General features: G+C 36.4%; 4 protein-coding genes, 1 long non-coding RNA gene and 1 pseudogene across 7 annotated transcripts; 4 read left to right on the top strand and 2 right to left on the bottom strand.

The window, feature by feature from the left end:
* Positions 1-11,649: 11,649 nt before the first annotated feature.
* Positions 11,650-15,141, top strand: LOC111473561 (cytochrome P450 CYP72A219-like). The gene is made up of 5 exons (XM_023119035.1): positions 11,650-11,992; positions 12,076-12,293; positions 12,924-13,168; positions 14,162-14,546; positions 14,626-15,141. Exons 1-5 carry the CDS (start codon positions 11,710-11,712, stop codon positions 15,049-15,051), a joined length of 1,557 nt encoding a protein of 518 aa, XP_022974803.1. The 5' UTR covers positions 11,650-11,709; the 3' UTR covers positions 15,052-15,141.
* Positions 15,142-20,073: 4,932 nt separating this feature from the next.
* LOC111473563 lies at positions 20,074-41,147 on the top strand. The gene is made up of 4 exons (XR_002715725.1): positions 20,074-20,084; positions 35,892-35,901; positions 39,974-39,975; positions 41,012-41,147. It is a non-coding gene; the product is annotated as an uncharacterized LOC111473563 (long non-coding RNA).
* On the top strand, positions 21,635-23,151 carry LOC111473559 (annotated as a pseudogene).
* Positions 41,148-53,178: 12,031 nt separating the features above from the next.
* On the top strand, positions 53,179-62,276 carry LOC111473554 (serine/threonine-protein kinase EDR1-like). Its single transcript, XM_023119029.1, has 14 exons — positions 53,179-53,903; positions 54,609-55,016; positions 55,419-55,522; positions 56,999-57,267; positions 57,348-58,142; positions 58,347-58,387; positions 58,795-58,863; positions 60,210-60,310; positions 60,450-60,528; positions 60,607-60,705; positions 61,029-61,097; positions 61,191-61,240; positions 61,608-61,784; positions 61,877-62,276. Exons 1-14 carry the CDS (start codon positions 53,448-53,450, stop codon positions 62,010-62,012), a joined length of 2,853 nt encoding a protein of 950 aa, XP_022974797.1. The 5' UTR covers positions 53,179-53,447; the 3' UTR covers positions 62,013-62,276.
* An 18,737-nt stretch (positions 62,277-81,013) lies between these two features.
* On the bottom strand, positions 81,014-86,323 carry LOC111473555 (cysteine synthase-like). Of its 2 annotated transcripts, XM_023119030.1 has the most exons (12): positions 86,062-86,323; positions 85,898-85,955; positions 84,969-85,027; positions 84,787-84,896; positions 84,620-84,677; positions 83,724-83,987; positions 83,477-83,614; positions 83,196-83,247; positions 83,036-83,115; positions 82,381-82,440; positions 82,198-82,278; positions 81,014-81,310 (listed from the first exon to the last, which is right to left on the bottom strand). In XM_023119030.1, the coding sequence occupies exons 3-12, from the start codon at positions 85,005-85,007 to the stop codon at positions 81,221-81,223; spliced, it is 972 nt and encodes a 323-aa protein (XP_022974798.1). In that variant the 5' UTR covers positions 85,008-85,027; positions 85,898-85,955; positions 86,062-86,323; the 3' UTR covers positions 81,014-81,220. The 2 variants fall into 2 exon arrangements, with proteins under 2 accessions (XP_022974798.1, XP_022974799.1); XM_023119031.1 differs by lacking the exon at positions 86,062-86,323 and having other exon boundaries at positions 85,898-86,055.
* Positions 86,324-99,006: 12,683 nt separating this feature from the next.
* Positions 99,007-104,049, bottom strand: LOC111473556 (cysteine synthase-like). Of its 2 annotated transcripts, XM_023119032.1 has the most exons (11): positions 103,961-104,049; positions 102,562-102,620; positions 102,328-102,437; positions 102,178-102,235; positions 101,390-101,653; positions 101,171-101,308; positions 100,832-100,883; positions 99,771-99,850; positions 99,601-99,660; positions 99,438-99,518; positions 99,007-99,274 (listed from the first exon to the last, which is right to left on the bottom strand). In XM_023119032.1, the coding sequence occupies exons 2-11, from the start codon at positions 102,598-102,600 to the stop codon at positions 99,185-99,187; spliced, it is 972 nt and encodes a 323-aa protein (XP_022974800.1). In that variant the 5' UTR covers positions 102,601-102,620; positions 103,961-104,049; the 3' UTR covers positions 99,007-99,184. The 2 variants fall into 2 exon arrangements, with proteins under 2 accessions (XP_022974800.1, XP_022974801.1); XM_023119033.1 differs by lacking the exons at positions 99,007-99,274; positions 99,438-99,518; positions 99,601-99,660; positions 99,771-99,850 and adding an exon at positions 99,881-99,903.
* Between the last annotated feature and the right edge of the window lie 16,796 nt (positions 104,050-120,845).

Below are 120,845 nucleotides of genomic sequence, written 5' to 3'. Positions count from 1 at the left end.
CCCCCCCCCCCCCCCCCCCCCCCCCCCCCCCCCGGAGCATATGGATCCACCCAATCAATGAACACTCAAACCAAACTCGCCCATCCTTTTTGGCACAGGGACGTGAGAACCAATTCGAGTAATCTACTTGTTTTGCTTCCTCTTTCATTTGAATTTCCAAATCAGGTCCCGGCTATGTGTCATTTGGACCCTTTGCTTAGAAGTGGATTCGAACCACTAACACAAGGATTTTCAGTCCTTTTCTCTAATCAGCTGAGCTACCTGAACCACTTTTCTAAAGTCTGTTTTCTTCAAAGAATACGCGGCCTTACCACTTGACTAGTAAGGGAAAAGCCCTTTACTCAAAGAAATAGTTAGGGCTTGATTTGCTTGTTCGTCAATCTTTCGAGTCTTGAAACTGCCGCCTAATCTCCCAACATACTCAAAAATCGAGAGCCGCCCAGGGACTGGACAACCGGAGGGAGCTTGCTTCTCGAAAGAGGATAGGCCGGTCAAACAAAAACAAGACGCAACAGGCTCTCCCTACGCTCCTAGTCACTAAGTTGTGCTATTTTGTCCTCGGGGGACTCCACCAAGAGGTTCTTTCTCTCACACACGTAATTTCGCCCGCTACCGGTCCTAGATCAAAATTCATCAAAATTCTATTTATATTAAGATTTCATTTTCTATTTTTTATTTCGATGTACTACTTCTTGTCTTCTGATATTCTTTCTGTACTCTTTTTTTTCTCTCAATTTTTGTTCCAGACATATTCTTGACCAATTTTTAATTGATTCTTACTTAATCATATTATTGGTCAATTTCTATCATTCTTACTCTCAACTCTTCCCTTTTATTTCCCTTTTATTTTTCTCTTTCTTCTCTCTGTATTTCCTCTCCTCTTTCTTTCCTTCTCTCTATTTATTTTTTTTTCTTCTTTATGTATTTCCTCTTTTGTTTTTTTTTTTCTTTTTAAGTTTGTTAATAGTATTCTTGCTTCTCTCGAGTCTCTGAGTTTCTCTTTTTATTTTTTTGTATTCTAATTAATTTTTCTTTCCAAATATTTCTTTTTTTTTTCTTTTTTTCTTTTGAGTTTGTTAATCATATTTTGGCTTCTGGCTTCTTATGGTCTCTCCATCTTCTCTTTATATTTTTTGTATTCTAATTAATTTTTATTTTCAAATATTTTCTTGTTTTTTCTTTCTTTTTTTCTTTTGAGTTTGTTAACAGTATTCTGCTTCTCTCCCGTCTTCTCTTTATATTTTATTTTTTTGTATTCTAATTAATTCTTCTTTTCAAATATTTCATTGTTTTTTATCTTTTTTTTTTTGAGTTTGTTAACGGTATTCTGGCTTCTGTCGGTCTTCTCCTTATATTTTTTTTGTATTCTAATTAATTCTCTTTCCAAATATTTCCTTGTCATTTTTTCTTTTGAGTTTGTTAACAGTATTTTGGCTTCTCTCTGTGTTTCTCTTTGTATTTTTTTGTATCCTAATTAATTCTTTTTTCCAAATATTTCTTTATTTTTTGTTTTTCCTTTTTTCTTTTGAGTTTGTTAACTCTGGCTTCTCTGCCGTCTTTGAGTCTTCTCTTTATTAACAGTATTCTAGCTTCTCTGCAATCTTTGAGTCTTCTTTTTATATTTTTTTGTATTCTAATTAATTCTTCTTTCCAAATATTTCCTTGTCTTTTTTTTTTTGAGTTTGTTAACAGTATTTTGGCTTCTCTTTGTGTCTTCTCTTTGTATTTGTTTTGTATTTTTTTGTATTCTAATTAATTATTTTTTCCAAATATTTCCTTGTTTCCTTTTGAGTTTGTTAACAGTATTCTGGCTTCTCTCGAGTCTTTGAGTCTTCTCTTTGTATTTTGGTTGTATTCTAATTAATTCTTCTTTCCAAATATTTCCTTGTCTTTTTTTTTTTCTTTTTTTCTTTTGGGTATGTTAACAGTATTCTAGCTTCTTTTTTTATTTTTTTTGTATTCTAATTAATTCTTCTCTTCAAATATTTCTTTGTTTTTTTTTTCTTTTGAGTTTGTTAACAGTAATCTAGGTTCTCTCGAGTCTCTGACTCTTCTCTTTGTATTTTTTTGTATTCTAACTAATTCTTTTTTCTAAATATTTCTTGTTTTTTTTTCTTTTATTTTGAGTTTGTTAACCGTATTCTGGCTTCTCTCGAGTCTTCTATTTTTTTATTTTTTATTTATTTTATTTTAAGTTTGTTAACTGGCTTTTCTGAGTTCTTCTCTTTATATTTTTTTGTATTCTAATTAATTCTTCTTCCAAATATTTCCTTGTTTTTTTTTTTCTTTTTTTTCTTTTGAGTTTGTTAACAGTATTCCAGCTTCTCTCGGGTTTCTCTTTATTTTTTTTTTTATTCTAATTAATACTTCTTTCCAAATATTTCCTGTTTTTTTTTTCTTCTTTTGTGTTCTTAACAGTATTCTAGCTTCTCTTGGGTCTTCTCTTTGTATTTTTTTTGTCTTCTAATTAATTCTTCCTTCCAAATATTTCCTTGTTTTTTTTTTCTTTTGAGTTTGTTAACAGTATTCAGGTTTCTCTGGAATCTTCGAGTCTTCTCTTTGTATTCTAATTAAATATTTTCTTGTTTTTTATTCTTTTTTTCTTTGAGTTTGTTAACAGTATTTTGGCTTCTAGAATTTTTTTTCCTCTGAGTCTTCTTTTTGTATTTCTTCTTTCCAAATATTTCTTTGTTTTTTTTTCATTTTTTCTTTTGAGTTTGTTAACAATATTCAGGCTTCTCTCGTGTCTTCTCTTTATATTTTTTTTGTATATTAATTAATTCTTCTTTCCAAATATTTCCTTGTTTTTTTTTTCTTTTGAGTTTGTTAACAGTATTCTGGCTTCTCTCCAGTATCTGTCTTGTTTTTTTTTCATTTTTTTAATTCTTCTTTTCAAATATTTCATTGTTTTTTTTTTCTTCATTTTTTCTTTGTTAACAGTATTCTGGCTTCTCAGTCTTCTGTTGGTATTCTTTTTTGTGTATTCTAATTAATTCTTCCTTTCCAAATATTTTCTTGTTTTTTTTTTCATTTTTTCTTTTGAGTTTGTTAACAGTATTGTGATTTCTCTTGTCTTCTCTTCATATTTTTGTATTCCAATTAATTTTTCTTTCAAAATATTTTCTTATTTTCTTTTTTCATTTTTTCTTTTGAGTTTGTTAACAGTATTGTGGCTTCTCTTGGGACTACTCTTTGTACTTTTGTATTCTAATTAATTTTCTTTCTAAATATTTCCTTGTTTTTTTTTTTCATTTTTTAGTTTGTTAACAGTATTCTGTCTTCTCTCGGGTCTTTTCTTTATATTTTTTGTATTCTAATTAATTCTTCCTTCCAAATATTTCATTGTTTTTTTTTATTTTTTCTGTTGAGTTTGTTTACAATATTTTGGCTTCTCTTGAGTCTTCTCTTTGTATTTTTTTTTGCGTTGTTTTTTTTTTTTCATTTTTTCTTTTGAGTTTGTTAACAGTATTAGGGTTTCTCTCCAGTCTTCTCTTCATATTTTTTTTTATTCTTATTAATTTTTCTTTCCAAATATTTCTTTTTTTTTTCATTCTTTCTTTTGAGTTTGTTAACATTATTGTGGCTTCTCTTTATATTTTTTTGTATTCTAATTAATTATTCTCTCCAAATATTTTCTTGTTTTTTATGGTGGCTTCTCTAGAGTCTTTGAGTCTTCTATTTGTATATTTTTTGTATTCTAATTAATTTTTCTTCCAATTTTATTGTCTTTTTTTCTTTTGAGTTTGTTAACAGTATTCTCGCTTCTCTCCAATCATATATTTATATTTTTTTTGTATTCTAATTAATTTTTCTTTCCAAATATTTCTTTGTTTTTTTGTTTCATTTTTTCTTTTGAGTTCGTTAACAGTATTCTGGCTTCTCTCACGTCTTCTCTTCATATTTTTTTGTATTCTCATTAATTTTTTCTCTCCAAATATTTCCTTAGTTTTTTTTTCATTTTTTCTTTTGGGTTTGTTAACAGTATTCTATCTTCTCCTCAGTCTTCTCTTTGTATTTTTTTTAATTCTAATTAATTATTCTTTTCAAATATTTCCTTGTTTTTTATTCTCCTTTCTCTCAGGTCTTTGAGTCTTCTATTTGTATATTTTTTTGTATTCTAATTAATCATTCTTTCCAAATATTTTCTTGTTTTTTTTTCTTTTTTTCTTTTGAGTTTGTTTACAGTATTCTGGCTTTTAATTTTTCTTTCCAAATATTTCCTTGTTTTTTTTTCATTTTTTCTTTTGAGTTTGTTAACATATTCTGTCTTTCTCTTTGTATTTTTTTGTATTCTAATTAATTCTTATTTCCAAATATTTCCTTGTTTTTTTTTTCATTTTTTCTTTTTGAATTTGTTAACAGTATTCTGGCTTGTCTCGTATTTCTGTTTATATTTTTTTGTATTCTAATTAATTTTCTTTCCAAATATTTCTTTTTTTTTTCATTTTTTCTTTTTGAGTTTGTTAACAGTATTCTGCTCCTCTGGAATCTTCTCTTATATTTTTTGTATTTTAATTAATTATTCTTTCCAAATATTTTCTTGTTTTTTTTTCTTTTTTTTTTTCTTTTTTTCTTTTGAATTTGTTAACAGTATTCTAGCTTTCTCTGGTCTTCCATTTATATTTTTTTGTATTCTAATTAATTCTTTTTTCCAAATATTTTATTGTTTTTTTTTTTTCATTTTTTTTTGGGTTTGTNAACAGTATTTTGTCTCCTCTTTATGCCTTCTCTTAGTATTTTTTTTGTATTCTAATTAATTTTTTTTTCCAAATATTTCTTGTTTTTGTTTTCTTTTTTTATATTGAGTTTGTTAACCGTATTCTTCTGACTTCTCTCTGGTCTTCTCGTTCATATTTTTTTTATTCTAATTAATTTTCTTTCTCAATATTTATTTGTTTTTTTTTTCTTTTTTTCTTTGAGTTTGTTAACAGTATTCTGGCTTCTCTCACGCTTCCCTTTATATTTTTTTTGTATTCTCATTAATTTTTTCTTTCCAAATATTTCCTTAGTTTTTTTTTTTTCATTTTTTCTTTTGGGTTTGTTAATAGTATTNTGTCTTCTTCTCAGTCTTCTCTTTGTATTTATTTTTTATTCTAATTAATTATTCTTTCCAAATATTTCCTTGTTTTTTATTCTGGCTTCTCTCGGGTCTTTGAGTCTTCTATTTGTATATTTCTTGTATTCTAATTAATTCTTCTTTCCAAATATTTTCTTATTTCTTTTTTTCTTTTTTCTTTTGAGTTTGTTAACAGTATTCTGGCGGGTTTATCTTTATATTTTTTAGTATTCTAATTAATTCTTCTTTCCAAATATTTTCTTATTTTTTTTTTCTTTTTCTTTTGAGTTTGTTAACATATTCTCTCTTTTCTATTTTTTTGTATTCTAATTAATTCTTATTTCAAAATATTTCTTTGTTTTTTTTTTCATTTTTTCTTTTGAGTTTGTTAACATATTCGGTTTTCTCTTTCTATTTTTGTATTCTAATTAATTCTTATTTTAAAATATTTCCTTGTTATTTTTTTCATTTTTTCTTTTTGAATTTGTTAACAGTATTCTGGCTAGTATCTTCTGTTTATATTTTTTTTTTGTATTCTAATTAATTTTCTTTCCAAATATTTCCTTGTTTTTTTTTTTCATTTTTTCTTTTTGAGTTTGTTAACCGTATTCTGCTTCTCTCGAATCTTCTCTTATATTTTTTGTATTTTAATTAATTCTTCTTTCCAAATATTTTATTGTTTTTTTTCTTTTTTTTGTTTTTTCTTTTGAATTTGTTAACAGTATTCTGGCTTTTCTACGGTCTTCTCTTATATTTTTTTATATTCTAATTAATTCCTCTTTCCAAATATTTCATTGTTTTTTTTTTCATTTTTTCTTTTTGGGTTTGTTAATAGTATTTTGGCTCCTCTTTATGCCTTCTCTTTGTATTTTTTTTTTCTTTTTTTATATTGAGTTTGTTAACAATATTCTGACTTCTCTGGTCTTCTCTTTGTATTTTTTTTATTCTAATTAATTATTCTTTCCAAATATTTCCTTGTTTTTTATTCTGGCTTCTATCGGGTCTTTGAGTCTTCTATTTGTATATTTTTTGTATTCTAATTAATTTTCTTTCCAAATATTTTCTTGTTTCTTTTTTCTTTTGAGTTTGTTAACAGTATTCTGGCTGGTCTTATCTTTATATTTTTTTAGTATTCTAATTAATTCTTCTTTCCAAATATCTTTTTGTTTCTTTTTTCTTTTGAGTTTGTTAACAGTATTCTGGCTGGTCTTATCTTTATATTTTTTTAGTATTCTAATTAATTCTTCTTTCCAAATATTTTCTTTTTTTTCATTTTTTCTTTTGAGTTTGTTAACATATTCTGTCTTTCTCTTTGTATTTTTTTTTGTATTCTAATTAATTTTTATTTCAAAATATTTCCTTGTTTTTTTTTTCATTTTTTCTTTTTGAATTTGTTAACNGTATTCTGGCTTCTGGCTTCTCCTATCTTCTGTTTATATTTTTTTTGTATTCTAATTAATTTTCTTTGTTTTTTTTTTTCATTTTTTCTTTTTGAGTTTGTTAAAAACAGGTTTTGAATTTGTTAACAGTATTCTAACTTCTCTCTTGTTTCTCTTTATATTTTTTTTTATTCTAATTAATTCTTCTTCCCAAATATTTCATTGTTTTTTTTTTCATTTTTTCTTTTTGAGTTTGTTAACAGTATTTTGGCTCCTCTTTATGTCTTCTCTTTGTATTTTTTTTATTCTAACTAATTAATTTTTCCAAATATTTATTGTTTTTTTTGCTTTTTTTATATTGAGTTTGTTAACAGTATTCTGACTTCTCTCCGGTCTTTTCGTTCATATTCTTTTTTATTCTAATTAATTCTTCTTTCCAAATATTTCATTGTTTTTTTTTTCTTTTTTTCTTTTGAGTTTGTTAACAGTATTCTGCTTCTCTCCGGTCTTCTCTCTATTTTTTTGTATTCTAATTAATTCTTCTTTCCAAATATTTCCTTGTTTTTTTTTTCATTTTTCTTTTGAATTTGTTAACAGTATTCTGGTTTCTGTTCGGTCTTCTCTTGCGATTTTTTTGTATTCTAATTACTTCTTCTTTCCAAATATTTACTTGTTTTTTTAGTTTGTTAACAGTATTCTCTCGAGTCTTTGAGTTTTGAGTCTTCTCTTTGTATTTTTTTTTTGGTATTCTAATTAATTTTTCTTTTCAAATAATTCCTTGTCTTTTCTTTCTTTTTTTTTTCTTTTGAGTTTGTTAATAGTATTCTGGTTTCTCTCGATTCTTCTCTTTATATTTTTTGTATTCTAATTAATTCTTCTTTCCAAATATTTTCTTGTTTTTTTTTTCATTTTTTTTGAGTCTGTTTATTGTGGCTTCTCTTGGTACTACTCTGTGTATTTTTTTGTATTCTAATTAATTTTCTCTCCAAATATTTCCTTGTTTTTTTTTTCTTTTGAGTTTGTTAACAATATTTGGCTGCTCTCGGGTCTTCTTTTTATATTTTTTTTATATTCTAATTAATTTTCTTTCCAAATATTTTCTAGTTTTTTTTTTGAGTTTGTTAACAGTATTCTGGCTTATCTCGGGTTTCTTTTTATATTTTTTGTATTCTAATTAATTTCTTTCCAAATATTTCCTTGTTTTTTTTCTTTTGAATTTGTTAACCGTATTCGGGCTTCTCTCAGTCTTCTCTTTATATTTTTTTGTATTCTAATTAATTCTCCTTTCCAAATATTTCCTTGTTTTTTTTATTTTTTTAGTTTGTTAACAGTATTTTGGCTCCTCTTTGTGTCTTCTCTTTGTATTTTTTTTGTATTCTAATTAATTCTCCTTTCCAAATATTTCATTATTTTTTTTTTCTTTTTTTGGGTTTGTTAACAGTATTCTGGTTTTTTTCCGGTCTTATATTTACATTTTTTGTATTATAATTAATTCTTCTTTCCTTCTCTTTATATTTTTTTTTTGTATTCTAATTAGTTTTCTTTCCAAATATTTCCTTGTTTTTTTTTTTCATTTTTCTTTTTAGTTTGTTAAAAAAATCTTTTTTTCTTTTGGGTTTGTTAACAATATTGTGGTTTCTTTCGGGTCTTCTCTTTATATTTTTTGTATTCTAATTAATTCTTCTTTCCAAATATTTTCTTTTTTTTCTTTTTTTTCTTTTGAGTTTGTTAACAGTATTCTAGCTCGTCTTCTCTTTCTATTTTTTTTTTGTATTCTCACTAATTTTCTTTCCAAATATTTTCTTGTTTTTTTTTTCTTTTTTTCTTTTGAGTTTTTTAACAGTATTCTGGCTTCTCTCTAGTCTTCTCTTATATTTTTTTGTATTCTAATTAATTTTTTTTTCCAAATATTTCTTGTTTTTTTTTTTTTCATTTTTTCTTTTGAGTTTGTAACAGTATTCTGGCTCTTCTATCTTCCATTTGTATTTTTGTTGTATTCTAATTAATTTTTCTTTCCAAATCTTTCATTTATCTTCTCTATCTTCTTTTTTTTTTTTTTTTCTTCTTCCTTTAATTTCACAAATATCACATATAAATTTTCTTTCACAATCTTTCCGTTCTCTCCATCTTTCCTTTCTTCTTTCCCATTCTTCTCTTTTCCTCTCTCTTCTGTATTTACTTCCTATCTTCCCGTTTTTCTATTTGTTCTGTATTTTTTAATTTTGTTACAAATATTTGCCTCATTTATTCTTGTTATTTTCTATAACCTAACATCATAACGAAAAATCTAATAATGGGCAAGCAAACAAGAGTTCTAATTCTGAATAATTAGACAAAGGAAAAGGAATTTTGATTCTCACTGATTGCTTATAAGATAAATGAAAATGAGATCTGAAATATGACTTAGGGTCATAACAAAGTAAGATCTCTCTCTCCAACAATTACATCTACAGCTCTCCTTGTAAATGGNTGTTGGTATTTTTTTTTTTTTTTTTTTTTTTTTTTTTTTTTTTTTTTTTTTTTTTTTTGTTGTTGTTGTTGTTGTTGTAGGAACCACGGAATGCATCTTGTATTTTGGATTTGTGAGTTGGTTGAGGAGAGATTGTATTCTGGATTTTTTTTATCGGGTCGTTACAAGAACGATCATTATGTTTATCGTAATGCACCTATGGCGGTTGTTATTGGTGTCCGCCATCAACAACTACCAGAGAATGCTCGCCCGACCAGAAAGGGGCCCCGGAGGTATGCAAGCTGACTGGTGGGTCCATACTCGTATATGTAGACTGTGTGTAGGAAAGTACACATCTAAATTACCCATTTAAGATAGACTATTATGATAGGTTTCATTCATGAAATTATATGTGGTTGCACATTGAGAATTTCTTAAAATATTCTAGCAACATGCTACTCTCAGTTTCAGGTAAAGACAAAACTCCCCTATGTGGTTGATACCAACCATGACACATTTCATAATTTCAATTATTAGATTATATGATATGAACCACTTCAATGACGATGTGAAGAAAAAGTTGTCAAAATTATCAAAAGATGTTTCAATGCATGCCACATTGAAGAAGAGTGAAGTTTGATTGTTATAAATTTTGGGTGGGTTACAATTTAGAGTTTTTAGGACTTTTTATTTACTTTATGTTGCAATTACATAATGGTTAATTATGACCATTAAGTATGAATGTTACAATTCTTGGAATGCCTAGTAGTTTCATTTTGAGGCTAAATAAAGCCATGTATGTTGTATTTGTAAGAGACTTGGAAAATATAGTAAAAGAAGCATTTGTGCTTTTCTTTAACCAATAACTAGTTTCTTTGCAATTCTATGTAGTTTAGGTTGCATGTAGAATCACTCAAGCTCGACATGATCAATCTTGTTTGTGGAGTGATTCGAATCTCAAACAAGTGTTCTTGCCTTGAGATATTTGATCAACAAGAATCATTCAAGCTAGACGTGATCGATCTTGCTTGTGGAGTGATTCGAATCTCAAACAATGTTCTTGCCTTGAGATATTCGATCAACAAGGTAATCCGAATCTTACTTCCCTTGTAACGATTTCTTATCTTATCATTATATGTTAGTATAGGTGAGTTGCATTTTCATTTAGTAGAGCATATAGGGGTATTATAAGGTATTTTTACTTTATGTTATTTCTTGTTTATTTCAACTTGCATTATTGTATTTAAGGACCTTAGAAGTGAGAGGTAAGAATAAGGTCATATTTTTATTATAAAGTTTGAATTAAGTATTTCCCCTTATATAATAATTATAAACAAAATTTAGGGTCATGAAGTAAAAGAGTAATAAGCCCAGCCACAAAGGTGCCAATAAAAATAGGCCACACAGACTTTTATCCTTATCTTCTTTCTAAATGTATTTATTTGATAACGTGATTACAACCACCAAACAAAATACCTAAAGCTAATATGTAATTGAATTCCCTACAAAAGATGTTCACGCAAGCTAGCCTTATTGGATTGGAATTGGTTCTATTATAGCCTCATTAATTGATGTATAAAATTATGTCCAAAAAAAGATAAATTTACCAGAAATATTAAAATATATATTTTACACGAAAATTGAAATATTGAAAAATAATTATTCTTAAAAAGAAGTAAAATTTAATAGATTCAGTACGATCAATTACACAAAATAAGAAACGTCACCTCTTACACGGAAGGTATATAAATTATGTGACTTAAACATAAAAAATAAAAATTTAAGAGACAGGATCATGCTATGCTATATATGACTAGTGTGAGACCCCACATCAGTTGTAGTGGAGGACGAAACACCCTTTATAAGAGGTAGAAATCTCTCCCTAAAAAGGCATTATAAAAACTTTGAGGGAAAGATCGAAAGGGAAAGCCCAAAGAGGACACGTGAAAATCTCTCTCTAACAAGCTCGTTTTAAAAACTTGAGGGAAAGATCGAAAGGGAAAGCCCAAAGAGGACGTGTGGAAACCTCTCCCTAACAGACACATTTTAAAAACCGAGGGAAAGATCGAAAGGAAAAGTTCAAAGAGGACAATATCTGCTAGCGGTGGGCTTGGACCATTACAAATGGTATCAAAGTCAAACACCAGGCGATGTGCCAACGAGGAGGTTGTTCTCCGAAGGGGTAGGCACGAGGCAGTGTGCCAGTAAGGACGCTAGGCCCCGAGGGGGTGGTTTGGTAGGGTCCCATATCGATTGGAGAAAGGAAAAGTGTCAGCAAGGATGTTGGACCTCGAAGGGGGATGGTTTGGTAGAGGTCCCACATCGATTGGAGAAATGAACAAATGTCAGTGAGGACGTTGGACCCCAAAGGGGGTGGATTGTGAGATCCCACGTCGGTTGGGGTGGAGAACGAAACACCATTTATTATAAGGGTGTGGAAACTCTACCTAGTATGCGCATTTTAAAAATTTTGAGGGGAAGTCTGAAAGGGAAAGCAAACCTAAAGAGAAAAATATCTATTAGCGGTGGGCCTGAGCCATTACAACTAGTCTTGATAGCAAGCAAGCTCATGGGTAGACACGAATGGTTCCCGCGTGCATAAGCATACAACATATGCCTAATAGACCACAAAATTGAAAACTCAAAATTAATTCAACTTCAAATATGTCGATATTAAACTCGACTTAGTTGGAGAAAGTTGTAATTTCACGAATCAAATTTGTTTGCATGCACTTTCGTTTGGTTATAAATTAGCAAACACAAGTCCTCCATCCTTCCATAGCTAATAATTGAAGCTCAAAACTCAGAAATCTGTCTGTATTTAGATGGAGATATTGGGGAGTATTAGGGATTCCATTTGGGCGGTGGCTGTGGTGTGTTTAGCCGTATGGGGATGGAGATTTTTGAACTGGATTTGGCTGAGGCCCAAGAAGCTTGAGAGGTGCCTCAGAAAGCAAGGATTCGCCGGAAATCCTTACCGGCTTCTCACCGGCGACATGAAGGACATAGCCGCCATGAGGGAGCAGGCCATATCCAGCCCCATGAACTTCTCCCATGATATTGCTCCACGTGTCATCCCCTCCATAAATCATACCTTCCACAAATATGGTATGTCGTGTTTGTTTGTTTTTATCAAATTTAGGTGTTTAATTATTCTCTAAGTGTTTGTTTGTTGTTTGTATTAAATATAGGAAAGAATTCATTCATGTGGATTGGACCATATCCAAGAGTGCACATCATGGACCCTGATCAACTCAAAGCTGCATTCTCTTTAATGCATGATGTTCAAAAACCGTCTATCAACCCTCTTTCAAGGTTGCTTTTCGATGGACTCACTGATCATGAAGGACCCAAATGGGTTAAGCATAGAAAGATAATCAATCCAGCCTTTCATTTCAAACAATTGAAGGTATGCTTTCTTCTTGTAATAAGAGTCCTCGCTAGCACTCGTTCATCTCTTTAATTAATGTGAGATCTCACAATTCACTCCCTTTGAGGTCCAACGTTCTCGCTGGCACTCGTTCCTCTCTCTAATCGATGTGAGTTCTCACAATTCACTCCCTTCAAAGACAGCATCCTTGTTGGTACAATGGCCGATGTTTGGCTCTAATACTATCTGTAATAACCCAAATTCCCACTAGCATATATTGTTTTTTTTTTGGGGGGGGCTTGTCCTTTCGGGTTTTCCCTCCAGATTTTTAAAACGCATCTGTTAGGGAGAGGTTTCTATACCCTTGTAAACACGTTTGCTTGTGAGATCTCACATCGGTTGAGGAGGAGAACGATATCTACTAGCAGACGCGTTATAGAAACTTTGAAGGGAAACTCGAAAGTAAAAGCGGAAAAAGGACAATATCTGGTAGCGGTGGAGTTTGGCTATAATGAGATGATACATGACTATCCAACTAACCATGTTAGATTGGTTTAAAAGTAGATTTAGAAGTTAGGCGCAATTTCAAAAACTTCTATATTGTACTTTGAGCAACAATATTTTTGGGAGTCTAATTGTTCATATATATGGTTAAATTGCTATATACAGGACATGGTGCCTGCAATGTGTGAGAGTTGCACTGAGATGATTAGGAAATGGGAAGAAGTGGTCTCAAAAGATGAATATTATGAATTGGATGTGATGCCTCATTTGGGAAACTTGGCCGCTGATGTGATTTCTCGAACAGCATTTGGAAGCAGCTATGAAGAAGGAAAAATGATCTTTATACGTCTAAAACAACTTATCAATCTAGTCGTTAAAGCTACATCTACGGTTTACATACCCGGATGGAGGTGAAGTCATGCACAATTCAATTCAATTTAGACATGAATACGAGTCTTTTTTAGGTTTTTTCTTTCGGACGTCTGCTCGAGGGTTTTAAAATTAGGAACAGAGTTCCACACTCTTATAAAGAATTCTTCGTTCCCCTCTCCAATCGATGTGGGATCTCACAATCCACCCATTCCTCGCTCCAATCGACGTGGGATCTCACAATCCACTCCTTTCGAGAACCAGCATCCTTGTTGGCACTTGTTACTTTCTCCAACCGATGTGGAATCTAATAATTCACCTCTTTCGGGGCTCAGCATCCTCGTTGGCACTCATTCCTCTCTTCAATTGATGTGGGATCTCACAATACACCACCTTCAGAGTCCAGCATTCTCGTTGGCATACCACCCGGTGTCCACCCTTCTTCAAGGCCCAACATCCTCGTTGGCACACCGCCCGATGTCCACACTTCTTCAGGGTCCAACATACTTGCTGGCACTCGTTCCTCTTTTCAACCAATGTGGAATCTAATAATCCACCCTCTTGGGGCCGAGCATCTTCGCTAACACTCGTTCCTCTCTCCAATCAATGTGAGATCTCACAATCCACTCTCTTCAGGGCCTAGCATCCGTTGGCACACCGCCCGGTGTCTACCCTTCTTCGAGGCTCATCATCTTCATTGGCACACCGCCTAGTGTCTGGCTTAGATACCATTTTTAACCGCTCAAGCCCACCATTAGCCAATATTTTCCTCTTTAAGCTTTTCCTTTTAGGTTTCCCCTCAAAAATTTTAAAACGCGTCGGCTAGTAAGAGGTTTTCAACACTTATAAAAATAAATGTTTCGTTTTCCTCTCCAACCAATCTAGGATCTAACAATCCACGCCCTTTGGAGCCCGCGTCCTCGCTGGTTCTCATTTCTATCTCCTAAGTACGCTGATTCTCATTTCTCTCTCCAATATATATAGCATCTTATTTAGGAAATTTCATATAACATCTCATTATAATGTTTGTGCAGGTTTGTACCAACCAAGTCGAACAATATAATGAAAAAGATAAGCAAAGAATTAAAAACGTTGCTCATGGATGTTATCAACAAAAGGCAAAGGGCTATGATGGCAGGTGAAGCTATGCATAATGATCTATTAAGCATCCTCTTACAATCAAATTTGAAAGAAATTCTAGAGCATGGAAACAACGATGTCGGAATGAGTATCGAAGACATAGTAGACGAGTGTAGAGTTTTTTACCTTGCTGGCCAAGAAACCACAGCAATGCTACTAGTTTGGACAATGGTTTTATTGAGCTCATACACAAGATGGCAAGATCTAGCAAGAGAAGAGGTCCTACAAGTGTTTGGTAACAACAAACCAGATTTTGATGGTTTAAATCGCCTAAAAATTGTGAGGAACACTCTCTTCCATGTACTTTCATTTTTATTTTATTTTATTCGTTAAACTTTATCATATTCTCAACATTTAGGTTACTATGATATTGAATGAAGTCTTGAGATTATACCCACCACCAGCCTTGATTTCTCGTCTAGTTCAAAACGAAATAAAGCTTGGAAAATTGAGTTTTCCAGCGGGAGTGATGCTGAGTTTTCCAATTATTCTTATCCATCGTGATAAGAATCTATGGGGTGATGATGCAAATGAGTTTAATCCCGATAGATTTGCTGAGGGAGTTTCAAAAGCGACACAAAATCAAGCTGGGTTCTTCCCGTTTGGATGGGGTCCTCGCATATGCATCGGACAGAACTTTGCCATAATTGAGGCCAAAATTGCTCTATCCATGATTCTACAACACTTTTCTTTTGAGCTTTCTTCGTCTTATAAGCATGCTCCAACATCCAATTTAACTACTAGACCTCAACATGGAGCTCATATCATGCTACTTAAACTTTAGTCATGTAAACAATGTTGAATGTTGGGATATGAAGTCTGATGACTATTTATAGTAAAGATCTGGTGAGATATACGTTATATATTTTGTAAAGATCTCATATATATATATATATATGGTAGATATTTCATATCGGGTAGAGATATATATGGCAGATATTTCATATCGAGTAGAGATATATATGATAGATATTTTATATCGAGCAGAGATATATATGGTGTATATATATATATATATATATCCTATTAGGCAGGGCTTCTAAAATGTATTTTCTTCCTTCTCTGTAGTATTCGGTGTACAATAAAACATTTAGCCAATATTCCTCCTTAAATTTTTTCTCTCTTGTATTTTGTGTTCATCTTGATGAGTGTGTGCATTGTTGTGTGATCCGAACAACTGGTACTAGAGCTAGGCGAGATTCACCATGATTAGAGAAGTGGAGAGTTCAAAGATTGGAATTGAGAAGTTTGATGCGATTTCGGTTTCTGGAAGATGTAGATTTAAGATTGATTATACCAGAAAGATCTTTATGAACCCTCTGTTGGGGTGAAACTGGATACTATGACCACAGAGCAGTAGAAGCTTAAGGATCGTTAGGCCTTAGGGTTGATCCGATTGACGCTGTCTAGAAACATGTCATTTCAAGGAGAAAACAACATCAGATTTGTTGAAGGCACTGTCGAGCATGTACGAAAACCCATCGACTATGAACAAGGTGTATTTGATGTGGAGACAGTTCAATTTACAAATGTTTGAAGGTGGATCTATTATTGATCATATAAACGAATTCAATATGATTGTAAGTCAACTGAGTTCGATGGAAATTAATTTTGAATATGAAATGAAGACACTGATTTTGATGTCATCATTACCAGAGCCGTAGAATAATGTTGTTGTCGTTGATCAACAGCTCTCGAGGATTTGAGAAACTAAAGTTTGATGAAATCCGAGATGTAGTTCTCAGCGAAAGTATTTGCAAATGAGAAATTGAAGATTCATCCAGCAGTGTGGTTGGTACTGACCATAGTGGAAGAAGTAAATCGAATGGCTCAAACATAGGTCAATCAAAATCAAAGAACCGTGAAAATTTTCCAAACAGACCAAACGTGACGTGTTGGAGTTACGGAGAAAAATGTCACTTTTGGATAGATTGTACAAAACCAAGGAGGGAGCAGAATCACAAATCAAAAGAGGATGATTCTATAAATTCAGCATAAGATATTGGAGATGCTCTAGTTCTTAGCATGGACACTCAGATTGAATCTTGGGTTTTGGATTCAGTTACATCTTTTCATTCGTCTCCAAATAAAGAACTATTTCAGAATTTCAAGTTTGGAAATTTCATGAAGGTATATCTGGCCGACAACAAAGATTTGAAGATTGAAAGAGAAGGGGATGTATGCATAAATTGATGGTGTTATTATAACACGCAATTTGAATCTTAGGCACTCTAATCACATCAATTATAGTAAATTAGCTAGCATGTTCAAAAGCATTAAAACTCAATGAGTTTGAATACTAACTTTTTGTAGTTCACATTCCTTTTTCCTCACGGACCAGTTTTGAACCACCACTAGTGTCTTCCCCACTATTCTCCGACCTTAGAACGAGATTGTGGAATTTGGTGAGTGACTAAACATTGATAGGAATTTAGTATATGTAAAGAGAGTTTTGAGAGATTTTCTCAAAGTTTTTTAAGAAGAATTTCCAAGTAACTTGATCGCTCTATTTATAGAGTTATATTTGCATGTTCATGCAAATTTGAGATTACCAAATTTTGACACTCAAAAATCCACTCAAATTTGTCAAATTTGTGGGATTATGTGGCAAACATGCAAGTCTAGTTAAACCATATATTGACACTCAATATTCCACTCACTCAAACATGGATTTTTCATTAAATGAAGTCAACATTTTGACTTTTTTTTATTTTAATTCAACAATTAATTTAAATAATTAATTTCAAATCAAAATAATATTAAAGGATTAATTAAATAATTTAATTAATATTTAACATTAAATCAAATCTCAATCCCAATCCATTGTCGCACATGGATTATGAATCCTTATTCATAATTAAAATATTTAAATCTTATTTAAATATCTTCAATTCTCTCTTTTTGTTTAATTCATAATTAAAACAATTTTAAATATATAGTATATATTTAGCATATATTCCCTAATTTAATTAGAACACTTCAAACTCACTTGTTCGAACTCACTTGTCATACTGTTCTAAGGTTTAGTCCGATATGAGCTAGTAGGGGGACCTAATGGACCTACAGATCATGGGCTCCAACAATTCAAGATTAACCGGCTAAACTCAATAACCTTGTTAACCAACATTCGTGAACTACTAGGACACTCCACTATAGCCTAGTAGTTGCACTCCCCTCACTATAGATATATTTTTGTCCGTTTGCTATAACCATGATTAGTAAGTCGATCCTTCATAGGTTGTTCGTAACTAGAGCTGGGTCAATTTGCTGTTTTACCCCTAAAGTTACTTCTTGTTCCTTAAGATCCATTGATCCTCTAATGAACAATTGGTTTGTGGTCCAACCACCAAACCAAATCCCTCTCGGGCCAATGAGAGGGTGGGGTCCCTTGTTCAAGACTTGGAGTCAGTACATAAGGGAACAATCTCTCTTCTATCCCTAAAAGTGGGTAGGAGTGAATTCCATCTTGCACCCCACGTCCCCAACCATTTACCCAGTCTTATCCCTGAAATCGGAGGCCTATTGAGTCGGCGAACTTGAGTCAGTCTCACCCATGCAAATCTAAGGATAATTCCGAATAAACAGGAGTTCATGGTTAGCTCAGGATTAAGATCGAGTTACCTAGGTCATCGAATGAAAAGAAAATCAGTCTCAACAGTAAACGACATTATAAAGTGAGAGTGATTTTCTTCATGGTCCGATCTTATGCAATACTCATTGCATAGGACGCTCTCACTCACATGTCTCCACATGTACAATTTTAGTGATCACATTGTTTATATCATATACAAAAGTGGGCCGCATGCATAGTGTCCCCAGAATAAGGTACTTAGCCTTATCCCTGCACTATAGATCATTTTGACTATATATTTGAACTTGATCCACTCTTATGTCTCTACATATAGTTCAAGTAATCATATTATAGCTAGAGTGTTCTTAGTGTATTGAATTTAGATTAATGATCGTAAAATTCACTTTATTCAATAACAATATTTACTGAATAAACATGAATAATAACTTTATTGAAAACAGAATATGTTTTTGTTTACAAACTATGAGTTTTAGGACATAAAACCCAACAAAAACTCGAGCAGGGATGTCAGATTACATTCCTGGTCTCAAGAAGATAATAGGGAGATAATATTCATCCATCACCCGGAGCACAGATCTCCTCATAGAGGCATCTTTGTAATTTCTTACATCATTCATTCCACACTTATCCATATTACCCTGCTCATATTTTAGTCATGCATATTTTCTTTCCAGCCTTGCATAATACATAAATAACATGGTCCTCGAAAATCTCAACATAGGGGCATGAGAGTAATTTTACCATAACGTACATTCAATACATACTCATAAAAAAATGCATTTATGAAGTCCTTAACATGCATTATCTAAACACCTAAGGTATGTAATGTTTGTATGCTAGCATGTCCTAGCGACCCTACAAGTATTACTTGTCTAAAATTCAAGTGGTTACTTACATAGATGATGTGTACCTTTCCGAGCTAACTTTACCGCGTGTTACGAGCTCCAGACTTCTTGAAATTTCTCTGGTATGTACTAATTCAAGAAAAATTAAGGTTAGTATAGAAATCATGACAAAAAACTAAAAAACGAAGGCCAAACAGGGAACTTTAGGGCCCTCGTGCACGCTGCACGCATCAGCCATATGCACTTAGGGGTTCTCACACCAGCATCATATGTGGAGAGTTCGCATAATCGCAGGTCTTTTGCGGCCGGGTTAGGCGCGCTTCGTGTTTAGCCTCTAGATTTTTGGTCGCGTGTGGTCCCTCAGATCATGTTTGGGTCGACTTGGTCTGATCTTTTACACTTCGATTCTCATACTGGGACTAAAAAGACAAGACGAAAGCAATTAAAAGAAAGAAAAAATTGAAATAAAACAGTATAAAAACAATGAAAATTCCATATAATTTTGCACAAATCAAAAACATACACAATGTTGTCAAAATCCAAAACAATAAAAACAAGTGTTAGTTCAAGTTATTTACAAATAGAGAACCGAACCGCATATAAAAATGTACAAATGTCAACTCAAGAAAATATATACTACACTGACGTCCTGGGTCGACACCTCTTTATGCAAGGTAGTTTTCAAGTATTCTCCCACCTCGACCAGTACTTGGAATGGAAAAGGGGTGAGTATAGAAGTACTCAATAAAGTGCCTACTTGTAGGCCTTCCTCGCATTCATTTCCTAATAGATTTCTATGGGCAACTCTAGGCACAAGAAAGTTTAGCTTATTCCTACAACTATGTGAGCTTATGTGTAGGTATTGAAGTTCTTGAAACAACCATCTTCAGTCAACTACTTAAGTAGTCTTATTTCTACACATAATAGAAGTACTAACCCTAAATTCTACCCGTCTCTCTTCAAGAATGCATTACAGAATCGCGACGTTAGCCTTGATCCATTTCTATACATCATAGAAACATTAATCTTAAAGTAACTACCTATGTAGTCCCAAATCATTCTTTAGGACTAGCTTATAGAATTGTGGTGTCAACTTTTGATTCGTCCCCTCACACACAATAGTAACTCAAATTACCTTAGAGGATCTAGTTACACATTTCTTACTACTAATAAGCCTATTAGGAGTTTTAAGTCATCCTCGTCGTTGAGGTCTACTAGGTTCTTTAGGCATTTAGGGAGTCTAAATCTCGTCTCTCATTTCCAAGATGTTGGAGACTAACACCTCAAGGCTAACCCAACCTCTGCTACTCTCATATCTATACCTCTAATCGCTGCTCATGATTTTATGGTGCTCAGTCTACTGGAAGTGTATTGGTCTAGGTCAACTCGAAGACTACTCCAGCTCTAGCACCCTTAAATTTAACTCGAAAAACTATTCAAAATATTCATGCATGCTTATTTGAGAGATATTCATATGAATCACCTAAGCACAAAATTCAAACCAAGCAACATTCAATTAAGTTTAACGGGAAGATAACATCCATCAATCACTCGGAACACAAATCATAATATTTCATTCTCCTTTCTAACACATGAAAAAGTATTAAAAATAGGCATGCAACTTAAATTCCCATCCTAAACATGCGTGCCTATCGCACCAAATCATCGGTTTCTAGCTTAGCCGATGTGGGACTTTCATCATCCAACGCCTCCCCTCGAACAAAGCACGCCTCCCCTTAATCTGGGACTTTCATCATCCAACGCCTCCCCTCGAACAAAGCACGCCTCCCCTTAATCGAGGCTCGACTCCTTTTTTCTTTTTGGAGTCCTTTGTTCGACATTCGAGGATTTGCCAATCTATTGGCACGGATAAGTTTAGGGCATAGCCCTGATACCATGTTAGACGAACACGACTCTCCACAATGGTATGATATTGTCCACTTTGAGCATAAGCTCTCATGGCTTTGCTTTGGGCTTCCCAAAAGGCCTCATACCAATGGAGTTAGTATTCCTCACTTATAAGCCCATGATCATTCCCTAAATTAGCCGATGTGGGACTTTCATCATCCAACATTGGACAATCCCCCAAATCATTGGTTTCTAGCTCGAATCTCCTCTCAGTTTCTTCACAAAAGTTGTCAGAATCTCACCTAGATCGACATATCAAAAACTCATGAATCTATGGAAAAAAATGAGATTAAAGACTCGTACATCTTACCTTATAAAACGCCTTGATTCTTGATGGAAAAGGTTAAATCAAATTCCGGAGCCGCTTAGACTAGTAGGTAGCAGATTTAGCTGCAACAAAGAGTTCAAGTACATCAAAACAGATAAGGAGACATTCAATGCATGGATTAATTCAAGTACAAAACAGATAAGGAGACCTTCAATGCATGGATTAAAGTAAGATTTAGAATTCAGACTTGAATTATTGTTCTAGTGATCTATTATTTTATTTATTTTTTATTTATTTTTTTTTTTTTTTGTACGTAAGACCATTCAAATGTGAAAGTTATGCAGAATTTGTATTACTGTGACCTGAGCATTGTGTTTGGCAAAGATCGTGCCACAAGATTTCGTGCAAAAACCTTACATATTAATTGAAAATATAATTCAAAACTACAGATTAAATAACTCGAACACCACAAACACATATCGATTAAATTCGGACTCGCACCAAAAGGAAATCCGATTTCGGCAAGACTTTGATCGAGATGAACAAGGAACCCACAAAATATATTAAAAAACATGCATGAGTGGATGGTTCACCATTTAGAGCCACAAAAGCACTTGCAAAATATAGTAACCACTCTATAATCCACCACGTTGCACTCTCTATTCCACGTGTCATTCACTGAAAGCCCTTCATCCACCTTTTTCTATAAACCGCCCTATAAATAACCTTCCAATTTTTAGTGTTTTCTGGGAGCATCAAAATGAGCCAACAACAGCCAAGAAGACCCGCCAGTGATCACCCGGAGCCGATCAAGTACGGCGACGTTTTTCCTGTTCACGGTGACCTTGCTCAGAAGCCGATCACGCCCGAGGATGCTGCGGCCCTGCAGGCCACTGATACCGCCCTCCTCGGCAAGACCGTCAAGGGCGGTGCTGCTGCGCTGATTCAATCTGCTGCTGCCAAAAATGAGATGGCTGGCCTTTTGGATCACGGCGGTGGCGATGGTGGTAATGGGTTGATGCCGACGAGGTAAGCATTACCCAGAGGGAGATGCCCGGGAGGAAGGTTATTACAGAGTCAGTTGGTGGACAGGTTATTATTTATTATTATTGAAACTTTTATACAAGTGTACATTGATTCCGACAATCTGTAACTACTCAATTTGAGTTAAAAATCGAATTGACTCTGTTCGTGACTCGGTTTGGTTTCAGGTTGGGTTGGGTTAATTATCCTGAAACCGAATTGACTCGGTTCGGTTCCAGGTTGGGTTCGGTTGGGGTTAATTTTTCTGAAACCGAATTGACTCGGTTCAGTTTCAAGTTGGGTTCGGGTGGGGTTAATTTTTCTGAAACCGAATAGACTTGATTCAATTCCAAGTTGGGTTCGGGTGGGGTTAATTTTTCTAATTTTTCTGAAACCGAATTGACTCAGTTTGGTTCCAGGTTGGGTTGGCATAATTTTTTTGAAATCGAATGGACTTGGTTTGGTTGGGTTTGAGTTAGTTTCATTTTTTCTGAAACTAAATTAACTCATTTAGTTTTGAGTTGGGTTAATTTTTCTGAAACCGAATTCACTTGGTTTGGTGACTTGATTCATTTTCTGGTGAGGTAGGTGACTTGATTCATTTTCTGGTGAGGTAGGCTTAAGTTATTTTTTTTTGAAATTGAATTGACTCGGTTCGAGTTCGGGTTCAGTTTCAGGTTGAGTTGGGTTAATTTTTCTGAAACTCAATTTACTCGGTTCAGTTTCAAGTTGGTTTGGGTTAATTTTTCGAAAACCGATTTGGGTTCGGGTTAATTTTTGAGAAACCTAAGAAACCAAATTTACTTGGTGTTGAGTTCAGAGGTCAAAATTCTATGAATCCAAATCCAACAAAAACTTGTATTTAAGTTTAGCATTTGGATTCCCCTAAGATTCCCCCAAATTAAATGGGATAAAATTCATTTTTGTCAATTTAATATCATTTAATTTTGACAATAAATAAAAGGTTGTGACGCAACACAGCGAGAGGGTTCCTATAGCGCCATTATCGACCATGAATCCACGGGAAGACGTTGGAGGAGGAGGAATCACGATCGGTGAAGCATTGGAAGCAACCGCTATAGCGGTGGGGCAGAAGCCAGTGGAATGGAGTGATGCTGCCGCAATCCAGGCGGCGGAGGCCAGGGCAACTGGCCAGATGAATATAGCTCCGGGAAGTGTCGCCGCCATCGCCCAATCAGCGCCACCACGAACGCTCGATTAACCCGAGATGAGGACAAGACTAAATGAAGGTAACTTAGCATTTCAAATTACTTTTCTCTTTGATATTGTCCACTTTAAGATAAACTAAGCTAAAAGCTTAAAAAGCTTAAGATCATTTTCTAAATTAGTTAAAGTTGGGAGTTAGGATGCTCGATAGAAGTTGCCAGTGGATAACCGGTTACGCCGCAAGATGCGGAGAAGGTGGCCGGAGCTGAGATGCGAAATGACCCGCTTCTCACGACACATCCTACGGGTGTTGCCGCCGCAAGATGCGGAGAAGGTGGCCGGAGCTGAGATGCGAAATGACCCGCTTCTCACGACACATCCTACGGGTGTTGCCGCCTCCATGGCGGCCGCCGCTAGGCTGAACGAGACCAACAACTAGGACCAAAAATAGAGTTGGTTTATGTGTATGTAATAAAAACATGTTTTGTTTTGTTTTCCTTCCAAACAGTGAATTGGAGTTTTGTGGTGTTTTAAGAAATTTGAAGCTTTAATTTCTTCTTTGTGTAATTATAATCACAGCCTCTCAATAGGCTAAATTAATAACTTGAAAAGTATCCAAATTTAACCTTAGAACTTTTTCTCTTTATACGATGATGGTTAGCCTGGACATCATCATTTGAGACGGGACATCATCATTCGAGACAGAGGTTAATTTGTGAACTCTCTCATAAGATTATATAGTCACCCAAGTCGGGAGAGGAGTGACCTCTGAATGCTTGCCATACTATGTTTACTGTGTGGTTTCACGCCACACTTTCCCCTTCTTACGCGCTACACTATCTGGCCTACGCCAAGCACGACAGTACCTATACTACTACCGCTTGGTAGGACGTTGCTAGCGCTAAAGGCATATCGAAGGAGATAGGAGTTAAAGATTCTAGTAACACCATCATATTGTTAACTACCGGGTGAGCTATTTTAGTCGTACTATGATGTCATGGAGGTCTACTATGTTCTTAATGACGTCTAGGCAATTTAAATCTCATCTCGTGTTTTCAAGATGCACGAGGTTAGCTCTGTGAGGCTAATCCAATCTCTAGGTGCAACAAGTCTAGATCTGTGATCGCCGTTCATGATCCTTGGGTACACGGTCTACTGGAAACGTGCTGACCTAAGTTAACATGTAAGTCACTCCAACTATAGTTCCCTAATTTTAATTTGGTTCACCCATGCATGCTTGTTAGGGAGATATTCCTATGGTCATCTAAAACACAAAACATATAATCAAATATCAACTTGGTCCTAGTATGGTCATCTAAAACACAAAACATATAATCAAATATCAACTTGGTCCTAGTATGGTCATCTAAAACACAAAAAAATATAATCAAATATCAACTTGGTCCTAGGGCAACTTGGTGGCTTTATGTAGACTTTTGGCTTCCCTAAACTTGTTTGACTCATCGAATCTTTCTTAGTCTAGAAACACTATGGTCTAAACCCTCTAACCGTTGTTCACGATCTTAAGATGCTTTTTCTATTGGAGGCGTCCTGATCTAGGTCATCATTTAGTTGTCAAATGAATTTTCATCATCTCAATAGCTTCCCGATAAAATCGTAACTAAGGGAATCATTTTATTGTGCAAATGTTTCACGTTGTGAGCCAATATCCTAGTAAGCCTCTCTTCATAAGATAGGTCCTCCGGGGTGCCTTATGTTCTACAACGTGCGTAGGACCTGAGATGTACTCCCGCAGCATTGAGACGTGGATGACGTTATGCATGGCTGCAAGGATGGGTGACAACGCTAGTCTATATGCCACAGGCTCTATCCTCTCTAGGATCTGAAAGGACCTATGACTCTCGGTCTCAACTAGCCCTTCTTTCCAAACCTCAATACCCCTCTCTTAATGGACGATATGATCACTCACGGTAAACTCGAGGTCTTACCTACGAGAGTGCATAGCTATTATGTCGGCTCTGTGCCGTTAATATTTTTCACCTCATCTTCTGCATTGTTGCTCTCATGACCTACACGAACTCTAATCCCAAAAGTTGTTGTTTGCCTACCTCTTCTCAGTATATCATAGTTTGGCATCTACGTCGGCATAGAGCATCAAATTCTACCATTTGGATGGTCGCTTGATAATTATTATTATAAATAAATTCCATAAGGAATTGGTGCTCATCCTAGCAATATGTGAATTCTATAACTCGAGCCCTCAATATCCTTCAGGATTTGGTTCAACCTCTCAGCCTACTCATTCAATTGAGGATGAAAAAGTCGTATTAAATCTGAGTTTCATTCCCAACACGTTTTGTAAACTCTTCCAAAATTTGAGGTGAACCTAGCATACCGATATGCCATGACGAAAAATAGGCACATCATACAAACGAAGTTTCTCTCTAAATTATAATTGAACCTACCTGTCTACTCGTTATATGGTCTTACCTGGAATAAATTGAGTGTTTTTTTGTCCATCTTTCCACGACAACCTAAGTGTCATTAAAACATTGCTTGGTTCGTTATAATCCTAAGATAAAAATTCATGCTAACATATTCCCATTTCCACTTGGGTACGTTTATCGACCGTAACAACCTTACAGGACATTGTCTTAGGGCCTTATCAGCTGATTTAATTTCTAGCCACTAGTAATTAACTTTCAAGTCCTAGTAAATATTTGTACTTCTTGGATGGAATGTATAAGTCGTACTAAATCTGAGTTTCATTCCCAACACGTTATGTAAACCCTTCCAAAATTTGAGGTGAACCTAACATTCTGATATGTTACGACGAAAAATAGGCACATCGTACAAACGAACTATCTCTCTAAATTATAATTGAACTCACCTGTCTACTCGTTATATGGTCTTACACCTGTCTACTCGTTATATGGTCTTACCTGGAATAAATTGAGTGTTCTTGGTCAATCTTTCCACGACAACCCAAGTGTCATTAAAACATTGCTTGGTTCGTTGTAATCCTAAGATAAAAATTCATGCTAACATCTTCCCATTTCCGCTGAGGTACGTTTATCGGCAGTAACAACCTTACAAGACAATGTCTTAGGGCCTTATCACCCGACAAATCAAGCAATGACTCATGAACACCACGATGTTTTTCTTCATTTCTAGCCACTAGTAATTGACTTTCAAGTCCTAGTAAGTATTTGTACTTCTTGGATGGAATGTGTAACGACCCAAAATTTTTTACTAAATTTAAGGTCGCTGCTGTATACGTACCATAAACATTGAATGCGGAAGACTTCATTTAAATTCCATAAAACATTACCTTTAACTTAAAACACAGCCATGAACTTACGTGTTTCGAAAACATCTTTAAAACGACACAACAAAAGACCCGAAATAAAATAAATAAGAGTTTAAGTTTAAAACATCCTATTCTAGCCTAAGTCTAAGAAAATAAATACCATTATCCTATGCATATGTCATGATCTCGAGTTGCGATGTCATCGTCAGCCGTACAGGAATGTCTTGCCTTAACTGAAAAATATAGTAGAATATGGCTTGAGTATTTAAAGAAATACTCATGACCCCACTATTGGGTTAAATGCAACAATCACATGCAATGAAATGATGGGACCTATCTTTCGTTTCGTTTTCCTTACGGTGCTGTCCTAACGGGTAATCGTGGACGTGTACCATATACTCTACACACAGCCCATTATCCGGTGGGCATACTCTGGGAGCCCCTTATGCCGGGACTCGTTAAAACTAGTAACCGTCACGGCAGTGCTATGCAAAGCATAACGATCGTTGTCCTGCCATTGAATGTACACGTCCGTACCCTCGTGATGGGATAGGGGTATCCCCCAGATGCATGAACACACATAATGCATGAGATCCCCACTACTTCTACATTTATCATTAATGAACATAACCCCCCCTGTCACGTTCCACGCTTCATGTCCTTCTCATTTTCAATTTACGTTTCATACATATTCCTATCGGGGTTATGATTCCAAACAGTTTACCATATTTCATGTCATACAATTCATGTTGTTTACATTCAAACATTCCATACAATCATGCCATAACCATTCAAGAACAACATATTGTTACATGCATTACACATCACCTCAGACTAAACAGCAAACATAGCATACATTCACGTTCACATGACTACGTACTTAAGCACAATAATCTAGCATACAATGTATCATATCATAAACAAGTCATAACGTAAATACTTCATAGTCATATCGTTCTCTAACTTACCATAGCCTTAACGTTTTTATACCTATCACAGACATATCATTACGTAACGTACCTTAGTCATATCATCACAAGAACGTATCCTAACCCTATCATTCTATCAATCTATCACAAACCTATCCCTTTCCACCCATAACCTAACCGTATTCTTTCATCAACGTTTTATGAACGTATCTTACTCCTATCATTACATTTCGTTTTGTGCATCCTTCTCGTATCCTATCTCAAACATATCCTTGAGCACATCCTACCATAATTATTATCATATAATCCACATATTATAACATAACATAGCATATAGGAAGCATATCGATCCGCAGACAATTCACACATATCAATATATATGAGACGTGCAGAACCATTGGGCACGTGTCAATATCAAATATAACCATGCCGATAGTAAGGTCACTTACCTGGCTCACTTAAGTCGTTGTCACAAATATATCTTTAATGAAAGGTCGATTCTGTCCTTTGAAATCTGAGTCAACCTATATGAGCTCATGACATCAGTTTTAAAGTTTGAACTCTATAAAATTATTGCCCTAATTTACATTAGCCATAGTAAAATTGTGATATTTTATGTTAGACAAAATTAAATTTGAAGGAGCTCACTTGCCTATGATATTTCCTGTTTTATTGTTAAATATTGTTCAACAAATCTTTCCTCAATCTCCTCCCTCTCTCTCTAATTATTTTGTAAATAGTTTTTCAATTGTGTAAACAGATATTATTGGCCAATTGTTTGGCTACAATCTTTTAGTTTATAGACCTTCTAATTAAAATTTTATTGAATCTAACCTTATAACCTTATTTCATATAACTTAAAATGCTAACAAAAATCTAATCAATTGTATATGGGATCTAATTATTACATTGTTAAGATAAGAAAGAAGATTTGATCCTAAATTAATTTCTTATAACCATAACTATAAAGGAAAAGGATATCTCAAATCTGCCATCTAATTATGTTGAAAGCCATTTTACTTCTTCTCAAATGTGACTGTTGTTTTTCTATTTTTTTTTTTTCCTTTTTTCAGTTGGCTTAAAAGCAAGGTGAGGAGGGATATTTGTGGGAAGGGATGAGAGGTGGGGAAAGATTTATTATTATTATTTTTTTTTTAATTTTAATTAATTAATTAATTTATTATTATTATTATTTTAACTATTTTTTTTTATAAAGTTTTTTTATTTTTTTATTTTTTTTATTTTTTTATTTATTTTTGGGCTATTATAGAATGTATAAGATGGACCGTGGGTTGTAGTCAAGATCAAGATCTCTTCATCAATACAAATGGCTCAATCTTGTTTGTCAACTAGGTCAATGCTGTTGGGATCCTCGAAGAATCTTGTATAACCTCCAGTAATAGTCAGCAAGCCCCATAAAACTCCTAACTTTGTGATTGAAGTCGACCTAGGCCATCTCATAACAATCTCAATCTCAGTTGGATCTACTTTGATCCCCTTATGTGATACCACATGACTTAAGAAGACCACTTCTTGCAACTAGAACTTGCACTTCGAGAACTCGCCTTGCGATTGGTGTGCTCTTAAGACGGTAAGAACTCTCTTCAGGTGTTCCTTATGATCCGCCTCCAACTTAATGTATGTTAGTCTACTGTCAGAAACAACAATGATGTCCATATCTCTTAATAAAAAAAACTTAGACTCGTCTATTTCTTAAACTTTGCAGGTCATTGGTCAGGCCGAAAGACATAACAAAAAACTCTTAATACTTCATCAAAAAGTATCATGACCTTTATAGTCCTTAATGTCTCACCAATGATAGCTTTGTAGTTCCTTTGCCTGTGACTAACTTAGGCCCTCATCATATCATGACACCTGGCCACGTTGCTCACTTGAGCATTGATACTCATAATTATGGACTATTTGGGTAGTAGATAATCATTTCATAAGTTTTCTAGTGTTCACCTAGGATAGCTTCTAGAAGTCTCATGGTTGACCTTATCAAGCCTTCCATATAGTGATATCTCATTACTGGTTCATTCTAGTACGTCATCCTCTCAGGTCTTTAGGATCGTCTCAGGTCTTTGGACACGATCCTAGAGAACTTTCTATAAGCTCTAATGTATTGGTGGCTTACTTTTCCTTAAACTGTCATATGCTTCCTCTACAGGGAAGTATTATGTCTTGTTAACCCTACTTGTTTGCTAGCCAAAGGTACTATCATCGTTAAGGTGCTTCCTGATTCTTGTTATTTAGAGGTTATGTGTCTATTTTTACATGCTTCACAATTATTTCAAACACACTTATTTGTGTGGAACGGGATTTTTTGTCTTCGTAATCTAGATAACCTATTCGAAGATAGGTTTCCATCATCTCGGCACCTAGTAGTACCTTTTTTAAGAGCAGTGATAAAGTGGGCCATAGCTCAACCCTATTATTGTTGTCCCCAACTCCAAAGTTTACCGGTCAACCATGATGGTTCTACATCTTTGACTTTGAAATGCTTGTCCAATCATAAGGAAAGCTCATAATGTGGTCATATAAACCCAAAACCACGTGCAACTACTAAGCTTGGACATTTCCTCTAAAGTCCACATCATCTAGTCATCTCTTGGGAGATCTTTCATCGGGAATGTTCATCACCTCATCACTCATAAATGGCAAAATGTGTCTTTTCAGGCTCCTAAGAGTCCATAACTTGAACTTAGTCTTTAAAGTCTCAAGGTTGGTGAATCTTATTTCTCGACATGTCAACTTATCCAAAACCCTCTAGGGGAAATGGTCTGCTCGTGAGGTGCTTAATTCCTCTAGAGGTCGCCATTGCCTAAAATAACTATATTGTTTGGGTCTACTACGTGATATGCATGAATGTATGCTTGACTGCTAGAATTAGGGTCACGGGAGGTTGGATCATAGATACCTCCTAATATGGTATCAAGTCTTAAGGTACTTGTGCCCAAATCCATTGGTCAAATGTCTCGCACTCTATGACATCATTTCTCTATCTTCCTAAGGCCAATCTTCCTTCTCCATTCTCCTCTCACCCTTCCTAAGACCAATCTTCCTTCTCCATTCTCCTCTCACCTTCATCTTCGTATATAGACACTATAACTCATATCCAACAGTCTTATAAGGTTGTTCACTCTTTAACATCCTAGAACGTTATCGCAACTAAATACCTCTTTCTATGTAACAATATTTCATATGCTACTTTACAGAGTTAGACTACATACATGGTCTCAGCAAGGTGTGTCGTCGAGCTAAGTTAAATAGGTGTACGACTCTCTACCCTAATAATTACATAACCTACAATTCTGCTGCTTCGATACCAACCTGTCACTATTCATCTTTTGAGATTTCGAAGACCTTCACTTAAAAGATGAAGACAAAATCAAATATAATGTAATATAATATAAAAATAGGGTAAAGTTTAAATTAAATTCAAGCAAACAACGCCACAATTAAATAAAAAAAATAAAAAAATACAATAATAAGATCGTGTTGTCCAGATTTATTACGAACAGATAAATCGGTTTGGTATACAATTACAAAATGAAATAAAAAATAGATGAAATACAAAACCGATGCTTCGATATAACTCCCTCAAAAACTGCCTAGCTCTAAAATACTCCCCACCTCAACTCTATATTGTGAACTTAAAAAATCTCAATAACTCTCGTATTCATGCGGTTTTGTTACTATTTTCACAACCCAGATAAACACCAATTCAAAGTTAAATGAGAACACCTTGCTTGCTACTTTCTTCTTCTTTTAGTTTTTCTAATATAAACCAAGATGTTTCCGGCGTGTAATATGAATTTCGAAAAAAAATGTGAAAATATGTCTTTCAAATTGCCACACCATAAACTCCCGTTGTAATCTGTTTTATTAATGTATCTAAAGAGGTATTTTTTTTAAGGTTACATTTACCTCGGAACTTTAAAGGGTAGACTTGAAAAATTCGGTAAAGAAGCCTTTGCCTTTTTTTTTTTTTTTTAAGATAAGTACTAAATTTCTTTGCAATTCTATATAGTTTAGGTGACATGTTTCGCATCATTCAAGCTTAATTTGACGTGTTCCTATCTAAGATAATCTTAATCTTACTTTCTCTTAGAGTGATTTCTTATCGTTCTAAGGTTTTTGGATATGTTTAGATCTAAAGATCTTATTCTTCTGTATGGTTGTTAGATCAAATTCATTTTAGCATTTGTGAGCTACCGGGAATACGTATCACATGTTCTTAGCATCAATGTCTTATCCTTTTTTTTCTTCTTTCCCTTTTCATGTTTTCTTCAATTATCTCGATCCAAATTTGAACAAACTCGTCATTCTACATTTGGAAGGGATGGAACTTCTTTAGGCATATTGAATATGTGAGCTTTCATTTGATCATGTGGCGTCCATGTGACCATGCTTTCGTTGTTTCCCCTTTTTCCTTTGTTATTACAATAAAGACTCTATTTTTAATGTATGATCGAACTGTTAAATTAAGCAAAGATAAATATACTCCAAAGTTCTTATAAGAACCATTTAAAACATATAGTAACACTGGAATTTATGAAATCATAAAACATATTGTAACACCGGAATTTATGAAATCTAATTGGAACGGATAATACTTACTACAATTCTATCATCCAAATCTAAATTCAAACTAGCTCTATCATGGGAATATGAACCAAACAACCTAACATGTCTATCTAAAATATCATAAATAAGATTCAACGTGAAAAATGTATCTAGAAGAACACCATTCTATGGTCTCCACAACAAAAGTCGATATCCAACTAGAGGTCCCTTATCTATACCTGAAAATATATTTAGAAAAGAATTAGTATTTAAAAATACTTAGTAAATGACCCTATTGTTGTGGTTAAGAAATGCAAACATATGCAATATACACCCTAATTGTTGGAATCCAACTCTTTGGGCCAATTTGGAGCTCTACTTTCATTTTGTTGGTATAATTGGATGCACAACACTTCTTTACACTTAATCCATGTATAACAAATGGACTCTGAATCGACCTATAAACCAATTGAAATGACCTTGAACTGGCTCAAAAATAAGTTGAACCAAAAATTGAAAGACCAAACTGAGCCCGTTGATATTTAGTAATAAATTATAGTTTACCATATATATTATATTTGATATTTTATTATAAGAAAAATATCTAATATTTGCCTTATTACCATACAATAGGTATCTTTCTATTTATTGTTACTTCCATTTATTACTATTTTCATATCCTTGTAATTTATTTGATTATAAATAAGATAACTTTCACACCATTTAGGTGTGGTGGATTAATCAAACATTCTTATGGTATCAGAGCCCTCTCGGTTTAACAACCCATATCCTTTCTTTTCAAGGGCTTTTGAATCCTCTAATCTTCTCCTCCACCACTCCTGTTGGCTTTGACGCCGCAGGGGCAGTGTTCATGGCTGTCGCAGCTGTAGCTGATTGATTACTCTTCGGCTCCACCCTATTGACCTCCAAATCACTTTTCGTCATATTCTATACATACAACCTCACCTTTTCCAACCCAATCTGTTTTCCCCTTGGCCAATATAGTCTCTCTCATTTTCTTCCCAATCAACCCTTCATCTTTCATAAAAACCCTAATCTCAAGATCCTCATCAGTGTTCTCTTCAGAAATATACGGAATCTCGACAAGTCCATCAAACTTTTGTAGAGATTTACTTTCGGAATCTGGGTGCCGCACTGGCCTATTCGCCAACCAAGTTGCCGCCGCCCTTCCTGCCAAAATTGGCTCCTTTGCCCAATGTGGCAACTCTTCCGACTGCCCTTCTCTCCAAAATTGGCTCCTTCGCCCAATGTGACGACTTTTCAGACTTCAGCATTGTCTTTGTCCCTTGCTCTAGGTTTCCTCTTCTACTCTTGGGGTTAGACATATTCTCACCAGAGCCAAGGCAGCATCGTCGCTAAGCGACAATCTCTCTTCATGGGTTAAACATATTTTCGCCGAAGCCAAGGCAGCATCGCCGCTAAGCGGCGATCCCTTTGCAATTTTCGATGGTCAAGAAAGTGTTTCTCTACGCCTCCTCTGAACCAGGTTGTTGACATCTTCACGAAAAGTGTTTCTCAACCTCTTTGAATTTTTTCAGATTCAAGCTTCACGTTCGTTTAAATCCGACGCTTAGCTTGCGGTGGGGTGTTGAGGATATTTAGTAATAAATTATAGTTTACCATATATATTATATTTGATATTTTATTATAAGGCAAATATCATTATCATACCATAGGTATCTTTCCATTTATTGTTATTTCCATTTATTACTATTTCCATATCCTTGTAATTTATTTGATTATAAATTAGATAACTTTCACATTATTTAGGTGTGGTGGATTAATCAAACATTCTTATAGCCAATTGGACCTCACTGAAAGCGGAAACGGCAGCATGGGAGCCAATCTAAGGAAGAAGCTTTATGTAATAGCCCAAAATAATAATAATAATAATAATAATAATAAATAAACAAATAAAAATAATTATAAAAAAATATATACGTCAAAATAATAAAAATAATAATAATTCATAATTAAATAACTAAAAAGGATTACTTAAAAATAAAATTTACCCACCTCTCTCCACTAACCTCTCCTCCCAACCCCACTCTCTTTCCTCAACCCCACCATATCACAGTTCATAAAAAAAATAAACGGAAAAAATGTCTGAAAGAGTAAAATGGTGTTTCAACAATGATATGATGCAAATCTATTGTAGAGATTTTGGTCTGTTTTACCCACCTCTCTCCACTAACCTCTCCCATCAACCCCACCCTATCACAGTTCATAAAAAAAATAAATAGAAAAAAATGTCGGAAAAAGTAAAATGATGTTTCAACAATGATATGATGCAGATCTATTGGAGAGATTTTGGTCTGTTATTACGTTAAAATCTTATCTCAGATTTCCTTTTCGTTTATAGTTATGGTTATAAGAAATTAAGATCAAATCTTCTTTTATATTTTCATATTTTACTATATCATGTAATAATTTGATCCCATATTTAATTAATTAGATTTTTTTTTTGTTAGCCTGGGAAGTTATAGGAAATAAGGTTAGAATCAATAAAATTTTAGTTGCAGATCCATAAATTGGTAATATAGTAGGCTAACAATCTATTAAAATTGGCAATCTATTAAAATTGGCCAATAATATCGGTTTAAAAATAAATATAGAATTAGAGGAATATCTAGTTAGACGAACACGACTCTCCACAATGGTATGATATTGTCCACTTTGAGCATAAGCTCTCATGGCTTTGCTTTGGGATTCCCAAAAGGCCTCATACCAATGGAGAGTGTATTCTTAGATTATAAACCCATGACCATTCCCTAAATTAACCGATGTGGGACTTTCATCATCCAACATATCTTATTTACAGAATTAAAATTGTTTACTGAACTGGAACTGAAAATCTATTTAGAAAATAATTACAAAGAGGGAGAAGGGAAGATTTAACATAATTTAAAAATAAAACAGGGTTTTTTTATTTGACCTTGTAGAGTTTTCTTATTTGACCGTGTGATCTTCAACCCATTTTGTGCTTCAATAGAATTAACGGGAGTCAGTGCTATAGCTTGTTTCCAATACTCAGCTGCTTGATTGAACCAAGCCTCCGCAATTTAATTGAAACTCCATTAAATTCTGTCTAACAAGAAATATCAGAATTTTAACCATGTAAATTAGAGAAATAATTTTATAGAGTTCAAACTTGAAACTGATGTCATGGGCACACATAGGTTGACTTGGATTTCAAAGGACGGAATCGAACTTTCATTAAGGATATATACGTGACAACGACTTAAGCTAACCAGGTAAGTGGCTGACCCGTCGTAGGTTACGCGTTAATTGTTGTATGTTGGCACGTGCCCGTGGATTTGCACGTGTCATTGAATTGTATGCCAGTTTAATGTGCTTAAGTGCGAACTCATGTGAACGTGAATGTATGCTATGTATGCTGCTTTGTTTGATGTGATATGATATGCATGTGACGATATGTGGTTCCTGAATGATTATGGCATGAATGTACAGAATATTTGAATGTAAACAGCATGAATTGTATGACATGAAATACGGTAAACTGCATAGAAACATAACCCCGATAGGAATATGTATGATAAGTAAAGAAATGAAAATGAGAATGACATGTAAGCATGAAACGTGACAAGGGGTTATGTTCATTAATGTTAAATGTAGGACTAGTGGGAACCTCATGCATATTGTGTGTTCATGCATCTGGGGGGATAACCCTATCCTATCACGAGGGTACAAACACGTACATCCAATGGCAGGACAACGATTGTTATGCTTTGTATAGCGCTGCCGTGACGGTTACTAGTTTTAATGGGTCCCAGCATAAGGGGCTCCTAGAGTATGCCCACCGAATAAGGAAAGTGGCCCAGCGGTGTGCGAACTAGCTGGTGAGCCCATACTCGCACGTATGGGCTATGTGTAGAGTATATGGTACATGTCCATGATTACCCGTTAGGACAGCATCGTAGGGAAAACGAAACGAAACGATAGGTCCCATCATTTCATTGCATGCGATTGTTGCATAACCCCGATAGGAGGTCACTTATTGAGTATTCTAGAAATACTCAAGTCTCGTGCTACTTCACTTTTTCAGATAAGGGCAAGGCACCCATGTGACATCGACGGCGGCATCATACACCTCGGGACCGTGGCACATGCATAGGGTAGTTGTTTTTTTTTTTCCATTTCCTAGTCTAGGTTGAATTCGGGTTGCAACATTAGTATAGATTAGTATAGGTTGAATTGTATTTGCATAATAAACCTTAGAGTAGTATAAGACATTCATTTAGTTTTGTTCCTTTTCCTTTATTTCAATAATGTTCTTTTCCTTTCTTTCCGTTGTAATCATTTTCTCTTTCACGAGGTAATAAAAGGCGAGTGTAAGTCGCATTTATGAACCAGACTCATTTAATGTATATTTCGTATTTTAAAGTATAGTAATAACCTTAGATTAAATAGGTAAAATTTAGGTTCGTTACACTTAAGTTGAGGATGAGCTGCATGGGAGGCAATTGGACGCGCACCTAGGCTAAGTCGTTTGCTACTCAGCTACCCTCTATGCTGGTGGGGTTGGAGCTAAAGCCAGAAGGCCTGAAGTCTTCTGGTGGGCTGGAAGCTATTGGACTAGGCTTCATGGGCTACTAAGCGTAGGCTTGTGTTGTGTATACTTAGTTGAGATGTGATGATTGATGTGCTGGTGGATAACTTTGTCTAGAGCCAGACCGATCGACCTAACCCAACTCGACATCGAAACTTGTGGGCTTTCTTCCCCTTCACCCGAGAACTCAACTATACACTTCCTCTTCTCTTGTGTCACTTCAACGATGGGAATGAGCTTCCAAGGTGGACCTACGACAGTGAAACTCCTAAACAAACATGTAACACAAGCACGTCGAGGAAGAATGAGAGATAAGACTTCGTATTTTTACTCGATTTTGTTTTTTTTTATTAGGAGTTAGGTTTTGAAAATGAAGTAAGTTGATTAAGCTCATATTTCATGAAGTAAATCGAAGTCAATTTAGACCGGAAATAGGAGTTAACTCTTGGTCAAGAATGTAATTATAAAAAAAATTAGCCAATTTTAGATTTGAATATATATTTTTGTTTGAAATTAATTATAAGAAAAATATATTTGGGATGTTAAATTAAAATTTTACAACTTATAGGAAGAAATCATATTGATTCGAGTTGGTAGGAAAAGTTAAGAAAATTCAAAGAAATTAGAAATAAACCGTGAAAATGAGATCTAGAATTTGACAACGTATGAAACATGTTTGAAGGAGAAGAGACACGTCAGGCGCGTATAAGGCCATATATCATAATCATAGGTGATATGAACCAAGACACCAATCATGAAATATAAATTTCAAGGAAGATGTGAAGAAAATGTGTTCAAATTATCATAAAATGTGGCAATTCATGCCACATTAAATAAAAATCAAACTTTATTTATTTTAGATGGTTACAAATTTTGAGTGAATGATAAGTTAGAGTTATAGTATTTTAAGACTGTTTATTTACTCTAAGGTTATATTTACATAATGACTAATTATAATAATAAAGTACTAAACTTACCATTCTTAAAATGCCTCATGAAGGTTAAGAGTTTTCATTTTGAGACTATAAATCCATGTATGTAGTTTTGTAAATTAGACTTAGAAAATATAGTAAAATAAGCATTTTTGCTTTTCAGGATTAAATTTCTTTACAAATCTATATAGTTTAGATTGCATATTTAAGATCATTCAAGGTGGACATGATCGATCTTGCTTGTGAAGTGATTAGAATCTCAAACAAGTAAACAAGTGTTCTTCTTTAGATATTTGATGAACAAGGTAATTTGAATCTTACTTTCCCTTGGAGTGATTCTTTAGCAGTAAGAGTGTGGCATATTTGGCCGAAAGAAAAACATGTGCCATAATGTTGTGCATGGAAAGGAAATAAAACGAAAATAATATGTTAGGCAGGATTTGAAGGTTGGTAGACCACGACTCGATAACCTGCATGCGACTCGGCCACCTGACTCGATACAATGCACCAACCAGCTTGTGCCACATGTCACCATGAAAAAATTTGGAGAAAAACCTTAACGTTGTTGAGGCTCAAATGTAGGAAGCAAGAGACAACTGACCAAACTTTGTCGCGTAGACACGTGCGCGTGGAAACGCGCGTAAGACACCTTTAGGGCACGTGAGATAGCGTGTGGGTCTACTTTTTCCCTCTATTTGAACATTTTTTGTCTCAGTTTCGATACTCAACATAATCTAATTTGAATCAGAACCTACCAATAAATTTTCAGGAAATTTGGAACTTCCAACTAGCGGAAAATCAAGCTTCTAAGGGCACATTGTAATCACATAGATTTTAGGCAAGTAATACTGATATGGATCACTAGGATGAGCTAGCATTTGAGCATATCTTGCGTTAGCCGATTAAAATATGCATGAGTAGGACTCAGATTGAGCAATTTTGAATGAAAATAATAGGTATAATATGGAAATCATGAAAAAGCCCCTAGAATGAGAAATTGAGTTGTATACCTTTTCTAATGGTTTTCATTGTATTAGAATGGAGGATGAGATATTGTAATTTGTGCTCTGGGTGATTGATGAATGTTATCTCCCTATTGAGCTAGCTTGAATGTATGACTTATGATTTTTTTGCATTGGGTATTTGTGATTGATAGGAATATCTCCCTCATAGACATTTATGAACGAACATAATATGATTTTCGTCATTTAGGTGATCGATAGAAATACCTCCCTAGCAAAACATGCATGAATGAACCAAGTTAAGCTAGTTTTAAATATAGGAGTTAAGGTTATATTGTAACCCGCATAAGTTACCATATTTCACCATTAACTAGTCATTTTAATTTGGAGGTTATTGATATTTCTCATTTACTAGCTTATTTTAATTTAGAAGTTGTGTATCACATAGGTTAAGGGTGTAAAAGCTATATAAAACCTTCTTGGTGTAAAGGCGGTATAAAACCTTCTTTTTCTTTGATTAGAGATATCAGATTTTGGAATTAAGAAAAGAATTTCTATTTTAGCTTTGTTGAGAGCTAAGTTTTTCTTTTACAAATTCTTGTGTTTAGAACTTGCATGATAGAGTTATTCAAGTGGTATTGATCAAACCTCTTGTGGAGCGATTCAAATCACGAGTTTATAAATGAGTTTTCTTTACTCTTGATCTTGATCATCAAGGTAATCCGTTCCATACTTTCCCTTTGGTTGGTGCAATTATGACCCATATATGTATATTCAACAACTTCTCAGCAAGTGGGTGATCCATCTCTCGTTCACAATATTTGGTATCAAAGCCAGGATGCCGAAATAAATGTCGTCACCACACAAAGTTTTCGAAGGAGATATAACGATGAGAAAAAGCAGGAAGGAGAGGAATGTAACACTCCAATACCCATTACTCACGGAGAGTAACTACGTGTAACGCGAAAAAAAAAAAAAAAAAAAAAAAAAAAAAAAAAAAAAAAAAAAAAAAAAAAAAAAAAAGCTAAGTCAATAGAGAGGCAAAAATGTCATTTTTTCCCAGCCATAATAGGGGTTCAAGGAAAACCCCCATCAAATCTCTTGCAAAAGAAAAATAAAGTTAGAGAGAAAATTGAGAGGAAACAGAAAAGAGTCGTCATGAAGTTCATCTGACCACCATCGGAATCCACCTTCAAATGAGACTTGTACAAGGACTGAGAGGCTAGCGAGGCCGATGCTCCGTCAAGATCCAAGAACGATGTGTGAGGTAAGGTTCTAAACGACATTTTCATACCTGAGTTTTTCCTATGTGAATCGAGTCCTAAAATGTTGATTTATTCACCTAGAAACAACTCTACACCCGATCTCCGAAGAAGTTTGGGAAAAATCTCAACCCGAAGGTGGAGATTCGAGAATCGTCCGAGAACGGTAAGCGAACTTCTGACGCTCTTAACTCGACCGATAAATAAGCAAAAAAAATTACGAAAAAAATACCTGAACGTAGCCCGTAACACGATCTAGAACCTTACCGAAGAAATCATATCGATCCGAACTACGAATCAAAAGATATGAAAATCAGAAATGGTACTCTATGTTACGGATTGCAGAGGATAGAGAAAGAGAAAAACAAAAAAAAGTCGGCCGGTGAGCGGTAGAGGGCGGCGCGACAGGCGCCGGACACGCGTCGACCGTCGGCTGCAACAACACAGCTCCAGTGAGACGATGACATATGTCGCCTGCAAAGCCTGAATCGAACCGCAAACTTGAGCCGAGCTGAGCCGAATCGGATCGGCCGACTCGCGACTGCGCAGAAGCTACCACGCATGGTAGGCGCGTGTGTGGCCTACAACTGGCGCACTTCCGCGCGTGTGGATGGCGCACTGTCGGTGCGTGTGCAGCGTGAAACGAACGTTTTGGCTTGTTTTCCCTCTGTTTGTGATAACGCAACCCTAATCCTCAGCCCAACGATTCAAACTTTTGTTGGAGCAAGAACCCTTGAATCAAAAGTAATTAACACCTCCTTATACGAAATTTGGATCAACCAAGAGATAAGGCTAGAATTAGATTACCTCTTACGATCGAAGATCGTGAAGCAAGATTAAGAAACCTTGTTCTAAATTGAGTCACTTCACAATCTAACTTAGATCAAGGCTTGATTGAATGGCTCGAGTGCAATTCTACCACAAGAATTGATTGAAACTTAGAAATGGCAAATATGATGCTCGAATTTCTAAGGGAAACGTCTCAATTTGATATCTGAATTTCATTCATCCACGAATCTGTTTTTTACATAACATATTGTGGGTATTTATAGTTTCCCGACAAAAGACGTTTGTGGCTGGGATTCAATCCTGATATGTTTGCGGACGGGATTTATTCTCGATCCCCTTTAATCTCCACAAAGAATAAGTCAAATTGACCATTTGACTTTTACATAATTTATGAAATTAAACATAGTTTTTTTTTAACAAATGTTGATATGCTTAAGTGGTTAATGTACATATTTTTTTGAATTTTCATGACATTTTTTGAATCTTCTTGGCAATAGGTCCATTTGGAACACCGTGATTCTTATCAGTTTGCCCGATTGTTGTCCCAATTCCAGTTCTAATACTGTTTTATGTGAATAGAGACCTAATTTAAGAAAATCAGTATTTTTGGACGCCTCACGGGCATAGAAACGCTAGAAAAAAGGCACGCGTCAACTAGGTAAGTCACCACCCGGTATTTAGGAAGAAATACTTGTAGGATTCGCTTGGATTGCATGCATGCTAGTACCTTTGCCTTAGATTAGCTATCCATGAATGAGATTAGTCAGATTGATTGTTATGAGTGTATTGGGTGAAATTATCTGAGTGTTGCTCGTATGCTTTAAGCTTCCGTTGTACGTATGCATGCGTTTAATTTATGTTGGAATTGTGTATTTCGCGTTCCGGGCGCTTGATGGATGAGTTCGTCCCATTGAGCGCGAACTTCGTGTTCTGGGTGCTTGATGGAGGCCATCGCCCCGTTGAGTCGGCGTGCCTAGTTTGCATGAATTATATATTATGATGTTAGACGGTTGCATACACATTCTGTTATTTGCTAGGGCCCATTTCTATGATAAGCCTAGGGAATTGCTATTAGGACCGATACGTTGCTCTAGCCAGACTTAACCTTCCCCTAGGAACTTAGCGGATTACCACGAAAACAAGGTACCTAAGGAGTGTTCATTGCTAGGGTGAGAACGATATCTATAGCTTCATGGGAGGACAAGGGTTCCTAACCAGTTCTTACTACTCTTAGCCATTTCGCATGGGAAATGTGTCCCCACGTCGTACAGCCCATTAGCTGCATGGAAACGGGTTGGGTCGCTCCCCCATAGGGGGACTATATGGGCTTAGGGGTATTTAGCACACCCCTAGGCTAGATACCATGTAGTCCCAGATAGCTATGTAGAGGTAGTGCCTCATAGAAAGTTATCGACCATATTAGCTTGGCGTAAGGAACCTCTAGAAGTCTAATGAAAGGACAATGAACCGGTAAAACCCAACGGGCAAGCTCCAAGGGGCTAAGATTAGAACCAGATATCCTAGAACCAAATTAGGAAACCGTGGGAACCTGTTAAGTTAGGATGCGAAGAGAGCCTACAAGTAGGTGGCTCACTGAGTATAATTTTTTATGTTCATCCTTGCTATGTTTTCTTTTTTCAAGAGCGTGAGGCGTCGTTCAAGGGGGAGCGTGATGAAGATGGGGATTATCATAGAGGAATGGGTTGTCCCGGGGCGTTGGTCTAGTCTTTATTTTGTATTTGCATTCTTTTGAAATTTATTTCCAAACTGTTAAGTGTTCTGTTAGTTTTTCGTGCAAAAACTTTATTGGAATTAAAGGATTTTCTCTATTTCATATTTAAATCACTTTGTGCATTCGTGTGTTGTCATTAGTCACGGTCCATAGTAAAATATTGGGTCGTGACAAATTTGGTATCAGAGCAGTCAGGTTATAGGTCTTGTAGACATTTAGGATAGAGAGTCGTATCCTCTATGACATCGCTCGTCAAACACATGCTGCTCACAATTAGATATTGACACGTGATGGAAACATACTGATAAAAGTCAAGCTAGTATTTATAAAGTATACCATGACCTACTATGGCATTATAACCACACATTACCTAGGAGATGTGCTAAGAATGAATTGTAACCATAGTTCTTTTTCTGTTGTGATAGAAAATGGCACCAAAGAGACGCGAACCATATGTTGGGCCCGGACCTAGAAGGGGAAGAAGAGAGGAAGTTCAGGACACTTCGGTTCCAACACCTGAAGTGGAACAACCTGAATTTTAAGAGGAGGTTGGAGATACGCCCCAAAATAGCGAGGGGACCGTACCATAGCCATCAAGAACAAAAAGACGCCGAAGGAAGGCCAAGGCCTGAAGGCTGCTCGATACACTGCCTACTATTCCCTTCTCCAAGGAGGTCCCATCGGTTCCAACCACTTGTACAACAGTCCCACTAAACTTGACGTTAGCCATGCCCATAGCAGAGATGTTTCAAACGTTCATGATGACCTCGATGGAAAATTAAGCTCTAACGAACTAAATGATACAAACTATGATGTTAATCAGTCAGTAGGGCAAGAGGTCAAAGATTCAGGGACTATGACTGTGGAGTCCTGCTACTTAAGAGATTTCTAGAGGCATAAACCGCCTTCCTTTGATGGAGGCAAGGTGGATCCATTGCTGCTGAGAATTGGCTAGAGGCCAAAGAAACAACCTTCCATTTTATGAACTGCCCGCTAAAGTATGAAATCCATTGTGGGACGTATATGCTGAAAGGAGAGGTGCACTTCTAGTGGAAGGGTGCTCAGAAGATCATTATACACAAGGAGAGTTTATTACCTAATGCCAGTTTAAAGATGCTTATCTCCACAAATATTACCAAATCACTGCCAGAGTGAAAATGCAGACATCATTCCACGAATTGAAATAGGGAGATAGGTCAGTGAAGGAATATGACTTAGAGTTCAGTAGGCTAGCAAGGTTTTCTCCAGTCTATGTTAGTTTTGATGAGTTGAAGGCCGAACGATTTATTGCTGGCCTGAGGGAGGAACTGAAGGGGAATGTGGCATCCTAGTCATCCTTCGTCTATGTGAAAGCCCTTCAAGTGGCGACCCTTCTCGACGCGTCCTACACCGACAAGCTATAGTTGGGAACAACACAATCATCCCACACTGCAGCCCAGGAAAGGGATAGACTATAGCCACCCCAGAACTGGTAGACCGCCCTGTGGCCGCACTGATAAATGAAGAAGAGCCCCGGTACAGAACATGACCCTTTGTTCTAACTGTCGGCGTCCTCACACGGGGGAGTGCAGGGCAGGAATAAACGCCTGCTGTTGATGCGGCCAGGTAGGGCACTTTGCAATGGATTGCCCTTAGAGGAACGATCAGCGTATCAACCGACCTGCAATACAACATTAGAGGGGCCAAGGTGCTCAACATCAGTAGGGGCGAGCTGTAGCCCATGCAACAACAGCCAAGCAAGCTGACCAGCCTGACGCAGTTGTCACAGGTACGCTACCATATTTGGCCATCTTGCTTTAGTATTGTTTGATTCGGGTCCAACGCATTCGTTTGTATCTGAGGAGTTTGTAGAGCTAGCACAACTAGAGAAAGAGCTTTTAGAGATTACCCTATCAGTGTCCACCCCTGCTCACGAGCTATTGTTAGCTACCCATAGGGTTAAGGGAGGTGGTATAACAATATCAGGACGTGTCATCGAAGCTACACTGTTAGTGTTAAGCATGCAAGACTTCGATGTCATCTTGGGTATGGATTGACTAGGTGTGAATTGCGTTTTGATAGATTGTGAGACTCGAATAGTGACTCTTAGGCTTCTATCAGGGGAAAACTTTACCTACAAGGGAGCCACTTCCAAAGGAGCCCCAAGCATCATAACATCATTAAGGGCTAAGAAGTTGATTCGTAGTGGCACAAGTGCATTTCTAGCCAACGTGACCTTAGACAATAGTAACAAACAAATAACCTCATTAGTACACATTGTCAGGGAGTTCGTAGATATCTTTCCAAAGGATCTGTCAGGTTTTCCCCAAAACTAGGGAAGTTGATTTTGGGATCGATTTAGAACCAGGAACTGTGCCGATCTCCAAGGCACCTTACAGGATGGCACCTGCAGAACTCAAGGAATTGAAGGAACGGTTACAGGAGCTGTTGGATAAGGGTTTCATCCGACCCAGTGTATCACCCTAGGGAGCCCCTGTTCTGTTTGTCAAGAAGGACGGGTCCATGTGGTTGTGTATTGATTACAGGGAACTAAACAAAGCCACCATAAAGAATAAGTACCCCCTCCCAAGAATTGACGACCTGTTTGATCAGCTACAGGGAGAAACAGTCTTCTCCAAAATTGACTTAAGGTCGGCGTATCATCAGTTGAGAGTCAGAGAAGGGGATATACCCAAGGCAACCTTCAGAAGTTGTTATGGACATTACTAGTTTCTCGTTATGTCCTTTGGCCTTACCAATGCACTAGCAATTTTCATGGAACTAATGAATAGGGTGTTTAAGAAATTCTTATACACTTTTGTCATAATGTTCATCGACGACATTCTGGTATACTCTAAGTCCAAGGCAGATCATGAAGAACACCTAAGAAAAGTGTTGACAATACTGAGAGCCCAGCAGCTGTATGCCAAGTTCTCCAAGTGCGAGTTTTGGTTGTCTGAAATAGCATTTCTAGGTCACGTGGTGTCAAGCAAGGGGATTGCAGTGGACTCGGCTAAGATAGAAGCAGTGATGAGGTGGGAAAAGCCGACCATAGTCATGGAGGTGAGGAGTTTTCTGGGGCTAGCTGGATATTACAGAAGGTTTGTCCAGGATTTCTCCAAAATTTTCTTAGTGTTAACTCAGCTAACCAAGAAGGGCAAGCCCTTTGCTTGGACTCCAGCCTACGAACAGAGTTTCCAGGAACTCAAGGAGAGTTTGGTAACCGCACCAGTTCTTATAGTTCCAGACGAGTCAGGTAATCTCGTGGTGTATAGTGATGCTTCTGGGAAAGGTTTAAGGTGTGTGCTTATGCAGAAGGGTAAGGTGATAGCGTATGCTTCTCGACAACTGAAGGAATATGAACGAAACTACCCCACGCATGACCTCGAGTTAGCAGCAGTCGTGTTTGCTCTAAAAACGTGGAGGCATTACCTGTATGGGGAAAAAGTACAAGTCTTCATCGATCATAAGAGCCTCAAGTACTTGTTCACGCAGAAGGAGCTCAATATGAGACAAAGGTGATGGTTGGAACTGGTAAAGGATTATGACATAGAGATAATATACCATCCAGGCAAATCCAACGTTGTAGCGGATGCATTGAGCAGGAAGGTTATGCATACTTCTACGATGATCACCACGCAGGAAAGACTACAAGATGAGATGAAAATGGTTGGGATAGACGTGGTGGTTAAAGGTGGTACTATTTAGATGGCACAGTTGACCATACATCCCACTCTACGAAAGAAAATTATCGACGCTCAAAGGTCTGATGAACACCTCAGTAAAGTGTGGAGTCAGACTGAGATAGAGAGACTAGCATGATATTCTATCTACTCAAACGGGGGCTTGTTGTGGTAAAACCGCCTATGCGTTCTCCGAGATGAGAGAATCTTAAAAGATATTATGATCGAAGCCCATGATACATCTTATACGTTCCACCGTGGAAGTACGAAGATGTATCAGGATCTGAAAAGATACTATTGGTGGTCTGGAATGAAAAGGGACATAGCGGATTTTGTAAGCCGTTGCTTGACCTGCCATCAGGTGAAGGCCCTGAGGCAGCGCCCAGCAAGATTGCTACAACCCCTGAACGTTTCTTAATGGAAATGATAAGCAGTCTGTATGGATTTCGTCTCGATTTTGCCAAAGATAAAGCAGGGTTTCAACGTCATCTGGGTAGTTGTAGATAGACTGATCAAGACGGCCCACTTCATTCCAGGAAAGTCCACATATCAAGTGGATCAGTGGGCTCAGTTATATATCAAGGAGAAGTACGCCTGCACGGGGTACCAATGTCCATAGTATCAGACCGGGACACCAGGTTCACCTCTCAGTTTTGGAAAAGTCTCTAGAAAGCACTAGGAACTCAATTGAGGTTCAGTACAGCATTCCATCCTCAAATGGACGGACAGACCGAAAGGCTGAACCAGATCTTAGAGGATATGTTGCGAGCCTGTTCCTTAGATTTCTCTGGGTGCTGGGACGAACTTCTGCCTTTGATGGAGTTTGCCTACAATAATAGTTATCAAGCGACCATCCAAATGGCCCCCTTCGAACACCAGTGTTTTGAGAAGAGGTAGGCACGCAACAACTACTGGGACCAGAGTTGGTTCAGTTCACCAACGCAGCGGTACAGAAAATCAAGCAGAGGATACTCATCGCATAGAGCCGACAGAAAAGCTATGCAGATTTGCGTAGAAGGGACCTCGAATTTGGGGTGGGTGACCACGTGTTCCTGAAGGTAGCCCTTATGAGGGGATGTTGAGGTTCGGAAAGAAGGGAAAATTAAGCCCAAGGTTCATAGGCCCCTTCGAGATTCTAGAAAGAGTTGGGGTTGTGGCTTACAGAATTTCCCTGCCATCAAACCTTGCCGCCGTTCACAATGTGTTCCACGTATGCATGCAGACCCTACTCATGTAATCAAGCATGAGATGCTTCCTTTTCGAGAAGATCTGTCTTACGAGGAGAAGCATATTAGAATTTTGGCTCGAGACACTAGGCGATTGTGCAACAAAGATATTCCCTTGTTAAAGGTTTCATGGGGTAACCACCGTGAGGAAGAGGCAACCTGGGAACGAGAACAGGACGTGAGAAGAGCTTATCCCAAACTCTTCCAAGAGATATCCATTTTCGAGGACGAAAGTTCCAAAGGAGGGGAGAGTTTGTAACGCAAAAAAAAAAAAAAAAAAAAAAAAAAAAAAAANAAAAAAAAGGGGGGGGGGGACTAAGTTGACAGAGGGGCAAAAATGTCATATTGCCCCCAGCCATAATAGAGGTTCAAGAAAAACTCTATCAAATCTCCTGCAAAAGAAAAAGAAAGTTATCGGACCACTGTCGGAATCCACCTTCAGACAAGACTTGTACAAGGACTGAGAGGCTACCAAGGCCGACGCTCCATCAAGATCCAAGAACGATTCGTGAGGTAAGGTTCTGAACGACATTTTCATATCTGAGCTTCTCCTATGTGAATCGAGTCCTAAAATGTTGATTTATTCACCTAGGAACAACTCTACACCTGATCTGCAAAGAAGTTTGGGCAAAATCTCAACCCGAAGGCGGAGATCCAAGAATCGTCCGAGAACAGTAAGCGAACATTTGACGCTCTTAACTCGTCCGGTTAAGCAAAAAATTACGAAAAAAATACCAGGACGTAGCCCGTAACACGATCTAGAACCTTGCCAAAGAAATCATATCGATACGAACTATGAATCAAAAGATATGAAAATCGGAAATGGACTCTGTGTTACGAATTGCAGAGGATAGAGAGAGAGAGAAAAAAAAAAGTCGGCCGACGAGTGGCGGAGGGTGATGCGATAGGCGCCGAACACGCGTCGACCATTGGCTGGAGCAACAGAACTCTAGTGAGACAACAACACGTGTCGCCTACGAAGCCTGAGCTGAACCGCAAACCTGAGCCGAGCCGAATCGGACCGGTCGACCCGCGACTGCGCAGAAGTTTCCGCGCATGGTAGGCGCGCATGTGGCCTGTGCTGGCGCACTTCCGCTCGCGTGTGCATGTGTGAAACGGCTGTTTTGGCCCATTTTCCCTCTGTTTGCTCGATTGTTGTCCCGCTTCTAGTTCTAATACTGTTTTTATGTGAATATGGACCTAATTTAAGGAAATCACTATTTTTGGACGCCTCACGGGCATAGAAACGCTAGCGAAAAGGCACGCGTCAACCAGGTAAGTCACCACCCGGTATTTAGGAAGAAATACTTGTAGGATTCGCTTGGATTGCATGCATGCTAGTACATTTGCCTTAGATTAGCTCTCCATGAATGAGATTAGTCAGATTGATTGTTATGAGTGTATTGGGTAAAATTATCTAAGTGTTGCTTGTATGCTTTAGGCTTCCGTCATACGTATGCATGCGTTTAATTTATGTTGGAATTGTGTATTCTGTGTTCCGGGCGCTTGATGGATGAGTTCGTCCCATTGAGTGCGAACTTCGTGTTCTGGGTGCTTGATGGAGGCCATCGCCCCAGCGTGCCTAGTTTGCATGAATTATATATTATGATGTTAGAAGATGGTTGCATGCACACTCTGTTAGGAACTTAGCGGATTACCACGACAACAAGGTACCTTAGGAGTGTTCATTGCTAGGGTGAGAACGGTATCTATAGCTTCGTGGGAGGACAAGGGTTCCTAACCAGTTCTTACTACTCTTAGCCATTTCGCATGGGAAATGTGTCCCCACGTCGTACAACCCATTAGCTGCATGGAAACGGGTTGGGTCGCGCCCCCATAGGGGGACTATATGGGCTTAGGGGTATTCAGCACACCCCTAGGCTAGATACCATGTAGTCCCAGATAGCCATGTAGAGGTAGTGCCTCATAGAGAGATATCGACCATATTATCTTAGCGTAAGGAACCTCTAGGAGTCTAATGAAAGGACGATGAACCGGTGAAACCTAAGGGGCAAGCTCCAAGGGGCTAAGATTAGAACCAGATGTCCTAGAACCGAATTAGGAAACCGTGGGAACTTGTTAAGTTAGGATGCGAAGAGAGCCTACAAGTAGGTGGCTCACTGAGTATAATTTTTTATGCTCATCCTTGCTATGTTTTCCTTTTTCAAGAGCGCGAGGCGTCGTTCAAGGGGGGGCGTGATGAAGATGGGGATTATCACAAAGGAATGGGTTGTCCCGGGGTGTCGGTCTAGTCTTTATTTTGTATTTTCATTATTTTGAAATTTATTTTCAAACTGTTAAATGTTCTGTTAGTTTTTCGTGCAAAAACTTTATTGGAATTAAAGGATTTTCTCTATTTCATATTTAAATCACTTTGTGCATTCATGTGTTGTCATTAGTCACGGTCCATAGTAAAACTATCATAAATGTTTATAGGACCTATAACCCGAAGGGGGATGGATTGTGATGTCCCACATTGGTTGGGGAGGAGAACAAATCACCATTTATAAGGGTGTGGAAACCTTCCTCTAGCAGACGCATTTTAAAGCCTTGAGGGGAAACTCGAAAGGGAAAGCCCAAAGAGGACAATATCTCCTAGCGGTGGATTTGGACCATTACAAATAGTATCAAAGCCAGACACCGGATGATGTGCCAACCTTCTCGTTATTTCCCGAAGGGGGGTAGACACGAGGCAGTGTGCCAGTAAGGACGTTGGGCTTCAAAGGGGGGTGGATTTGGTGGTGGTGGTCCCACATCGATTGGAGAAAGGAACGAGTGCCAGCGAGAACGCTTGGCCCCGAAGGGGGGTGGATTGTGATGTCCCACATTGGTTGGGGAGGAGAACAAATCACCCTTTATAAAGGTGTGGAAACATTCCTCTAGTAGACGACTTTCAAAGTCTTGAGGGGAAGCCCGAAAGGAAAAGCCCAAAGAGGTGCTAGCAGTGGATATGGGTTGTTACAAATTTTGATTTAGGGGCGGTCCCACATCAATTGGAGGAAGGAAAGAGTGCCAGCGAGGACGCTGGGCCCCGAAGGGGGGTAAATTGTGATGTCCCACATTGGTTGGGTGGGGAGGAGAACAAATCACCCTTTGGATTTGGGAGCGGTCCCATATCGATTGGAGGAAGGAAAGAGTGTCAGCGAGGACGCTGGGCCCCGAAGGGGTTGGGAGCGGTCCCATATCGATTGGAGGAAGGAAAGAGTGCCAGCGAGGACGCTGGGCCCCGAAGGGGGGTAAATTGTGATGTCCCACATTGGTTGGGGAGGAGAACAAATCACCCTTTGGATTTGGGAGCGATCCCACATCGATTGGAGGAAGGAAAGAGTGCCAGCGAGGACGCTAGGTCCCGAAGGGGGTGGATTGGAAACCTTCCCCTAGCAGACGCATTTTAAAGCCTTGAGGGAAAGCCCAAAGACATTTTAAAGCCTTGAGGGAAAGCCATAAGACATTTTAAAGCCTTGAGGGAAAGCCCAAAGAGAACAATATCTGCTAGCGGTGGGCCTGGGTCGTTATAAATGGTATCAGAGCCAGACACCGGACGATGTGCCGCCTTCTCGCTGTTCTCCGAAGGGGAGTAGACACGAGGCGGTGTACCAGTAAGGACGCTGGGCCTCAAAGGGGTTGGATTTGGGGGCGGTCCCACATCGATTGGAGGAAGGAAATAGTACCAGCGANGATGCTGGGTCCTGAAGGGGGTGGATTGTGAAAGCTCAAAGAGGACAATATCTGCTAGCGGTGGGCCTGGGTCGTTACAAATGATATCAGAGCCAGACATCGGACGATGTGCCAGTAAAGACGTTGGGCCCCAAAGGAGGGGTAGACACGAGGCGGTGTGCCAGTAAGGACACTGGGCCCCAAAGGGGGTGGATTATGATGTCCCCCACATTGGTTGGGGAGGAGAACAAACCACCATTTATAAGGGTGTGGAAACCTTACCCTAGTAGACGCGTTTTAAAGCCTTGAGGGAAAGCCCAAAGAGGACAATATGTGGGCCTGGGTCGTTACACTATGCAATATAATCGATAAAGATGTGTGTTAACTACAAACATAAGGTGTGTGGAACACCATCAAGAATGGTGACATTGAAGAGCATAAGGACAAGATGGCTCTTGCCACTGCCTTGAGGGGAAGCCTGAAAGGGAAAGGACAATATGTGGGCCTGGGTCATTACACTACGCAATATAATCGATAAAGATGTGTGTTAACTACAGACATAAGGTGTGTGGAACACCATCAAGAATGGTGACATTGAAGAGCACAAGGACAAGATGACTCTTGCCACTATCTACCAAGCAATCCCGAAGAATGTCCTTCTCATGTTGGTAAAGAAGGACTCGACAAAGACAACATAAGAGGAGATGTTGCAAACAATGCATGATGAGTCAATAGAAGACTTTGCCATGAAGTTGAAGATGATCGTTTCGTTCATTAGGCGACAAGGTGGAGGAGATATCCATCGTCAAGAAGTTCCTTCGACCTATCCCCCAAGATTAATATAGAATGTTATCTCTATTAAGCAGTTGAGGATTAATTTATATTCTTAATTTTAAAAAATTCATGTAATTTTGATGGTATATCGTATAATTTATATACCTTATATTTTATTCATCAAATCATTTGTAACAATTACAAAGTGTGTCATATGAAGAGTGTTATTAGGATAAGATACCCAATTTTATCCATAACTATAGACCCTTTCGATTGTTACTCAGACATGATTCATATTTCAACAATATGATGTTCAAGATTATACGAATACTATTGAACTTTTCAGACAATAGATATTGTTGAACTGTAAATAAAATAATCAAAATTAAATCATTAATTACGGGGTTTTAGAACATAAATCCCAATAATCACTCACTTGCATCATAGTCGAGGAGACATGTATCTTCGAACATACTCTACACCAAACATGTTCTCCTACTTCCCTTTTTATTGGAGCAGTTTCCATTTTAAAACTCAAAATATTATTAAAACATATTATTAAACAAATATAAAAAACAATTCCAAAACTCAAAATTCATTAATTAACAACAAATTTAATTTCAATATAATAAATTTGTAATTAATTGTTACTATTAGTTTACTTTAATTTTTTTTTAGCTATTACAAATAATATACTTTAGGTTTTTGGGTTTCTTTATCAATGAATATTAATAATTATTAATAAATAATTTAAATAAAATTATACACAAATTTAATTATAAATTATGGTGATCAAATTAAATAATTAATTATATATATTAATAATTATTAATTATAAACGATTAGTATGGTGATCAAATCAAATTAAATCAAATTAAATCAAATATCATATATAATGAAGTAAATGATGGTACGATAAAAATAATTATAAATTTTAAAATAGTAAGAAAGAAAAGATGATTAAATGTAAAATAAAAATAAAAAAGAAAATAAAAAATAGAAAAGGAAATAGGGAATAGAGTTTAGGAATAATTATTTATTTATCTCGATTTTATTTTATTTTATAATTATATATATATATTTTTTTTTTTTGTTTCTTAAATATGGTTTTTTTTTTTTTTAGTTTTCTTTGTTTATTATTGTTTTTATAAAATTTTCTTATAAATTTATTGTTTGAGAAGAATTATTAATATGGACAGTTAAATTTAAAAACCTATAACTTAAACTATATTATTTATAATACACTTATTAAATATATTAAATTAAAATTTAATTGATAAAATTATTTTAATAATTTGACTTAATAAAAATAAATTAGCTGATAATCTAAAATTAACTAAATCAACAACTTAAAAAATATTATTATTTACATAAAATTTTAATAATCTTCCCTCTCTTAATTTATTTTATTTGAATAAAACTCAATTAATTAATTGATATTAGCTTACAAAATTATTATAATCAATTATTTAATTATAATAAATAGATAATAATTTATATGTATATAAATTTTATTTTTGACAATATTTTAAGCAAAACCTTATGCCACATTGGCAGATTGAAATTGCTGCTACGTTGGCAGCTTATGATTGGGCCGTAACCGTCAGTGCGAAAACAGTCAGCGCGTGTCCGTTGATTAGTAGAAAGTCAATTTTATTATTATAAAAATGAATTTCGGCCACTTACTTTATCCACACGCTTCCACGTGTGAAGTATCTGAGTACACCCACATTGTCGGATATGGAGGCGAGTGTGTGTAGAGAGACATTTTTTTCTTCACGCGTTCATTCGTTTTCCTTCCCAAGTCCCAACCATTTCCTATTGGCCGTCGTAGCCAAGAAAACCAACAGCACGCAGAGACACAGAGCGATGAAGAGAGAATTCTGAATCGGATTTTGAGGAGAAGAGAAGGTGAATCGGTGTTCTTAGAGAGAGGAATTTGAAGTTGGAAGAGCTGGTGAGTGATTCAAAGTGGCCGAGAAAGTGAGGGAAGTGTGGGAAGGAGAGATTGGAGAAGAGGGATGAAACACATTTTCAAGAAGTTTCATATCGGAAGCAATCACGATCCGAGTCGATCCAACGAGAATCCGTTGCCTGTAGCAGCGTCGTTGTCGTCGTCGTTGTCGTCGTCGTCTCCATGTGTTTCTGATAATCGTCCTGCAACTGCTCCCGGCCTCACTTCTGGCAACTCTCCATTGAGTCCTTCGTCTTCGCCGTCGCTGGCAACAACTCCTCCAGGCGGCGGAAGCGTGACTCCGGTTTCGGTTGCTCCCAATCGGTCCGATTACTTTTCTTCAGAGGAGGAGTTTCAGGTTCAGCTTGCCCTAGCTATTAGCGCCTCCAATTCGGACTTTCGGGATGATCCGGAGAAAGATCAAATTCGTGCTGCGTCGCTTTTGAGCTTCGGAAATCATCGAATTGAATCCACTGCCAGAGACCAGGGAGATGCTGCCGAGGTGCTCTCCAGACAATATTGGGTGAGATTCTTGTTTACTGGGAAGTTCATTCGACCATGTTTTCAGTATTGACATAGTAAACAGAATTAATTAGATCAAGATTCAAGGTTTATGCTGCTAATCGACAACAGTTACATCTCTGATCGTACGTGGTCACTGCATTAATTATAATTTGACATTATAAACATATTGAGATGACTGAGAGATGGATTTCGAATCATCATAATCTAATGCATCATTCTTGTAGACGAGGATTTAGTACGTCTTTTTTTTCCCCATACATTTTTATCATGTCTAGGATGGTTCAACTAGCATTTCTGTTGGCTTAGTCTAACTATGTCAATAACTGAAATTAAAAAAATTACCCTAAAACCACTAAGCACCTGCATAATCGCAGAGTTGTTTGACTCGTGGGAAAAATCAAGACACCCTTTGGAAATATGTATCTTAGAGAAGTTTAAACGAAGCATATTTGAAACAGAAAGTGAGAAATTAATTGTTTTAAGCTACCTATGTTTAAGAAAACTAGTTCGGTCGAATGTTTGCGACATTTCCTAGTCAATCCAGGAGGTAACTGCTGCATCAATATATTGTAACATCTACACTGGTGGAGCTGGACTTGCCACAACCTTGTCACGTTGCTCTGATATTCTTTTTCTTGCTACTCTGCACTATAGGGTCATTCAGTCTTTTGGTAACACTATTTTTTTTTTATTGCATTTTAAGGAATACAATCTGCTTGGCTATGAAGATAAAGTGGTCAATGGGTTTTATGATGTCCTCTCCACGGATTCAGCAGTCCAAGGAAAAATTCCATCTCTATCTGATATTGAAGCAAGCTTTGGTAGTTCTGGCTTTGAAGTCGTGATGGTCAATATGACTGTTGATCATGCATTAGAAGAGCTTGTGCAAATTGCTCAATGTATTGCAGATTGCCCTGGTACTGAGGTAAGGGTTCAAAGGCTTGCTGAGCTTGTTATGGGACATATGGGCGGACCTGTAAAGGACGCCCATTTTATGCTAGCAAGGTGGATGGAAAGAAGCACAGAGTTGAGGACTTCTCTTAACACCAGTGTATTGCCTATTGGTTCCATCAATATTGGCCTCTCAAGGCATCGTGCATTGCTTTTCAAGGTTGGTTGACTCAAATGACTCTTAGATATCTGTAATATCATGAAACCGATCTTTACCGAGTATTACCTTATAAGACCATGAGGTGTCATGGCGGTTTATGTTAGAGCTTTCCTCTATGAGATCGCTTGTTAAATGTGATAAAAGATGTGGTTTTACTGTCAATATGAAGAACTTGAAAAAGGTCCATTTTCTTTCTTAATTATATTATAGCCTTGAAGTAAAAGGCCCTAGAGCCCTAATAAAGTGTCAGGAAAATAAAATTGTCTGGGTGTGACAAGTTCTGAATATACTGTTTTTGGTGATATATTGTTTTATACATTATTTAAAGTTTTATTATTATTGTTATTGAACAAAAGATTTACCGACATTATATGAGCATATCTGTTTCTTCCTTGGGTATAGGTGTTAGCTGACAGTATCAAGATGCCTTGTAGGCTTGTTAAAGGTAGTCACTATACAGGTGTCGAAGAAGATGCTGTGAACATTATAAAGTTGGAGGATGAAAGGTATACCCCTGTTCTGTTCCATTCATTTCATCATTAATGGTATTTTTGAATTTATAATAACTGGGCAAAAAGAGTCATATGTAATCGATAATATTTTGTTTGGGTTGGGATGTTCGAAGTTATTGAAGCTTTCTAAGATAGTTCGTCCCACCGGGGACTGTCACAGTTTTGTTTTTAGTTTTTATCTTGGTTTATAGTTTTCTTTAACTGTCACAAGTAGTCAGACCTTGAAGCATCTCCCATATTTCCTAAAAGATCTTCCTCTTCCATTATTTACAAAACTACTTTAAAACCAACATTATTGGGTTTGTTTAAATGAACTTGAGATTATTCCTGTTCCTCAAGCCTGGGTTCTTATAAATCCAACACACAACATGATATTGACGGACATGGTAGCATACCATTTTCTGAAAAAGTAACCAGAATATAATCTTTAGTAGGGGTGTACTGATAAAGGTTGGTATTCTTCACACATTTCAATGCGTTTCTTTTTGTTTCTTTAATTTATTTGTATGGATAGGCAATAGTATTATACTAAAAGGACAGATAAAGATGTAATATCCTCTACTAAAGCATTTACAAGAGAAACACTTCTTTGTTTTATATGGGGGAAAAAAAAAAGCAATCATAGTAAAAAAGAAAAGAGGGTTTTAGTTGAGAAGAGAAAAAAGTTAAGGCTTAATCCTAGCAAAAAAAAAAAAAATAAATAAATAAAAATAAAAAAGGGAAAGAGGAAAGATTTTGTCCAACAGAGTAAGTACAAGGCTAAACGGTAAAAAATTTGGAAGTACCAAAGACTCAATTATTACCATCCATAGATCAAGGATTAAATTGTGACTTTTATGAGAGAACCTAAATTATTTTTAACCTATAAGAAAATCACTCATACTTTTTATTGGACAATCTAATATCAAAATATATTAAGCTTCCGAACATAAAGTTATAGATCCGCCATTGATAGGATTGATGGATATCAAAGATATAGTTTTCACTACTTCGAATGTTGGGAATTAGTTAGGCAAATTGTATGCATGTATACTGCATCATCCTCCAAGATTACTTTTTTTTTTTCTTCTTTTCTTTCTGTATGGGTGAAGCTCCATAAGGCTATCATACAATTGCATCTTGAGCTTTAAACAATATTTTGGTCATCTTAATGCCTCTGTTTTAGCCCCTCTGATGTTTTATCTCCAATCGGATTCCTTGCAATTTTTATAGCCTCCTTTGTTGGTTGGAGTAACAAAACTTTGTTAAGAAATTGTATTATTATCAATTGGGAAGCTCTTGTACCTCCGTGGCAGTTGTTGGGGTTTCTTCCATTTGGGATTTCAGTTGTTCAATAAAATGACAATTTGTTTCTTCTTAAAAGTAAAATAAAATGCGTCTGTTAAGTAAAATTAGTCCTAAGGGCTCATTTAGTGTTGCGCACACTTTTATCAAAACCAATTGATATGAGTATTTAATTTCTGCTTTCAGGGAGTTTTTGGTTGATCTAATGGCAGCTCCTGGAACACTTATACCAGCAGACATATTAAGTGCAAAGGATACTACTTCCATTAAGCCTTACAACCCTAAAGTAAGCAAAATTCCTTCTCCTCACCACTATAATGATGCTGGAATTTCTTCTGCGAAGCCAACATTATTACTTGAGGAAGGCAGCAGTCAAAACTTTGAAGCAGAGGCCAGCTCACTGGTGGATGAAAAACTGAGCTATGGAAGGACAGAGTCTGTGCCGTCAAGCTCAGGTGCGTAGTATGATATTTACGTTCTTTCTCCAGTACCTGCTAGAATAACTCCATATTAATCTGAGAATTTTCCTTGTTAGGTATTGAGACTTCTCGATACAAAGGGGCCCATTTTGGTGATAGTAATGTTAGACTGAATGTCAATGTAGTTTCACTTGGTCAAAGCTCCGAGGATTCCAAAAATCTTTTTGAAGATCTTAATCCTTTCCAAATAAAAGGAACTGGAAAAAGTTTCATTCTTAACAAATCCTCTGACAATAAAATTGAGGAGCTTCGGAAACCTGCTATTGGGCATGCTCCTGTGCCGTTATGGAAAAACCGGGTTGTTTTCAATGCAGTTCCCAAGAATAAAGAGTATGATTATATGGAGGGCCGTTTTCCAAGAACTAATTGTAGACCTAATGATCATAATACAGCATCGTCTTTTTCTGCAAGCTCTTCTGTCTCTGAAAATGTTAATCCTAGTGGTTCAGGAATATCCATTGACTCGAGGGTACCGAATAGAAGTGCTGAATTTGGAAGTTCTTCATCTAATATGAACTCACGGTTGGCATCCACAATGATAGAGCCTAATATTTTGCCTTTGAAGCAGAACAGAAAGCTCAATGGAGAATATTCTGGAAATATAGACATGCAGGACGAAAAGGTGGATGCCGTTGTTGGACGTGAGAATTTAAGCAGATTTGATAACCGTAGAAAGTTCACATTTGATAGATCTGTTGGGACTAATTTGATATTGAAGGATCCGGGAAGTCCCAGCATATTGATTGATCCAAGTTCGAGGAGTAGGTTTGAGCAAGTTTATGATGACGTGGATGTAGGCCAATGTGAAATCCAATGGGAGGACCTCGTTATTGGGGAAAGGATTGGACTAGGTAAGCTATGGCTGATCAGAATTTTATATTTCACAAACATTATAGGGGCTGAGGTTGGAAATAAAATATAATTGCTTCATTCTATGGTGCAACTTATTTATAAATTGCTCTCTTTCAATTGTTTAAACCTATGAAATAGTTTACCTTTAACACCTTGGAAATCTTCATTTTTCCCTCTTTTAATTCCATGTTTTCTATATATAGGTTCATATGGAGAAGTCTACCATGCTGATTGGAATGGCACAGTGAGTTATATTAACTATATTTCTATGTTGTTGTGTTCTGTAGCCAGTCTACCAAATATTAAGCTTGGTACATTCATTTTTGCATTTTGTTTTTAGCTGCAATAACTTGTCTGATCCAAATTACTACTGTTAACTCTCTCCTTAGATAAAATGCTTGAAATATTATGTTGAAATTGTTAAACTATCACTAAACCCTGATTGTTTTCCAATTGTTTAACAATTAAACCTGGAAGTTTGAACCAATTAGTTAGGTTGTCTTAACACCCCACTTGTTAATTAGTTAGGTTGAAATATTCCTTCCTTGCTCTTATGGTCCTTTTAGATTTATACAGTTGTCTCTGCAAGTAATATCACATCGAATGTCTTTTCCAATCCTAACATCTTGATGTTAATTGATGGATTTGCAGGAGGTTGCTGTGAAGAAATTCTTAGACCAGGATTTTTCTGGCGCTGCTTTAGCTGAGTTCAAAAGAGAAGTAAGTGGAGCAGTTACTTCTAGAAAAATAGACTTCTCAATGCATAACTTAATGGAAGAAATTTACATGTTTAATAGTTTGTCTTATGTGATCGAATCTACTAAAATAATGTACCGTATGTGATAGAATGTTGATTAATTATGGGAGGAAGAAAGCTTTGGTAGATTTCTGCTCTCTGGATTGGAAGTCTTGGGGAGGTAGACAGTTGATGAGCCTGAGAGTGACTTTGGATCATTGGCCTATTATTTGAGTCCTATAATTGGTGTCCGAGCCCCTTTTGTTTTGACAACATGTGGCTAGAGCATCCTTCCTTTAAATCCCTAATGTGGGATATTATACTTTTCTCAGAGGTGATTTGGTAACATGAAGGAGTACAGTTAAAAAAAAAAAAACAAAACAAAATGTGGTGGTTAATTCATCTGCCAAATAAGAATTTCAAACTATTGCATGAGGGCTACGTGAGCTCCTACGGTCAGAGATAATCCTTGGTTACTTGCAGAATAAGAGAGAGCCGGATAAAGTTGTACTATGACAACGAATCAGCCATCTAGATTGTTCATAATCCTATTGTTAGGATAAAGCATATTGAAATCGAATGACATTTTATTAAGGATAAACTAGAGAAGGGGATAGTATACCTGGGTATGTGCCCTCATGACTTCAAAAAGCAAAACTAGGAATGGATGATATCTTTTCCTTAGCTTGAGGCGAGTGTTAAAGAAATAGCTTTAATTTTAGGAATATTGATGTAATCCTGCTAAATAAATGAATCGGTCAACTTTTCTATTTTTCTGTATTTTGTGACCTGTTCTCCAATGTAGTTAGTTAGTTTTTCTCTAATATAAAATTTCTATGTACTTCACTGGTGAAGATAAGAAAATATAGACAAAATTGAAAGTTTAGAAAAATATAGACAAAATTGAAAGTTTAGAGACTTATTGACACTTTTTTAAAATTAAGGAACCTATTTGATTCTAACATGACCTTCCAATTCAACCAAAAATATATTACTGGTTCACTTCTTATTCCTCGTGACACTTCAGTTTTGCTTCAACTCATTTCTTCACTCCTCAATCCACCCTTAATTCTCTTCAATAGACTATCACTCTTCTCCAATGAATCCAATGCCCCCACCATTTAGAGAACTAAGATTCTAGTTCGATACGGCTAATGGGGCAAAATATGAAAATTTTACGAAGTTTGGTGTTGCTCCATATGATGGTTAATTTGTTTTCTTGGAACTAGAGAAATGCAACTATAAGGATCATTGTACTTGCATTTTGTTTGAGTTATATTCTACAATCAGCCATCTTTGACAATGAACTCAAAATCTCTTGTGATGTAAGGTACTGATAATGCGGCAGCTACGTCATCCAAATATTGTTCTTTTTATGGGTGCTGTCACTCGTCCTCCTAACCTTTCCATTGTTACTGAGTTTCTTCCAAGGTATAACTTAAATTTTGCTTTAAATAAATCCCCATCCCTCCCTCGCCCCTAAAAGTAAGAGGAAGAAAAATGTTTAGATCATCTGGACGTGCTCGCCTGTTTTCTTGACTGAAATTTTCCTGTTGCCATTAAATTCCAGAGGAAGCTTGTACCGGATCATTCACCGCCCAAATTGTCAAATTGATGAAAGCCGCAGAATAAAAATGGCCCTTGATGTGGTATGACTAACTTTGAGTATCTTATTCGACTAGTGTTTGAGTAAAATATCGTCTTCTGAATTCTTTATACAATGGCAGGCAAGGGGCATGAATTGCTTGCATACAAGTAATCCAACAATTGTTCACCGAGATCTGAAGTCACCGAATCTTTTGGTTGATAAGAACTGGAATGTAAAGGTATAACAACTCTCCTACTGCTGATGTTTTATGGCTATGATTTTATTAATTGAGTATCTTATTCAACTATGTTTGGATTTTGTTTTGAGTTATTATATCTACAATCTTTTGGTTGATAAGAATTGGAATGTAGACTTCCTCCCATCGCCTACAATCATTGTTATTAGTGTATCTTCATAGTATTTATTTATTTTTGATGTTTTATGGGTATGATAACAAATATCAAAGATATCGATGTGGAATCCTCCAATTTACTGATATATCAGCAGGTGTTTTAATCATTGTTAATTTTATTGGTTTTCGTTCTTTCTTAATTGGTGTAGGTATCAGATTTTGGGTTGTCACGCTTGAAGCACAATACATTTTTGTCATCCAAATCAACTGGAGGAACGGTGAGAAGCTGAGAATGTTAATTTTTACTTTAAAACATTTCCTTTAGATTTTTCTGTAATAAATTGGTCTCTCATTTTGTTTCCATGTGTTAGCCTGAGTGGATGGCACCAGAAGTTCTCCGGAATGAGCCTTCAAATGAGAAGTAAGTTGGAGTTATAATGTTATTTCTCTAAGTTCATTTTTAGTTCATGTTTGAGCATGAGATCTATGTTATCTATGTACGAATCATGTCTCTCCACAATGGTATAATATTGCTCATTTTGAGCATAAGTTTTCGTGGATTTGTTTTGGACTTCTCCAAAATACCAATGGAGATGTATCCCTTACTTATAAACCCATGATCATTCTCTAAATTAGCCAACGTGGGACTCTCTCCCAACAATCCTCAACATCTATGTATCGGATCTCTCATTGTAGCATCAGATCACATACTAGGTTGATGGTTAGTTGTAAAATGGGAGGTATTTTCTGTATGTCAAATGTGACTGAGATGTTCTCGAAATGCATAGGTGTGACGTTTATAGCTTTGGAATCATTCTATGGGAACTTGCAACATTGAGACTGCCTTGGAGTGGGATGAACCCTATGCAAGTTGTTGGTGCAGTCGGTTTCCAGAATCGACGACTCGAAATACCCAAGGAAGTGGATACCGCGGTTGCAAGGATTATCTGGGAATGCTGGCAAACGTAAGTCATTAGTGTGTGTTTTTAGCACTCTTTTCTTCTACATATCAAGTTAATATTCATGTTCCTTTTGTTTATGCTTCTCCCTGCCCCAGCGATCCAAACTTGCGCCCCTCATTTGCACAATTAGCCAATATTTTGAAGCCACTGCAGCGGCTTGTCATGCCGCTGCATTCGGACCAGCCGAGTTCATCGGTGCTGCAAGAGATATCTGTAAATTCTACACCTTGATTGGTATGCCTCATTTTTTTTGTCAAGTGAATAAGGAAACTGTTTTTGGTTTCTCTTGAGTTGGGGCTGTATTGTATATATATATTTTTTTATATGTGAAAAATAAGTATTCAAAGAAAGGGAAAGGAAAGAGGTAGAAAAGGAAAAAGGTTGTAGAGGTAAATTATTGTTAAAAATGTGATGCTGTTGCTACCAAAAGATGGTAGCTCTCATAAAAGAATCCAGAAGACTGAATGGAATGGAATGGAATTTTTCATTTTGCAATTTCACCGTTACAATTAAATCTATTTTTCAGCTATACCTTAAATATATTATTTAATATTTAGTTAACTAGATTACTCGTACTCTTGTGCACTTTAGAAGTTGTGTTTATAGATATAACAATCACATGCAAGTCTTAGAGTTGTACTCTTATGCACTTTAGAAGAAGTTGTGTCTATAGATATAACAATCACATACACGTCTTTCACAAGCTGAATAATTATATCGGTCTTATAATTACATCGTTTACTTGAAGTACGATCGATACTCTAATGAACAATTTGTTTATGATCAAACTATAAACTAAGTCTATCTTGAACCAACTAGAGAGCGAATTCTGATGTTTAAGATTAGGAATTAACAATCCAGGGAACTATTCATTTAGTTATGATGCATAGGAAGAAGTGATTTTTACCTCATAAAATTTGTTTTTAACTTTACCTATTTGGTCAAAGTCACTAAAGTTATAAATATATTGAATTAACTATAAGAGTTATTTTCACATTTACAAATCGAAAATTTTTTTGTAGACGGTTCATAACTCAATCAAGATTAAAATCGAGTTAAACATGATCATTCATTAAATATTAATATTCTCATTTAACAAATTAAAAAAAAAATGTGATTTAACTTAAGTGGCTCTAGCTTGTTCACCTTTATAAGAGCCAAGGCTCAATAGAAAGCTTAAAATTTAATTTTTCCTTTAAAGACAAACTCTAAGTTTTATTTGAAGGTCTTAGAGACCGAAATTAGAAGTGAAGTAGAAGAGAAAAATGAGTGGAAATACTCTCCCTTCTCAACAAACCCCTGAAATTGAGGTTAGTGAGATATGATTAAAAGGAGGAAAAGATGGTAAAAGAAAAGAATAGAAAAGGAGGAGAGAAAGGGAGAAAGTTCTAGAGAGAGAGAGGGAGGTAACCGCTGCTCCGGTCATGAAGAGTCGGGTTTCGGCCTAGCCTTCTTCATGAAATCTTCACAGAACATTGGGAAGAACAATCTTGACTCCTAAATCGTCCAAAACCGTCAAAAAAAAAAAACAAAAAAAAAAAAGAGGAAAATCTAAAGGTAAAGCTCTAGGATTTAGATTCTTGGATTTTCTTCAGATTTGTGAGATATAGTTAGAGTTAGAACCTGAAGTTTGAGTATGTTAATCTAGGGAGGATTATGTTCAAAACCTGTGAAGGAAGTTATAATCGATTCATATCGGAAATGGGAGTTCCACGTTCGTCAAAGGGGTAGGTATTGATATTTTTTGTCATTTCTGGACTAAGTTAATTATTCGAGGATTAGAAATAAATTACCAGAAAAATACCTGCCTAAAGATAAATATACGCTCTACAAATCTCGTGAAGAAACCATGTTGATCCGAGTTAAAGTAGAAAGAAATATGAAATGCAAAGAAAATGGAAAACATAATCGTATACTGGAAATCGCAGGAGAAAGGAGAACGCAGACGACGATGGAACACGTGTCAGGCGGAGAAAGGGGCTGCGGTTTGCCGGAGAAGGGGACACGTGTCGAGTATCCATTGGCGAAGAAAATCAAACAAATACTTCGTGTCGGGCAGGATTCGAAGGCCGGCGGCTCGCTACCCGATGACCCGCGAGCAACCCGGACCATCGACCCGGCTTCTCGTTGCCACGCGTCAGCGTAAAAGAATTCGGATTTCCAGCGCGTCCATCCGGTTTCGAACTGACGACCTCGATCTCGACTGACCGTTCATCGGGCGCCACGTGGCAATACTTCAGCGCGCGTCTGCCTTCCCTCATGCGCGTCCGTACGCGCGCGTGCAATACTTCCCCAGGCGCGTGTGAGCGCGTGCATGCGCGTGAGGTGCCTTTTTCAGCCGGTTCGGCTTGTGTTTGCCCGATTTTTCTCCCGATTCCAACTCTAACCCTATTTTTATATGAAATAGGACTTAAATAGAGAAAATCAGTATTTGTAGACACGCTATTGGTGTAGAAGCACTAAACGAAGAACATGCGTCAATTAGGTAAGTCACCATACGGAAGTTTATGAAGTAATACTTGTAGGAGTCGCTTGGTTATGCATGCATGCTAGTTTAATTACGTTAGATGATAGCTTTCCATGATTAAATGTATGTAATTTGTTTGTTAAGAGTATGGGTGTATTATGAGAATTATATGAGTGTTGCAATTATGTTTTAAGCTTCCGCTTTGTATGTATATGTATAATTCATGCTAAAAGGAGGATGGAAACTTGTGAATTCTGTGCTCTAGGAGTTGTGGATGTTATCGCCTCGTTGAGCATGTATGTTTATTTTGCATGAATTTTGTATGATGATGTTGGATGATAGTTGTGTGCACACTCAGTTAATCTCCATGACCTACAGGTATGATAAAATCTAGGGATTTGTGGTTAGAGTGACAAGACACTAAGGTATAGACCTAACCTTTCCCCTAGTAGTCTAACAGACCACCACGGCATACGAACCATCACTAGAGTACCCTTAGGTTGCATGTGTGTGAATAGTGTCATAGCTTCGTGGGGGACCAGGGGGTTCCTGATCAGAACCCAACTGCTCTTAGCCGTTTTAGCATGAAAAACGTGTGCCCACGTCGTATAGTTGGATGGGTTAAGGGGGGTAGCTCTCCGGCCAGGGGGACTAACATGGGACTTAGGGAGTTGCTGTTGGATTTTATGTCCTAAAACTCATAGTTGGTAAACAAAAACATATTCTATTTTCAATAAAATTATTATTGTTGTTTATTCAGTAAAGATTGTTATTGAATAAAGTGAACTTGACGATCATTAATCTAAATTCAATAAACTAAGAACACTTTAGCTATAGTATGATTACTTGAACTATTTGTAGAGACATAAGAGTTGATCAAGTTTAAGTATATAGTCAAAATGATCTATAGTATAAGGATAAGACTGAGTACCTTATTCTAGGGACACTATGGATGCGGCCCACTTTTGTATATGATATAAACAATGTGATCACTAAAATTGTACATGTAGAGACATGTGAGTGGGGGCGTCCTATGCAATGAGTATTGCATAATATCGGACCATGAAGAAAATCACTCTCACTTTATAATGTCGTTTACTGTTGAGACTGATTTTCTTTTCATTCGATAACCTAGGTAACTGATCTTAATCCTGAGCTAACCATGAACTCCTGTTTATTCGGAATTATCCTTAGATTTGCATGGGTGAGAGTGACTCAAGTTCGCCGACTCAATAGGCCTCTCATTTCAGGGGTAAGACTGGGTAAATGGCTGGGGACGTGGGGTGTAAGATGGAATTCACTCCTACCCACTTTTAGGGATAGAAGAGAGGTTGTTCCCTTAAGTACTGACTCCAGGTCTTGAACAAGGGGCCCCACCCTCTCATTGGTCTGAGAGGGATTCGGTATACTGGTTGGACCACAAACCAATTGTTCATTAGAGGATCAGTGAGACATAAGAAACAAGAAGTAACTTCAGGGGTAAAACGATAAATTGACCCAGCTCTAGTTACAAACAACCTGTGAAGGATCGACTTACTAATCATGGTTATATCAAATGGACAAAAATATATCTATAGTGAGGGGAGTGCAACTACTAGGCTAGAGTGGAATGTCCTAATAGTTAATGAATGTTGCTTAACAAGGTTAATGAGTTTAACCGGTTAATCTTGGATCGTTGGAGCCCATGATCTATAGGTCCATTATGTCCCTCTGCTAGCTCATATCGGACTAAACCATAGAATAGTGTGACGAGTGAGTTCGAAGTGTTCGAATTCAAATTATGGAGAATGTGCTACATATATACGATATATTTAACCGCATTTTTGTTTTATTTACGAATTAAATAAAAAGAGAGAATTTGAGATATTTAAATAAGATTTAAATATTTTAATCAAATATGTGTCGGAATTAATTGGAATTGACATTTGAATTAATATTAAATATTAATTAAATAGTTTAATTAATCATTTAATATTACTTATTTTGTAATTAATAATTCAAATTGATTGTTGAATCAAAATGAAGAAAGTCAACGCTTCATTTAATGGAAAAATCCATGTTAGTGAAATTTTGAGGTGTCAAAATTTGGTTTAACCAAACTTGCATGCTTGCCAAATAAACTCCACAAATTTGAGTGGAATTTTGAGTGTCAAAATTTGGTGATCTCAAATTTGCATGAACATACAAACATGACTCTATAAATAGAGAAATCATAATACATGAAAGGTCTTCTTCTTGGTGAAAAACCTTGAGAAAAACCTCTCACAAACACTCTCTCTACATATATACAAAATCCCTCCCAAGTTTAGTCACTCACTGGATTCCACAATCCCGTTCTAAGGCCGGAGGATAGTGGAGAAGACACTAGTGGTGGTTCGAAGCCGGTTCGTGAGGAAAAATAAATTTGAACTACAAAAGGTTAGTATTCAAACTCATTAAGTTTTAATACTTATGAACATGCTAGTTGTTTACTATAATTGATGTTCTAAAAGTGCCTAAGATCCAAATTGCTTCCGCATGTGTTATATTAACACCTTCAGTTGCAGCTCACTTCCTAGGTAAAATACCATCGGGATGTGACAGCCTTAAATAATAGACATAATCTAAAATTTGTTTGGATGAATTTATGCTCTAAGAAAAACTAGACTCTGGTTGATTTTCGAACCGGATAATGCTTGAATTTACCAAGCAAACATAGCTTAGGTAATTCATTTAAGCTCTTTGAGAGACAAGAAAGACATGCATCCATACTCTATACTCAAAAGATTTTCCAAGGTTCGAAAGCAAAAAAAAAAAAAAAAGTGGATTCCCTTTTGTGACCAAGAGCCCATCTTTAATCTAAGCGGAGATTTTTCATTCTTTAACTTGGTGCAAAAGGCTGATCCCAAGTCCTTTTTGAAGCCCGTGAGCTAACCTATTATGCCAAGGACAGCTTCTTTATCACCTTGTCCTAAAACTACATTTGCACAATGGGCTACAACTGAGGTTCCATTTAAAACTACAAGTCATTGTTAAGAGTATTGAGCTTTTATTAGATTTATGACTCATTCCGTAGGTATAACATTCAATTGGATGTTTGAAACATGTATGATATTCTATGATACTAACTTATAACATGCCAATTCGTGTTAACACAAATCTTTAGTTCTTTAGTTATCTTTAAGTAAATTTTTATTAAGAACTATATCCTAAATAGTTATGAAGACACTCTTGTAAAATCCGATTTGATTTTTTGAGTTAGATTAGGTAATCTAGTTGATGTCATTTTGAACTCTATATTGTTCTAACATTGTTCTAACATTCCATATTTCAATTTTCACCATGACATAAAAACTAATGGTTTAACAGTAATCTTAAATTTTCTTTATAAGACATAACATAATCGAGTAGCTGTGACAAAGTGATAAATAAATTATTTGGTGCTAATCTATAAAGTCACCTACCGACTAGTGATAATTTTTACGCTTCTTTTTTTTTTTTTTTTTTTTTCTATAAATGAGAAAAGTAGGATTGAAGTATAGTCGCTATTATACCAAAATTCTACTATCCTCTCCATTCATAATTAATGTTAGTAAGTTTAAATTTAAATATGTTTCGTTCTTAATGCATTATACATGGACGTGAATCAATATTTGCGAGGAAAAGAAAAGCAAGATAAATTTATAAACTTTTAAGTTTGTCTATTTTGGACGCTAATCTTTCAAAAATGTATAATAGACGATTGAACTTTTAATTTCATGTCTAATAAATCATTAAATTTTAAAAAGTCTCCAATAAGTTCTTCAAAATCTAAATTTTGTGTCCAATGGATTATATTTTCAATTACGTGTCTAATAGTTCCTTGACTCATTTTTCCTTTTAATTTTTTTTTTAATCTTGATACAATATTTTTTATCAAGCTACATTCTACGAAACTCTAACTTGATTTTAAGCCGTTTCAAAAGCTTAATATATCGTGCGGACTCTTTTTCTCTCTCTCGATAGATATATATATATTTAGATAGATAGATAAATAGATAGATAGATAGATAGAAGAAATAGTACTAAAACAAAAATTAAGTAACGACTTTACCATGCTAAACCCTAGCACGATACTCTAATCGCGTCATTTATAAAAAAAATAGCGGCCAAAGTCAATTGGATGATTTTATAACATATGAGAGGTAAAAACATAAAAATAATTTGTCTGGAAATTTTCTTGGGGTTTTTTTGTGAGGTTAGTATTGGCTAAATTTGAATTTTTTTTACGCTAGACTCCTATATATATACAAGATGCAGTGTTAAAGCAAAAATACAGAAGAAGAAAAAAAAACTTTTGTAGGTTTGAATTAATGAGCCAGTAAAATGTGAAATCTTAGCGAACTCTAATCGTGTCCTTTCGACAAATTGACGAAACCACCTGAATTCCAGTCAACATTTTTAAAATTTAAAGTGACGAAAGTTATAATTTGTTGATTTTGGAACATATGATAAATAAAAACACAAAAAAATAGTGTCACTATCGGGCTAGTTACGTTGTATTTTGTCGTCAGGTTACCATTTATGAAACTTTAACGTCAATTTAAGTAGTTTGAAAGCCTAACTCCATCTACATTTCACTAGAACCCATGAAACACACAACCCTGCTAGAGGCGGAAATGTTACGTAGGCTATAGGCTATTGACTAGCTTTTTTGGACTTTGTTTTTTAAATTTATTTGTAGAAATTGCTTGGAATTGAACATAAACCTTAAGATGACTAACAAGTAAGTAAAAATAGAAGAGTTAGGCCAAGAGCACAGTGATAATAATCAGGGTGTTCCAAATGAACTTATTTAGGCAAAGAACTCAATTGATTTCAAACCATCACATTAGCCACTCAATCACATCAACATTTGTTAAATAGAATTATTTTTAAATTCATAAATTAGGTAAAAGTCAAATAGTCAATTTCACTTATTCTTTTGTGGAGATTTAAGGGGATCGGGAATAAATCCCGGCCATATAACGTCTTTCGTCGGGAGACTATAAATATCCACAATATGTTATGTAAAATTGAGATTCGTGGATGAATGTAATTCAGATCTCAAATTGAGACGTATCCCTTAGAAATCCGAGCATCATATTTTCATATTTGCCATTTCTAAGTTTCAAGCAATTCTTGTGGTAGAATTGCACCTGAGCCATTCAATCAAGCCTTGATCAAGTTCGACTGTGGAGTGACTCAATTTAGAACAAAGTTTCCAAATCTTGCTTCTAGATCTTCGATCGTAAGAGGTAATCTAATTCTAGCCTTATCTCTTGGTTGATCCAAATTTCGTATAAGGAGGTGTTAATTACTTTGATTCAAGGGTTCTTACCTCTTGATCTTTGGGCTGAGGATTAAGGTTGCCTTATCAATTTGGTATCAGATCGTAGATTTACATCTTTGTGGCCGACTCTAGAATTGATTTCATCTTTCATTTCTGCCATTGTTATTTTTTCTTTAAATCTGTCCATTTATTTTCTTGTTTGTCATTTCTGCCATTATTCATCAACTTTTCCCTTCGTTTTCATTTTCTTCCTAAAGATCACATTTAGATCTTGAAAAAAAAAATCTTATCATATTTGTTCCTACGATTGTATTATCAACGATCTTTACCATTTTTTTAGATCATTTACATGTTTATTTGAAGATCAAATAAACTTCGATTCACATCTTTTTCTTTTTTGAATTTTTTTGAATTTTTATTTTTAGTGTGCAATTCTATCCCAAAATATGTTCGTGTCCCTTATTTGTTTTGTTCACATCTTGTTTTATTTTGTTGTTATTTCATAATTAACTTATCTTGATTGTCTTGAATAACTTGCTACTATCAGAATTGATTTAACGATATATTAGCTTACCTTGATCATAATTTAGTCATTTTCCCAAACAGTCTACCTTTGTGTGTATAAACACGAGTGTCCCTGAGTGTAAAATCAGTGAGTTGAGTGTGTGAGGTCCTAAACATATTCCACTACTGTTTGTACAATCATGAACCAAGACGGAGGAAATGGAGGGGAGATCAATGAAACTAGGTGGAGAGAAGCACAGGTCGGAACAATTACTCGTTTGAATCAAGTTATTAGTACACTGACAGATCGGATGGAGCGAATTGAAATAGCCTTGGGTAATTTTCAAGGGAGGGAAGTACTCTTGAATGAAGGAGTTGAAAATGAAGAAGATGACAATGTCACCCTTTTAGCGGGACATAGTCCTAGGGGAGGGAGAGATGTCGGTCGAGGAAGAGGAAGAGTCAGAAGAAGGAGTAGAGAAATTTTAGCACCAAAAAGAATTGAGAGGGAGTACTAGTATGAGAGAGGAGAAGAAAGAGAAGTCGGGGGAGTAAAGCTAAAAATTCCAACTTTCTATGAGAGATCTAATCCAGAGGAGTATTTGCAATATGAGAGCAAAATTGAGCATGTTTTTGATTGCAACCATTTTAGTGAAGAAAGAAAGTTGAAGCTTACTGTGGCTGAATTTTGTGATTACGCCATTATATGGTGGACATCTTTGAAATCAGAGTGGAGGAGAGATTATGAAGAACCAATTGAAATGTGGAAGGAATTGAAGACATTAATGAGAAAAAGGTACATTCCTAAGCATTATTCTCGAGTACTCAAGCAAAAACTCTATACTTTGCAATAGGGATCCAAAAGTGTTGAAGAATATTACAAAGAAATGGAGGCCCTTATGAATAGAGCATGTATTGATGAAGATGAGGAAAATACAATGGCTAGATTCCTTGGTGGGTTAAACCGACAACTTGCTCATCAAGTGGATAGACAAGCGTACTTTGATATGCAAGAATTGTTACGCCTTGTTGTCAAAATCGAAGAGAAACTAGCTTGGGAGAAGAACTCCAAGAGGTATGGTATTTCAAAGTCTACCACTTTCAACACTTGGAAAAGAATGCAAATATTGAAAAGATAGATTTCAAAGTTGGAGGCAAGTATGATCTTGATAAAAAGAACAAAGTTGTGACCTCCAAGGGAAAAGAGAAAGCGGAGGAATATAAGGAGATTCGAGAAAGAAATAGAGACTTCAAATGTTGGAAATGTCAAGGAATTGGCCATCTTAGTCGTGATTGTCCTAACTAGAGAGTCATGATCATCAAGAATGGACAAGTTGATAAGATAAGGAACCACTACAAGGGGAGTTGGATTCGGATTACCTTGTTGATCGAATATCTCAAGGCAAGAACATTGTTTGAGATTTGAATCACTCCACAAGCAAGATCGATCATGTCTAGCTTGAATGATTCTTGTTGATCAAATATCTCAAACACTTGTTTGAGATTCGAATCACTCCACAAGCAAGATTGATCATGTCGAGCTTGAATGATTCTACATGCAACCTAAACTACATAGAATTGCAAATAAACTTAGCCATTGGCTAAAGAAAAGCACAAATGCTTTTTTTACTATATTTTCCAAGTCTCTTACAAATACAACACACATGGCTTTATAAAAGCACAAATGCTTTTTTTACTATATTTTCCAAGTCTCTTACAAATACAACACACATGGCTTTATATAGCCTCAAAATAAACCATCATGTAATTGTAACCTAAAGTAAATTAAAAGTCTTAAAATACATTAATGAAATACAACAACTCTAAATTACTCTAAATTGTACTCCACTCAAAATTCAAAACATGAAACTTCATTCTTCCTCAATGTGACATGAATTTAAATATCTTTTGATAATTCCAACAATATTTTCTTCACATGTTCATTGAAGCATATTGTATGATTGATGTCTCTTGGTTCATATCATTCTCCACTTCTTCAAGAGGATTCGTCCTCGAATCTATTTGTGAAACTTTGCTGCAAGAAATAAGTTATGGAAATACGAAGGACCTCACAACACTCTCTCACGAGTATACACCCAAGGAATTTTAGGTCACTCTTTTTACACTCAGTTACACAAATGAAGCTCTCATTCTCACCTTTCAAAATTTGAAATAGAAGATTTTGAATTCTGGGTCTATTAAAAACTAAAAAGATAAAAATAAATAAAAATCAAATTGAGAAAAAAAAAGGCAAAGAAAACATATATCCGATCTTGAGCCTGAAGCTTTGATACCAAATGATAAGATAAGGAACCACTACAAGGGGAGTTGGATTCGGATTACCTTGTTGATCGAATATCTCAAGGCAAGAACATTGTTTGAGATTTGAATCACTCCACAAGCAAGATCGATCATGTCTAGCTTGAATGATTCTTGTTGATCAAATATCTCAAACACTTGTTTGAGATTCGAATCACTCCACAAGCAAGATTGATCATGTCGAGCTTGAATGATTCTACATGCAACCTAAACTACATAGAATTGCAAATAAACTTAGCCATTGGCTAAAGAAAAGCTGATATGAACCAAAAGGCATCAATCATACAATATACTTCAATGAAGATGTGAAGAAAAGGTTGTCAAAATTATCCAAAGGTGTTCAATTCATGCCACATTGAAGAAGAAAGAAGTTTGATTGTTATAAATTTTGGGTGGGTTATAATTTAGAGTAATTTAGAGTTATTATATTTTAAGACATTTTATTTACCTTAGGTTACATTTACATAATGGCTAATTATGGGCATAAAGTATGAAGGTTACAACTCTTGTAATGCCTTTAATAGTTTCATTTTTTGAGGCTATATAAAAAAAAGCCATGTATGATGTATTTGTAGGTAGACTTGAAAAATATAGTAAAAGAAGCATTTGTGCTCTTCTTTAGCCAATGGCTAAGTTTCTTTGCAATTCTATGTAGTTTAGGTTGCATGTAGAATCATTCAAGCTCGACATGATCAATCTTGCTTGTGGAGTGATTCGAATCTCAAACAATGTTCTTGCCTTGAGATATTCGATCAACAAGGTAATCCGAATCTTACTCCCCTTGTAGTGGTTCCATTCCATATCATTTGGTATCAGAGCTTCAGGCTCAAGATCGGATATATGTTTCCTTTGCATTTCTTTTCAATTTGTTTTTATCTTTTTAGTTTTTAATCGACCCAAAATAAAAAAATTCAATATGGGCTCTACTAGAAAATTTAAGGTGAGGATGAGAGATTCATTTGTGTAAATGAGTGCAAACAGGGTGGCCTAAAATTCCTTGAGTGTATACACGTGAGAGAGTGTTGTGAGGNGACAACCTTTTCTTCACATCTTCATTGAAGTATATTGTATGATTGATGCCTTTTGGTTCATATCATTCTCCACTTCTTCAAGAGGATCCGTCCTCGAATCTATTTGTGAAACTTTGCTGCAAAAAATAAGCTATGGAAATACAAAGGACCTCACAACACTCTCTCACGTGTATACACTCAAGGAATTTTAGGCCACCCTGTTTGCACTCATTTACACAAATGAATCTCTCATTCTCACCTCTCAAAATTTGAAATAGAGCAAAGATTGAATTTTGAATTCTAGGTCGATCAAAAATTAAAAAGATAAAAATAAATAAAAATCAAATTGAGAAGAAACGCAAAGGAAACATATATCCGATCTTGAGCCTGAAGCTCTGATACCAAATGATGAGATATGGAACCACTACAAGGGGAGTAAGATTCGGATTGCCTTGTTGATCGAATATCTCAAGGCAAGAACATTGTTTGAGATTCGAATCACTCCACAAGCAAGATCGATCATGTCTAGCTTGAATGATTCTTGTTGATCAAATATCTCAAGGCAAGAACACTTGCTTGAGATTCGAATCACTCCACAAGCAAGATTGATCATGTCGAGCTTGAATGATTCTACATGCAACCTAAACTACATAGAATTGCAAAGAAACTTAGCCATTGGCTAAAGAAGAGCACAAATGCTTCTTTTACTATATTTTTCAAGTCTACCTACAAATACATCATACATGGCTTTTTTTTATATAGCCTCAAAAAATGAAACTATTAAAGACATTACAAGAGTTGTAACCTTCATACTTTATGCCCATAATTAGCCATTATGTAAATGTAACCTAAGGTAAATAAAATGTCTTAAAATATAATAACTCTAAATTACTCTAAATTAACCCACCCAAAATTTATAACAATCAAACTTCTTTCTTCTTCAATGTGGCATGAATTGAACACCTTTGGATAATTTTGACAACCTTTTCTTCACATCTTCATTGAAGTATATTGTATGATTGATGCCTTTTGGTTCATATCAAAAGCACAAATGCTTTTTTTACTATATTTTCCAAGTCTCTTACAAATACAACACACATGGCTTTATATAGCCTCAAAATAAACCATCATGTAATTGTAACCTAAAGTAAATTAAAAGTCTTAAAATACATTAATGAAATACAACAACTCTAAATTACTCTAAATTGTACTCCACTCAAAATTCAAAACATGAAACTTCATTCTTCCTCAATGTGACATGAATTTAAATATCTTTTGATAATTCCAACAATATTTTCTTCACATGTTCATTGAAGCATATTGTATGATTGATGTCTCTTGGTTCATATCACAAGTTGTCACAGATAGTGAGGAAAGTGACAAGGATGAGCTAGTTGGAGAAGAAATCTAGGAGAATGAGGAGGAACTGGAAGATGGAAGTCATTTGGTACTTGTTACCAGAAGACTTCTTAAAACTCAAGTTACAGAGAATGATGTTGTTGATCAAAGAAACAACCTAATTCACACAAGGTGTTTAGTCAATGGGACTCCTTGTAGTCTTGTAAATTGATAGTGGAAGCTGCACCAACGTCGTAAGTACCATGTTGATCAAAAGGTTGCTAATTCCAACCCAACACCATCCTAAACCTTACAAGCTTCAATGGCTCAATGATAGTGGAACAATGAAGGTAACTTCTCAAGCTTTAATATCTTTAACCAAGGAAAATATAAAGATGAAATTCTTTGTGATGTTTTACCAATGCATGCTGGAGACATATTGCTTGGCCGACCATGACAATTTGACAGGAGGGTTATGTATGATTACTATTTGAATAAGTATTCTTTTGTAAAAGATGGTAGAAAAATCACTCTTGTATCTTTAAGTTTTGCAAATGTATTTGCTAATCAATTAAAGTTGGAAGAAAAAAAAAAGAGTTTGAGGAAAAAGAGTTGAAAGAAAAACAAGAGTTGAGGGGAAAAAATAGAGAAAAATCAAAAAGAAAAAAATAGTGAAAAGAAAATGAAAAAAGAGATAAAGTTGAAGAAAGAAAGAGAGAGAGTTGTTTGGCTAGAGTTGGAGAGGTAAGAGGTTTTCATAAAAATCAATCTTTGTACTTATGTATATAAGGAAAGATATTTGGTTTTTAACGATAACAATTTGTCTTTGCCTAGTGTGTTTCAATCTCTTTTACAAGAATTTGAAGACATGTTTCAAGATAAAGAAATACCTCCCATTAAAGGTATTGAACATAAAATAGACTTCATTCCAAGGTCTGTCATTCCTAATAAGCCAGCTTATCGAGTCAATCAAACTGAGACAAAAGAAATTCAAAGGCAAGTGGAGGAACTCATGGAGAAGAGTTATATACGAGAAAGTTTGAGTCCATGTTCTATACGAGACTTATTGGTGCCAAAGAAAGATGAAACTTGGCGCATGGGCATGGATAATATAGTCATCAACAAAATCACTGTAAAGTATTGACATCCTATTCTTAGGTTAGACGATATACTTGATCTATTGCATGATTCATGTCTATTTATAAAGATTATTTTGAAATCTGGATATCATCCAATTAGAATGCAGGTAGAAGATGAATGGAAAACAACTTTCAATATTAAATTTGGGTGGTATGAATGGTTTGTTATGCCTTTTGGGTTAACTAATGCTCCTAGTACATCTCTGCGCTTAATATATAATGTTTTGAGAAAATATATGAGAAAACATGTTGTTTATATTGATGATATTATGATTTATTTGAAGATTTTGATTGAGTATGTGGAGCATGTTAAGTTAGTTTTGATTACACATCGAAAAAGAAAAGGAGAAATTTAATTTTAATAAGTATAGTTTTTGCATGGAAAAAATTCACTCTCTTGGCTTCATAGTTGGTAAAAGTAGAGTAGCATTAGATAGAGAGAAAGTTAAAGTCATTCTGGATTTGTCAACACCAAAAAGTGCACGTAAAATTCGGAGTTTTCATGAGTTAGCTAACCTCTATAAGAGATTTATAAATGATTTTAGAACCATAACTGAACTATTGAATTACTTAGTGAAAAAGAATGTTGTTTTTAAATGGGGAGAAATGCAAGAGAATGCATTCAATTTGCTTAGGAAGAAATTAAGTAATGCATCCTTATTTGTTTTGCCTAGCTTTTATAAAACTTCTGAAATTAAATGTGATGTATGTGGTTTGGTCATGAGTATTGTTTTAATTCAAGATGGAAAGCCGTTAATGTATTTGAGTGAAAAACTAAATGAGGCAACATTGAAATATCCTACCTATGATAAAGAATTGTTTGTAGTTCATATATTGCATGTGTCGTAACACTACTTATGGCCTAGAGAATTTGTGATCCACTTTGATCATGAAAACTTGAAGTATGTGAAGGGTCAAAGCAAACGAAACCGTAGACATGCAAAGTGGGTGAAATTTATTGAAACATTTTCGTATGTTATCAAATATAAGCAAGGTAAGGATAATATGATAGCTCATGTGTTATCCAAAAGGTACGATCTCTTTACTTCTCTTGCTGTGAAAATTCTTGGAGTTGAGCATATTATAGAATTATATAGAGATGACCAAGACTTTATAACTATTTATGCATTTGCCTTGCACAAAAAAGTGGTGGATGATTATTATGTAAACATAAATTTTTAATTACTAAAAGTATGCTTTGTATTCCTAAATGCTCTCTGAAAGATTTGTTTTTGAGAGAAGTATGGTGGTGTCTTTATGAGACATCTTAGAATTAATAAAGTTTATAAGATGTTGCATAAACACTTTTGTTGGCCGAAGATGAAGCATGATGTCCATAAGTTTTGTAGCAAATGTTTTAAACGCAAAGAAATTAATTCTAGATCACAACCAAACGGGTTGTATACTCCTTTTCATGTACCTAACAAACCTTGGACTAATATATCTATAAAATTTGTTCTTGGTTTAGTTCAGGCTAAGGAAGTAGTTTATGGATTTAATACACTTCATTTGCTTCCTATTCCTTCTAATATTCTTGTGATTGAAGCACCCAGATTTAATCAAAACATTTCAAAAGGAGGTGAAGGAAATAATTGCTTCCTATTCCCTTTAATATTTGTGAAGCACTCAGATTTAATCAAAACATTTCAAAATGAGGTGAAGGAAAGAATGTGATGATTTTTCTGATTCGAGGACGAATTCTTTTGAAGAGGGGGAAGATGATATCAAAACATTTCAAAAGGAGGTGAAGGAAAGAAGGGGATGATTTTAAGGAGGTGAAGGAAAGAAGGTGATGATTTTTCTGATTCGAGGACGAATCCTTTTGAAGAGGGGGAAGGATGATAGGAATCACGGTGTTCCAAATGGACCTATTGCCAAAAAGATTAAAAAAATGTCAACAACAGAATTCAAACCTACACGACCGCATTAGCCACTCAATCACATCAACATTTGTTAGGAAGAACTATTTTTAAATTCATAAATTATGTAAAAGTCAAATAGTCAATTTGACTTATTTTTGTGGAGATTAAAGGGGATCAGGAATAAATCCCGGCCATAAACGTCTTTAGTCGTGAGACTATAAATACCCACAATATGTAAAGTTGAGATTTGTGGATGGATGTAATTCAGATTGAGACGTTTCCTTAGAAATCTGAACATTATATTTGTCATTCCTATGTTTCAAGCAATTCTTGTGGTAGAATTGCATATGAGCCATTCAATAAGCATTGATCAATTTTGATTGTGGAGTGACCCAATTTAGAACAAGGTTTCCAAATCTTGCTACTAGATCTTCGATCATAAGAGATAATCTAATCTAGCTATCTCTTGGTTGATCCAAATTTCGTATAAGAAGGTGTTAATTACTTTGATTCAAGAGTTCCTGCTCCAACAAAACTTGGATCGTTGGGTTGAAGATCACAGAATTAAGGACTTTACAAACCTGCCCACGATTTCTTCATTAAATTTGTTCCATTCCCTCCTTTAAAACTAAAGGAAAGGTCCTTAAGGGACAAGTATGTGGATGTCCAATTTCCAGATGAAAGCACTCAGGTTCTTGGTGAACTCAACTTTTTCATGAAAACATTAATCCAATTTCCATTGCTCTCTCGGTGGAGGAAGAAAACAGTAAACAACACCGTGCTCACGAGGGAGGTTTTGTTGAAGGTTGAGGTTAGAGTTACTGAGTTTTTCTCTGGATTCTACTTGAAGAGATCTACAAGATAGAACACGAGATATGAGCTGTGAAGAAATAAGGAAATAGAAAACGAGTGGGTAACTTTTGGAAAAACTCGCAAACTTTGAACGCTCATAACTTACTCAGTTGTATGATGCTTAGAGAGAGCCTATCATTTAGAGAACATATCACGAGTACAGAGGTCCACAATTGTACCTTAGAATTTGTCAATCTTGAGACTTTTGATTAATGTTCATTAATGTGATTTAGCGATTATACGGGGACGATTAGAGATTAGTCAACTAACCCTTAATCATAAACCAGACTCGATTGTTAGGGATCTGGATAACTAAAAAACTAGCTTATGATATCTTATGATGTATGATTTATACTCTATGAAGATTATTAGAACGCTTGCCAATTAGTTTTCCTTTAATGAATTTGTCACAAGCAATATGGGTCCACAATTGTACCTTAGAGTTGGTTGATCGTGAGACTTTTGATTATTTTTTATGTATGTGAGTTAGTGGTTATACGAGAACGATTAAGGATTCGCCAACTAGCCTTTAATCATAAACTTAACTCGACTGTCAAGGGTTCGGATAACTATAGAACTGGCCTATGATGTTTTATGTTGTATGATCGTACTCTGGAGACTACTAGAAAGTTTGTCCATTAGTTTTCTTTTAGTGAACTTGTCACAAGCGATAGCGGTCCATAGTAGTACTCTTGAGAGTTGGTAAAATCTTAGAATGTATGAACCCCATGAGACTGATACCAATGTCTTGCCTTGAGGATCTAGGATGCAAGTCTGGAATTATGTTGATGTTAAAAGAGATTCGCAGAACGACAATTCATAAGACCTAGAGATCCCAAAAGATTTCGAGGGTTGGAGGTTCAGATTAGACCAAGAGCTAAGAACTTAAACTAACCTAAGGTGTAACCTAGGAAGAACTTACTATTAAGAACGAACTCCTTAGGCAATATAAGATAATGAATATACTAAATTCATTTATTATAAGACTTAAAGAACAAACTATGAACTACTATCAAGCTGTTTACTGAGTATATTTTATATACACAACCCTGTTACTTAAATTTTTATTTCATGTGGAGCTTGTTGTAGCGATCGAGGCGGAGACGTTACATGGGCTATCGACCATAGGGAGTCCCATCGCACTGGAGTCTAGATTTTCTTTGATACTTATCTTTAAATTTTTATATTTCATGTATTTTAAATTAGTCTAAACTTGTAATATTGTATTGCAATTTTAATTAAATTTTAGATGCACATGCACGTGTTTAAATGTTTTAAACTTTACGTATTTTTACTTATTTCCACGATAATGAGTAACAATCTGTGATTTGAGTCCTTCAGTCGGTTACCCTAAATGGTTTAGGGATCTACATTTGGGATCATCAAGTTTTGAAGCTTGTCTTCAATCCTGGCAATCAAAAGCTCTTGATTCATGGTGTTGGATATCTTCAAATTTGAACCTTTCTTGAATTCTTCATGGTCTTCATAAATTGATTAATGCTTACTCCTTGAACTTCTTTTGCCTGCTTCAAGTACTCGTTGTTGTGGAACATGAGCTTACCAACGGAACTATCATAATTGGGAACACTACCTTTGCCAACCATATGTCGACGAGCCAATGAAAGAATCAAACAGAGAAATTTCTTAGTTTTTAATCGAACGAGAAAATTACTGAAAATGAAGAATAGACTTCAAAAATTGAGAACAGATAGATAAACACTTTCGAGATTTTTATTAAAAGATGGCTCTGATACCATTTACTTAATACTATTAACTTAATACTATTACAACGGAGTCTTTGTGGGATGCGAGAGAATTTATAGGAAGACTTGTGCACGTATCTCAACCACTTTTTTTCAATAAAACTTCCAATTAAACGATCACTCTATGGCCTTAGCACAAGTTCAAATAGTAGGCTTTTGGACATAGGTTTCTCAATAACCTCAAATAGCATTTTGTTCTTTCATGCGAACTCACCATGTAAAATAGATTGAGGATTATTGAAAGGGAACACTATCTCCTTGTTATGAGACGAGATTATGCTTAAAGTAGACAATATCATACCATTGAGAAGGTTCGTAATTTCTAATATGGTACCAAAGTCATGCCATTATTTTAGTCATGTCGAACAAAAAAGTTATGAACCTCAAAAGTGTACAAAAAAGTTATGAGCTTCGAACGTGTAGTCAAAAGTGACTCAAGAGTCGAACAGAGCGTACTTTGTTCGAGGGCTCCAAAGAATGGAGTCGAGCCTCGATTAAAGGGATGCTGTTTGGAGTTCTAAAACTTCCAGGAAGGTTTTATAATATACTTTGTTCGAGGGAAAGATTGTTTAGGATTATTGAAAGGAGTAGTCCAAACACCATTAAGAGGAAGATCGTAGATTTATAAGAAACACTATCATCATGGGTATGAAGTCTTGTAGGGAAACCAAAAGTAAAACCATGAGAGTTTACGCTCAAAAAGATGACAATACCATACAAATGTGGAGGGGTTCGTGCTTTCTAACAAAATGTACATCACGCTTCATTATATCATATCTAATTTACATTTTCTACCAGTGATTTGTCTCCAAACAGGAAGTTTGTGTTCTCAACTTATTCTACTATTAGGTCTAGACAGCAAATTAATAAGCAGTTTCCTAATTTATTTGTCTCTTCAGAGGTACTTTATGTTTTCTGCCTCTTTCCTGGCTGCATCAAAGAGTGAAGTCGATAGATACCGCTCGCCGAAGCTTGGAAAGATCACCTGCCAGTAAAAACACTTCAAGATTGGTTTGAGTAGAGAGAAAGTGGCAGATATTTGTCAATCCGTTTCAGCCTAGCTACGCAATTCACATCATATTACATATCACCATATGCATACAATTTGGCAACGTAACATATTAATAAACATACAACTAGGTCAATCATTATATTACACTCAATAATATAATCAGGACTATAAAATTTCATGTTAAGTTACATTTAATCATAGTAAGTGATATAGCATAAGCAATCATTAACATTTCTTTTTTCTAATCTTATGCTGGACATACCTGACGGTGACGGGCCATCGATGGTGGGACCATGAACATGTCAAGCCTACCTTGTAGGCTAGTCTACAGAATCTATAACCTATTTGACGGTGACGGGGCATCGACGGTGGGACCATGAACATGTCAAGCCTACCTCGTAGGCTAGTCTACAGAATCTATAACCTATCTGACGGTGACGAGGCATCGACAGTGGGACCATGAATATGTCAAGCCTACCTCGTAGGCTAGTCTACATAATTTATAACCTACCAACGATGACGGGGTATCGACGGTGGGACCATGAACATGTCAAGCCTACCTCGTAGGCTAGTCTACATAATCTCTAACCTACCTGAAGGTGACGGGGCATCGACGGTGGGACTATGAACATGTCAAACCTATCTCGTAGACTAGTCTACTGATACCAAATCAAACTCTTTTTAGGCTAAGGTCAAACAGCAAGACAAAAGAAAAAATCATCAATGAGGAGGGCTGAAGAGTTTCAGCTAAAATGCCTCCAACAACAAAAAAAAGAAAAAAAATTAGTGAAGAGATGCCTATGAATATTCAACCTTGAACTAAGCATCTATATTAATAGGAGATGGTAACATAGACTTACAACAATCAGTTTTCCTTCATTTTCCGGTCGTTTTGCGAGCTTGATTGCAGCAGCTGCTGCAGCACCGGACGAAATGCCCACCTAAAGAGGGACCACAGTTACTTTTGGCATTAACGAACATTTGATTTTCGTACCCAAAGTGAAAATAATTTCGAAATGATTCTAAAAGAAATATTAGGATACCAGAAGGCCTTCTTTTAAAGCAATTAGCTTTGCAGTTTCAATGGCTTCCTCACTTGATATCTAACACAACATAGATAGTAGAATGGAAGATTATAAGTTGGAAGCGCAAAAATCGGAAGTAGTTTATGTCATGTGATGGAATTTGAAGTATATTCAAACTTATGTTGAATATCTAAAAGTTAATAACTAAAACAGAACGTTTTAATGTTTTTAGATGATAACAAAATAAATATGCATGAACTTTTTATCAGAAAGAATTATTGCCAAGAGTCTGAGTTTCACTTAGAAGACAACAATTCCAACTTTTCTGTATGAACCTGAACTCTAACCTATACAATCAGTAATACATTACTTATGCAATTCAGGAAAATGCAAAGGATTCCAGAAATATCCTTACAAGATTATATATATACTTAGGGGTGCTATAACGAATATCTTTTAAGTATATAGATGAATTGATACCGGTCCAGTGCAGACACATGGTTAAACATGTCAGAACGGGGTGCTATAATAAGTATCGATTTGCTCCTTAAGCTTAATCTAATAACTCCAAATGTTGAAAATGAGTGGCTAATTTTGCAAAATTATAAGAGATCAAGCTGAACAGCTCATCTAGATTCTAGCAACTGCCATTAAGATTGGTTTTTTGACTTACTTGAATAACCTCGTCCAGCAATTCAACGTCCAGAATCGAAGGTATGATACCAGCACCAATCCCTTGTATGAGATGGCGGCCTTCAAAGCAAGAACATGACAATGTTCAGCACTTGAGGAGGCCAATAAAGTATAGGAAAGGTATATAGCAATGTACTAACCGGGTTGTCCTCCACTCAACACTGCACTTTCAACTGGTTCTATTCCATATACCTACATTTCAAACACTTTTTGAGCCATAGGAATAACTATAAAATTTAGAAAAGTGCTTTTCATGGAATAAAAGCTGTATTAAAGGAACGTTTTGTACGTCTAAAGTCATCTCAAACTCATCCTTAAAACCATTTATAAAAGCAATTTAAAGGACTGCTTCTTTCATGAAAAATGCTTTTGCTTAAAAACTCTCCTATCTCAAAGGACATCCCAAACTATTTAAACCAACCTTGATTTTTGGGTTCTGCTCCTTAAGGAACTTCCCTGCACCAGTTAGTGTCCCCCCCGTCCCAATCCCAGCCACGAGCGCGTCGACTTTTCCATTTGAATCTTTCCATATCTCGACCCCCGTTGCTTCATAGTGAATCTAATGAAATTTTTAAAAAAATTAATGAATTACCTTTTCGACATATCAAAGACTGATACAGGTGCAAACATGGGCTATAATCAAAGGATATATCCCATCAGAAAATTACCATTGTATTGGCAGGATTGTCAAATTGCCTCAGAAAATATCCATTGGGAGTGGATTTTTCAAGATCTTCAGCAATCTTTAGAATTGCATCACCACTCATTTCTGGGTTGGTGACATGCAACTCGGCTCCAAAAGCAAGTAGCAGAATTCTTCTCTCCATGCTGAAAAAAGCTGGCATTACGAGAATAAGTCTGTACCCCTTGATTGCTGCAATCCATGCCAGTCCAATACCGGTGTTTCCTGCTGTGGCCTCAATGAGAACACTCTTTGACCCCACAAACAAACAAAAAGTCAGTACCCATAATCTCAAGCTTTTGAAAATAGGTAAACTTAGAGATATGAAAAGGTTGAAAAATAAATTTGATAAGTTAATTCAAAATTTAAAAAGCCTTACATATATATTTGTTACCAAAAGCAAATAAATAAAGTTACATGGAAGTTTGATAATCACGTTTTAAAGCCTTAAAGGGAAGCCCGAAAGGGAAAGCCTAAAGAAGACAATATCTGCTAGTGGTGGACTTGAGCCGTTACACTCATTCCTTTCTCCAATCGATGTGGGACTCCCACCAAATCCACCCCCCTTTGGAGCCCAACGCCCTTGCTGGCACATCGACTCGTGTCCACCCCCTTCGGGGCTCAGCCTCCTCACTAGCACATTGCCCGGTGTTTGGCTCTGATACCATTTGTAACGGTCCAAGCCCACCGCTAGCAGATATCATTTTCTTTGGACTTTCCCTTTCGGACTTCTCCTCAAGGCTTTAAAACGCGTCTGCTAGGGAGAGGTTTCCACACCCTTATAAAGATTGTTTCGTTTTCCTCCCCAACCGATATGGGATCTCACATAAAGATTAAGAATTGAATGAGTATAACATTGGCTCGTGGTACACTATTATTTACCTTCCCTGGTGTTATAAGGCCCTTATCCTCTGCATCTTGGATCATACTGAGCGCGATCCTGCAATTCAGAGATTTAACAAGTAAACATAATAAAAACTCACCATTTTGAACTATCAAAACAGAGATTTTATATTAATATTCACTTTATTAATGGAGTATCTATTTACCGGTCTTTGACACTAGAACAAGGCTCCATTGACTCAAGTTTAGCAGCAATCTTGGCAAAGCAGCCATCTACAATTTTGTTGAGATAGACCATAGGGGTATTGCCTATTAGCTGCAGGCCAAGAAACCATCCATCAAGAAAAGGAAAAGAGAAAAGACAAGCAGCCCAGTAAGTAAATATTACTTCAGTGGCATCAGTCTTGATTGCACACTTGTCCTCCATGAGTTCAGTTAAGTTCGTTTCTGCATAAACAACAAGTGAACGAGGGAAAAGAAAAGGGAGAAAAACAGAACAAAAGAAAGGACACAAAATCACATAGAAGTAAGACTTGCTAGCTACAAATTTCTTGTATGGTTAATATAACTAAAAAAACTGAGTTGGCTTAGTGGTCAATAAGAGTCTTAAGTTCAATCAAATGTAGTAGGATCAGATGATTGTCCCGTTAGAATAGTCGATAAGCCTGCAAGCTAGCTTTGACACTCAAAACTCAATACATAAAATTAAGACAGTAAGGACTTGGAGTATCTGAAGTTAACTTTGGGGCAGGTCAGAGCTTTCCAACAATTAATGAAGATAGGCTTTGGGGTAAGGCTAAAACTTCCCAAATGGTGCATAGACAATACAAGCAGCAACAAAAGGAGAAGCAAAACTTTTTGAGCTGAGGAAGTCAACATAATACATAAGGTCGGATGATTGTCCTATTAGAATAATCTACAAACATGCAAGCTAGCTTAGACGCTCAACTCAAAAAATACATAAACTTCTGTGGTTAACATGACTCTGAAAAACCTCCATGATAGTAAGGACTTGGAATATTTGGAGTTGACTTTGGGGGCAGGGCAAAGCTTTCCAACAATTAGTGAAGATAGGCTTTGGAGTAAGGCTAAGACTTCCCAAATGGTGCATAGACAATACAAGCAGCAACAAAGGAGACAACATAATACAATCTCGACCCACCAGTGATTTGAAATCAAGCAATTAACGAGAAAATAAACTGAAACCACAATCTCAAAAAAGCACATCATAATTGAAGATCAAGAATAAATCATACGAAGAAACAGAGAAATCAAAATCAAAATCAAAATCAAAGCTAAACAAGAACAAAGCAGCACCCTCAAAACGGAACAAGGGAAGATCAGCCAATGAATTTGATCTCAATCAACAAACCCACTGCAAGAAAAGAAGGAAAAGGTTATGTTAGTGCATAAAATATTAATAATCTATGGAAAATGGGGGAGCGGCTTGGTTAGTCAACGAATGAGGTAAGGTAGCTCACCAATGGAAGTTGAAATCCGAGGAGGAGAGAATTTGGTGGATTTCAGTGGCTAGGCCGCCATTCTTACGCGTCATTGTGCTCCGCAAGAGAAACAAGCGATCAATGTCGCGATCTCCTTCACAAATCGTACCACATTCAATCCATTTGCAAATTCAGTTGGCAGTTTGCTTATCGAAAATCGAAACGAGATGAGATCGGCAGGAAATCGAGAAGGATCCAAATGTTTTGTTTATTTAGCTGTCGAAACGGTCAGGAACTATTTAACAAATACAAATATTTTTTTTGTTTGAATGCGAAAACGAAATAAATAATAAGAACACTTTGACGACGGAATTGAGGGTACCAATGGAGACCGCCATTTTAAACCTATATTTATTAAATTTATTTATTTCAACATAATTATTAAAATTTTAATTTCTTCAAATTATTTTAATAATCTAATTTTTTTATTTTTTTATTTTGTAATTTTATTTTAAATATAATTAATTAATTAATCGATTGTAATTGATCAAAACTTAATACAACTAATTATTTCAAATATTTCGACAAATACAAGTATATTTAGTTGATTATTTAAGGTATAATTAAATAATTCAAATTCATATACTAAAATTAATTAAATATCATATTGTAATAATTATGTAACACCTAAAAATAAAAATAAGATAATAATAATTTAAAAAAAAAAAAATGGTAACCAACTCCTCCCTCCTCCAACCTCTCACGGTCTCTTCCCAAAATCTCTCCTCGAACAACACCTCCTCTTAGAGATAAGCAATTCTGAGAGGAAACAAAGACAGAAAGAAAAGATGGCCTTCAATTCATGTACATTTAACAATAATTCTTTCACCTTCCATTCTTGTGCAATGACGAAGACTTAGAGATTTAAGCTATTATTTTAAAATTGTGGTAATTTTTATAGGTATGCTCCCTCACAACTTAATTTCTAGGAATAAAAATTACCGATGACAAGCCATTGAAAGGAATCGGAGGACAAGAAAGTAGAGATACTTTTTGATGACGTCTAATACTGGAGCATTATAAAATATAGAGAATTGAACTTGAAATTGATATCATGGGTTCACATAGGTTGACTTGGATACCGAGGACAAAAATCGAATTTTTATTAAAGACAAATTTGTGACACCAACCTAAGTTAATCGAGTAAGTGGTCATACTATCGGCATGGTTATATTTGATGTTACATGTGCCCTGTGGTTCTACACATGTCATATATATTGATATGTGTGAATTGGTTGTGGATCAATATGCTTATGATATGTTGTGTATATGTTATAATATGTGAATTGTATGATAATACTTACGGCACGATGTGTTCAATGAAATGTTTGAGATAGGATTCGAGAAAGATGCACTAAACGTAATGTAACGATAAGAGTAAGATATGTTCATGGAATGTTAAAGTTAGGTTACGTATTGTAATGCTATGAATATGAGAGATTGATAAAAACGATATGATCACGATCAATTAATAAAAGAATATGAATAAGTTATTGGTAGAAAGGGATAGGATTATGATAGATTGATAGAATGATAGCATTAAGATACGTCCCTGTAACGATATGACTAAGGTACATTCATGTAACGATATGACTGTGATATGTATAAGAACGTTGGCTATGTTAAATTAGGAACGACATGACCACGAAGTGTTTACGATATGATACAACATGTGAATGTCAGATATATATATATTATATATATATGTTGTGATAATGATATGAAAGTGATATGAAATATGTTATGGAGATATGTGATAAATTGACATGTTCATGGTATGATATATTATGATGCGATATGTTATGCTATGAGATGTATATGAGAAGATGTTATGTTAAAAGCATGAAACGTCATATTATGTCTCTTAAATTGTATGTATACAGCATGATATGAATGACATGAAATATAACTCTGTTAGATTTATGTATGATATGAGAACTGAAAAATGAGAAATGATATGATATGAATGATAAACGATATGTGAAATGATATGATATGTATAGAACGACAGAGGGTTATATTTAATAATGTTAAAAACGGAAAAATATTGGGACCTCATGCATGTATGCTCATGCATTGGGAGATACTCCTATTTCATCACAAGGGTATGGACACATACACCACTAGGCAGGTGAAGTATCATTATGTTTTACATAATGCTGCCATGACGATTACTAATTCTAATGGGTTTCCGGCATAAGGAGCTACTAAAGCAGGCTCGCCCGACAAGAAAAGGGTCCCAGCGGTGTACGAACTGTCTAGTGAGCCCATACTCACACGTATGGGCTGTGTGTAGAGTATATGATACACATCCAAGCTGCCCAATAGGATAATGCTGTAGGAAAAGAGACTGATATGATAGGTCCCGTCATTGCATTCACATGTTTTTGCATTTAACCCCCAATAGTGGGTCACTTACTGAGTATTTCTTAAACTACTCAAGCCACGTGCTACTATATTTTTCAGGTTAAGGCAAAGTGTTCCTGTACGGCTGACAACGGCATCACAACTCGAGACCACGACACATGCATAGGGTAGTGGTATTTATTTTGTTAGACTTAGGTTAGAATAGGATATTTTTTTAACTTAAATGCTTATTTATTTTATTTAGTTTTTTGTTGTGTCGTTCTAAAGATATTTTCGAAACACGTAAGTCTATGGCTGTGTTTCAAGATAAAGGTTATGTTTTATGAAATTTAAATGAAGTCTTCCGCATTCAATGTTTAGGATATGATATGTAAACAGTAGCGACCTTAAATTAAGTAAAAAATTTCGGATCGTTACAAATATAATGTAGGATATGTTATGTTTTATCTTGGGTGGAATGTGAATGCAAATTGATATATTTATGATGTTTAGATTTAGTGAGGTTGATATTGTAAATGGGGAGCTATAGTTTTAGTAAGCTACTAAATGTTAGTGTATGCGTGAAAATGATTTTGCTAAGGAAAGTCATATGTTTCAGTTAGACGTCTTGAACATAGATAAATTACGTGTTATGACCATGGAGATGGAAATGAATATACCAACGTATATTGATGAGTAAGTAATTTCAAATGAAATGAAAATGATCTAGGATGCTTGATAAATGACAATATCTTATAGTGTGCTATAAATATTAAATGTGGTAGTGTTAAAAAGAAAACTTTATCACTATGAAATATATAAATATGAAATTAAAGTATCTGTATGAAAAAAAAAAAATAAAATAAAAGTGATTTTGGCTTACCACTTGGAAAAAAAATTTAGGACCATAAAAGTTGAAAATGTTGTATACTTCAATTGATTTTAATGGAAGTTGAGCTTTGGAAGTAGTGAGATGTAGAAAACTTTCCTGCCTTGATAGGAATTGAAAATTTTTAAAAATACAACTTTAAGTAGGAAAGTTATGAAGTGATTTAAAAGTATGGAGCCACAGTTTTGATGAGTTCTCCCTGTAGAGTGAGTTTATCTGCACAGAGCTAAAGCGAAGGGACTAGAGTTAGGTTGGTTAGACGATGACCTGGATCAAGACACCTCTAGTAGGTTGACACTTTAGGATCGTGAATGGCGATCAGAGGGTGTAGACCCTAATGCGCTCCCAAACTAAAAAAGACTTGAGAAGTCATATCAAAGTACCTTATTGTCAAAGGTCTACGTTAAGTTAGATACCTGCCCTAGAAATCCCAATAGACCTCCTCAACCCTAGAAATGACCAAGGTGACGTTAGAATATGTGTTTCATGTTTTAGGTGATCAATAGAAAAATTTTCTAAACAAAGCATACACGAGTGAACCAAGTTAAGTTTGGGGCACTATAGTTAGAATCATTTACATGTTGACCTAAGTTAGTACATTTTCAATAGACCCTACACCTCAGAATCGTGAGCGGTGTTTAAAAGCCTAAGCCTGTGTGCACTCAAAGAATGGATTAAGTCGAGGAGTTAGTCCTCAACGTTCTGAAAATGAGAGACAAGATTTAAATCACCTAAATGCTGCTAAGAACCTAGTAGACTTCCACGACATCTAAGAATGACTGAAGTAGCTCTGCAGACTATAAACAATATAAATAATGGCACTAGACTCTCCACTACCCTTTCCACTCTAATACCCATATTGTCGAAATTTCACTTCGGTACTGTAACGACCCTAAATTTTCACATATCTAGAGTCGCTACTAACGTCTCATACTCATCTCTAATGCAGAATATAACTCTAAGAATGCTCATTTTTTATTAGCGGAAAAAATTAAAACTTCAGAATATGTTAAAACATTAGAAAACACTGTCAGACTTACGTGTTTCAAACATCATGCTGGAGTTCAAAATAAAATAAAACAATTACAAATTAAATAATTTAAATAAATGAAATGCAAACACCATATTCTAACCAAGACTAGGAATTTTAAATATGCAACTATCTTATGCACGCGCCACAGTCTCTGATCACGATGCCGCCGTCAACCGTACATGGGCACCTTGCCTTTACCTGAAAAACAATATTGCACACGGCCTGAGTATTTTGAAGAAATACTCAGTAAGTGACCCCACTATAGGGGTCATGCTAATGCAAACACATGCAATCATAAATTATGGACCTATCTCTAATCATCTTAAGGGTGGCCTCCAGTCTCGGACAAATTGGATGTGTAGTACTTTCCTACACACGACTCACACGTGCGAGTGTGAATCTCCAGGGCGCTTGCACACCCCCTGAACCCTCTGGTCAAGCTAATATGTAGGGACGTCTGGAGGTCAGCGGAACCCCATAGTGTCATGCGCCTCATGAACACCCTCATCTATGTGCATTCGCACCTGTGCGCAGTTGCGCTCATCATACGGTGCGCGTCCGCACTCATCATCTCTGGGGGAATAGCCCTATGTTTATGAACATACAATATGCATGAGATCCCTCTAAGTCCAATTATACATCTCTTCTAACACAACCCTCTAGTCTCATCTCTTGGTTACATTATGTAACACGTGCTCATGGATATTTACATTAATATCATTTTTATACTCTTAGGTTGTGTCCTATGTCGATCTAACGACATGATGCAATATAGCAAAAAACATCATAAGACATGTTCAACCTGGAAAACATCATAATTAATAACATCGTCATGCATACATCATACTCATCATAGAAGCCATTAAGGGCATCAGATATAATATGTACGTCATGCATCGAAACATAAATAACGTACATTTAACATACATCACAACACAATGTCATACTCATACATCATCATAATTCAAACAATCTTTAGTCTATCCTATCGTAAGACCACTTACTTGGTTGGCCTTAGCCGGAGTACTTCCTAATTTAATTAACTTAAGCTCCCGTTCCTCGAGAGCTACTCCAAATGTTGCCGGAATTTGTTTCCTATTACACCGTTCATCATCTTTTGTTAATATTTCACATTTTAATTATAATCCAACTAAGAATATGAAATACGACTCTAAAATCTCAGTAAAAATTGAATTCCAGGTTTTCATTGTTTCTAATTTGTATTGGGTAATATGGATCATTCCATTCAAATATGGTTTATAATAATGTTATATTTAATTGGTATAAATTATAATAATTTCTCATATTTTTTTTTTCCTCCTTTGATTATTTGATCTGTTTCCCAATTTTCCTCTCTTTATTTGTATTTCTTTTCTTATGCCAAATTTTAATCGAACTCGTATACCATAATTTCTAACTCAGATCTAAATAATTGCAACATATTAATATCCTTTTAAAAAGAAAGAGGAAAAGAAAGAGGTAAATCTACCTAATAACCTTTTCAAATGACTCTCTTCCATTATTGGCCTAACCATCTCTCCATTATCTGCCTCTCTTCTTCCCATAAAATTTTTTCTTTCTTATTCTATTTTGTTTGCAGAATTATTGATTGCCGTGAGAGATATATTTTAGGGTAGGGTGGAGAGATTATAGAAGGGGTGGTCAGTTTTTTTTTTCTTTTTTCTTTTATTATTTTTATTTTACTATTATTATTATTATTATATATAACCTAACAGGCCGTTACAGGTACTTATACCACGAGTTAGGTGTCAAAATCGCACTTTTGATGGTAGCAGACTTGCGATTGTGCGGCACTCACTTTCCAACAACAAGTGAGCTAAGCCAATTCGTTCTTACGTCGCTTACGGCCAAGCGACGTATGCTCGAGCCTCTAGCCTCGGTTTAAGAAGAAGGTTTTAGAAAACGAGGACAGAGAGAGATTTTGAAAGAGGTGTGTTATATATGCAAGCAAGAGAGTAACAGCAACGACTCACAATATATAACTATTGGTAGGGAGAAGTTAACAACTAGTCATATCCCCTATAATACATTTTGAGGCATTTCATGTCTGGCAGACCTAGACATGATTTTTTCGAAACGTAATACATAAAGGGTTTGACTTGTCATGTGGCAGGTGGCCATGGGCAACACACCTTGGACGAGCATGACCGTGACATCCTCCCCCACCTAATTGGTTGACGTCTCTGTCAACCGACTACTTTCAAACTTGGCGATGTGGGTGGCGGTGGAGTCCAGATCTTTGGCACGTTCCCAGCTGGTTTCTTCCGTAGGGAGATTCTTCCATTTGATAGGGAATTCACGAATCTTCCGTACAGGTCTTCCTATCTTCCTAACCCTATCGGCTAGAATCTCCTCTATTTCTTTGGTGTCTATTTGTTTCAGATCGATGCTCGGTCTAGTGATTACATTTCGTTGATCGTTGTCTGGGTCAGGGTGATAGGGTTCAAGTTGCTCACATGAATTACTAGGTGGATTTTCATCCATGTGGGTAGCGCAATTCTGTAAGAAGTAGCCCTGATTTTTTTTAAGGACTTCAACTAGGCCTTCATATTTTTGAACTAGTCTCTCATCCTTTCGACTGCGGAATCTGATCTGTTATGGCCTCAACTTGATGAGGACTTGGTCTCCTGCTCAAAATTGGAGGGGGCGACGCTTCTTGTCTGCCCATTTCTTCATATGCTTGAAAGCTTTCTCCAAGTACACTCAGGCTATATTTGTTGTCTACTTCCATTCTCTAGTGAAGTTTTGAGCTTAAGGGTTTTTTCCTACATAAGGATGATCAATAATATGGGGCAAGGCTGACTGTCGTCTACTTACAATTTCGAAGGGGGTCTTTAACGTGAAGACGGAAAGAGTACCTTGACGCCCAGTTGAACGTCATAACTCGAATTAATGTTGAGTCTTGACTGACACTCATGAGTATAGGACGAAGACGTAATGTGAGGTCGTGGAAATAGTAGTTCAAGAACCAAACTCACTGACAGAGCTTTACCTTGTTCCAGAATAAAGAAAGGGGAAGGTTTAAGCCTAAAACCGAGTTTTGGAAGACCTAAAGAGAAAACCTTTGACTGATTGAACTCATGTAAAGACCATGAATTCGAACGAAGACTTTCGAGAATAAATATTAGACCGGGAAAAAAAAAGGGATTCTGATTCTTTTCCTACTCCCATTTCCCGTAGACGAACTCGTTTGACAATTGAAACAAAATTGAGCAACATCTAGCAGTTGTATCCAGTTCTTCAGGCGAGCGTCGACGAAGTGACGTAAGTATTCTTCAAGTAAGTAGTTGAACTGTTCTGTCTGTCCATCGGTTTGAGGATGATAGCGCGAGGAGATGTTTAAAGTCATTCCCAAGAAGGCGAAAAACTCGGTCTATGTGCCAATGAATCTACATCCCTATCGCTGATGATGCTCGACGAAATGCCCCATAACTTAATATGTTTGAAAAATAGTTGACCTGTTAGTTCAGCCGAGCATAATTTGGGGGTGGGAACAAATGTCGCATACTTCGAGAATCGGTCTACGATAACCAAGATGGCGTCATATTCTCCAACTTTTGGGAGGTGTGTTATGAAGTCCAGAGACACACTTTCCCAAGGCCTTGTTGGCACGGGTAGAGGTTCCAAGAGTCCCGAGACTTTGGCTTTCTTGATTTTGTCCTGTTGACAGATGAGGCACGTCTTGGTGTACTACATTATGTCGTCCCGCATATTTGGCTAGAAATACCCCTTTTTTATTAAGACATAAGTTCGTTGCCATCCAGGGTGTCCGACCCATAAAGTATTATGGCATTCCTGAATGAGCTTCTTCCTCAGTTTTCCTGTTCCTGGAACGTATAATCTGTTTCCCTTTGTCATTAGAAGGTCTCCCTCAAAATTGTCGTGTCTTCCCAGCTTTGGCTAGTTCGGCCGATGAGTCTTTATGTAAATGTTCTTTTATGATGTCGCGCATGGATCCATCGATCTTACTTGAGTGAATATGGGCTAACATGCACAGGGCTGCATGTTCGCCCTTCCGACCCAACGCATTGGCTGATTGGTTACTCTTTCCTGCCTTGTGTTCAAATTTGAAGTCGAATTCAGTCAACGACTCTTGCCACCGGGCTTGTTTTGTCGTCAATTTCGATTGATCGAAGAAGTGGCAAATGGCGCTGTTATCCATCTTCACTACGAATTATGATCCCAATAGGTACTGTCTTCAGACTCGTAGGCAATGGACCACAGCTAGCATTTCTTTTTCGGAGACAGTGTACCTCCTTTCAACATCATTGAGCTTTCGACTTTCATAAGCGATGGGGTGGTCTTCTAGAATAAGGACACTGCCTAAGGAAAAGTCGGAAGCATTTGTCTCTATTTCAAATGGTTTAGAAATATCCACTAATCCGAGGACAGGACCCATCGTCATGGTTGCCTTCAGATCTTCAAAGGCCATTTGACATTCATTTGACCACGACCAAGGGTGGTCTTTCTTCAGAAGTTCTGTTAATGGGGCGGCTTGTCGTGAAAACCCTTTGACGAACCACCTATAATAGTTGCCAATCCTAGGAAGGATCGTACATCAGATACGGAAGTAGAAATTTTCCACTCTTGGATAGCTTTTATCTTGTTGCAAACCATACCGATATGTTCACAACTGATGATATGTCCAAGGAAGTTGATACATATTTGTGCGAAGACACATTTTTCTTTCTTGACATACAACTGATTCTACCGCAGCTTGTCAAACACTAGCTTCAGGTGCACCTTATGTTTCTCTAGGGTTGTGTTGTATACAACTATGTCGTCGAGGTATACTACGACGAACTAATCCAAGTATTTGTGGAAAACCTGGTTCATTAACGTGCAAAACGTAGTTGGGGTGTTTGTCAGACCACGTCGTCTTGGGCTCGTCCCCTTCGGCGATACGTATTTGGTAGTACCCTGATCATAAGTCCAACTTTGTGAAGTATTTGGCCCCGTGAAGCTGGTCAAACAAGTCAGATATTATCGGCAGTGGGTATTTGTTGCGTACAATCACCTTGTTTAAGGCTCTATAACCTATGCACAGATGCAACGTCTCATCCTTCTTTTTCTAAAACAGTACGGGGGCTCTGTAAGGTGCCTTTGTAGGGCCGATGAATCCTGCCGCCAACAACTCATCTAGTTTTTTCCTCAATTCGGCTAGCTCAGGGGGAGCCATCTGATATGCGTTCTTTACTGGGGGTTTAACCCCGGGGAGGAGTTCAATTTCGTGATCGATGCCTCGACGAGGTGGTAATGTTTGTGGTACGCTCTCTGACATTATGTCAGCATAACTGTCTAGTACATCCTTGATTTCGCATGGAATAGTTTCCTCAGTGGTCACTTCTTCCATCAAGGGTATAGCCATAAATGTAGGTCCCTCTCGTCCGAGTTCTCTTTTCAAATTGTATGGTCGAGATCATTCTAAGGTTACCTGGTTTCTTGATGCTTGCAGGTATTACTGTGGGGTTATGGTCGGTAATCACTCAGCATTTCACCAGTGGCATTGGGATAACTTTGTGTTCTAGAAGAAAGCCCATCCCAAGTACCACGTCGAAGTCATCCATGCGAACCATGACAAGGTCCATCTCTCCTGACCAGGCCCCTAATTTCAAGGGGACTCTTTTGGAGACTCCCACGATAGGCAAGGCCTCGGAGTTGACAACTTTCATTTTTTCGGGGTCCTTTTCTATGGTAAGTCCCAATCTTTGTGCTTCTTGGTCGGCGATGAAGTTTTGGGTCGCACTTGAGTCTATCAAGGTTATCTTGCTTGGTCAGGAGTTTATCGTTGCGTCATGAACATAATCTCTTTCTCTATTATCTCCTTTGGGTCGACCTTCCATTGGAGGGCTGACAAGAATTTAAGCACACCCATTCGGGGGGTTATCTTAATCTTTCCTCTTGTCTTGCGTAGTCTCGACTCCTGTGTCATTGCTCTCTTGAATGGACACTTGGAGTGCACTGAGAGAGGCCCGGTGAGGACAGTAGGACAGTTTGTGGGGGCCTTTACACAACAGGCATTGTAAAGGTGTCGTCGGGTAGTTCTTTTAAGGGTAAGGTCCTCGAGATGTCCCCGCTTGGTTATTCTGAGGAGGTCTATCTGTCCACCCACTTGGTCTGTCGTTACTTTCGTTTAGCCTATTGGGACCTACATTTCGATGACCTGGCGGCTTATATGTTTTGCCCCTAGTGTTTGGGGCCTGTGTTGTTCTTCTTTGGAAACTCGCTTTGTTTCCAAAGTTTAGGAGTCTCTCGGCGCTGGCGATTGCGGTGGCTAGGTCTTAAATCTTTTTCTCGTGTATTTTTGTTTTGGCCCACAGTTGCAACCCATTTATAAAGAGAAATACCTTGTCTTTCTTTCACATGCCCCTGATATCTAGCATCAGGGTTGAGAACTGTCTGACATAATCTCTTATGCTTCCAGTTTGTTTTAGGGCTATTAGTTTTTCCCTTGCTATATATTCTACATTTTCGAGGAAGAATTGGTCCCTCAACTCTCTCTTGAGGTCTTCCCACGAGTTGATGCGCAATCCATTCTCAATGTCTTGCACCTTTGTACGCCACCAAAGTTTTGTACCGTCTATGAGATGCATTGAGGCTACTGTCACTTTTATGTCGTCGCTATAGGCCGTTGTGGCTTTGAAGTATTGTTCGACATCAAAGATGAAGATCCCCAACTCTTTGGCGTCCCGGTTCCCTTTGAAGGGTCTAGGGTCTAGGAACTTTAGTTTGTTGAATCCTGTATGAGTTTGCCCAGCCGTGACGTTCTCCACGACTTTCATGGTCACCCCAATTCGGGTGTTCATCTCGGGCATCTTTTCTTGGATGACATCGATCGTTGTTATGAATTCGTCTGCTAATCCATTAAACAAATTCATCATGGTATTTTGTAGCTCGTCGAACTCTTCGTCACGTACCTCCTTGTGTGCGATAGAGATATCAAGGCTACTAGCAGATCTTAAGCTGCTCGTAGTAGCAACTCTTTCTTCGAGCGAGGCCACTCGAAATATTAGTTCTTTGATTGGCAACCCATCCAAGCGGTTGCCTATTGTGTCGATTTCTACAGCTTTTCCATTCAATTCCGTCACTTGTGCTTCTAGGAAGCGGATGATGTCAAGGACTTCTTTAAGAAACAACATTTCCTCCTTTATTAAAATAAGTCGGTCGGCTTGCGATTTAGGTGTCGACTTTGTCATCGACATGGTTTCAGTCTTTACTATGTCATGGAGCTAACAAAGCTTTGATACCACTTGTCACAATCGCACTTTTGATGGCAGCGGACGTGCGATTGTGCGGCACTCACTTTCCAGCAACAAGTGAGCTAAGTCAATTTGTTCTTACGTCGCCTACGGCCAAACAAAGTATGCTCGAGCCTCTGGCCTCGGTTTAAGAAGAAAGTTTTAGAAAACGAGGGCAAAGAGAGATTTTGAAAGAGGTGTTATATATGCAAGCAAGAGAGTAACAACAATGACTCACAGTATATAACTATTGGTAGGGAGAGGTTGACAACTAGTCATATTCCCCTATAGTACATTTTGAAGCCTTTCATGTCTAGCAAGCCTAGACATGATTTTTTCGAAACGTCATATTTCCTAGAAATACTAAAACATTAGAACATGGGAAGACATAAATAGTTTGACTTGTCATGGGCATGCGACCATGGGCTGCTTTAGACGAGCATGACCGTGACACTAGGCACAGCCCAAATCAAGATAGTGTAACAGGTGCCCAACCTAGTGGAAATAGTAAGGGTTTCCTAAATAGGGTCACTATGTTGTAAACCTTTACCTGAGATGGGGGCATGGGAACACGTAGGTTAACCCAGTGATAACAGCATACGAGGGATCACATCCCCCAAACGTAGGTGACTTTATGATCCTATGGGAGGGTCCATCAGCTAACCTTTCATGAATGATATTTAGAATAGAAAACATCAAACTATCTCGTCAAAACTTTATAAGATAGCGCCTCAACCCAAGTCACCAATCATTCTTTGCGTAAACAATACAAGCTACTTAAGTCAATGAACAGAAAACATAAAGGTTGAGAACCTATACATCCCCAAATGTAAGATTCAAATAAGAGAACTATTTGAATTTTGAAGAACTCCAAATGCTCAAGTAGCGATAGAAACTAGTCCTAAACTTCTTAGAGTCTAAACAAAAGCATGTGGATCAATATTAGATAAAGAATTTGATAATACTTCGTAAAGTTTTTTTGTTTATTAAGTATTTTATATTCATTCCCTTTTTTTTTTTTTTTTTTTTTTTTTTTTTTTTTTTTTTTTTTTTTTTTTTTTTTTTTTTTTTTTTTTTTTTTTTTTTTTTTTTTTTTCTTCTTCTTCTTCTTCAAATGTTTGCAAACATATTCGCAATTAATAAGTATCCTCATTTCTTTATTTGTTCTAATTGTATGCCATGTTTATTGTCTCTTGTCTAGCTAAGTTGAAGAGTGAAGTCAGAGTGCTATAATAATGTGAGATCCTATTTTGATTGGAGAAGAGAACGAAATATTCTTTATAAAAGTGTGGAAACCTCTCCCTAATGTGCGTTTTAAAAATGCCTCTTTATGGCTTCTCCCAAGTAAATAAGTAAAGATCACTCGATCAAATAGTAGGCTTTTGGACATACGCCTCTCAATAACCTCGAATAGCATTTTGTTCTTTCCAGTGTTATGCATGAACAAACAATGAAAATGTACATAACATTGTCCACTTTGTCTCGTCTGCAAACAGGAAGCTTATGTTCTTTAACTTATTCTACCTTGAAATCTAGTCAGCAAATAATAAATAGTTTCCTGATTTCTTTGTGTGTTTAACTGTATGCCATGTTTACTGCCTCCTGCCTAGCTGAGTCGAAGAGTGAACTCGATAGATACCGCTCGCCGAAGCTCGGAAAGATCACCTACCAGTGAAAACATTAACGGACTATTTCAAGATCGATTCAAGTAAAGATAGAGTTACAAATATTTAAAGTGTGTGTGATCTCAAAGTGAAGGGATACCTACGAAGATTCAACTTTCAAACTGAGAATGAATGTTAATAGGAAGATGGTAACATAGACTTACAACAATCAGTTTTCCTTCATTTTCGGGTCGCTTTGCGATCTTGATTGCAGCAGCTGCAGCAGCACCGGACGAAAAGCCGACCTATAAAGGGAATAATGTAAGTCACTTTTGGCAGAAATGAGCAGTTTTGAAGTAAAAATAGTTTCAAGAAAAATTAGAATACCAAAAGGCCTTCTTTTGAAGCAAGTAGCTTTGCAGTTTTAATGGCTTCCTCACTTGATATCTTACACAAACATAAATAGTAGACTTGAAGATTCGGATTACAAAATGTATCTAAACTCCAATGGATGAAAATGAGTAGCAACAGTCTCCTAAGTTTGTTCTGAGACTTACCTGAATAACCTCGTCGATCAATTTGATGTCGAGAATCGACGGGATGAAACCAGCACCAATTCCTTGTATGAGATGGTGACCTTCAGTGCCAAAACATGTCAACGGTCAGTACTTGACGAGGCCAATCAAGTCACTACATGATTGTGATAATAACACAACATGAATTTGAACTTGAGATCGACTATTATAACATGTTATATCACTAACCAAGTCACTACATGGAAACTGTTAGGAATCATGGATCTCCACCATGGTATGATATTGTTCACTTTGGGTACAAGCTCTCGTGGCTTTACTTTAGGCTTCCCAAAAGGCCTCATACCTACAAAGATGTATTCCTTACTTATACACTTAGGATCATTCCCTAAATTAGCCACGGTGGGACTTCTCTCCCAACAATCCTCAACAGAAATACCATAGTTTAAAACCTCGATTGTCTTTGCCGTCTGGAGTTGGCATTGGTTATCCTAAACAACGTTACTGAGTGGCAGTCTTTAATCCAAAATGACCATCCTTTCAAGAAGGTAAAGAACACTATGTGGCTCCACTTCAACAGAGGCTTCATGGGTTCTATGGAATGAAGAAAATGCAAGGATATTTCAAGACAAAGGAATGTCTTCACTATTTTGTAGGCTTTTATTGGTGTAAAAACGATTGTATTGGAGAAGTTTCTTGTGTTGAACACAATTCTGTGTGGGAAACACTACCACTTTTTATTAACACCAATCGAGAAGAGATTACAAGACACTTAGAAACTAGTGCGGCACTCTGTACTTTCTATTTTTGGGATGAAAACCTAGATACGGTGAATGGGTATTCATACGGGAGGCTAGGCAATCTATTCCTAAAATATCTAGATATTTTTATCCTAAAATATCTAAATCATTTTGCTAAAATAAATATACATGAGCTCATACAATTATTGGGCTTAACCCTATCGGGCTAGTGATGATACCTCAACATCGTATATACAATACGGAATCTATTTTCCATGAAATTTTCTTTGCAAGTTTAAAGGAGTGAAGAAAAAGGATATGGAAGGCATGTAGCAATAAACTCACCGGGTTGTCCTCCGCTCAACACTGCACTTTCAACTGGTTCTATTCCATATACCTACATTTCAAACACTTTTTGAGTTTTTTCCATACAAATAACTACAAAAGCAAAAATATTTATGAAAAACGCGTTTTGATTAAAAACTCTTCTATCTCAAACGACATCTTAAACTATAATGGCCTAGGCTCACCACTAGCAGATATTGCCCTCTTTGGGCTTTCCCTCTCAGGCTTCCCCTCGAGGCTTTAAAATGCATCTACTAAGGAAAGATTTCCACACTCTTATAAAAGGTGTTTCCTTCTCCTCCCCAACCAATGTGGGATGTCACAATTATTTAAACCAACCTTGATTTTTGAGTTCTGCTCCTTAAGGAACTTCCCTGCACCAGTTAGTGTCCCCCCTGTCCCAATCCCAGCCACGAGCGCGTCGATTTTTCCATTTGAATCTTTCCATATCTCCACCCCAGTCGTTTCGTAGTGAATCTAATGAAATTTAAAAAATAAATATCCTGATCAAAGACTGATATAGGAGCAAACATGGATTATATCCCATCACAAAAGTACCTTTGCATTGGCAGGATTGTCAAACTGCCTCAGAAAATATCCATTGGGTGTGGATTTTTCAAGATCCTCAGCCATCTTTATAACTGCATCAATACTCATTTCTGGGTTGGTGATATGCAACTCGGCTCCAAAACTGAGTAGCAGAATTCTTCTCTCCATGCTGAAGAAAGCTGGCATTATGAGAATGAGTCTGTACCCCTTGATTGCTGCAATCCATGCCAGTCCAATGCCGGTGTTTCCCGCTGTAGTCTCGATAAGTACACTCTTTTCACCCACCCACATATAATATTGGATGTGACCCACGATTGAGATATGTCGAAACAAGTAAAAGAGGCAAAGGAAAAACTTGAGGGGAAAGAACTTTTGGAACACAGTAATCTTAAGCACTTAGCTTTTTAGTTCTCTTTTGTTGTTGTGTTGTGAAAAGAAGAAAACATTCTTCTCATGAGTGTTTATAGTCGAGAAAGCACTAACTTGCTTTCTAAACTTTCTCGTCAAGTTAAGAACTACTAACAACCTTCTTAATTAAAACACAAAACTTACGTCCACACTTCGAAAACTACTACCAATTCTCCTATAATTGCTCCATAAATTAGTAACTTATTCTACTAAGTCTACTAACAATTCTCCTACCGTTGCTCCATAAGTTAGTAACTTGTTCAACAATCTTTAAGTTTATTAGCTCACATATAAAAAATAAATTTCCACGAAGTCTCTATTTTTTTGCAGACTGAAAGATTCAAAATTGAATGAGCAACCACATTTGCACATGGTACACCATTCTTTACCTTCCCTGGTGATATGAGGCCCTTATCCTCCGCGTCTTGTATCATACTGAGGGCGATTCTGCAATACAGAGATTAAGAAACAAAAGAAGGGTTGCTAACATAAGAAGAAAACAGAATACGAATTCGTGTTATAAATGGAGTATCTATTACCGGTCTTTGACACTCGAGCAAGGCTCCATTGACTCTAGTTTAGCAGCAATCTTGGCAAAGCAGCCATCTACAATTTTGTTGAGATACACCATGGGGGTATTGCCTATTAGCTGCAGCCCAAAAACCATCCATCAAGACGAAAACAAGAACGATAATCTAGCGGGAGTAAATCAAGTAGAAATAGGAGTTGAAGATGAAGTTTAAAGCATAAGAAGCAATGGAAATAAATATTACTTCAGTGGAATCAGTCTTGATTGCACACTTGTCCTCCATGTGTTCACTCAAGTTCAGTTCTGCATAAATTTAGATTAATAAGAGGAGGTCAAGAGGGATAATTTCAAATTTGCTAGTAGGGATAATTTAACAAAACAAAATCACCATAGGTTTGCCTAGAGGTCAAGAGGTCAATAAAAGCCCATGTAAATAGTAAAAAACTTAAAAAGAATGAGTTCAAGCATGGTGGTCAGCTATGTAGGTGTGATATCCCACATTGATTTGATTGGGGTGGAGAACTAAATACCTTCTATAAGTGTGTGGAAACCTTTTCCTAGCAGACGCGTTTTAAAGCCTTGAGGGGAAGCCCGAAAGGGAAAGCCCAAAGAGGACAATATCTACTAGTGGTGGGCTTGGGCCGTTACAAATGGTATCAGAGCCAGACACCGAGTGATGTGCCAGTAAGGGCGCTAGGCCCCGAAGGGGGGTGGAATTGGTGGGGGTCCCACATCGATTGGAGAAAGGAACGAGTGTCAGCGAGGACACTGGGCACTAAAAGAGGGCAAATTGTGATATCCTACATTGGTTGGGGAAGAGAATGAAACACCCTCTATAAGGGTGTAGAAATCTTTTTCTAGCAGATGGCTTTTAAAGCCTTGAGAGGAAGCTCGAAAGGAAAGCCCAAAGAAGACAATATCGGCTAGCGGTAGGCTTGGGCCGTTACAATAGGATTTAATATTCTACGAGCTATCTTGACAATCAAATGTAGTAGATTCACATGGTTGTCCCATTGAATTAGTCCACGTGCATGTACGATGGCTTCAACATTCATAACTCACAAAAATACATAACATTGCACCTCCAAGATGGTAAGGTCGTGGAAATTTTGGAGTTGGGCAGGGCAAAGCCTTCCTACAAGCTACAATTGATGGGGTGAGCTTTGGGGTAGAGCATGAACGGCACAAGTCTACCGCTAGCAAATATTGTCCTCTTTAGACTTTCTCTTTCGAGCTTCCTCTTAAAGTTTTTAAAACACGTCTATTAGAAAAAGGTTTCCATACCCTTATAAAGAGTGCTTCGTTCTCCACCCCAACCGATTAAAAGGAAAAAAAAGAAAGCATACCATGAAATAGAATCCAAGAAGACAGAAGAACAATGTTGAGATAAAGCACGAAGTGTTCTATGGACGAGAAAAACAAGCAGCAACAAAGGAGGAGAGAAAAATTTTGAGTGATTTGAAATCAAAAGCAACGAATGAAAAAAAAAAAAAAGATTAAATCGAAACCCTATCTGGAAGTATCATCATTGAAAACCGCAGTAAATCATACTAGGAAGCAGAGAAATCAAGAACAAAGAAGTCAGCTGAATAGATATGAATGAAAGGCAATGCAAGAAAACAAGGGAAAACAGGGGAGCTTACTCAACAAATGGAGAAGATGGGTAGAAGCTCATCAATGGAGGTTGAAATCAGAGCAGGAGAGTGTTAGTCCGATTACTTGCCCAAAATCAAAACAATATAAAATTTACAACCACAAATTAATAATTATATTTCTTTAATCTAAACATTTTTTTTTTAATCAATATATTAAACTTTTAATAAAACTATAGGATAATATAAAAAAATCACTTATACTAATGAAAATTTGATACTATTTATTTTTCCCTCTAACTTTCTTTATTTTATCCCTTTTTTAATTCCTTTTTGTTTCTTTCTAATTTTCTTTTTCTCTCTAACATTTTGTCTATATTTTAATTTTTTTTTCTTTCAAATATAATGTTTTTTTTTAATGATTTGGTTATTCTAAAACTACTTTTGAAAACAAATATTAACCACAAAAACACTTTTAATCCCATCCGTTAATGATATATTAATAAATTTAATATTTTTGTTATCACCCTAGATTCGAATCAAAATAATGAATTAGAGCACATGGAACCATCTCTTTTTCTTTCTGTCAAGAAAAAATATGGTAGACTAACTTGCTTATTATTTATAGCAGTTAATGAAAGAGCCCAATGCAAAAAAATGCATGTTGGGTCTTTGAAACAGTTCAAATCATTTTGATAATAATAAGTTTGATCTGTTTTACCGAGAAGGTCTACGGTTTGAGTCCGTATAGCCCTATATTTTTAATAATTAAAAAAAAGAATTGTTTTCCTTTCCTCATTATTGTTTGTATTTGTATTGTTTGTAACTGTCTACTTGATTTGGTTCATTAATGTCTCATCTTTGTAGATAGATTACATATGCAAATTTGCCTATTTTCCCATATAAAATCAAGAATAATCCAACTTTCTAGGCCCAGACAGAGATAACAATCTTCTTCTTGAGTGTAAAATCATTGAGTGCGTGAGGTCCTAAGCATATACAACTACTGTTTGTACAGTCATGAACCAAGACGAAGGAAATGGAGGGGACATCAATTAGTTAGTTGAAGAATTCTAGAAGAATGAGGAGGAATGGGAAGATGGAAGTCATTTGACACTTATTACAAGGAGACTTCTTAAAACTCAAGCTACAAATAATGATGTTGATGATCAAAGAGACAACTTGTTTCACACGCGGTGTTTAGTCAAGGGGACTCCTTGCAGTCTTGTCATTGATAGTGGAAATTGCACCAATGTAGTGAGTACCATGTTGATCAAAAGGTTGCAAATTCCAAAACAACGTCATCCTAAACCTCACAAGATTCAATGGCTCATTAATAGTGAAACAATGAAGGTAGTTTCTCAAACTTTAATATCTTTTACTTTGGAAAAATGTAAAAATTAAGTTATTTGTGATGTGTTATCAATACTTGCTGGAGACATATTACTTGGCCAACGTTGGCAACTTGATAGGAGGGGTCATGTAGGATGGTTATTTGAATAGGTATTCTTTTGTAAAAGATGGTAGAAAAACCACTCGCTTATCAAATTAAAGTTGGAGGAAAAAAGAAAGAGCTTGAAAAAATAGAGTCGAAAGAAAAACAAGAAATGAGTGAAAAAATAAAGAAAAATCAAAGAGAAAAAAAAGGATAGAGTTGTTTGGGTAGAGTGGGAGAGGTGAGAAGGGTAATGTTTTTACTAAATATCATCTTTGTACTTCTGTACGATTTTTGGTTTCTAACTAATAACAACTTGGCTTTGTCCAGTGTTTTTCAATCTCTTTTACAGGAATTTGTTGACGTGTTTCTTGATGAAGTACCTAAAGAACTACCTCCCATTAAAGGTACTGAATATCAAATCATAATTGATTGATGCAGAGACTTGGTTGAAAATTGTTTTATAATTGCATAGTCGTTGGTAGGAAAGAAAAAAATACAAAAAAAAATATGGAGAGACCACTAAGAGAAGGAAAATGGAAGAGGTGAGAAATTATTATTATTTGTACCAAAAGAATATAATATTATAACAAACCATAGTTGGATGGAATGATTCAAGCCGCATGAAATAATATTGACATATTTTCAATTTAAGCTTTACTCCCCCAACAAAAATTAGAAACAATGTAGACGTGGAATTCGATTTTTACTGAGACCGTTTTAGAGCCGTATTTCACATTGTTAGTTGAATTATTAATTAAAATGTGAAATACTAACGAAAGGTGTCGAACGGTGTGATATGAAGCGAACTCCAGCAACCTTTGGAGCAGCTCTCGAGGAACGGGAACTTACATTAATTAAATTAGGGAATACTTCGGCTACGGCCAACCAGGTAAATGGTCTTACTATAGGATAGGATAAAGGTTGTTTGAATTATGATGATGTATGAGTATGACATCGTGTTGTGATGTATGTTAAATGTACATTATTTATGTTTCAATGCATGACATACATGTTATATTTGATGCACTTAATGGCTTCTATGATGAGTATGATGTGTGCATGGCGATGTTATTAACATAATGATGTTTTCCATGTTGAACATGTCTTATGATGTTGTTTGTCATATTGCATCATGTCGTTAGATCAACATAGAATACAACCCTAAGAGTACGAAAAGGATATTAATGTAAATATCCACGAGCACGTGTTACATAGTGTAACCAAGAGATGAGACTAGAGGGTTGTGTCAGAAGAGATGTATAATTGGACTTAGAGGGATCTCATGCATATTGTATGTTCATAAGCATAGGGTTACTTCCCCTAGAGATGATGAGTGCGGACGCACACCTTATGATGAGCGTGAATGCGCACAGGTGCGAATGCACATAGATGAGGGTGTTCATGAGGTGCATGACACTATGGGGTTCTGCTGACCTCCGGACGTCGCTACAGATTAGCTTGACCAGAGGGTCCATGGGGTGTGCTAGCGCCCTGGGGATTCACACTCGCATGTGTGAGTCATGTGTAGGGAAGTACTACACATCCAATTTGTCCGAGACTGGAGGCCACCCTTAAGATGATTAGAGATAGGTCCCTAATTCATGATGGCGTGTGTTTGCATTAGCATGGCCCCTATAATGGGGTCACTTACTGAGTATTTCTTCAAAATACTCAGGTCGTATGCCATATTGTTTTTCAGGTAAAGGCAAGGTGCCCATGTACGGTTGACGGTGGCATCGTGATCAGAGACTATGGCACGTGCATAGGATAGTTACATATTTAAAATTCCTAGTTTTGGTTAGGATAGGGTGTTTGCATTTCATTTATTTAAATTATTTAATTTGTAATTGTTTTATCTTATTTTGAACTCCAGCATGATGTTTGAAACATGTAAGTCCGACAGTGTTTTCTAATGTTTTAATGTATTCTGAAGTTTTAAATTTTTTTCGCTAATAAAGATGAGCATTCTTAGAGTTATAATCTGCATTAGAGATGAGCATGAGACATTAGTGGCGACTCTAGATATGTGGAAATTTAGGGTCGTTACAATGTGCATGGATTGTAGAGTCATCAACAAAATCACTGTAAAATATCAACCTCCTATTCCTAGGCTATAGGATATGCTTGATGAATTACATGGTTTATGTCTATTTATCGAGAGTTTTTTTGAAATCTGGATATCATCAAATTAGAATGCATGTAGGAGATGAATGGAAAAAAACTCTCAAAACTAAATTCGAATTATATGAATGGTTTATTATGCCTTTTGGGTTAACTAATGCTCCTAGTATATGCGCTTAAGATATAATGTTTTCAGAAAATATATGGGAAAACATGTTGTCGTATATATTAATGATATTTTAATTTATTTGAAGACTTCGCTTGAACACGTGGAGCATATTAAATCAGTTTTGATTAAAAAGAGAAATTTCATTCTAAGTGTAATTTTTGCATGGAAAAAGTTTACTTTCTTGGCTTCATAGAAGTAGTTAAAGTCATTAGGGATTTGCCAACCCCAGATAGTGAAGTTTAAGTTTTGAAGGGTTAGCTAGATTCTATAAGATATTTATAAAATATTTTAGAACCATAGCTGCACCATTATTTTTTGAAAATGACTGTTGTTTTAAATGGGAGGGAATGACGTTTTAAATGGGAGGAAATGCAAGAGAATGCATCCAATTTGATTGGTAAGAAATTAAGTAAGACATCATTACTTGTTTTGCGTAGATAAAACTTTTGAAATTGGATGTGATGAGAGTGGTTTGGGCATAGATGTTGTAATGACTCTAAATTTTACCTATTTAATCTAAGGTTATTATTATACCTTGGAATGCGGAATATACATTAAATGGGCTCTGCTCATAAATGCGACTTACACTCGCCTTTTATTACCTCGTGAAAAAGAAAATGATTACAAGAGAAAAAGAAACGAACATTATTGAAATAAAGGAAAGGAAACCAAAACCAAAATGAATGTTTTAATTCTACACTATGGTTTATTATGCAAATACAACTCAACCTATACTAACCTATTCCAGTGATGCAAACCGAACTCAACCTAAACTATGAAATGGAAAAACAACTACCCTATGCATGTGCCACGGTCTTGAGGTGTACGATGCCGCCGTCGTTGTCACATGGGTGCCTTGCCCTTATCTGCAAAAGTAAAGTAGCACGAGGCTTGAGTATTTCTAGAATACTCAGTAAGTGACCCCCTATCGGGGTTATGCAACAATCACATGCAATGAAATGATGGGACCTATCGTTTCGTTTCGTTTCAATTTGTTTCCCCTACGGTGCAGTCCTAACGGGTAATCGTGAATGTGTACCATATACTCTACACACAGCTCATACATGCAAGTATGGGTTCACCAGCTAGTTCGCACACCGCTGGGCCACTTTTCTTATCCGGTGGGTATACTCTGGGAGCCCCTTATGCCGGGACCTGTTAAAACTAGAACCGTTATGGCAGCGCTATGCAAAGCATAATGATCGTTGTCCTGTCATTAGATGTACGCGTCCGTACCCTCGAGATGGGATAGGGGTATCCCCTCAGATGCATGAACATACATAATGCATGAGGTCCCCCCTACTTCTACATTTATCATTAATGATCATAACCCCCTGTCACGTTCCATGCTTTATGTCATTCTCATTTTCAATTCACATTTCCTACATATTCCAATCAGGGTTATGATTCCAGACAGTTTGTCGTGTTTCATGTCATACAATTCATGCGGTTTACATTCACATATTCCATACAATCATGCCACAATCATTCAAGGACCACATATCGTCACATGCATAACATATCACATCAAACTAAGCAGCATACATAGCATACATTCACGTTCACATGAGTTCGTACTTAAGCACATTAAACTAGCATACAATTTAATGACACGTGCAAATCCACGGGCACGTGCCAACATACAACAAATAACGCGTAACCTACGACGGGTGAGCCACTTACCTGGTTAGCTTAAGTTGTTGTCACGTATATATCTTTAATGAAAGTTCGATTTCGTCCTTTGAAATCTAAGTCAACCTATGTGAGCCCATGACATCAGTTTCAAGTTTGAACTTTATAAAATTATTTCTCTAATTTAGATAGTTAAAATTTACTGACAAAATTGAAAGGAGTTTCATGCCTTCTGATATTTCTTGTTTTATTTTTAAATTTTGTTCAATAAATATTCCCTTCTCCCTCTTTGTAATTATTTCACTTCTGTAAATAGATTTTAAACATTTTCAATTCTGTCCTTTAAATCTATATTTATTTTCATTCCGTAAACAGATATTGGCCAATTTAATTGATTGTTTGGCTACTATCTTACCGATTTATGGATCTGCCAACGAAAATTTTATTGATTCTAACCTTATTTCATATAACTTCCAATGCTAACAAAAAAATCTAATTACGAAAATTTTATTGATTCTAACCTTATTTCATATAACTTCCAATGCTAACAAAAAAATCTAATTAATTGAATATGGGATCGGATTATTACATAATAAAATATGAAAGAACATTTGATCTAAATTGATTTCTTATAACAATAACTATAAAAGAAATCTGAGATAGGATTTTACCGTAATAACAGACCAAAATCTATCATGTACATCTGCATCCTATCCTTGTTGAACACCATTTTACTTTTTTCCATATCTGACTTTTTTTTCCGTTTATTTTTGGATGAACGGTGATCTGGTGGGGTTGAGGAGAGATAATTGTGGGAAGGGATGAGAGGTTAGTGGAGATAAGTGGGGAAAGATTTTTTTTGTTTATTTATTTATTATTATTATTTTAACTATTTTTTGTTTATAATTATAATTTTTTTTTTTTTTGGTATTACACATGATTTAATTCAAGATGAAAACATGTGTATTTTAGTGAAAAACTAAATGGGGCATCATTGAACTATCCTACGTATATAAAAAATTGTTTGCTTTAGTTCATATATTGCAGGTGTATTACACTACTATGACCTAGAGAATTTGGGATCCATTTTGATCATGAAACTTGAAATATCTTAATGGTCAAAGCAAACTGAATTGTATGCATGCAAAGTGGGTGAAATATATTGAAAGATTTTTGTATGTCATCAAATATAAGCAAGACAAGGATAATATGGTAGTGATGTGTTATCTAGAAGGTATAATCTTTTTACTCCTCTTACTGCAAAAAAAAAAAAAAAAATTCTTGGATTTGAGCATATTAAAGTATTATATAAGGATGATCAGAACTTTAGATTAGAATTATTTATGTATCTTATCTTGTGAAAAAAGCTATTATTATGTGTTTCGTGAATACATAACCATTTTGATTAAATAAAAATAATAATTTGGTTATTAATTTTGTAACAATTTTCATTAATCTTCTTATTTATTTTGGTTATTAATCCTCATTTAGTATATAACTGTTTTTTTATTAATATTCTACATGAATTATTCATGTAGGAAGGGTTTGTATAGGAGGTTGAGGATATCGGAATTTGATTGAGTTTGTGTCATTGTTTTTCTTGAGTGACATTTTGGTGAGAGACTTTGTAGTGTGAGAGTAACGTATTCACTTGTAAACACTTTGATTATTAGAGATTGGCTGCTACATGAGGAAGTAGTGGAACTTCTTCTCTCCGAACCACATAAATCTCTTTGTCTCTTTGTTTAAATTTTGTTTGTTGGTGTTGTGCGTGCATTCGATCTTACTTCCGCTATTGATACAATAATTGGTATCATAGTTTTGTGGTTGTAGCATTTCTGCGCACAAGTGGTATTAGAGCCTGGTTGTGGTATTTGGGGTATTCTAAAAGTTTTGACCCCATCAACCACAAAACGTTCTCACAATCATGCTTATTTTCTTGAAAATCAATTTTTAAGAATTGTGTTTTCTTCTACTTTCATTCAGATTACTTGTTATAAATGACAAGGTCATTTGGTATTAAATCACGATGTGGGTCGAGAATTTTGAGCTCTAATCTCGAAGTAGAAAATTTTGATGGAACCAATAATGTTGGTGTTTGGCAAGGTGAAGTTAGTGATTTACTTGCCATGCAAGACCTTGATGCTTCTCTCCTAATTTACATACCATGCAAGACCTTGATGTTTCTCTCGTAGAGGAGATGCCTGAAGACATGACAGAAGCAGAATGGAAGAGATTAAATCGACAAGCTTGTGGAATTATTTGAACTTGTCTTGGCAAGGATTCAGAAATATCCATTTATGAAGGTGACTATGGTGAAAGAACTATGGGATAAGCTTGAAGCGAAATATATGAAGAAAAGTGTGGAAGATAAATTTCATTTGAAGAAGAAACTCTTCCGTTTTGATTACAAGAAAAGTATCTCAACGGCTGAGCATTTGGATGATTTTGACAAAATCATCACTTATTTGCTCAATCAAGATATTATAATTGATAGACGAAGACAAGACGTTGTTGCATTGAATTCTTTGCCGGAGCCCTACGAGTTTTTAGTAACCACTCTATTACATGGAATCAATGATCTTGATTTTGAAGATGTTTTAAATGCCTTGTTGAATAATGAGGTCGAAAGGAGGACAAGGAGACATATCAAGACTCTAGCTCAAATGTTCTCACTGCTCGTGGAAGGACTTCTACTTGGAAAAAGGGTGAACGTAGAAAGTCCCGATCAAAGTTGAAAGGTAGATTTGATAATTGGAGAAAGCTTGACAAAAATGAGTGTGTATATTGTCGATAGAAAGGTCATTGGAAGAAAGATTGTCCAATCTTAAAAGAGAAGAGGTCGAAGTTCAATGTGATTAGAGATGATGACAATGAAGCAGATAATGTCTTGACAATTTCCTTATCAGTCAGCCAAAATCCGTGAATGAATTCTTGATTCTGGGTGCTCCTATCATATGAGTCCCCATAGAGAGATGTTCCTGGACTTCAAAAAGTTCAATGGTGGAGTTGTCTATATGGGCAATGAAAGTACTTGCATAATGATGGGAATCGACTCAGTACAAATCAAGATGTTTGATGGGGTTGTACGAAAACTCAATGATGTTAGGTATGTCCCTGACTTGAAGAAAATTTTGATTTCCCTGGGTGTTTTGGATGTGAATGATTATCGTATCATTTTGGAAGGAGGAAATTTGAAAGTAGGTTGTGGAGCTTTGGTGGCAATTAAAGAGACTAGAAGATGTAGCATACTACCTTAATGGAACCACGATCATTGGGCATGCTGTTGTGGCAAGTTCGAAAGAACAAGACATATCGAAATTATGGCTCATACGACTCGAGCATGCTGATGAGAAGGCGCTCAAGACATTGGTGAACCAAGGAGTCCTTAAGGGTGCCACAACTAGTAAAATTGATTTTTGTGAACATTGTATATTTGGTAAACAAAAAAAAGTGAAGTTTGGTACTGCCATACACCAAACAAAGGACATCTTATTATGTTTACATTGATGTATGGGGTCCTAGGAGGAATATCTCATTGGGAGGAAAAAGGTGGTTTGTCACCTTTATTGATGACTACTCGAGGAGAGTTAGGATATATCCCATGAGGCACATAAACGAGGTTCTCCAAATCTTCATGGAGTGGAAGAAAATGGTCGAGAATCAGACAGACAAGAAAATCAAAAAGCTGAGATCAAACAACGGTGGAGAATATACTTATTATCCATTCCTTAAAGTATGCCAAGATGAAGGGATCGTTCGATACTTCACTGTTCCTAGTAAGCCACAACAAAATGGAGTTGCTGAGAGAATGATCCAGACATTGATAGAGAAGGTTTAATGCATATTGTCTCAAGTAGGATTGAGTAAGGCATTTTGGGCTGAGACTCTCAGTTATGCCATTCACTTGGTGAATCATTTACCTATTTCTAGAAATGTTGAAAAAACTCCACTTAAGTTATGGTCAGGTGCTCCTGTTAGAAATTATGATAATTTGCATGTGTTTGGTTGTTGTGAATGTTTGATTAATCCACCCAACCTAAATGGTGTGAAAGTTATCTTATTTATAATCAAATAAATTACAAGGATATGAAAATAGTAATAAATGGAAATAACAATAAATGGAAAGATACCTATGGTAATAAGGCAAATATTAGATATTTGTCTTATAATAAAATATCAAATATAATATATATGGTAAACTATAATTTATTACTAAATATCCTTAACACCCCACCGCAAGCTAAGCGTCAGATTTAAACGAACGTGAAGCTTGAATCTGAAAAATTCAAAGAGGTTGAGAAACACTTTTCGTGAAGATATCAACAACCTGGTTCAGAGAAGGTGTAGAGAAACACTTTCTTGGCCATCGAAAATTGCAGAGGGATCGCCGCTCAGCGGCGATGTTGCCTTGGCTTCGGCGAGAATATGTCTAACCCATGAAGAGGGATTGTCGCTTAGTGACGATGCTGCCTTGGCTCTGGTGAGAATATTTCTAACCTCAAGAAGTAGAAGAGGAAACCTAGAGCAAGGGACAAAGACAATGTTGAAGCCGGAAGAGTCACCACATTGGGCGAAGGAGCCAATTTTGGCGAGAAGGGCAGTCGGAAGAGTCGCCACATTGGGCGAAGGAGCCAATTTTGGCAGGAGGGGCTGCGGCAACATGGTTGGTGAATAGGCCAGTGCGGCACCCAGATTCCGAAGGTAAATCTCTACAAAAGGTTGATGGGCTTGTCGAGATTCCGTATATTTCTGAAGAGAACACTGATGAGGATCCTGAGATTAGGGTTTCTGTGAAGGATGAAGGGTTGATTGGGAAGAAAATGAAAGAGACTATATTGGCCAAGGGGAAAATCGATTAGGTTAGAAAAGGTAAGGTTGTATGTACAGAATATGACGAAAGGTGATTTGGAGGTCAATAGGGTGGAGCCGAAGAGTAATCAATCGGCTCCGCCTGCGGCAGCCATGAAGACTGCCCCTGCGGCATCAAAGCCAGCAGGGGTGGTGGAGAAGAAGATTAGAGGATTCAAAAGCCATTGAAAAGAAAAGATCAGGGTTGTTAAACTGAGAGGGCTCTGATACCATATGAATGTTTGATTAATCCACCACACCTAAATGGTGTGAAAGTTATCTTATTTATAATCAAATAAATTACAAGGATATGGAAATAGTAATAAATGGAAATAACAAGATACCTATGGTAATAAGGTAAATATTAAATATTTGCCTTATAATAAAATATCAAATATAATATATATGGTAAACTATAATTTATTACTAAATATCTTTAACAGTTGTCCGGCTTATTATCATGTTACAGACTCTAAGCTAGATCCTAAAGCAAAAAAAGTCAAATTAGGCTTTAGCAAAGGCGTGAAGGACTACAGGTTATGGTGTCCAAAAACAAGTAAGATTGTCAATAGTCAAGATGTGACATTGGATGAGTTTGGAATGTCTTTACAAAAGATTGAAAATAATGACAAGGCATCGAAGTAAGTGGAGAAGCTGGTGTTCTCTCCCAATATGGTTACTTCTACTGAAGAACCTATTGATCAGGTAGATAATAACTTTGATGTCTTAGAGTAGGTGAAGCAAAGTCTCGTAAATGAAAGAGTGGAGGAACCTGAGTCCATTGCTAGGAACAGACCAAAGAGAAATTTGAAAACCTGCAAGGTTTTATGATACAATAACATATGCTTTCCTATGATTGATGGAGTTTCCGGAGTCCGAATAGCTTATACTCCAAGATGCTATTGTAACAACTATACATAAAAAAAATAATAATAATAATTAATAATAATTAAATAATAAAAATAATAAATTTTCCTAAACTATTATCCACTAACCCCTCTTCCTCTCCTAACTATCTCTCCTCAACGAACTCTTCTTCCGTCAAAATCCCAAATCCACGATGCATACATGCAACAATTATTAAAAAAAATGTCAACAACAAGATTTACTCATGTAGATTTAATTGGAGAGACGGGAAACACTATCTAAAAAAATGTCAACAACAAAATGTCAACAACAAGATTATCCCTATCTAAAGGGTTTGTTTAGGAGGTTGAGGCTAATGGAATTTGATTGAGTTTGTGTGTCACATTGTATTTCTTGAGTGACATTTTGGTGAGATATTTTGTAGTATGAGTGTGAGGTATTCACTTGTAAACACTTTGATTGTTAGTGATTGGTTACTACTTCTGGATATAAGGGAATTTTTTCTCTTCGAACCACGTAAATCTCTTTGTCTCTTTGTTTAAATTTCGTTCGTTGGTGTTTTGAGTACATTCGATCTTGCTTCCGCTATTGGTACTACAATTGGTATTATAGTTTTGGGGTTCTAGCATTTCGACGCACAACAATCACTCCCAGGAGAGTAAGATTTGGATTACCTTGTTGATTGAATATCTCAAGGCAAAAATACTTGTTTGAGATTTGAATCACTTCACAAGAAAGATCGATCATGTCTAGCTTGAATGATTCTTCTTGATCAAATATCTCAACGCAAGAATACTTGTTTAAGATTTGAATCACTCCACAAGCAAGATCGATCATGTGAGCTTTAATGATTCTACATGCAACCTAAGTTATATAGAATTGTAAAGAAAGTTAGTTATTAGCTATAGAAAAGCACAAATGCTTCTTTTACTATATTTTTCAAGTTTGCTTACAAATATAACATACATGACTTTATATAACCTCAAAATGAAACTCTTGACCTTACCTTAGACATTTCAAAAGTTTGTAACATTCATACTTTATGACCATAATTAGCCACTATGATACTTTATGACTATAATCGACCACTATGTAAATGGAACTTTGAAGTAAATAAAAAGTCTTAAAATATATTAATGAAATACAATATGCATTGTAATCCACCCAAAATTTATAACAATGAAGGTTCACTCTTCTTCAATGTAGCATGAATTGAAAAATCTTTTGATAATTTCAATAGCATTTTCTTCACATCTTCATAGAGATATATTGTATGATTGATGTCTCTTGGTTCATATCATTCTCCACTTCTTTAAGAGGATTCGTCCTCGAATCTATTTGTGAAACTTTGCTGCAAAAATAAGTTATGGAAATACAAAGGACCTCACAACACTCTCTCACGTTATAGGCTAGTACACAATTAGAGACTATGACACGTGCATAGGCTAGTAGCATTTTAAATTCTTAATCTTAGGTTAGTATAGGTCATCTACCTTTCGTATTTTAATTTATTATCGTTTTTATTTTGTTTTGAATTATGTTTTCGAACATGTAAGACCATAATCGTGTTTTAACGATGATGTTATGTTTTTAAGATGAAGTTATGATTTAACGATGATGTTTAAGAGTTAAATTCCGCATAAGAGCTTGGGTTAAAATGACAGTAACGACTTTAGATTAGTAAAAATTTACGGTTGTTACATTAAGCTTACATTGTAAGTTAATCTATAATATCTATAAGCCAAGAGCACTAATACCAACTCTAATGATCTTACTTTGTCTATTGTACATGCATGACTGCTTATATGCCTACAACAATTTAAAAAAAAATTCCCGTTAAAAATTGTCTTAAACATTCATAAACCTTGCAAATATACTAAAAACATAATTGGAATAAAAGCAAAATATCCTATGTATTGGAATAAACGCAAAGTATACTACTATTATCATCTAGTCATACATACATAGAATATTGATATATAGAAAAATATTTCATATCATATCCGATTAAACCTTGCCCTTTTAAACAAGGGAGCATAGAAAGTTATACCAGAAATCAATTCATCCTCTTAGCCGACAAAGCTACGACACTATTTTGGTGTTAATCGCCCGTGTGCATCAAGGTGTTTCATGGCTTGTTAGTCCTCTCTTCCATGGTATTGCACTACCTTATACACTTCAAGGAAGAATGTTTTCGTCCCACCAACGTTTATGTCCGACGGGGAAAACCGTTCGTATTCCATCATTTTCTTTCTATATTTCACCTTTCCTTTTCTTGCATGTGAGCTTATGATGAGTAGTCGTGCATGGGGAATGTTTGGGAACTATTCGTGGTTCATTGGGTGTCTTAAAACGAGAGGTGGGGTTCAGTTTGTCTTCGTCAGTTTGCGTTCGTCAGAAAACTACGATGACCGTTCGATCTCTCTCTGTTACTTGTGGTTCCTCTCTTGCAGGCGTGTGTTGTGAGGGCCAACTGAGTGTGATTTCATTTGGTGTACGCTTCAAGGCAGCGGACTAGAGATTGTGCGGCACTCACTTTCCAACGACAAGTGAGCTAAGTCAATTTGTTCTTGCGTCGCCTACGGCCAAGCGACGTATGATCAAGCCTCTAGCCTCGATTTTGAAAGAAGGTTTTGGAAAACGAGGGTAGAGAGAGATCTTAGAAAGAGAGATTTTTGAAAGAGACGTTATATAAGCAAGCAAGAGAGAAATAACAACGGCTTAGCATATATAACATTGGGTAGAGAGAAGTTGACAACTAGTCATATCCCCCTGTAGTACATTCTGAGGCATTTCATGTCTGGCAGGCCTAGACATGATATTTTTAAGGCGTCATACGCCCTAGAACTACAAAAGTAAAAACACTAGAATGAAAAGACATGACAAGGGTTTGGCTTGCCATAGGCATGCGGCCATGGGCAACACGCCTTGGACGAGCATGACCGTGACATCTTCCCCCACTTAATTGGTTGACGACCCCGTCAACCGACTACTTTCAAACCAAGCGATGTGGGTGGCGACGGAGTTCAGATCTTCGGCGCGTTCCCAGCTGGTTTCCTCTGTAGGGAGATTCTTCCATTTGACAAGGAATTCACGAATCGTCCGTACAGGTTTTCCTATCTTCCTAACCCTGTCGGCGAGGATCTCCTCTACTTCTTTTGTTTCTTTTTGCCTCAGATCGATGCTCGGTCTTGTGATTGCATTTCGTTGGTCGTCGTCTGGGTCAGGGTGGTATGGCTTCAAGTTGCTCACATGAATTGCTGGGTGGATTTTCATCCATGTGGGGAGTGCAACTCAGTAGGAGGTAGTCCCGATCTTTTTAAGGACTTCAACCGGGCCTTCATATTTTCGAACTAGTCTCTGGTCCTTTCGGCTGCGAAATCTGATCTGTTCTGGTTTCAGCTTGATGAAGACTTGATCTCCTGCTCGGAATTGAAGGGGGCGACGCTTCTTGTCTGCCCACTTTTTCATATGCTTGGAAGCCCTCTCTAAATATGCCCGGGCTATATCTGTTGTCTGCTTCCATTCTCTTGTGAAGTTGTGAGCTTGAGGGTTTTTCCCTGCATAAGGATGATCAATAATATGGGGTAAGGCCGGTTGTCGTCCACTTACAATTTCAAAGGGACTCTTTCCCGTAGACGAGCTGGTTTGACAATTGAAGCAAAATTGGGCGACATCTAACAGTTGTATCCAGTTCTTCTGGCGAGTGTCGACTAAGTGACGTAAGTATTCTTCGAGCAAGAAATTGAACCGTTCTGTCTGACCATCGGTTTGAAGGTGGTAACTCGAGGAGATGTTTAAGGTTGTTCCCAAGAAGGCGAATAACTCGGTCCAGAATGTCCCAATGAATCTGCCATCCCGATCACTGATGATGCTCGATGGAATACCCCATAACTTTACAATGTGTTTGAAAAATAGTTGAGCTGTGAGTTCGGCCGAGCATAATTTGGGAGTGGGGATGAACGTCGCATATTTTGAGAATCGGTCTACGATAACCAAGATAGCGTCATATTTCCCGACTTTTGGGAGGTGTGTTATGAAGTCCAGAGATACACTTTCCCAGGGTCTTGTCGGCACAGGTAGAGGTTCCAAGAGTCCTGAGACTTTGGCTTTCTCGACTTTGTCCTGTTGATAGATGAGGCACGTTTTGGTGTATTGCATGATGTCGTCTCGCATGTTTGGCCAGAAGTACCCTTTTTTTATTAGAGCGTATGTTCTTTTCCACCCAGGGTGTCCGGCCCATAAGGTATCATGACATTCCTGAATGAGCTTCTTCCTGAGTTCTCCCGTTCTTAGGACATACAATTTGTTTCCTTTTGTCATCAGAAGGTCTCCCTCAACCCAAAACTGTTGTGTTTTCCCAGCTTTAACTAGCTCGACGACGGCTTTGGCCGATGGGTCTTTATGTAAATGTTCCTTGATGATGTCGCGCATCGATCCATCGATCTTACTTGAGTGAATATGGGCTAACATGCACAGGGCCGCATGTTCGCCCTTCCGACTCAGTGCGTCGACTGCTTGATTACTCTTCCCTGCTTTGTGCTCAAACTTGAAGTCGAATTCAGCCAACGACTCCTGCCACCGGGCTTGTTTTGCCGTCAACTTTGATTGATCAAAGAAGTGGTAAGTGGCGCTGTTATCCGTCTGCACTACGAACTGTGATCCCAAGAGATATTGTCTCCAGACTCGAAGGCAATGGACTACTGCCAGCATTTCTTTTTCGGAGACAGTGTATCTACGTTCGGCGTCATTGAGCTTTCGACTTTTGAAAGCGATGGGGTGGCCTTCCTGAATAAGGATCCCACCTAGGGCAAAGTTGGAAGCGTCTGTTTCTATTTTAAATGGCTTTGTAACATCTACCAATCCGAGGACAGGACCCCTCATCATGGTTGTTTTCAGATCTTCAAAGGCCATTTGACAATCATTTGACCACGACCAAGTGTGGTCTTTCTTCAATAGCTTTGTCAATGGGGCGGCTCGTCGTGAAAACCCTTCGACAAACCGCCTATAGTAGTTGGCTAATCCTAAGAAGGACCGCAAATCGGATACGGAAGTAGGAACCTTCCATTCTTGGATAGCTTTTATCTTATCGCTATCCATACTAATCTGTCCACATTTGACGACATGTCCAAGGAAGTTGATGCATGTTTGTGCGAATGCACATTTCTCTTTCTTGACATACAGTTGGTTTTGTCGTAGCTTGTCGAACACCAGCTTCAAGTGCACTTTGTGTTCCTTTAGGGTTGTGCTGTAAACCACTATGTCGTCGAGGTATACTATGACAAACTGATCCAAGTATTCGTAGAAAACTTGGTTCATCAACGTGCAGAAAGTAGCTGGAGCGTTTGTCAAGCCAAAGGGCATTACTAGGAATTCGAAGGCCCCATATCTTGTTACGCACGTCGTCTTGGGCTCGTCCCCTTCGGCAATACGTACTTGGTAATACCTTGATCGTAAGTCCAACTTCGTGAAGTACTTGGCCCCGTGAAGTTGATCGAACAAGTCGGATATTATCGGCAGTGGATATTTGTTGCGTACCGTCACCTTGTTTAAGGCTCTATAGTCTATGCACAGACGCAACGTCCCATCCTTCTTCTTCTGGAACAGTACGGGGGCTCCGTAGGGTGCCTTTGCCGGGCGGATGAATCCCGCCTTCAGCAACTCATCCAGTTGTTTTCTTAATTCGGCTAGCTCGGGCGGAGCCATCCGGTATGCGTTCTTCGCTGGCGGTTTAACCCCGGGGATGAGTTCGATTTCATGATCAATGCCTCGACGAGGTGGTAATGTTTGGGGTAAGCTCTCTGGCATTATGTCAGCATAGTTGTTTAGTACCTCATTGATTTCATTTGGGACAGTTT

The sequence above is a fragment of the Cucurbita maxima genome, unplaced genomic scaffold (genome assembly GCF_002738345.1).
Source record: "Cucurbita maxima cultivar Rimu unplaced genomic scaffold, Cmax_1.0 Cma_Scf00132, whole genome shotgun sequence".
NCBI lineage: Eukaryota > Viridiplantae > Streptophyta > Magnoliopsida > Cucurbitales > Cucurbitaceae > Cucurbita > Cucurbita maxima.
Note: the sequence above shows the minus strand (reverse complement) of the source record. Positions and strands in the feature narration are given on the sequence as shown.

Bases quoted from the DNA above. Each gene is read 5' to 3' on its own strand.
- LOC111473554 (XM_023119029.1), top strand. From the start codon at position 53,448: ATGAAACACATTTTCAAGAAGTTTCATATCGGAAGCAATCACGATCCG. The intron at 57,268-57,347 runs GTGCGTAGTATG...TTTCCTTGTTAG, and splicing joins GTCTGTGCCGTCAAGCTCAG to GTATTGAGACTTCTCGATAC. The intron at 58,388-58,794 runs GTGAGTTATATT...ATGGATTTGCAG, and splicing joins ATGCTGATTGGAATGGCACA to GAGGTTGCTGTGAAGAAATT.
- LOC111473555 (XM_023119030.1), bottom strand. From the start codon at position 85,007: ATGGAGGACAAGTGTGCAATCAAGACTGATGCCACTGAA. The intron at 84,678-84,786 runs GTAAATAGATAC...TCTGAATTGCAG, and splicing joins TGTTCTAGTGTCAAAGACCG to GATCGCGCTCAGTATGATCC. The intron at 83,248-83,476 runs GTTGGTTTAAAT...TTTGAAATGTAG, and splicing joins AGCAGAACCCAAAAATCAAG to GTATATGGAATAGAACCAGT.
- LOC111473556 (XM_023119032.1), bottom strand. From the start codon at position 102,600: ATGGAGGACAAGTGTGCAATCAAGACTGATTCCACTGAA. The intron at 102,236-102,327 runs GTAATAGATACT...TCTGTATTGCAG, and splicing joins TGCTCGAGTGTCAAAGACCG to AATCGCCCTCAGTATGATAC. The intron at 99,851-100,831 runs GTGAGTTTATTG...TTGGCACTGAAG, and splicing joins GTTGAGCGGAGGACAACCCG to GTCACCATCTCATACAAGGA.
- LOC111473561 (XM_023119035.1), top strand. From the start codon at position 11,710: ATGGAGATATTGGGGAGTATTAGGGATTCCATTTGGGCGGTGGCTGTG. The intron at 11,993-12,075 runs GTATGTCGTGTT...TATTAAATATAG, and splicing joins TCATACCTTCCACAAATATG to GAAAGAATTCATTCATGTGG. The intron at 13,169-14,161 runs GTGAAGTCATGC...ATGTTTGTGCAG, and splicing joins GTTTACATACCCGGATGGAG to GTTTGTACCAACCAAGTCGA.